We start from the raw sequence: 144,179 nt of genomic DNA, 5'->3' as shown, positions 1-144,179 counted from the left end.
TATATCCTGGCATCTAAGTAAAGAAAATTTAACTAGTTTATAATCTCAGTGTCTTGAGGTTTTGATGAAAGATTGTTGTCTGAGTGAGGAGGCCTTCAGTTAATTAGTTCCGGAGTTACACAGTAAATTGTTTTTTACTGTAACCTGGGTTACCCTGGCATGGGTCTAGCAAGCTCTGTTTTGAAGACTTAATTGACACTCATAACATGTTTTGAGATCCTTAGGTGAAGTAATATAATGGATTTATAGCATTTCTACAGTATGAATTTATAATTTTTGCATTATTCTTCATGTAAGAAGGAAGACAAGACCAATTAATATAGTTTCATTTGTATTTATACATCTGAGATGGTGAAATTTCATTTGAAAACATGTAACTTCACATCAAACAGAAAAAGATCCATTTGCAGCTTCTTTAGTATTCAGTCAGTAGTTGGATCTAATCCTTTACCGAAGTTTAATTATGTGCTTTCTAAAATGAAAGTAAGCAGCAATTTTCTTAATGCTGTTAGCATTATACTTAATACTATAATAATACTGATTTATACTCTTCTCATGTCTTTTTTGAACTATTTTTTAACACTGAAAAATCTTCTAACATTTGGTGGAATTAAATACTGACTATAAATACAAATATGCATAGACTGGATCTTGGGAAGAAGTTCTCCAGTACAAGAGTCGTGAGATTCTGAAATAAGCTGCACAGGGAAGTTGTGGCTGCCCCTGCCTTGGGGTGTTCAAGGCCAGGTTGGATGAGGCCTTGAGCAGCCAAATCTAGTTGAGAGGCATCCCTGCCCATGGTGGGAATGTTGCAGTAGATGATCTCTACGGTCCCATCCCACCTAAGCCATGCTAGGATTGTACAATTCTGATATATGTGTTAGAAGATGTAATTTCTGAGTGTGTCTGTATTACTCTATAATTACTTGCTAAAGGTCTTTCTGTGGCTGCTAAATGGAGATGTAAATTCAGCTCCATCTATGTATCATTACAAGGCAAGGATAAGTTTATGAAGTATTGAGTGAGATGCTAATCAGTGCTTCTAAAAACTAAAGAGATGTTAAATGGTTCAAATCTGATGGGAGATGTTTTCATGGAATCATAGAATTATTTTGGTTGGAAGAGACTTCTAAGATCAAGTCCAACCATCAAATTAACACCACCAGGGCCATTAAACCATGTCCCAGGGTGCCATGTCCACATGTTTTTTGAATACCTTCGAGGATGTTGTCCCTACCACCTCCCTGGGCAACGTATTGTAATGCCTGACAACTCTTTCAGTAACAAATTTTTTTCTAATATCCAATCTAAACCTCTTCTAGTGCAAATTTCAGGCCATTTCCTCTCATTCTATTACTTGATACTAGGGAGAAGAGACTGAGCCCCACCTCACTATAACCTCCTTTCAGGTGGTTGCAGAGAGCAATGAGATGTCCTCCCAGCCTCCTCTTCTCCTGACTAAACAACCCTGGTTCCCTCAGTCGCTCCTTGTAAGACTTGTTCTCCATGCTCTTCACTAGCTTCATTGCCCCTCTCTAGACACTCTCCAGCACCTCTGTGTCCACTTTGTAATGAAGAACCCAAAACTAAACACAATAGTCAAGGTGTGGCCTCACCAGAGCTGAGTACAGGGACACAATCACTGCCCTAGTCCTGCTGGCCACAATATTCCTGATACAAGCCAGGATGCTCTTGGCCTTCTTGGCCACCTGAGCACACTGCCGGCTTATGTTCATCCAGATGTCAACCAGCACCTGCAAGACTTTTTTCCACTGTATGGCTTCCCAGCCACTCTTCCCCAGGCCTGTAGCATTGATTGGGGTTGTTGAGACACAAATGCAGCATCCAGTACTTTGCCTGTTGAATCTCATAAAACTGGCCTCAGCCCATCGATATAGCTTGTCCATCATCTCAGAGCAGACAGTTTAATGGAGTTTTGCACATTGTGCCAAATGTTTTGGGATTGTTTGGTTTTTGTTTTGGTTTTTTTGCCTGAGTTGACTGGTTTTTTATTATAACCAGCAATTATTTAAAGAATAAAGAGTTATTATGAAGGCCTGCTCAATTCATGGACTGGTAAATTCATAACTTCTGCAGAATTGTGGTGAGGCTTCATGAAGTATTGGGACCTGCATTACTCACCGAAAGATCAATACACAAAAATCATCTCTCCTTGAAAGACAGATTCCTGTTCTACTGTGAACTATGGAACACTGCCATAGAGGCACTAAATGAAATTAACCAAGCTATAGGGTAAAATACCATAAAAGTAAAAAGAAAATGAGTTAGTACCAATGCATCAAATTAAGTTGAACTGAACTATACTTAAATACCAGCAGAGACATGCAATTTCTCAGAAAACATTTTGAAACTTACTAGACAGGGTTCTCTCAATATTGATGCCAAATGATGAATACAGATTCCACTGCAGTGGAAGTAAATGGTGATATTTGAAAATCATATTCTAATGCCAGTACTGACTGGAAAGATGCCAATAAATTCTGCCCATGCTATTGGTGGTTAGTTTTCTTTCCACCTCTTCAATGACTCCAGAATGACTCCACCTCTTTCCAAATCGGTGTTTAATAACTAAGACCATAGGAGTCTATTGGCTTTTGTATATCAACAGGGACTTTGATAATACATAAGCTGTTCCTGATGCATGAATAAATTTTCTCTGTGTGCCACCTGCTGGACCTTGCTCAGAGTGCAGTGTTAACTCAAGAGTTTTTTCAAGTATGTATGTACCAAATTAAAGTTATCAACTCCTGAAGCGACAATACGAACAGCGTAACACCATATACCTTTATGAAAGCAGTATTTTTGGACTGTAGTTTGCAATATAGAATTCTAAAAAGGCCACATGCTTTTAAATGTGTTTGTGCATTTGGATGGAACTGTTGTTACAGTAGTGTGGATCTGTGGAATGGAGTGCTTGTCTATATTGTAAAATTAAAGGTCTGTGTTTCTAAACGTTGGACTTAAAGCAGTATGCAGACCCGTCATTTTTGTAAATAGGTATCAAAAGCTGAAGACCTACAATAACAGTTTGCCATTTACTATCTTTCAGTTTTCTGTCACTTAGTCAAGAATTATGACTCTGAATGCTTTTGTTTGAAAGTGAAATATATGTTATACTTTGAACTACACAGTTTACTTCTTTACATTGTTTCATTTTTTATTATTTTAGATTATTTTTTCACAGATAGCTGAGCCCTTTGATTGTACCATCAAGCTGATCTTTTTGTTACATCCACAAATCCCTATTATCTTAAGAATCACCCTAAACTACCTCTTCTCACTTTCAAAAAAAGCCTCAGTAGAGTACATGCCTAGGCAAGCAGTCTTGCATGAAATACTCTATTTCCACTTTCTTACTATTATTAAAAACATCTTTGCGACACTCTATCCTCTCAAATCTGTGGGAAGTTCAAGTTTGAATATCCCAGATTTCATCCTTGTATCTAATACTTTCATAATCAGTTCAATGCTCATACACTTAAGTACTTTTTTGTGATCCTTTGATTGGGAAACATGATTTAAAACTAAACTTTTGTGCATACAACTTTTATTGAATGATTATTTTATTTTCAACAACATCTACATTCATGTGCTACGAGCAGCCCATAATTACAGCAATGTACAAAATACAGCCTTCAAGTCTGGTCTGTTGATACATTAAACATTAATGGAATAGTCACTTGATGATGATAGACTTGATGTGGTTTTAAATGTCACTTAAATTTTTACAGTACCTGGTAATAAAACACGATTTAAAATCAGAGCTCTGTTTTGTACAACGGCATATAAACACTGAAAAAATGTAAACTGTTTATGTCCACATGGCAAGCTTTGAAACACTGCTTCACCAACTGCAGTTCTCAGATAAGTAAGTATATATGGGGTGGGGGAGATGGACCTTATCTCGCAAATCACGCAAATAGACCATTGCATAACAGCCACAATAAAGAATGGGGCTCAGATTAGCCTACAGCTCAGTTTTATTAACAGGTCTTTAGTCCAAATGTGGATAAAACTAAGTACTGTAGAAATTTGAGGACCAGAAATACTGTGGAAAGCTTATCAGAAAGCATATATGTAAAATGCAACAGGAAATTACTCTGCAGGCTTTCTCACAAAAGGTAAAAACTGAAACTGCTTTGTTTTGTCCATAGAATAATTATGGTAATCATGGTTCTGAAATTCCAGCCTACAAATTCAGCAATATGTATTACATGAAAGAAGTCAGAGCAGCATGCATTTTCCATGTATCTACACGATTTCATAAAATTATTTCAAAATCTGAATGACAAAAGTAATAATTTGAATCTTGTGAAAAATTTTACTCTGGGAGAGACTTAGAATTATGAGATGAAAAATCAGGGAGTAAATTATCACTATGAAAATAGTGTGTGAAATAAGTGAACAGCAGACTGTGTATAAAATACTACTTTATGCTCCCCCAGAAAAGAGTCTACAGTGGATTTGTTTTTAAAGTTCTCATACAAATGAGAAATGCGTGTCCATTGAAGTACCTTTTTTGGTGCTTTACAATACAGAATGAGCAAGAATGGGGTTTACTCAGGGGATGTTTTGAAATTATTTTTCTTTGTGGTTCTTTTAACAATTTTTTCCCTTTCCCCAACTGTTCTAACCATTTCCTAGTTTAAAGACTGAAGAGAATGTAGAAATGGAGTTTACATTAGATATTCCACTCCATATCACTATGCCACTTCATGACTGAAATAGAAGTCCTAGAATTATTGAGTCATTCAATTCAGAAAAGACTTCTAAGATCACCAAGTCTAACCATTGAATACTCCATCTATACATCTTAAATGCCCAATTTTGTCTGTATTCACAGGCAAAAATTACCTAGCTACAACAAATGATTCTGCATTCAACTTTGATTATTATTTGTGTGTGTGTGTGTTTGTTTTGACATTGTTGGTTGGTTTGTTTTTCTTATTTGTTTTAAATTACTCTAGATATAGATCTTCCTCTGCTCGACCTGCACCTGAGAGCAGTGGTCTGAGGAAAGAGATTAATTCATTAATTAGATTTTCTAAATAAGACCTTAAACAATTTTCCCTTTTTTTCTTTTTATAGTTGAAGTGACCTGGAAGAAATATAAATATAAAGTCTGTTGTACATTGGTTGTTTGGCTTTATCAAGGCACTTTATCCAGAAAACCTTTTTCTTTGTGTTACATGCTATGAAAACTCAGGCTTACTGAAAATGGAAAGTCTCTGTCGAGGAATGTTGTCATTAAGCCAGGAGGAGGGCTTTTTTTTCTTGTTTGTTTGTTTTTCTTCACCAAATGAATGACTCATCATGCTAGCAGAGATACTAATGAATGTCAAGATTCTACAGATTTTAAGATAGGTCTGCTTTCAACAAGAAATGGGTAGTTCTGTAGCTTTCCTGTTAAGGACTGTGTAAAAAAACTACACCTAACCTATAATTACAAGTAAAATCTAGGTATGCAGAAACCCTAAAAAATGTTCTCTAGAAATCTGCTTTTTATTGGAGAACTTTTCTTCTTTGCCACTACAAAACTCTGAGCGTTTACCCAATGAAATTTGCATCTTGCTGGAGTAGGTGAATGAAGCTAATACTACCTTTAAAGAAAAACCCAAACAAACAAAACTACCTGTCAAGCCAGTAATACTCATCTTATGCTACCAAGTCTCTTTATGTCAGTAGGCATGGAGCAAGATGCTTGAAAGGAGGATGCAGCCTAGTCCTCTTTCAGGAGAAGCAGTAAAAACTATGTGAACAATAAGGGAGAAACTTTCTCCCCTTCTGTGGTGTAGAAACATGGGCAACAATGCAAAATCTTACTCTCTAAATTAGAATTGAATAATGGAAAACAGACTGAAACAGGATTGGTGCTGGAGAGAATTTGAATTTTACCAAAGTGAGATGAATTGGAAAATTTCTACAGTAACCAGCCAGGTGGAGTTGAGTGTTGCCCCCACAACATGTGTAATACTAGCATATTAGTAATGTTTTGTATTTATTACCTTATTCACAGCCGGTCTTCACTAAGATGTTTACAGGTCCTTTGTACAATACTCTGTAACAAGAAGCTGCCACATTACCTAGTGCTATGAAAACTACTGCCATCAGTAAAATCTGACACTGTCAGTCTTTGGTATCTGTAAAATGACAGCAAACCACAGTGAAGAAAAATGTTTGAATGACTTGTGCAAACCTATATATGTGCTATACATTTTAAATTGTTTCATAGTCTTAAAATCAACTTTAATATTTATTCAGATGTTTGCAAAATAACAGATAACTAGAGATTTTGCAGCAGTTAAATACTGCTAGGTCCAACTTTGGGAAGGTGGCAGGAAAAGGGACCTCAGGCATATTCTTTTGACTCCCAAGCCCCTGAACTTACATTGTTTGAAAAACAAAGCATAACTTTGTCTGCAGATGATGCTAGGAATTCTGCATATAGTGTGGCATCACCTAGCAACAAGACTATTTTGCAATTTTAGTCTTTATTACATTGAAGTTGTGTTCAGAAGATGGTTTGGCTGTGCAGGCAGACCAAGTTGTCATCTGAAGCAGCAGTCATTTAGGGCAAAAAATATTGTACTCTGTATCTTTACCTAGGAATGATGGATTTTTCTTAGGGGTTGTTGCTGAGAAAACTCTCTAACTTTAATGCTGATGCACTCCCCCTTCCCTGGGGAGGTGGTGGAGTCACCATCATTGGAGGTGTTCAGGAGGAGACTTGATAGGGTGCTTGGTTGTGTGGTTTAGTTGATTAGGTGGGTTGGATGATAGGTTGGACGCGATGATCTTGAAGGTCTCTTCCAACCTGGTTTATTCTATGCTGATCCCTTTTAGTTACCCTGAATGCTGTTTGGGTGTCTTCTAGGTGTGAAAACCATCTCCAGCAGAGGCTGTCTTTCTACTGGGTGCATGGATAAGTCATTATTTTTCTGGATGTTGTTAAGGCCTCTTCCTTTCATTGTCTGCACTCTGCACCGTCTCAGAAGAGTCACCAGAATTGCTTTCATCATTACCATGGCAATAAACTTTCCTACGCAGCCCCGAGGGCCAAATCCAAATGGTTGGAAATAGCGTGAGGGAACCTGCACAGAATAACACGAGGAATAAACTTTAAGACAGTTTTTTCTTTGTAAAAGTAAATAAAATTATGATGGAAATTAGTAGCAAATATATTCTGGAAAAAAATTTATAAAGAATCTCTTAGGAGCAATTACTTGCCTTTACAGTGAACAGCCCTCCCACCTGAGTCAGGCTGAAATACGAACACCTACAGAAGGTTTGCCATTTTAAATGCTAAGATAGCAGGGAATGTTGTTAAGCAGTTGAAGCCCATCTATTTCAGTCTCTTCATTCTTTGAACTACAGAATTTTTACCACAAGCTGCAAGATGGAGTGAAACTTTTGCTCTTCAATATGCATTAATATCATTAAAAATGTTTTCAGAAGATGTCCATTACAAAGCTTATAAAAGTCTAAGATACAAGCTGATGCTTTCTACAATTGCCATTAAAAAGCTAGTGTCCCTGAGAATTAATTTGGCACAAAATGAAATGCTGAAAATTGACAACACATAAAATGGTTGTCTCCTCTCCCATCAACTAAAATATGGAATGCAGGATTACCAGTACCGTTGAAGAATGCACAGCCAGTTTCTGCTACTTCTATTGACACTGAATAGATCAGGTATCCAAAATAGCCCGAACAGAATGAACAGTACTGCTAATGAGGTACAAAGGTACATGTTATGAGTAAGAAAAAACAAGTTGGGATATAAAGAAATTATTTTTCTTCATCTGAGTAGCATTCTTCTAAAAGTAAGAAGATACTAGCTGTGTCTGACTTCCTATTTAACCAAAGAATAGAGTAGAAAAGTTTGCTTTATTAAATTATGTAGAAAGTGTCCCTTTTTCAAAATTTTCACACTGAAAAGAATGGGTTCTGTTTATTATTTATATTTTTTTAAAAGAAACTGAGCTGTGCTTTTTGAAAAGTGATAGGTAAATTCAAGTGTTTATTATACAGAGCAAGTATAGCAGCTGGCAATATAGCTCAAAGGCAACTGCTCTGCCTGGGAAAATGGAAAAAAATAATGGTGTGGGATGCTATTCACTTGGGGAACTGTGTGAAAATTGTGCCTGCTAGAATGTGTGCCAAACAGAATGCATCAAGTCAGACAGAAAATATGTGGTTAAAGATTTAGCCAAGGGGAAATATTTTTAGTGGCAAAGTGTATTTATAAGCAAGAATTTAGTTTTTATAGAAATACTTAAGAGTGAAAAAAATGGATGGCAAAATGAAAACTATTCACAGTGAATAGTTATTGCAATAAACTTAATCACATACTCTTTTCCTGAATTTTCTACAAACTTTTTTCTTGATCTGCTTTTAATACTGCATGCAGAGTTTGCTGTGGATAATCAAATAGTAGTTTCAAAATGGTAACCAATTTGTGTATGGCATGCAAGGTACTCCTGGATTTTTGATAGTAAAAACATAAAAGTCAGAGGCATGTTTCTGGCTTGAACATTCCTATCTTTTGTTTCTTTATTTTCTTAATTATTGCTTCAGGTGTTTTTACTAGGAAGTCCATTTTTGGTCATCTGTTTCTTTGAAATTACTGTCCATGGACACTTAGGTGTGCAACTGCTAACATTATGCAAGAAAAAAATAAATGGTGAGGTAATACAATTATTTCCTAGGCAAAATGAGAACTAAGGCAGCTGTAGAAAACATTAACACTTCATTGTAATCCCCATTCAACCTTAATATTTAACAAGCTACTAGAAAATGTATGAGAAGCCTGCATATCAGGAAAATGTGTGTGCTGTGACAATAAGGCATTCTGCAGTTGAGATTCTCTACATAGAACTAAGTTGATTATGCATTCCAGCTCAGCTATTTATTCTAGAGATCTTTCTAGTTCCCTCACAGGAGTGCTAAGCAAAGCTTAGTATTTCATATTTTGTGCTCTCTGTCACATGGGTAGTGGTATCTTCTGTTTCCATCTGCACTGCTTAACAGGCAAAAACCAAGAGTCAAGTGTGCCATGGAATCAGTCTATTTCCTTTCAGTACAGTTTTAGCTCTCTAGATGATTATTGCTGAAAAAAAATACAGCTTTGCAAAACAAGTTGCTTAATCAAAAGAGCAGAGGTCTAGATGAAAGTAAGCAATCTGAAGGATGATTTATGATAGTAGGGCATTACAAGTAGGAAAAGAAGTTCACCTATTGTTTTTGATACAGGGTTCAATAATGTAGTTTGAAGAAAACTCTAGTTCTTTTCTCAAGTAGAATATAAGTTCATTTGGAATGCTGTGCTGAACTGGGACTGAAATACTTCACAGCTGCAGTGCTGAGCTGGTTAACATTTTGGATTTCTGTTTGGTCTATATATTTTATATTTTAAAAATAGTCCTATATAAAAATAAACATAAAAGAATAAAATGAGTGCTAGAATCTCAGTCTCTCAAGAGTTACTATACTGCTTCACCTTGTCAGAGAATCCTCACATGGCCTCAGCTCTGTGTGGGACTGTTTGCTTGACTCTAGCTTCCGAAAGACTCTTTATTTCATCCGATATCAGGCTATATAATGGGAATTATGTGTGTATCTACCAAATTTAATCATACATTTTTAGTCAAATTAAGATGTCTGGGAAAACTTTGGTTTCGATATCATAATAATTGTTTAATTAAAAGACACTTTGATAGGATATCTCTCCATTTTTAGTAACAGTAATAAGCAAGTTGTATAGCTAACTAAGGACTTAGACAAAGGGCAAACAGTCTTATGGTCACCAAGTCTTACAATCAAAGAAAGAGGAAAAGACCATGTCAATAAATAATAATTTCCTGTGAGAAATAAGACAGAAAACTTACATTTTTCTCAAAATTTTCAAGAGAAAACTCATTTGGCTTTGGGAAGAATTCCAACTTATGCATACGTCCAATATTGAGAATAATGTTTGTCCCTTTTTTCACAGGATAGCCATCAATCACATCATCTTGTAGAGCTTTTCTCATAATCAAGTCCACAACTGGCTGGTATCTCATGCTTTCATAAATAAAATTCTCCACAATTTTTAAGTTTGGCATGTCATCACTCTGTATCTCTCTGTCACCTTACAGAATAAAACAGATGGTGAGGAAGTTGATTACAATTTTAGTAAATTCATTGTACAAATACCAAAACATTTAGGGAAGATTTTCAGTTGCTGAAATGGTAGAAGGGATCTAACAGCTTCTGAGGAGTTTTATGTAGCTTTACATATTTGTGAAATCTGGTATATTGTTCATTAGCATAAACCCTAATTCATTAACTTATGATCTTTACTTCTTAGTATTTTATCATAGACTCATATAATCAATAAGGTTGGAAAAGACCTCAGAGATCATCAAGTCCAACCTATCACCCAACACCTCATGACTAATTATACCATGTCTTCAAGTGCCACATCCAATCCTTTTCTGAACACCTCCAGAGATGGTGACTCCACCACCTCCAGTACATTCTGGAGGCAGCACATTCCAATGGCCAATAACTCTTTCTGTGAAGAACTTTCTCCTCACCTTGAGCCTAACCCTCCCCTGGCACAGCTTGAGACTGTGTTCTCTTGTTCTGATGCTGGTTGCCTGGGAGAAGAGACCAATCCCCAGCTGTCTACAACCTCCTTTCAGGCAGTTGTAGAGAGCAATAATGTCTCCCCTGATCCTCCTCTTCTCCAGGCTATGAATCTACTCCAGGTTATGAGTCTTTGTTCTGCTTTTTCGTCAGTGACAAAATTCTGAAAGTCTTTTGCTGACTTTTGTGTGACTGGGAGCAACAAGACACAATAGAAATTTTCTGAGAACTGACAGCAGATGAAAACTGGGAATAGTCTGCAGATGGATGGTAACTGTCTAGGGACCTGAAATTTTGACCATGTTATTTAGTTTGGCTGGATGTACAACTAGGTCTTGATGTGGAATGACTATTTCAGTTGCTATGAGTAACTTCCTTCCAGCTTGATTCCATCTGCAACATTTTCAGTGGCACAATGTATTGACAGTGGGAGCCTTACTTTAACTTTGAAGCCACAAGCAGTTCAATACAGGCTGACCACTGCAGTGGTAGGTTTTCAAGGTGAAAAGAGCTTTGCTACCTCAGGTGGTCATTTGCTTAAGGAAAAGGCAATAATATTCTACTGGCTTAGAAATCAAGGTTATCAAAAGAAGTATGGAAGATGAATACTTGAGTACTTGACTCTCATGAGCACATTAAAACAAGGTTTATTAAAATACCTTAGAAAAAAAGAGTAAAATACTTTACTGCATACTTTCCAGCATTTAAATGACTAGAAATAGATCTAAAACAAGAGTTGTTGAAATGAGTTTCTATATTATTTCAGTTTCTGGCTTGCAATGAACTCTTGAGAAGTGGAGAATACAAATTTGGAATATCCTGATTGTGTTTTAAATACTTAGCAATTAGCACATGAAAGAGAACCAGTTTGGTATAAAAACAAGTGACAGCAGAATGTCATATACATTTTCGCTAATCTGTCTATTCTGCAGTTGTAATGAAACTTAGACAAGCCCTATACATGCACACAGACATGTTGGTGTTTAAAAATATTTGAAATGGGTGTCCCTTTTTGCTATTTCAAGGAGAATGGACAATCATTTCAGTGGGACTTCGGAGGTGTTTTGCACTGCTGTTGCTGGGGGGTGAGCACGTTCTTTCTAATAGATGGTCAGTTCTCATCAGTCCTATTTGAATTTATTATACAGAATTGCTCCTCTTCTTTCATTTGATCTTGAACAACATCTTTTACATATAATGCTAGTTCATGTTTAATGGCAAATGCTTCTGTTAGAAGAAAATAGAATTTTCAGCCTTTGAATAATCAAAATTAGATCACTGCTGAAGCAAATTTACATTCCCATATTAATGACTTTACAGCTTCTGCTTACCCATAACAGTTTCAATTTCTCTCATCATCTCCTCTTCCACTGTGGGGTGCTCTGCAATCAACATTAGCATGAAGAAGAGAGTCACAGACAGAGTATCAGGAGCAGCAATCATCATTTCCAGCACACACTGGTTCACATTCTCAGCAGTCAGATCCCCTCTGTTCTGAAAAGAAATTGAAATTATGGGGAAAATGTTGATTGCTGCCTTCTGATGTCAACAAAGGTCCTGTAGCAGTAGAAAGGGAAAGACCTAGAATATCTGCTTTAAATAGAAGCAAAAATCTTCACAATCTCTGTATCTCATAGGTTAAATAGAATTTACTTTTTTCTCTTTCAGAGAAAACCAGAAAACTCATGTTTTGATGGGTGTGTATTATATTACAGAGAAGCAAGAGTTTGTTCTTAGCTCAGATTCTTACTGATTTATTGTCTTTCCTCGCAGAGTTTGTGAGCTGTCAGTGACTTATAAAAGAGAAGATTTACGTAGCATTTGAATCCCTTGCAAACAAAAGACAATGCATCAAGATAAAATACAGGGATTAGGGGAAGACTAGAGGACATTCAGGAACAGATGCAAGACAGATGTTGTTTAAGCCATGAAAAATGCCAAACAAGCACCTGTTTCCAAAAATACAACTTTTCAATATATGAATGGGGACTTCAAAAAAACCCAACTGATTTGTATCCCTTTACAATGACATTCAGGTAGACACATAAAATTTAAGTTGCAAATGCTGTGTTCTTAGTGATCTTAGTGACAGGAGAATGTAAAAACCAATCAAAACAACATCAAAGTTAGTTGTATTTCAAGTACATTGCCAATACCTGGGCAAAAATCAACTGGGATGCAAAATCCATATGTTCATCCAACTTTTCAACAGTGGAAAGCTTTTGTCGTTTCTGTTCTATTAAGATCTCCATTGCTCCTTTCAAATCCTTGCTGAAAACAGATTAAGTCCAACATATTAAATATCTTCAGATCAAGATATGATCAGAAACATAGAGATTGTGGGGAAAATAAATAAATAAATAAATAAATAATAAAGTGGCAGAAATTAAGTATTCCTAAGATTGGTTATAGAGTTCTGTATGGTAGTACCAAGGGAAGGCATATTTTCTTATTATTCAATAATTACTTGTTAATTTGGAATGAAATCTTATTCTCTTCCTACAAGATAGACTGAAAAGGATGAAAATACACCTCTAAATCCTATTAATGAATGAAGTTTTATAAGATTTATTAAGACTTCCAAAGAATTTATTCCTTTCTACTTTATATTGTATTTTATCAGTGAATAAAATATACATAGAGAACACAAGGGATAATTGTTAGAAAAATGTAGATAAATGTTAAAAATGTGTACAATTGTCAACAAAATGTTGATCTAATTCTTCCATATTTAAATAGTAATTACATTCAAAAAGTATTAACTGTCAACAGTTTGGATTTCAGTGGTGGCAAAAGGCAAGGTCTAACAGTTTAAAATCTAATTTGGGATTTTCAATTAGCTACATATTTGAAGGCAATTCTTTTTTAAAGTACCTTGAAAAACATTTGATTGAAATCCTCAGACTTACCACTGTTACTGTTATTGTTGGGACAGAAAATTTTACTAGGTTGTAGTGAAATTTAAAGTAGTAAATGCATTTAAAACTTCAAACTTGATTCTCATAATTTATAATGTCTTCCATATATTAAAGATAGCATATGGTCCTTTTTTACAGCTTTACTAGAAGAGTATCAGAAGACTTCATATCCTGTGGTGATTCTTTGCATTGCTTTAAGTCCATTTTAATCAGATTGCTTTTGCAACATCAATATTTGCCTGCAGGGGCTTTCTAGTAAAAACCACAGAGGGCCATTATTAGAATTACAGGATAAAGCACTAATCAGTGCTGTAATAAAAGTAGCAAGCAAATGTTAGAGAAGATAGGTCTTGTTTCTAGTTCATAAAGGTCCTCACTTACCTTATTTGAATCTCCATCTTTCCTTTGAAACCTTTATAATATAGCACTATCAAAACCATTTAGTACATATGATTTAGAAATAGTACTTTCTCTTACTAGATAAAATTCCAATAAAATAATTGAAGAAACTGATAGCCAATTCTTTTTATAGCCAGTCTTTTTTTGGCAGAAGACAGCAAATGAGATCATAAAAATAGAAGATCATAAAAATAGAAGAGGCATTTTGTATTTATGCAAAGAGGAAGATGGCAAAATGATTTATTCCTTATTTAGGAAGCAAAACCCTTGAAATGGATTGTTATGCTGAGCACCAAATTTTAACTAAAAATGAGTTGTTGACTCAAAAATGCACATTGAGAAACAAAATCCAGGATTACGCTCAGGGATTAGCTTTTCTAGGACAGTGCTGTGACTGGAGCTGGGCCTACTGCTTGGCTGTCCTCAAGTAGATAGCAAATACACCTTCACACCAAATCACTTTTCCTTATCTGTTTGAACTGCACCAGGGATTTAAATTTTGTTTCACATCTGAGCTGGCATTAACTAATATTTGGTGAGTAAACTAGGATTGAATAGGCAAGGGGCTTAAATTGTTTCCTGAGTCACTTGTAGCATCAGTGGCACATCTTGTATTGCTGATGTCTCAGTTCTGCAGATGCATGGCTGCAGCCAGCCAGTTTTGCAAGTTTCATGATTTATTTTTTAAGTGGCACATAAACCAGCAAGGAATATCTCCTTTGTAGAAAGTAAGAACCTTATGCAAATGATTTGTAAAACTGTTGATACTTACGCTGCTTCTTCATATTTCTTGCACAGCCAAGAAATCTTAAAAAAGATGTCAGGTTTTAATAAAAGTGCTTGCCAAGCATCAAAGTAGTTTTGAATCTTAAGTACAATGGCATGTTCTGAAATAAAGGTTAACAAAAAACAGTATAAAATATAAATCTCAATAGTCAAATAACACAAATGCTTCAGAAAAAAAAAATAGGGCTCTGTTTTCTACTCTAAGTTCACAGGAATTTAATAAACAGTTTAACTAGTGGTAGATAGCATTAGGACACCCTTGTAGCACACTGTAGAAAAGGTATTAAAAATATTAAAAACCCCTCTTGAGAGCTAGCTAAAAGAAGGTAGTGGTGAGTCAACTACAGCTAACAGTCTCCCACAGGAGAGTAGAAGCAGAACTCTTGCATCATATAAAAATGGGATATTTTAGACATCATGATAATGTTTGTATCATAAGGGATTTGAGGATGAAGAAATAACAGAGGACATAGTGTCAGGTGAACTTTCAAGACAATAATTTAGTTTGGAGGAAGGATTTCAGATCGTTACATGCATGTAATAGAATTTGTACCACTCAGTGCGTAAAAAAGCTCTAAATGGTAATATTTATTAATGTGAGTGTGACAAGCTAATCTATATTTTTGGTCATATAAAATTATTTTATAACTAAAATTAGTCATATATCAATGTCAGTTATTTATAAGATGATATAAGAGTTTTTTCTTGCTTTGTTGTCTGAAACTGCTGAGTGATGTAAATGAGTTTTCCTTGGACATGTGCTTTAGATCCATCATAAGATGTGAAAATAAATCTGGTAGTACCATCCAAAGGGATCCCAAGAAAAAGTTTGTTAGATGTGTCAAGCATGATCCGTCTCATAAGATTCAACGCGTTGATGTTTCCTACTTCAGTGGTTACTTCATGTAGTTTGTCCAGGTGATCAATTGTTGATTCAACACAAATTGCTATCATACGCACAAGACCAGGACCAGACAGAGCTGAAATATATGTGCAAGACTGATTTACTTTCATATCTTAATTTTTATATATATATAAAAAAAAAAATATATATATATATATAAATAAATAAAATAAGACTTATCAGTTGGTGATAATGATGTCAAATAGCATACCATGCAGGAAAAGGGTGAAAGAACATGTGCAATAGAATAATTATGTGGGACATAGAGAGAGAACTGATTTCTATAATCTCATCATGAAAAAGACAACATTTCAGAAAAGATAGACTGTGTGCTGTAGTGATATGGTGTATTGATGCACACTGATTTACCTTTGGTGAAAAAGGGTCGAATTTCTTTCCAGTGTGCTGGGTTGTTATTAAATATGATCCCATTTTCATACATGCCAATGCACTGTAATCCAAGTTTGCTCCCAAATCGAGAAACATAATGCCAGTGTTTCATTACATGGAACACACCTGAAGGTCTGGGAAAGAAATAAGGGGAGAAAAAAGCTCAACACAAAAATACAGTTTCCTGGATTGTATACAGAATTTTTATTCTGACACTCTGAAGGGCTGGCTTGAATTCTTAATTTAGCAAGATGTACAATGCTTAAAATTAAATGTTGTTTCTTTTACATAATTAAAAGTCTTCATGACAGATGCCTTCAGAATGTATATTAGAGCAATAATCTCTCAGATTTTAAATTATTTTTCAGCTGAAGTTCAAAAGCTTACCAAAAGATTTGAGTCTGAATAGTGTGTATCCATAGGAACATGTAGATAAAGAGTTACCCAGGCAATGACCAATGTCAGATATTTCAGATGAGGTATAAAATATTTGACAGCTGATAACTTCATTATGATATATATTCAATTACAGCTATGCTTTTGGAGCCATTTGATCATTCCCAGACACATGCAGAAAATGCAAATATATATGCATCATTTAAATATACATCATCAAAATATGATATGTATAGGATAAATATTACTGACCAGACTTATTAAGGAGATCGCTTGGCAAGGTTTATTAATACATGCAGGCAAACAGGTAGTGACCAGCTTTATTGCTTTAAGATATAATTTCCTTTAGAGGGAGACAGTATTTTAGAAATGTTGAGATGATGAAAACCTTATTAAATGAAGTTCATCAGAAAGAAAGAAAATCCAAACAGAGACTGAAATGAAACAATATGCTACTTTCTCTACCATGTAGCATACTCTGTGGAGCACATCCCAGGCTTCTTGTGTGGTTTTAGTTTATTTTTTCAGTCAGACAATGGAAATAGGACTTTTGCTATTGACTTTAGCAGTATTGGTGTTCCACCAGTTTTGCATGTCCAGAGGTAAAGTTAACAGTGAGATGCCTTATAGTACAAATAGATGTAGCTTGGTGTAAAAAAAATGAGGAGAGTGTCTGAAGGTCCAACCTTCCAAGGAACTCAGCATATTCACTTTCCTACATTTTCTCACATCTGCTTTGTTTTCTAATTCCCTTAAAGGTTTTTTTGCACTTCAAGGAACATCACCTGTCATTTTATGAACACAAAAGATGGTATTAAATTATGGCAGCTGTCCTCAGGAATGGAAAGGTGCAGGAGTCTGATTTTACTACCTTCCACTACACACATCTAGGCAAAGGACATAATAATGTTTCAAGGAAGGATTTTGTCATGACCTTGCATAAGCAGATTTTTCTTATGAAACTGTTCAATAAAATCTTTCAAATGATGACATCTATTCTAACCAAGACTGCAGGTCCTTCTCTCTGTGTATTAGCATCTCAGTATGATTCGATGTGATGGCAAAAATTTGAATGACATTGGTGGAAATTGTATACTTTTACAAAATTCATGTTATGTTTCATTTTGCAGGGAATTTATGATCCACTAAAAGATTTATGTTGTTACTTTTTAAAGAAAAAGTTAAACACTAGTTATCTATGTACAGTCAATGCTTTTAAGAAAAACGTGTCTGAAGCAAAATTATGTATTTGAGTGTAAAGTCTGGTGCAGTTTTTGGCATTATCAGCAAACCTGATTTATTTCTGATGTATTTAGTAGTAGAGAAAGTGGAAGAGAGCAGTAAGAGTGCATAGCATCTTGCATTATCAAAACATTATGGTGCATTAGCTGATACAAGCAACATCTGTGTAGGATAGGAATGTAGTTTTCCTGTCAGGGTTACCTCTTCTTACAGAGGTAAAGCCACAGAGATGAAGCTGACTTGCTTCAACAAGCTGACTTGCACAGCAATTCCCTTGTCAGTCCTTTGTACTACATTGTCTTTCAAAGGCTTCTATGTGATGACAGCTATGAAGCTAAGAGGGATTGACCAATATTGATATTGCTGATTAAAAGATTGTGATCGTTTATCAATTACACATGATAAACATTTTACTACTTTTTTTTTTGGCATAACTCATAAGTACCCAGAAGGTCCAATGTAAGAAGCAACCAACCATCCACTAGAGCAAATAAAATGATAGGCTGGTTTAACATTGTTTAATATTGTGTGTAATCAATATCTATGAGTAATCCCATTAACTGGAGTGGAATTACTCATCAGCTGGACATGCATTTGCTTAATTAACTTGTTACATTGAAGCCATAATCTTCAAGCAATTGAAGAAGAAACTTTAGAATACAGGAAACTAAAATTAGGCTTAATCCTGCATTGCAGTCAGCCTAGCTTCCTGTGCCTGTATTAAATGGGATAGTAAAAGACCACACTTTTTTTAAGATTGAGCCACAGTTCTTAGTCTTCCTTTCCATGAAGAAAATGGGAGAATTCATGGACTTCTACAGCAGAGTCTTTACAGAAACAAAAGATTAGGAAAAGATCTTTGATCAGTAGGAAGTAAGAAGTTTATATTAGGATAATTGCTGAAAACAGTAACTTCAATTCTGCTTTAGGAAAAAAAAAAGTGATAAAGAGGTTGGAAAAATATGAAAAAACTCTTTATACTGTTAAGGGTAGAAAATAAGGATTTACTTGCTAATTATAAATGTTTCTTCGCCGCTGATCCAAACTCTCACAAATTCTCCATATGTCTTATTGTAGTAGTTGCAGGCATTACCTACTCCCATCCAGAGAAATCTCCCATGTGAAATGAGGGGACCAATGCCCATGCAGTATCCTGGCCCTAAGAAGTAGGGTAAGAGAAGTTTAGTCTCAGCAGTGCTCACTGGCAAGTATATACCTCTGAGCATTACACTTTTGTAAGGAATTTTTTAGCATGACTGTCAAGGTCTGCACTGGACAATTCACATACGCAATCCTGTTCTGAAGTTCTCTCTGAGGAAAACTTGCAGCCACATTGTTGAAGCCTCTCATACTACTTATGGAAGCCTATAGTCCTTAAAATATATATATACAACCAATGACAATCATTATTTTTTTATACAACTTCAAATTGCCTTGCTTACACTTAAGGGACAACAGCTAGATTTTAGAAAGCAGAAATTATCTAGAAAAAAAAATTCACATGGTGTATTCATTTTTGATTGTCACAGATCCTGAAAGAGATTCCATGCTGAAGTGTCAGAGTAACACCTATAACAGTCAATATACTTTTCATATAATTAATTACATTTCTTTTAGAGTCATTAATACCAGGGTAAGAAAACAAATATTTGAAGGGAAAAAGTACTTAACTGCTGTGAACTTAGGAAAACATGCTTAAGCAGGAGCTGAGAATGGATTACTAAGCATTTTGTCAACAAAGTTCTAAACTAAAGCTTTCCACTGTAACCCAGCACCTAATTTCCCTAAAAAGGACATGGAGAGAGCAGGAGAGAATTTGCCTTAATTACTTTTAAAAGGAAGCTTCCTTCTTCAGGAAAAGCTAAATTTGCCCCATCTGTCTATAAAACACAAATCTAATTCCATAAATCAAAACAAATTAAGTACTTACAAAACTTCAGCATGCTGTTCAAAAATTTAAAAGTTGCTCTTATCTGCACTGTTTACTAATAGGAATTGCAAGACCCCAGACTTAAATACCTTAAATAAACTTAAAGCATATTAATTTAGTTCAATCTTCCTGTTGATCCAACCAAGTATTCAAATAGAAAGCATAACCCTCTGTGAATACTTCCCCCATCCTCTAACTTCTGGTGAGTTTAGCATATTGAAGGATGTTTGGCAAGGATCTTTTCTCACAATTTCATTCAGGTGCCACAGGTTTAGGATTATTCCTGTCAAACACCTTTATCTAATGAAAGACAGGCTGAATCAGCAATGCTTAGCATAAGCCTTCAAACCATTATAGAAGGGGCCCTCTGAAAGGGAAACAATTTCATCTTTTGTTCTGGAGGGTCTCCAGTGGCAAGCGTGGAGGAAAAAAAAATCTGCTAAAAAAGCTGTATAATTTAAACTGATTCTTAGTAAATTTTGTTGGCATATAATCATTATTCAGTGTTACTTTCTCACTTAAATTTGAGACACAAACAAAACAAACAAAACCCTCAACTCTTACCAGCTTTTAGGTATATCATAGCTACAGTTAATTTACCTGGTATTGATGAAGTTTCTTCATGATTCCATAGCAGAAACAGAAAACACATGAGTATGACAACAGGAACTGTGGCCACTGGCATCGCATTTGGTACTAGGCTGGTGATGTTGTAGTGCATTGGGTTCAGATTTTCCAGTACCATCTTTTTCAAGAGATTCTGCTTTGCTTTAGAGAAAGAGGAAAGAGGCAGAGTTTTTCAAAGCTCAGAGATACGTTCAGCTGTAGTTGGTACTTCTCAACCCTTTTGTAGATCTTGTAAATGAGCGAATTAAGTCTTGCGGTAGCTTTATTTTATAATGAGAGTGGCCACCTGGACAAGCTGCATCACAAGTCAAAACAGACATGCAGCAGACACTCTTTGCTTGGAAATAACAAAGTTTTTCTGACCTTGATGTTAAAGCATAGTTTTGGATACTTTGGCTCTTATCTCTGATATTGACTTGGCTGGCCAATACTGAGGTTTACTCCTTGCAAATTTCTAACCAAAACACATGAAATTAAACTTTCAGCACAGGTGGAACCATTGAATGAGTTTACTTGCAAGCTTTTATCTCTGTTACTTAGCATTTTTCTTTCCTGTATGCCTGTAGTGCCAGAGTCCTTGCATTCTTAGAATAACTATACTAATTTTTTATGATGTAGATAGTGTACCCTAGGTTCTTGTTTGAGATAGTTGAGTGTAATATAGTATTGTGGTTCTTCTGCTAAATACTTTGAAAAGTATGGTATATGCCATAGCAAGTGGGGTCATGGATAGTCTAGTCCCAATTTTTTTTCCCCTAGGCTGTAACCATCAATTGCCATAAGAAAAAAACACAAGCAAAAGGACAAGGCTGGGAGTAGAAGTATTCCTTCAAAGGTGTCCACCAGTCTTCTGTAATGAAGACACTGTATCGAATTAGAATTCTTTTATACTATTGAGCTGATCTGAAGCAGTCATATTTTTAGTCAAAGTGGCTCCTCAAGCTCTTCAAACAAAAAATGGACATTTCTTGTACTGAGAAGTTCTTTGCCTCATTTCAATGAGTATGATGAAAACAGACTTTCAGGGCTTGCATTTCTAATGCCTTTTTTTTTAATTGCAAAAGCCAACTAGACCATTAAAAGTTCACCTTAAAAACGATTTCAACTGAACTGCTCACCCTGCTTGTACCTCTCGTACTTTAAAAGAGTCGTTCATGAGGTAAACAATTTCTAATGAGAACATAGCCAAGTAAATTTTGATAAGTAGTCCCTGAATAGACTGAATAAGTTCAGAGGAAAAAAGGCAGTGTCCATTGAGCATGAAAGAAGTTTTCACTGTTCCTGCTCATTTTGTCTTGAAGTCGTCTGTAGATAATTTTCCTTTCCTTACAGCTGGTTGAGGTATGAGTGTGATCAAAAGAATTTATTCTCATTGTTATTTACATGGCAGAGGGGAGACAGGGCAAAAAAAATTAAAGCTTTTAAAAATCAAATAGTGAGAGGAAGGAGACATAATAATGAAGTGCTTTTGTGGGAAAATGTATGTGCACAGGCTGCCTGACCTGACAGTAAATGTGGATCGTGGATCGTAACAGCAAGAGGAGCATCTGCCAGTAGAGGGCCCTTTAGGTTTAGTGATCTTTTAAGTCTTGAGCATGAAGTACAGAAAAAAATTCAAGATTTTGTTAAACAATTTATTGGATAAGGTGAATAATAGCAGGGTCCACAGTAAAGAAAAAAGCCCATATATTAAAAGGACAAGTATGCTCACCTCTTTAATTGCAGTTAAAGCTTTGTACTTGATGACTGTCAGGAAAAGCACAAATTATGTATCATATTACTGAATTTGAGCTAAAAATTTCTGATCATTTTAAGAGGAGCTCATAAAACTGCCTGAAAACTCCTTGAGAACCATTCCTGACTTATGGAATGCTTTGCTTTGTAGTGGCTCATCTGTCAGGAGTGGGTAGGGGGTGGTGGTGGTGAATCCGCTACTTAGGTCTCTAAACATTAGTGACCAATATTAGCAGCATCTCAAGCAACTGACTTGAGCCCAATTAACACTTTAGAAAAATAAAACTTTAGTTAGACTTATTTCACACAAAAATAAATCTATTGGCTTCTTTAAACCCAGCAAATCTTTCTTTTTCCAGATAAAAAAAATAGCCTTTCTCTCTAGAAGCTGATTCTACATATTGTCTCTTTTCACTCAAGTAAAGGCTCAGTCTTCTATGTGTATGTAGAAGGCTAATGCCTAGCTAAGTAAGTAGTTGTTTTCTTGTATTCTCTGAATGCTGCTTGAATGTGCAATATGCTGGGAAGACTATCATATGGTGTCTGCACAGGTATTTTAGTTTATTTGGAGTATGTTTTCATAGCAAACCTTCAGATTATCCCCATTCCTATGCTTCAGTACATACCACAGAGCAATCTCAGAGTATGCAAGCTGGGATCTTTTTAGATGAAAATAAATCAGACGATATACTCTGAACCTGTGTCTTATGCACACCATCTTTTAACAGGGATTCCAATGACAAAAATAATTCAGATCTATATTGAAGTGAACTCCCATGAAATGTGTGCAGTATAGGGAGTGGATCATCACCAACTGTTTTGTCTTACAGATCTGCTCCCATTGCAGTACAGTGTTTACTAATGTTCGTATAGCCTTTAATGATCCTTAATGTCAAAGAACTGATGTTGCTGACACATAACCAAGTATTGATTAAGATATTAAATTATTGCTGAAATGGCTAAATGAGCTTTTTATGTTGCTATTGATATTAGGGCTTAGCGAGCTTTCAAAATAAAGTACTTATAACATATTGTCAGGTTGGTTTGGATGTTGTGTAGCCAGTGAAAGTTCTGATATTCTGAAAATCCTGATTCAGATGTATCCATCTAGAGACTGCTAGTTATTTTACACATCTTAATTCATCTTCAGAAGAGGAATATTCACAGTCTGAAAAATCACTTTCTGCTAGTGTTAAGCCTTCAAAATAACCAGCCAGCCATAAAATTATGATTGCCCATACTGAACAAGTGATGATCTGCTCTGTGTAACTAAAACACTGGTAGTTGTCTCTCCCCTTTCTGGCTAGTGTCTATACTATTTTCTTGTAGTTATTTATACAGCATGAATGTGTGAGACAGGGTACACTATGTGCTTCCCAAATGACTGTACAAAAAAGGGTTTCTGCTTTTTGAACAATCTGTAATTATATGGTGATTTTTCTTTCAGAAGAATGATCTGAAATTAGAATTTGGACTATATCCTCTTCTGAGGTTTTGATTTCAGTGTCATATATGGCTTGGAAAAAATAACTTGCTGAGTTTAGTACCTTTCACAAAATTGGAGATGACAGAAACACTGAACAAGTTTGGATTGTAAAGTAGTGGAGCCTCTATCTATACACCCTTTTTTCCCCCTTAGTATTTTTGGTGTAATATACACAGATTTAAAGGCTGAATAGCACTGTCAAAGGATGGTGTAATATACACAGATTTAAAGACTGAATGAGCACTGTCAAAGGATGTTCTTCAAGAACATTGGACCATTTAGAAACCAAACTTTGTAGAAGACTTACAAAATATATAACATGTTACTGTTATTTTAATACCAAGAATTTGGTTTAAGACTGCTAAAAATAAATCTCTATTTCAATAGTGACACCATATAATTTACACAAAGTTTATTACAGTAGCTCAGATCAAAGCAGCTCCAGAAGGCACACTTTTTACTCAAAACTAAAATAAACATTTCTGCAATGTCCTATTTGCACTATTTGAAGAAAAATACTAGAATATGAATTAAAAATTACCTGTGTCCTCTTGTTACTTCTTGATTTTAATCGGTGGAGAGTGCTACCTTTGTTACTGATGTGCTCCTTTTAAAGATCTGAATAGGTTTTCTGGTGATCATCTCTCTCTCTGTGGCATCTTTTATGCAGGTGCTTCTTGTTGCTAAGAGATCAGTTGCTTGGAGATGGAAGTTTAGGGTTTTTTTTGTAATGGATCAGAGGCCATTGCTATTGAAAAGAAAATTTTGTAATTTTACCTCTGCAGCTCAATGTATTTGCTGCAGAATAGCCAGCGATAGAGATATGCATGCCTAATGCTGGTTAGAAGAGTAGCTGAAAATCAAACACAAAAGTAAACAAAGTTTACAATTACATTTGGCTCTGAATATTAAGAAAAGTGGTTTGTTATTTAACTGGAGATGCAATTAGCAGCAACAATATTATTTCCCTAGCATATCGAAATGTATTTTTAATTTCCAACAGAAGAGAAGCCCCAAAGTTTTATTCTAAAATTGGGATGCACAAAGTTGTCAATAACCCTTTCTAAAATACAGTCCCACACAGATGGTCAAATATGTAGATATATATTTTATGTACTGTTTCCTTTATATTCCCAGTTGGTTTGATAGTTCTTCAGAATTACTGTGTAAACTAAAGGCAAATTTCTCTGCTTTGTGATGATTCTCTTTCTTTCTTTCTTTCTTTTTCTTTCTTTCTTTCTTTCTCTTTCTTTCTTTCTTTCTTTCTTTCTTTCTTTCTTTCTTTCTTTCTTTCTTTCTTTCTTTCTTTTTCTTTCTTTCTCCCTTTCTTTCTTTCTTTCTCCCTTTCTTTCTTTCTTTTTCTTTCTTTCTCTTTCTTTCTTTTTCTTTCTTTCTTTCTTTCTTTCTTTCTTTCTTTCTTTCTTTCTTTCTTTCTTTCTTTCTTTCTCCCTTTCTTTCTTTCTTTCTCCCTTTCTTTCTTTCTCTTTCTTTCTCTTTCTCCCTTTCTTTCTTTCTCTCTTCCTTTCTCCCTTCCTTCCTTCCTTCCTCCTTTCCTCCCTTCCTCCCTTCCTCTTTCTTTCTTCCTTTCTTCCTTTCTTCCTTTCTTTCTTTCTTTCTTTCTTTCTTTCTTCCTTTCTTTCTTTCTTTCTTTCTTTCTTTCTTTCTTCCTTTCTTCCTTTCTTTCTTCCTTCCTTTCTTTCTTTCTTTCTTCCTCTTTCTTTCTTCCTTCCTTCCTTTCTTTCTTTCTTTCTTTCTTTCTTTCTTTCTTTCTTTCTTCCTCTTTCTTTCTTTATTACTTACTTTCTTTCTTTCTTTCTTCCTTTCTTTCTTCCTTTCTTCCTTTCTTCCTTTCTTTCTTTCTTTCTTTCTTCCTTTCTTTCTTTCTTCCTTTCTTTCTTTCTTCCTTTCTTTCTTCCTTTCTTTCTTTCTTTCTTTCTTTCTTTCTTTCTTTCTTTCTTTCTTTCTTTCTTTCTTTCTTTCTTTCTTTCTTTCTTTCTTTCTTTCCCCTCTTTCTGCAGTCTCGGGCAATTTGAACAAAATTAACTTACAAAAAACTACAAGCATTTCAAGGAACTGCATTAATCAATTACAGGGAACACTAAAACAATGACCAACCATCTCCAGGAAAAGGTGATGATGTTATTAAAAGATGAGACTAATGCAGATGTATGAATAAGGAACTTGTTTCTGTTACCTACTGTTTTGACACGCCAAATGAAGGCTGAATTTTCTCAGTTTCTGCTATGGGAAGTCCTTAGCTGACTCAGCTACCTCCTCTTTACATTTACCCCATGAGTCCCAACAGACTGTTTTGTGAAATAGGTCAAAATCACTTCTTTTTGGTTTAAATGTTCTCAAGTTTAGAAAATCCAGTCTCTGAAGCCTGTTTTCAGTAAGGCCATGTGATATCCTTTGGCAGTGAGACACCATGCATCCTTTCTTTCACTGTCAAGCCACAAGTGTAAAAGAGTCTCATAAAATGTTTTCATTCTTCTTTTTCTGAATTCACTCAAGGCTTTAGCATCAGTATTTAAAATAAATAAATAAATCAAATTAGAGCATTTTTAATAAGAAAACTCATCTAATGGGTCTTATTTCTAAAGGACTATGATCTCACTTGGACCAAGAGTAACTTACAATAGTTCTAGTGATAGAATATTTTTACTTCAGGGAAGGGTGGAAGAGACCTAGAATTTTATTGAATGTGAAATTTCTTTTGAGAAGGCTTTCTTTAAGTAAATAAATGATGCAGACAGTTTTGGGTGAATAAGGACTTGATTCACGTGGAAATGCTTCCGGCATTACTACAACTTCCTTGAAGATACAGAGCTTACAGAACCAGAAGCTAACGTAATTTCAGTCTGAGAACTGAGCTCTTGTTCTTTTTCCATGTGCACACACTCTTTCATATCTATTTATTATGCAGAGACTTGTTTACAGCACAAACAGAAATGGCCAGAACTTCAATGAACAATTCTGTTATGTCCTGTATTTAGAGCTGGTCAGATTGATAACCAGCATAGTATCAGATGTTCTGACAGTGTTAAAATGACTTTGTTTCAACAAGAGGTAATAGCTGGTTTTAATTTGTAAGCCTATCTAAAAAAGGAGGGAAGTTGCACATTTTTTTTTATTTTGACAATCCAGCTGTGTGTTTTTATTGCTTGTAGACTAGGGATATTTATATTCTGTAGGAGCTAGACATTGTGGCTGGTTTTAGTCTATTTCATGATATGTTTCTTATAGATTGTTAATGTGGGCAAACTAATATGAATAATCAGCAGTGAAGCAGAGGGATAGTTGTTTCATGGATACCACAATGAGAAAGCTTTGTGTAACAGTAAAAGAAAGTTACCATAAAAAGTTTCCAGCTATTTGCCATGATTTGAAACTAGTTTGCTGCATTTAGTATTGGCTTGCTTTCAGCAGCTGCTAATTTTCTTACTGTGTTTTTCTTCAAGTTCCCCCCATATTTTTACCAAAAGTCAAACTCAGTATTTGTTACCACTGCAAGCACATCACTGCTTTTGTGTTCTGTCTATCATATAAAGGGCAGTTATAATACTCAAAGAAATTGTAATTCAAGGGCAAGAAGCCAGTTGAGTAGACCATGAAGAAGTCATAAAAATGGGTTAAATAATACAAAAACGCTTGTTTATAGTCAAACTAGGTTTTGTCAAGTCTGACTTCTGTGGGATGTATCTTTTAATCAAACATTATTACCATGTGCCAGAGAAAATACATTGAAATTGTTTCATGCCAAAGAATTCCCGGAACTTTGTATAATGCAACCAGAATGATTGGACTTGTTGTTCACTACAAAGATCTATGGTTGAATACTGCAAATTCTTTAGAGCCTGAGTAGGCATTCACTGAATGAACAAAGTTCTTTTTTATACCATTAAAATAAGGCAGTTTTTTTTTTCCTAAATAATTTGCTATAGACTTTTGAGGAAAAAGGATGCAGAATGCTCTTCCCAGAGCCTTCTCACCTGCAGTGTTAACTCTTACTTGAGAATTGTCTACTTCAAGTGCTACTGCATAAGCTGAGTACTATTTTGGACTCTACATTGGAGTATTTTGACTAGATTTTGATAACAATGTAGCAGCCCTTCTATGAGGGGACTAATGATGGCATTCATTGATAAGTCATTTAGAAGTACTTGGAAAGAAAAACTGGCTGTTCTGTTGGTTGTACTGTTGTAGGTGGCAACTTTCAGGCCTCCAAACCAAAAAAACCTTTCTGAAGCTACTGTATGATGATAAGGAGGTGGCAGGCTGTTTCTCCAGTATTGGATCAGGGCAAGATAATAGTCCATATAAAAATTCTGACCTGTGAAGTCTCTATTGCTACACTGCTATACACTATCATGCTAATGGATTCTTTCATGTGATGAATGAGAGATAATTTCAATATTTCTTCTTTGAAAAGCTTGGCTTACTATAAAGCTTGACTTTCAATAGTATTTTTTTATATTTCCCCATGCTTATGACAGTTAACAGCAAAATACCTTTTTTTCCCCTAGCATGAAATATATGTTGTAGTTTAGAAAAGGCCAAAAAATAATGGAAAGCTTTTGAAGATAAATGGTATTGTAGGAAAGAGGGAAGTGATGGATAATGGAGGATTATGTATTTGTATAGAGATACACTACTTTGGAGCCTGTCTGCCATTTTAAAAGCAATTTTCTTCAGCATGTATACAAAACGTGAGGGAAGGTAGGGGGTGGGGTAAAAGGGGGTTTAAAGGAGGTATTCCATTTGAAATAGGCATTAGAGAGCTCTTGTTGCACTGTTCTTGCCTACTAAGATGATTTAAACCTTGTAATAAAATGAAATCACATTTTTCTGATGACTGCCTCTCAAATAAGTTTTCTGATTCTATCTACACCAGGCTGGTAGAACAACATCAAAAAACTATTAATGAAGGTGAAAATAGATATTTTTCTCCTGTTAACCTATCTGTCTGAGTTCAGATCTTCAGACTATGGTAAACTACAATTGTTAATTCAAGAAGTACTACTTATTTTGAAGATAGGGACAGTGTGTTCTTGTCACAGGCAAAGGCAGCTGAAATGAAGTATTAGAGGCACAGGTCATGGGTGTGCTATCTAAAACTAACTATTAAGTATCTAAGCATCCACAGTTTCAGGTTGTTAGCTGTTCAAGTTGTTTATGTTTTTTGGTTGGTTGGTTGGTTGGTTTTGTTTGGGGTTTTTTTGTGGTTGTTGTTGCTGCTGCTGCTGCTGTTGTTGTTGGTTTTTTCCCCCTGAATTGATATTGCAGCTGATGAGAAAAAAGGAAGAGGTATGTGGAGACTTCCTTGTCCTTGATATGCAGGAACTAGTGAGGACTATGTTGGATTTTCCCTTTGTCCATAGATATAAGACTAATTTGAGAGTAGCTTTTCGGGGTGTGGGTGAAGGTGCTGTGTGAAACAGCCTGTTCCCTTGTCATGAAAAAACTATGGGCTCTTCAGTGTAGTTCAAGATTTTTGATTTTTTTTTTTCAGAGCAAGCTTTGCTGCCACAGTTGAATGACTACCTCTGCCTCTGCAAGCCTTGCACTGCATTCTCTTATGTGATGACTGCAATAAAAGCAATAAATAACTTGCACTTGAATGTGCATTCACAGAGGCAGAGGTAATTGAACTTTTCTATTGACCTTTTAAACCACTTCCTCCATTTTTCTGTTTTAACTGAAGTCATATGCATGCTGTACAAATATTTCTTATCATTATTTACAACGGGATGCTTTCTGCCAGAAGTTCAAATCAAAAGTATGTCGCTTTTGCTAAAAGAAAAGTATAGCCAAACCTCTAGTGCATATAATCCCAAGCAGTCACAACAGTCATGAGTGCTTACAGAACAGACCATTTTCAGCGCTGAAGGAGCTGCAGGCATTTCTTCAGTAGAATTAAAATACGCAGTATTTCAGTAGAATGATCAAATTTAGCTTGGAAAGAAGGTACACAATGATCAAATGAAAATGCTTCTAACCACTTCTAGTTGTTCTGAATCCTCTAAACTGCTTCTTTAAGTGCTCTGGTTATTTTGCTAATGGTATTGATTTCTCTGTCAAGACAGCCTTGACTTCACAAGTTCTGAAGTGGACAGGGTTCACAGATAATTCCCTCTATATCTGCTTTATAACTCTTGTAGTGCTTGAAGGAGTAGCAGGTTTGCAAAAGTATTTCCTGTGCTCAGGACTTAAGCATTGGGGTTTTTTTGGTTTTGGTTTTCCTTCTCTATTATATAAATTTCCCTATACATCAGTCCAAGTTATGAAATATTTTGTGAGTGGCCAGCTTCTCATAAAATGATGGGGTTTTTTCCTATTTGTGCTGGTTTTGCAAATAAAAGAAGCAAATATTTTGAAGTGGTGTATGGATAAAAAAATAATTATTAAAGTTAATGAAAAGTTGCTGTGTCAGTTGTTTTTATCCTGTAATTAAAGCCTTAGTTTAAAATTTTTTGTTCAACTTTAAATACATCCATTTTACATCTTGGTTATGGAGATGCTGAACTAAGACTGACTGCTATACTTATCTCTCTCCTTCCTCTTTTATGGAAACACTGAATAGCACAGTATAGGTCACATAGAATATGTTCTCCTAAGGCTAAAACCATATAGTAAAAAAGGCTGAGAAGTTTGAGCTCAGCTGCACAAATATTCTGTTGATGTTGCCTCTAATATAAAATGTATCTACTGATACAAGCTGTTACTGCTGTCAAGAATACCGTTAGATCTGATTTTTTTACTCCTGACCTCTTCCCTTATAAGAGGATCTCTGCACCTGCAGAAGGTGTAGATGCTCAGCTGAGACTGCAGTCCTATAGCATTCAGTAATGCACATTCAAAAGCCTGAGAAAATTACTCTTTTCTTAAAAGTCTTTCTGAATTGATCCACTTGTTTAAAAAATTCTAAATTTTGAGGCATGATTTGTGTCCTTTCTTATCTCTTTGTGGTATCTTCAGGCCTTTTAATGTGGAGACAAGGAACATAAATTCAGACAGTGCAATCTGAGGGGGTTCTTCCCAGACATGGAATGTTCCAAATGGCTTGCTTGTTGACGTGGGCAGTAGCTACAATGCCTGTAAAGGAACTAAGTATTCTGCCAGGGTGCCCCCTCCATCCTGTATTCCCAGAACAATTTGAATGTTGTGTCATAGCCCTGTGCCATTTTGAGATCTGCACAGATTTGCACATTTTCTGCTCTGCAAGTTAAGATATACACAGCTCTGAAACAAGGGTGTTTGGAGGAAGGAGAAGAGATGTGCTCCTTTTCCCCCTGGAAAAAACTTCAGTGTCTTTCTCCCTTTCATCCTAAATAAAGCAAAGCATTCAAAATACAACCTTGTGTGTATATATTGTACTAGTGTGCAGCTTTCCTGAAAATTGTGCATCTAAGTAATTTATTTTAAAAAATATATTTAAATTTGAAGTCTAACCCTATAATAACAAAAATCATCATCATCATCATCATCTAGTATATAAGGACTCCATCTATTGCCAGTTTGCATAGTTTCTATGTCTGTTGTATTATGGCTCGACACAGGATTATAAAATCTTTGAAATAGAGATAATCTGTTAGGAAAGGTATATGAATAAGGTTTATCATAGTATCCTGCTTCCCCTGAGGGCCAATACTGCTGTGGGTATGATCAGTTTTCCTTAACTTCAGACGTGTATGTCTAAGCCTGTCCTCTGGACTTGCTTTGTTAACAGCAGAGAAAAAGTAGTCCATTTCTAGGGTGTGATTCATCTTGTTCTCAGGTAGAAGTCTGTGTGGCCACTTAGTTTCCATGCTTGTGTGTAAGAGGCACTGAGGTGTCACAGGTAAGTTTCTTTAAGGTTCCTCTTTGGTTAAATCAAATACATATATTATGTTTTGGCATTTTACTTTATTGTATTTTTAAAAACATCCATATTCTTTGTAAGGAGGTAGTTGGTAATTATTTGGGAGCTGGAAGAAACTATGACTCTTCTGTCTGAAGAAGATCCAATTCCTGATTGTTAGAAGACTTTAAAGATGAAAATAGATTAATTTAAATTGCTTTAATACAGTTGTTCTTAATGTCATTATAATGCATTAATTTGCTGCTATCTATAATACAGTCTTCCAGTTACCTCTCAGTTATCCCTCTATATCTTTACATTTCAATGTGTTTCACTATCAGGAGCTTAAAGAATATGTTCTGTGGTTTTGACTTGAGTTGTTATATAGCATCTGTAATAATCTGCCTAACATGGCTAGCAGTTCTTTTTCTTGTGAGTGTTCTGAGATCACATTGCCATCTTCTTCATTTATAAACGATCCCAGCGCAGCTGGTGAATTTGTTTTTGCAGTTGGCTTTGTGGCCATTACTGTGTTCAGTTTTCTGAAAGTTGTAGATACCTGCAGTAAATTAATTCTTCAAAACTTCTCCTGTGTGATTTGTTAATTAGACTATATACTGATATTTTTTTCTCTTGGCTTTATAAATACTCTTACGATCTGTATTTCTGGTGTGTATATATATATATGAAATAAATACATTTAAAATGCTCAAATAGGCAAAAATAGTTTGTTCATTGGAACACTTCTACCACAAAGTGTTTTGTTTGCCATTCTAAATTTAGCTTAGATAATAAATATTCAGTAGTTTTGGATGAGCTTTGGGGTGCTTGAGGAGTGCCCTCCTGTTCCTTTGATTCTTCACTGAACTGTGGGATCCTTTGCAAAGCAAGGACTACTTTTCAAGGGTAGCTATCTGTGGAATTCTCCAGTTATTTTCATTCTTTTCAGATACCTGTGGTGTTATAAAGATGTGATATATCTTTTGGGCTGCCTATGATTTGTCATGTGTTTTGATCAGTTGCTTTTATTCCCATAGTTTGAATTATGAATGGGTGGTTGTAGCCATGGTGTTTGAATTGTTCTGTTTGACTTTGCTCCTGAAGTCATCTTTCTCTATGACTCAGCTTTGATTTTTTTTTTTTTCCTAACACATATGTTGGAGGATTTCTGAGCAGTTTTCTGGGAAAACAGTCTTTAGTTGCCAGTGCCCTAATGATGCATCTCTAAGGCATCTTCCTCCAAGATTACTGAATGGTCATTCAAAGACAATGAAACATTCTACTAATGCCACTGAATAGCACTCTTTGTGCTGCACAACTTGCAGATATTTATTTGAGTTTTAAATATCAGTTTGGCTTAATTTATGATTTATCATTAGGGCTGAATATTCCAAACTAACAGCTGGTACATCCTTTGACCTGCATTAATTTATTTATTCATGTGGGTATTCCATGAAATCAGAGGTGCTCCTTAAGGTGTATGTTGATGGTTCATTATGGAGCTGTACATTTTTGTGCCACTGAAACACAATGGAAGCTTAAAGGGGTTGGAGTATAGTTCTTGCTTTTTCAGATACCAGTTTGTTATGCATTAGCTAGCAATTCTAACTCTTACCATGCATAATTTTTGTCTGTAAAATATTGTTTGAAAGGATGTTACCTTATCTAAACAAATATGCATATCACTAATTTCACCTCTTCTGGTACTGTTCAATATGCAACTTTTTTTTTTTTTTTTAATTTGCTGCTGTTTTGGCAATAAAACACATTTGTTTAGGGCCCATCCATTTGCTGAAACTAATTAATTAATAGAATAGAATAGAATAGAATAGAATAGAATAGAATAGAATAGAATAGAATAGAATAGAATTAACCAAGTTGGAAGAGACCTTTGAGATCATCAAGTCCAACCTATCATCCAACACTATCTAATCAACTAAACCATGGCACCAAGCACCCCATCAAGTCTCTTCCTAAACACCTCCAGGGATGGTGACTCCACCACCTCCCTGGGCAGCCCGTTCCAATGTCCAATCACTCTTTCTATGGAGAACTTCTTCCTAACATCCAGCCTAAATCTTTCAAAGTATAGCAATGAAAAAATAATCCCTCACACCCTGATTCCTATTTGTACCTTTCACCCCAGGTTGATACGCACAACTAATTGCATTAACCTTTCTGCAGTATTCAAGAGTAGCATCCAAGGCTTCTTCCATGAGAATATTTTATATCCTCTGATACACTATTTTCTGTACATTTAATGTTCCTCTAATTCTTAGGGCTTTTTTAATTATTATTATTTCATTGAAAAGCAATCCTGCATATCCAAGATGCTAGAATCTGTTTGGAATGTATGTGCAGAGACGGAGTGGGTTGCACTCTGGTGTCTGTCATTGATATGAGTGTGAAGCAATTCTTTGGGGTGAGGTTAATCACGGAGCTTATTGTAGTCTGAATCACTGTGAGTCTGCTATTGTGGCTCTGATCTAAGGTTATTGCAAAGACATTTCAAGCCTACATATTCCATTTTTTCCAAACATGAATAGACAGGACCTAATACGAATTTCAAAACCAAGCCTTTCTTTTTGCATGTGGTCAGAAGTATTTTAATATTTTAAAGCTAAGTCTCTGCTATAGAAACAATGTCGGTTTCAGTGCCAATATTGAATTCTAACTCTGATTTGGATGGAGGAACTCTGCAGCTGCTTGGCTGCTAGTATATCACATGGTTTCAGCAGAGAAAACAGAGATGAATTCAAAAGGCATTTATAGCTTTTATTGTGGCATGCCTTTCTGAGTAAGCCCACACTGAACATAGAGTTGCACAAGGAAAGCACAAGAAACTTACTGAAAAACATTGACTATGAGATTTCAGTAGTAATTTTTGGAAAGTAAAACATCATTGGGAGCACTAGCTAAGTGTGACACCATCTGAATACATGCTCAGCCTCAGAATAATCAAGTGATATCCTTTATTATACACATTGTGGAATCTGGATACAAAAGTACCTCTTGTGGTAAAGCTATGTTTTATCTCCTGACAGTTTATTTCAACTGTATGACTAAGCCACAATTGTGAAAAGTCTGCACCTTTGTATTGATAGTTCCTTTCTAGTTCCCATATAACATGGGCAAATTTATGTCATTGTATGTCGTATCTCACTGGATGCCAGTTGTGTTAGAACATGCTTTAGAGAAATTCATAGATGTCAGGAAATTATTGAAGCTTCTTGTTAGTGTTCTGTCTACCTGAAAAAAAAGACTAATGGGTATATGGGATAACAGTTTCCTCACATAAGTTTAGATTGGTATTGAGCATATTTTTTCTGTCCTTTTGGTAAGGAAACAGGAATAAGTTTCCTAGAACTTACCAGCTGTATTCACAAGCCTCCATTCTGCTTTGCTGATGACAAATGTTTGATCATGAGGAAGGAACAGAGCCATCAAGCATAAAGCTGCATTGCAGTTGACAACAAGTGCTCTATGGGTGGACCAAAATGTCATGTATGTTATAAAGGGACAAGAGATCTAGAAGGAGATGCAGGATTATAGGGCAGCAGCAGAAGATAAGAGGGATATGGAGACATTTGGATGAAGTGCTGGTTATATGGTATGGGGAGAGACTAAGCAGAAAGCTGGGAAACGCATTGTGTAGCTCAGCAGGACAGCTGCTTCTGGCACTGAAGTAGCTAATAGGGCAGTCTGAATTTGGGTACCTCTTTGCCACAAAACTGCACTTTGAACTGATTCCTGACTTTCAAAAATAAGGCAATTTCTTGACAGAGGTGAAACTATGTCCAAGCATACCAAACACAGTACTGCATAGCCTGCCACATAACCTGTAGTATAGGTAGCATCTTTGGAGCAATCAACAACCTGAGAAAGAATCCTGCAACTCTGACAGCTAAGTGGGTTCTATACCACAGCCTTAGATTAGATGTTCACAGTGATCCAGTGTCCCCTCCCTTCCCCCCTTTTTTTTGTCATGAACAATGTTCAATTTCTTTTTGATTGTAATGCAAAGAAAGTCCTGCAAGATTAGACAGATGGGGAAATGAGTGCTGTATTGCTTCTGTTATTCTCCAAATGATAGCTCATGATTATTACACTCTTTTTACTCCCTCATTATGTTCTGAATCGGACACTAAAAATGAAGAATTGCTGTTTGTTATGTTCTGTGGTCTCAGGAGTGCACTTCTGTTTATGTTCTCAGAAAGAAAGCTTTAGTTTGCTGTTATGATAGACACTAGTTTTATTATACCTATGAAATTATGAACTAAGCTTGCTTAAGATGTAATGCCTTCTGGAAATTTCTATGCAAGGTCATATTTCTTTTTTCATTTTTTTCCTTCATAAGATTAATCCTGCTAGCAAAACTCAGATATGCACTGCTGTGTTGAGCTAGGATAATCATGACAGAGTAAACAATTATTCTTGTAATCTTCACTGGCATCAGAAAGACTATTTACATACGAGTAGAACTTGGGTGATAGCTTTAGAATCATCTGCCAAGGCCTCAGAAGTGATTTTTTAGGAGGTTTTTACATATTAGGTTTGGCTATTATTCCTTAATGCCAAAATTTTACTGATGGAACACATTCTAAGACTGTTCATCCTGCTGAAAGCTATGCACATGTGTATTGGGTTACTGCTCTTACATAACATATCTGCAACAATATAGTAAAGAGCTCAATCTGTAATTTAAACTCCAGTGAGATTCTGTGTGAATGTGAGCATTTCATTGGAGGCTAGTACTGGGAACATAAACAAAATCGGATAATGAAGATGCTGTTCTGTCAAAGGGTTTTGATTTTTTTTTGTCTGGGTTTGTTAGTTTGTTGTTTTGGTTTGGGAGGTTTGTTTAAGTTTTAAATAGTGTACTGGTTTTCAAAAGTACCCTGGTTTTGTTCTGTAAAATACAGAAAGCTAAAAACTTACTGTGACATGGCAGAAGCTGGCCAAACAGAAGAGATCTGAGATAGTATAACTGGTTCCTAGACCATAAGGGAGAAGTATTTGCATAACAGAGTGATATTTTTCCCCACATTTGCCTGCTGTACAGGGTGATAAAGGCCATTTTTGTGTATATCTGCAGTAGTGTGAGCTACCAGAGAGATCCCCATGATCCTGTATTACGGCACACAAGAGAAGATAGTACAGTGATGATACAGGACACCTGTTCAGAATCTTAAGAAATTGATTAGCATTCTTGTAGCAGACACAAAGGAGGTAACAAAAAATTATGTGAGGGCTGGACACCTCTGCTATGAGGACAGGCTGAGAGAGTTGGGGTTGTTCAGCCAGAAGAAGAGAATGCTCCAGGGAGACCTTAATAAGGCCTTTCAATAATTAAAGGGGATCTTATGAGAAAGATGAGAGAAGTCTTTTTAGCAGGGCCTGGTGTGACAGGACAAGAGGTGATAGATTTAGTCTAAAAGCAGGAAGATTCAGACTAGATGTAAAGAACAAATTTTACACACTGAGAGTCATGAAGCACTTGCACAGGTTCAGTGAAGTGCCAGATGCCCCATCCCTGGAAACACTCAAGGTCAGGTTGGACAGGGCTCTGAGCAACATGCTCCAGTTGAAGATGTCCCTGCTTACTGCAGCATGGGTTGCACTAGATGGCCTTTAAGGTCCCTTCCAACCCAAACAACTTGATGATTCTGTGCCAGTGAGCCTTTGGATGTATGATAATTTTCTTCTCTCTTGTTTCTCATTATGGAATGAGATGGAATGATGTTTGTCCCCTCTACTTTAATCTTGCTCTATCTAAATCCATCCATACAAGTTTCAGAAGGAAAGAGTCTCCAATGTCATGCCTGAGGACAGTAATCAGTGCTTTTGGTAGTAATTTATTATTTCAGAGATGAGAACTTTAATATGATGGGGCTGATTTTCTATCTTGGCTTCTCTGCTGGGTTTAACCAACTACAGCAGAACTGCATGTATTAAACTCAAATTTGATTATTCACCCCCCCAGTGCACTGTAGGGTTACTGTGAGTTACAGGTTGATGGCATAGTTAAAATAGAGACAAAATGTTGTACCTGAGCAGTTGCAGTGATCTGCAGAGAACTGAAACTGACAAAATTAGGATCAAGAACACTTTCTCGTAGGACACTTGGCATTCAAAAGCTGTGAGTTCCTTGAGACTGATTTGATGTAGCAACAATGTAGGAAAGCACAACTGCTATGTCTTTGAAGTGAAAATGTCAGCTTTAAAAAGAACATTTCTAAACAATATTCTGAGTTTAGTAACTTTCATAATCTTAATAAAGTCTTAGTATTTGGTCAAATTTTGCTGTTCTTCACAACAGTGAAATCCCAGATGATTAATTTCATTTACTATGAATTAATTTGGAACAACATTTGTTATATTAAAGATACTGTCACAGAAGGGCTGGTAGGAATAACTTGGGAGAAGTGTGTGCTTCAATACCTAAAGCAACAGGTGAAGCACATTAGTGACTGACACAGGCTGTTCTTGAGAGAGCAAAGTGCTTCTATGGACTGCAAAATAACAGCTATATGTAAAGGGTGTATTTTTATTGTGCAGTATCCTTTGCTGCTGGCAGCACAGCTTTGGGGAATAAAGTACCTGGAAAAAGTCACACGCTACTTGAGTCGTCTAAAAGTATGTCATGGCTACGGGCACAGGCAGCTTAAGGGCTGCCCCAGGCATTTCCCTCGGGAAATGACACGGCAGCGTCCCGTCCCCGTCCTGCCCGGCCTTGCTGGGAGCGGGCGACGTTCCCCCGAGGTGCCAGGCACGGCTGCTGGGCTGCCCGCTCTGCGCCCCGTCCCCACGCTCCGGAGGCTGCCGGCCCGTCGCCGCCACTCCCCTCCGCCCAGACGGCGTCCCACGGCACGGAGAGGGGCGCATATATCCCTGCCCTCCGGGTCGCCGGTCCGCAGGGAGCTGCAGCGATGGAGGCGGCGGGCGGACGGGCGCTGCCGTGTCTACTGGCCGCCGTGGGGCTGCTCTCGGCACTCAGCGCCGCCGGGACGCTCTTCTTGCTGGCGCAGTGGCGGGAGCTGGGTGCGGCGCTGCGGGAGCTGGAGGCGACGCGGCCAGCCGCGGCCAACGGCTCCGTGCGGGGTCTGCCGGGTGCCGCTGGTCCCGGCCAGCCGCCCCCTGCCGCCCGCAGCAAACGGAGCCGCCGCGGGGAGCGCGCCCGCGGGCACATTCGCGCCGAGAACGAAGACCTGCTGATGCTGATGACCTACTCCATGGTGCCGGTAGGGCGGACGCGCCCCGCCCGGCGGGGCTGGGGGCGGGCACCCGCCTGCGGCTGCCTTCTGCGGGACTTTGCCCACGGAAGGCGCCCGCCGCGGCTCTCCCGGTGGCCTTCGTAGAGCCGGGGCCCAGGCGGGAGGGTGGGGACCCGGCGACGAAGGTGATGGCCTTCGGTGCCAGGCTCGGTAGTCTTTGGGACTGTCGAGCCTAGTTATCCCAGCTTCGGCCTGTTGAGTCCGTTAGACCTGCGCCCCCTACATTTACTTTGGCTCTGCCAGGGCTGACCCAGGGTCTGTGTGGTGTGAAAATACCTACCTGATGTTTTGGGATCAAAGCATCTAAGGAACAGCAGTTGCCTGCTGTGATAGCTATCATCTGTAAATGCTGAGCCATACAGCTGACAGGTTATGATTAAACTTTTTAAATGACAGTTGCACAGACAAATGAAGTTGTTTGTTAGTAGCATGGATTTAATGAAACTTCAAAAAATGTAGTTGTGAAATGTCAACCCTCCAGTTTTTAAATCTCTACACCACTATCATGATCCTTCCATGTCCTTTCCATATCCTCTTTATGTACTGCTCAGCATCTCAAGGTGAGGTATTGAACCTTAGTTGACCACCACGTTTCTTTGAAATTGATCATGCCCTTTCAGTGCTAAGAGAGGATTTGATGGATGTGAAGAGAACTATTTGTCCTTTCTCTGACAAAATTGCATCATTTTTCCCACTTCAATGAAAGATTATTGATGCTTGGTAGGGGGTAGATTGTGTCGCTGAAAGATTTTGAAGTTCAGAGTGGGAAGAAAGGAAAGGCTAACCTCAAGTTCTTACTGATGTAACTAGCATTACTGGTTTTAAAAGTCACAGAAAACACCATTTCAGTAATGTTCCACTGGCATTTTTGTTAATAAACCATTGCAATGATAATGCACCCATCAATATTAAGCTAGTGAGGTTGTTAAGCATAGTTGTTCATAGCATAGACTTCTGATAATGCAATTGTTCTAAGGTTTAGAATATATATATATATATAAATGTATTTATTTTAGCTAAGCCATTTAAGTCCTTGTGCTTTGTATCTGTCATTTGCAGTACAAGGCTTCTGCAATTCAAAGAATGTCTTTTTAATGAGAGGCAAACCCAAAAGGTCTTGGATGTTCAGCTCTAGTTTCTGATTCCATTTACCAAAGCAGCAACATTTTTCACTGGACCCTGTGCATCTTACCAGTGCATTTAATTTTTAGTGCATTTTTAATCACATGTTAAAATCACAAGTATTTTTACTCAAAATAGTCCTAAAAATAACATGACTAATACACATTTATGATTTTGGCAATTCAGAAAAAAACCCCAACTTTTTTTTTTTTTTTGTGGGGGGCTGGGGTGGTAAAAGTAGGCTGTAAACCATTAATTTTTAAATATAATTCTCAAGGTACTGTTACTGAGTGGAGTTATTTCAGATCTGGAACTGTAAATTACTTTCTAGAAACACATACTGCCCAAAACTGGGGGGAAAAAAACCTAAGTTGCTGCCCCAGTGAAATTTTTTTGTATTGTATCCAAGCTCCTCATCAAAACATTTAGTCAGGATTTTTTTCCTGTTTCTTTTAAGAAATAATCTTTGTGTTTGGCAGTTACAGCTCATTGTGTCCCACTGAATATGAATCACTTCTCTGAGTCTGAGGGATATACAAATAAAATTGTTGGAGAAAAGACTCAGATCCTGGTGGGGATGGGACACAATGCCATTTGCTGTTATGGGCTCAGACTTAAAGCCTCAGTGGCAGTTGGCTATCTAGATAATATTAGCAGTGGCATATTATCCATCATTATTATTATGTTACTCTCCTATCCTTAGGTACAATGTATGGATTAAATTAATGTTGTTGCCCTCTCCAAAGAGCACCAGGTGTCATGGTGTGTGTTTTAACAGTCTGTAATAAGGTCATTCACTTGTGCAGCTCCTCCATTTAAGTCACTGCTGTGACTATTGTTGTGTGTGGTGTGCTTCATTTAAGTATCCTGCAGAGAGTAGCTTGTGGCTTTTTTGGTGGCTTTTTGTTTTTGCAAAATTTCAATCAAATATTTTTCATTCTGGCTGCTGCTCAGAAGAGTGTGTAACTGTGTGCAGATCCACTTGCTCAAGGGGAACAAAAATCCTTAAAAATATTTTCAAGCACACCTCCTTCACACTCAGCATCAAAAAGAATATTGTAGCTTTAATAACATGAGTACATTTTTGGTTCTGGGCCTTTATTTACATATTTATAAAGATATTTATTTATTTTGTAAGAGAAATTGGCAAGTCTGCTGCTTTAGAAAGGCTGCTGAGAGGGTAACAGTTCAAGTTTGTGAGTGGTAGGTTTAAAAGTGAGATTTAAGACAGTGTAAGAGGCTTATGAGTAGTTGCTTCATAGTTTTGGTTTTATTTGTTTGTTTTCCACTTTAATCAGGAGAATACTAAGCTTTTAGCATTGAAATAAGATACCTTTATCTGTAGCTTTTCTTCATGGCAAAAGTGGTGCTGGCTCATTGGGTGAGTGGTGCACTCATCTTCCATAGTTTCACTGGATATTTTTTGTAGACTATTAGCTGTAGCACACTCACTTCTCAAGTGCCATATTTTTTGTATGTCACCTGAATTGCATTGATTGGTAAAAATAATGCTGCTGAGATAATTGAAGGGCCCCTAAGCAAGCTGTAATCACTAAACAAAACCACTTAGATTAAAATGCAGTTTGAATTAGAGCACACATGGCCAACGTGTATTTTACAAATTACAGGGTAGAAGCAAAGTGGTTTTGAAGGTTGTGAGGGGAAAGAGAACAAGATAATTCTGATAATCAAAACCAGTTAGCTCTTCTTAGCTGATTTAAATTGAGTGTAAAACCTATAATTAAAAGACCTACTCCAGTGGAGTCTGGGATCCAGTAAATTCTCAGTATGTATCTTACAGAATTGAAATCCACAGTCAAATACAGTTTGTTTTTTGCAGCTAAAAGAATGCTTGTCATTTATTTAAGTCTGTTAGATTTGACACTTTGATGGTAATGATGCATTATTTTTTTTAAATTTTAATTGTCAGTGGCAGGTAACTGTACTGAGATACAGCAACAGTCTGCTATTGAGATAGACTTACTCTTGTTCTGTCTTTTGGGATGAGTGCATCCCATTGTTTGTAAATAGAATCATAGAATCAATAAGGTTGGAAAAGACCTCAAAGATCATGAAGTCAAACCTGTCACCCAAGACCTCATGACTACTAGACCATGGCACCAAGTGCCATGTCCAATCCCCTCTTGAACACCTCCAGGAATGGTGACTCTGCCACCTCCCTGGGCAGCCCATTCCAATGCCTAGCAACTCTCTCTGTGAAGAACTTTCTCCTCACCTCAAGTCTAAACTTCCCTAAACTTATATAAAGATGAATATATTTGTAACTGAGTAAATAGCTCAAAATGTCATTTGTTGTGTACAGGAAGATATTAGGTTATGGCTGGACTCAGTGATCTTTTCCAGCCAGGTAATTCTATGAAGGCTATTGCACAGCTCTGAAATAATATATATTTTTTTCTAACTATAAGCATTAGACTCTCCAATAAAGAGCTGAGGCACTTCTAATGTTCATGTTGATCATATTCTCATGTCTGCTAGATGCTATGTTGAACTGCAAAACATTTTAGAGTGTTGTCTTGGCATGAAGGACATGCAGTGTGTTTGCGCAGCTAAAACCTATGCATTTTGTAATTGATCATTTTTAGTCTATGAAAGCATCTATAGATGAATCTAGCGTTTAGCTTGGTTTTTATGAAGACTGTCATTGACGGGATGAAGTATTTTGAATGGATGAATGTCCAGTCCAAATATGCAGATCTTGGTTACTCCCAAGATATGAAATTGCTTACTGGAACAGAAGCTACTGAATAAGTTATGTCAGAAAAATATCCATAATTTGATATGAATATAAAATAAAATTGAATATAGTTTTTGTTGGCTGATGTTGATTTTTAGTTCTGTCCACAGACAACCATGCACAGACAACCCCACATGTTTTACAGTACTTCATGGACTTCAGTACACAAAGGATGTGTGGAGTTGTCTGCCCTATATTCAGTATTTTCAGTAAGACTGACAATGAGGTATAGATTCCTGTAAGAATGCTGAAGAGATGAGTGGTATCACAATGTTAAAGTAGTTCTGAATAGTTTATTCTTGTAAGTACAGAAAGAACAGTTGTATCTTTGTTTTTGGAACTATAGCTGTATCAAAGCAAACTTGTATGGCATGCAGCTTTCAGCTTTACTTTCTTGTGATAATAGGTCCGAGTGATGGTGGATTTATGTAACAGCACAAAAGGGATATGCCTAACAGGTATGTTTATTGCCTTAAGCATTACATCTATGTTACCTGCAGGAATACAGGATTGCAATGTTTTCAAAGAATTTGAGGTCAGTGATTATGCCAAAGAACAATTCTGTCAGAATTGACATGCCAATTTGGGTTATTTATTTTAAAAAATAATACATGCTACTTTGGGACTTATCTATTTCTACTCACCATAAATACTTGAATTTAAGGAGCTCGGTTGATGTTACTTGGATCTACTTCTTTCCCATGTGTTTTTCATAAGCAAGTCTTACAGGCTTGGCTTTCAAATACTAATTGAGATTTAGTCTTGATATTATGGGCTGAATGTACAAGGTTTAGAACCTTCACAGTATCACAGTATGTTAGTGGTTGGAAGGGACCTCAAGAGATCATTGGGTCCAACCCCCCTGCCAAAGCAGGATCACTTAGGGTAGTCCACACAGGAATGCATTTAGGTTGGTTTTGAAAGTCTCCAGAGACATGGACTCCACAACCTCCCTGGGCAGCCTGTTCCAGTGTTCCACCACCCTCTGTAAAGAAGCTTCTCCTCATGTTGAGGTGACATCTTCTATGTTCATGTTTGAATCCTTTGTTCCTTATTACTGTGCACCGAAAAGAGCTTGGCCCCATCCATGTGACACCCACCCCTCAGATATTTATACACATTGATGAGAACCCCTCTCAGTCTTCTCTTCAAGACTAAATAGCCCCAGGAATCTCAGTCTTTCTTCACAGGGGAGATGCTCAAGTCCCCTAATCATCCTTGTGGCTCTCCATTGGGTTTTCTCCAGCAGTTCTGTGTGTTTCTTGAACTGGGGATCCCAAAACTGAATGCAGTATTCCAGGTGTGGTCTCACCAGGGCAGAGTGGAGAGGTAGAAGAACTTCCCTAGACCTGCTGAACACACACTTCTTGATGCACCCCAGGATACCATTGGCTCTTTTGGCCACAAGGGCACATTGTTGTTCCATGGAGAACTTGCTGTCCACCAGCACTCCAAGGTCTTTCTCTGTGGAGCTGCTTTCCAGCAGGGCACCCCCTAGCCTGTACTGGTGCATGTTGTTATTCCTCTCCAGATGCAGGACCCTGTACTTGTCCTTGTTAAACTTCATGAGGTTTGCCTGCACCCAGCTCTCCAGACTGTCCAGGTTATGATGGATAGCTGGATAGCCCAACAGGGTGTCAGCCGCTCCCCCCAGTGTTGTCTTACCAGTGAACTTGCTGAGGATACTCTCAATCCCCTCATCCAGGTAGTTGATAAAGATATTAAACAAAACTGGACCCAGTACTGATCTCTGCGGAACACCACTGGCCACAGGCCTCCAAGTTGACTCTGTCCCCCTGATGACAACCCTCTGAACTCTGTTGTCGAGCCAGTTTTCAATCCACCTCACGGACCAGCCATCTATGCCACATTTCCTGAGCTTTTCTATGAGGATGTTGTGGGAGACAGTATCAAAAGCTTTACTAAAGTCAATATATATGACATCCACTGATCTTCCTTCATCTCCCCATTTGGTCATAATTTCATAGAAGAACCTTGCTTCCATTGTTGTAACTGCTGTGCACCAATGGGACTTACATGAGCAATGTGTTTGCCTTGGACGACAGTATAACAGGACAATGGAATAAATGTATGCTGGTGAGAAGTTGGAATAACTAATGGCTGGGACAAGAGATGAAGTTTCCATATGATCTGGTGAAGAGAATGCAGGGTAGCAGCCAATTTAAGGGCTAGGGTCCAGCTTTGAAATCTCTAAAAGGCTGAGTGATGTGTTATTTTTGGAGATTAGAAGATTAGAAATAAACCACTTTTTATGACTTTAAGAAAATGCTTTTCTTGCTGTCTGTAATTGAGTCCGTTTGGCTCAACTGATTTCAACATAAATGAGAATTACCATAATATGCACAGATGTTAAGTACAGCTACTGAAATTGTAGATCAGTTCTGATTACAGCTGAGGCTGAACCACACACAACTGAAAAGTTTGTGCTTTTGGGCTCCAGACTTTTGAATTCATGCTATGTGGTGCCTTCTGTGCCTTTTTCTTTCTTGTCTCTGTTACTGCTTTTCTCTGCTTTAGGCTTCTGTGACATTTACTACTTTTCAAGTACCTTTCATACTTATCTTATGCTTATACAAGGACTATCAGGATCCTCCGTTTCTGTGACAAGGAAGTAATTGAATGCACTAATTGATGTAACATTGTAATGTGGGAAAAATGGTCATTTACTGGAAAATTGGCAGAAAGATGTTAACTGATGTTACTGCCTGTACTGATTAAAAGGGATAATTGCTGTAATGATATTATGAAATGGTTTTTGCTTTACTCATAATGCTTTCTAATTAATGCTGAAAATTGTCATCTTTAGGGGAATCTAGCAATTACTGTTACTTTCTCTTGTGGAGGGTTGCTGAAACAATACAGTATTTTGTGGATGGATAAAAGTGTTCATAGAACCGATTTGGTTCTTTAATTACAACTGCCACCTTCCTTTGTGTTCTAAGCTGCTTTTCCGGTTTGGGTTTTTTGTTTAGTTAAATGGGGATCACGCAAGATAAATCTTCTTACAGAAACATCTTCTGGTTTACTCTTGCTTTACTCATGTCTGCTCTGTTTTCTTCTTGTTAAGGCCCTGTACTTTAACTATGTCAGAGAGAGTGAGGTAGATTTTATTGTCTTATATATTCGTGAATAGCTGGAACAAGTCCAATTTCTGATATACCAACCAAGTTCTGTTGGGAGCTTGGTCCAGCCTGGAGAACAATCACCTGTGAAAAACCTGGTTATGATTTAGGTGTAGTTAATAAGAATTACAAGATTATTTTTCATTCTATTGAAATAGTTTAAATTCTGAACTTCAATGAAATATCCATAAACATGGAGTATAGCATGTATTTTTAATATGTGTTTTCAGGAGTATTTTTGACTGTGACATTCGTCAGTGTTGTAAAGCTGTTCTACTATGATGGGATTTTGGAGAACTCTTACGTAAAGGGAATGCAATGATTGCTTGATGCCTTCCATCTATCACGTTACAAAAGCACCTAAGCCTCTGACAGTGAGATTACACCGCAGAGGTGTTTGTTTATCAGACCATTATCAATTGACAAATTATATTGGTAGAAGTAATTGCTTTTAAGGATACTCTGTAAGTGTGGATTTCTGATAGTGTTTAAATCGCTATTTAATACACAACAGTTAAATTCATAGGGGTTAATTTTGAAATTTAAGGGGTTTCCTCCCCTTTTAATGTTCTGATCTAGCTCTAACTAAATTTGGAATAGCTTTTTTTTTTTTTTCCCTCTTGCTAGGTTAAACTCACCATTTCTTCTTTCTTGTCTTCCTTTGCTTGTTCTTCTTGTAGGCCCTCCAGGTCCTCCAGGTAAGATACTTGGACAAATACAGTAACATTTTGGGTAACTGAAACAAGCGCTGGTATAAAATATTGAAGAAATGTATGTTTTAGAGAAATCTTCCTTTGCTAATTAGAATGAGGGAGGGTTGAATGCCTGCCTTTATAACTTTTGCATTTAGGTCAATTTGTGCCCATTCTTAGAAGGGGGAGATTTTAGTCATACTCTTCTAGCAGAGGGAATAGAATAGTTACATATTTGATCAACACCAAATGGAATGAAGAGTGCTTAAATGGCATTTAGCTGAAGAGATGAGTATGTGTGTGTGTATATATAAAACCTCCCCAAGCAAACTGATATTATAATTTAACACTAAAAGCATCTCTAAAAGTGTTGGTTATTGATTCCACCTTCCCTCCTTCTCCACAGCTTTCCTCCTTTCTTATTTAATTCTTTTGTTCTATTCTCATTCATGTGGTTGCTAGGTTATATGAATGGTTATTTGCTTTCTTTCTGTGCTTCTTTAGCTGTGGATCTGCTTAGTATAATTCTCTGTATCAGAAAAGTGTCAGGTACTTTTAGTATGTGAGGGTTCAAATAGCAATGAAGAGGGAGTGATGTCTTCTCTATCAGTCAGTCATGGTTTGGCACTACAGTATTCTGTGCAAGTAGGTAAATGCTTTCCTTGTGTTAGATTAATCTGGCCAGTATTATAAGTAACATTAAGGCTCGTGTGGCTTGTGGAAGATGTTACAGCTGCTGCCAAATTCATAATTAGGGTGGGTTCCACCGTGTGTGTGTCCTTGACATGGAATCCAAAAAGCTGATCTGTGATGGCCTTAATGCAAAATGTGTGCAATCTTCTGTCCAGTCATTTTTCTCATGCTAAAGCAAACAAGCACCCTACCTTCAGGTTTATTTCTTAGTTTTTTTGTTGTGGGTGGATGTCTTTTATTTCTTGGCTAGGAGTGAGGTTTTTGGTGGCATGCATTTGTTTGGGCTTTTTTTCTCTCTTTTTCCTTTTTTTTTTTTTTTTGAGGATACTCTATTGGCATGGAGAGAACTTAACAACTGGTTAGGGGTTTTGATATGTCTAAGGAATATAGGTATATAATCATACTATATGTAAATACAGTGGATTTAAGGATAAACTGTATTTAACTGAAGAAATTCAGTTACACTCTTTGGCTTGTTCAGGGCCTCCTGGACTTGATGGAATACCTGGCTACAATGGATCAGATGGAGCTCCAGGTGTACCAGGGCAAAAGGGAGAACCAGGAATAAATGGAAAAAGAGGAAAAATAGGTATTTTGTTTTGTATGGGGTCTTTTGTTTGTGTTTTCTTGGGTTTATGGTTGTCTAAAAATAAATTGCTTTCTTACTTTTATATTCAAATGTGCTTAGGTTTAGACCTTTGTACAAGGATAAGGGTTTCAATGTTTGGAAAGAAGTTACATGACAGAATTCTGTAGTGTTCGTTGTCTTGCACTAATCTTTGGTAGATTACTTCAGACTTACTCCAGTGAGGAAGATGTATAGTGTATACATATGCTATAGAATATTGCAAATAAAGGCCATTGAATGCACTTGACTGAATCTCAGTATTCTGTACTTGCTAGTAATTACTGTAATTGTGAATATTTCCATTCCCTCAGCCTGCCAACATAATGGCCCTTTGACTCGGATGTCTTAAAAAAAGCAAGCCAGAGTTAAGAGGCGGAAGCTGTTGTATGTTACCACAGTTTTGGTCCTAGGTTCCTAATGACTATGGCAGGAGCAGTATATTGCCATTTTTTTCTTCTTTTCTATATTGTCCATTTAGGCAGGAAATTTGGAGCAGGTTGTGGGTGGTGTCCCCCCCTTCAATCTCACATAAGCTTTGTAATGCAGTTGGGTCTCTAGGTACAGTTTTAATGTGGCTGACACAGGGTAGCTCTGCTAATAAATAGCCCATAGGCTACGTGTAGCCCACAGGCACTTTTCCATGTTGGTTGAGGAAACTATTTGTCCTAACTTAGTGATTTCACTGTGGCATGTTTCTACTAAGAAGAGAGAACCAGCAGCAGGTAAAGAATGTACTACGTTGCACCAAATCATCATATTAGGTTACAGTGTTGTTTTGAAGTGTAAACAAATTGCAGTTACCAGTTAAATGCAGGTAGAAAAAGCCAGGTGGAGTGAAAATGGTTTCTATTAAAACCAGTATTGATTGATGCTTAATACTGGAACAGCATTGTTGGTACTGAAATGCTTTTTATTTCCAGGTGTGCCAGGTCCAAAAGGTGATCAAGGACAGAAAGGAGAACCTGGAGAAATGGGCTTACCTGGCAAGGATGGTATGCCAGGAGGAAAAGGTGCAAGAGGAGCAAAGGGTGAAAAGGGGGATGCAAACAATGATGTTGTATTGGAAGGTAGGTAGAAGAGCTTTCTTGCAACAGTGTACTTGACAAAACGATATACTCTGCTTCTGAAGCATGAATGTGATCTGCAAGAGTAGCACCAACCAGTATAACTACATTATCCACAGTGAAGGTTATAAGTATTGCTCTGTCTGGGATATGATGTTCTCTTTTTAACGCAAGTCTTCACAACAATTTTTCTGCTTGGGCTTTGTGTTGAGGTGCACATGAATTCCCCCTTTCTAGCATACTTCCAGACAGTTGACCCCCAGCACTTCCTGCAAGTTAGTTTTATTTTTCTATTAGAAAGTGTGAGGCTCCATGTATTCTGCACAGGAATACATGAAGCAGCCAGGAATATAACCTGTGTAAAATTGTAGCATCTGAAGTTGAGCTCTTAGAATACAGTAAGTAAAAAGCAACAGTGCTTCAGAACTCTCTAATGTGCCTGTTATCCAGAAAGAAAAATTGTATTGATGTCCTACACCTTGTGAAGTTCTGTATGGTTCACCTTCCAACAAACAGCATCCCAGTTTATTGCATTGTACTTCTGCATGCAGAAATGACTTAAGAAGAGAGAAACTATTTTGAGGAGTCCATCATGTGGTCACATACAGTTCTCTGCAGGTTGCATGTTGCCTACAGGGCCTGTGACATTGTGCTGTGTTTTGTCTGTAGGTGCTAAAGGTGAACCTGGACTGCCAGGGCCCCCTGGACCACCTGGACCCCCAGGGCCTCCAGGAAAACGTAAAGGCAAAGGTAAAGTACAGCTTCAGGAGAACATATACAGCAGCAAATGCACAGGTTAGTTCATTCCAGTGTTCTTTTCAGTACTGTAAACAGATTTGAGATTAAATCATTTGCTCCAAGTCTCACAAAACATTAGCTACATGTTTAATCTGCTGGTATGAGTAAAACTGCACAAACTTAAAGCTGAGCATGTGCTTAGGTGTTTTGCTGAAATGTGATTTGGATAAGGCAGTGAGGTATCTCCAGTATTTTAGTATTTAAGTTGTGCTAGGCTAATGCTCAAGCAAATTATTTATGCCTGGTGGTTTTCATTAGATGTGGCATGGTTGGGACGTAAGAGAAATGCTGTTGAAATTTTTAGCTTTTAAATGCTGCAGTTTAATTTTACATGTAAATGTAGCCTGGTTAACAGGTATTATATTTCACTGTATTCTACGTAAAATTGCCCGGTCATTGGCAGCCCTGAAGCAAACATGAACTAGCTAAAACTTTGAAAGGCTGGAGGAATACAAAAGGGTTCCCTGAGATTTGGTATTCATTTGAAGATGTAAGCTTTGGAGCAGGATGCTCTTGAGTTCAGTTGCTGTTTATTGTTACTGATTCCTAACTGCCAGGTGGGTCATGAGTCCCTTTTATTTCCTTTGCTGTAGTTGTGTTGGTGACATATATGACTGATTCTAATATTCAGAAAGGAAGAATTAAAGACAGAGCAGATTCCCTTCAAACTGTGACTGCAAATTGCACAGCAGATACCATTAGAACCAAAATAAGAGTTTCCGGGCTGCCGGGTCTGGACTGTGTGCTGAAGTGTAGCAGCTGTGGCACCTTTTTCTTTTTTAAGTCACCAGTTTCCCTTGGTTCACTCTAGTGGAGTGGATGCCTGACTGGCGTTTCTTCTCCATTATGTGCCCAGTATATATGTTAGTGCTTTATTACTGTCTTGGACATTTAGAACAGGAGGAAAACGTCCAGTGTTGCCTATGGGATATACCCCCTCTGCTGGTGCATGTAGATTTTGTCAAGAAGCTTTTGATGTTAGCCATCACTATTTCTCAAGAGCTGAGTAAGGTTATCTAAGGAAAGAGACAACTCTATCTTACTAAGCAGCTACTCAGAAATTGAATAGCTGCTTAGTAAACCTGTTGAACAAAGTAAGTTACTCCTGGAATTTTGTCAGCCTGACAGTTTTAAGAAAACAAACCGCCCTGAGCATTTAATTTCCTTGGCAGTCTTTTTTTTATCGATTTTTTTTTTTTTTTAATCCAGGCCAGTCTCTGCCTCCTCCCCCCCCAATTAAACCAAATCGCTGTTGGCATTCCTTTATTTTAGTGGAGTCACTGATGTGCACATTTGTCATATCAAATACAGAAAAATGACATGTGTTACCTTTTCTCTCTCAACTTTAGGTGAGACATGTGCTGTACCAAATGATGATACTCTGGCTGGGAAAGCTGAAGACAGAACTCCTGGTCCTTCAAAAAAAGCTGGTAACCTGCTACAAACCATGACTGACTAACTGCTACTTAGTGTTGTAATGTTACAGATAATGGACATACACTTTCTCTCTACTAGCATGTGTCATAACATCTGTAGGAAGTCCTGTTCACTTTGTCAGTGTACAGCAGACGTTTGGAACTTGGATGAGGGAGCCTGCAAATATAAGTGATGAGAGGATTTGGCTTACCATGCACTTCTCAGGTATAGTAGCAGCTGTCACTGATCAAAAATCAGCAATTATAGCTTTCTTAATTCCTTCAACGTAAACTCCTATTTCTAATCATGTAAGGTGGTTTATTTTCTATATTGATTGTGTAGTACTTGACTGTATGTGTGGTTATAGACATTTGTAGTATCTTTAGACATATTCAGAGTCAACATCAGATTTTGAAAATAGTTTGAGGGCTTCAGGGCTTAAAAAATCCAAGTTTAAATGCCTGTTGTTAGCACCTGTTTGGTGATTTTGGTTGGGTCTCTCTTCCTCCCTTTCTCCTCTCTTCCTCCCTTTCTCCTCTCTTCCTCCCTTTCTCCTCTCTTCCTCCCTTTCTCCTCTCTTCCTCCCTTTCTCCTCTCTTCCTCCCTTTCTCCTCTCTTCCTCCCTTTCTCCTCTCTTCCTCCCTTTCTCCTCTCTTCCTCCCTTTCTCCTCTCTTCCTCCCTTTCTCCTCTCTTCCTCCCTTTCTCCTCTCTTCCTCCCTTTCTCCTCTCTTCCTCCCTTTCTCCTCTCTTCCTCCCTTTCTCCTCTCTTCCTCCCTTTCTCCTCTCTTCCTCCCTTTCTCCTCTCTTCCTCCCTTTCTCCTCTCTTCCTCCCTTTCTCCTCTCTTCCTCCCTTTCTCCTCTCTTCCTCCCTTTCTCCTCTCTTCCTCCCTTTCTCCTCTCTTCCTCCCTTTCTCCTCTCTTCCTCCCTTTCTCCTCTCTTCCTCCCTTTCTCCTCTCTTCCTCCCTTTCTCCTCTCTTCCTCCCTTTCTCCTCTCTTCCTCCCTTTCTCCTCTCTTCCTCCCTTTCTCCTCTCTCTTCCTCCCTTTCTCCTCTCTCTTCCTCCCTTTCTCCTCTCTTCCTCCCTTTCTCCTCTCTCTTCCTCTTTTTCCCTTAAGAGTTCCCTATGGCTTTCCATCCATAAATTGTAGCTAGGAGTTTGGTCTTCTCATTTAGCTAGGCATGAAATGGAATTAGATGCTACATAAGCTACATTTAATGCAGGAAAATTTCCAGGATATAAGTGGAAAAAGATTTTTTTTTTCCCCATATGTTTATCAGCTGTGTTCAGAATTAGGCCCCATTAGGTCTGTGGAAAGCAGGCCCTTGAACACCACCTCCACAGACTGTTATTTTTGTGTGTGTGTTTGGATTATTTTATCATGTTCCAGCAAGTGGAATCACTACTGAAAACACAAATAAAATTGCTTTGTCAGGTATTTGATTGCGATTGACTTTCAATAGAGATTTGATTATATGGGAGAGAGTTCAAAATTAGATGAACCTTTTTTTTGTGTGTGTTTTCCCCTTCATTTAGGAAACTCTATAAAGGAATACGAGAATTCCAATGCCTTGCTGAATGACAGCTACAGGATCATTAACATCACAGGATTCTTTTACGGATGTGGTCATGCAGTACAAAACAATCACCTCTACTATCAAAAAGGAGGAACCAATGTCATTCTGAAGTAAGTCATCAGAACAAGAATTGGTCCATCTGCAGTCTGGAGGATGCAGATCTGTGGTTACATGATTGTAGCCATCTTGACTTTCCAGGGCTGCTTGCTGGGTTGATGCACATGCTTTGCTCTTAGACAACACTGTTAGCTGGTGGAGGTGGAGATATTGCTGCTAGTGGAGAGGAATACACAGAGGCACCAGCTGAGGACATGGCAACCTGGTGAAATTGCACATTCTGTTGTGGAGGAGTGGCTCCACTGTTTGATTTCCTCGTAATAAGTTCCTACAACTCTCCTGATGTATCTCCCTCAGACATTACTCTTTCCTCATTTTCTACTGAGGAGAGAGACAGACAATAGAAATCAAACCCAAAATCTCATCTTGTGGGAAGAGCCAAAGACAGACAGTCCAAGGGCAAGGGCAAGATTGCATCTGCTTTCAAGTTGTCTTACATGATATTGATATTTGAGCCAAGAACATTACTACACTTTGATGTCTATTCCCAAGCAGGTGTGAGTACTGCCTTCCTAAATTCATTTGGATGCCAAGGAATGTGAGCAAGCTGCTTGGATTCTATAACATTTTTTTCTGCCAAAGACAAGCCCACTTTTTGGCAACCTCCTTTAAACATCTTTGGGGCTTTTTGTTTCTACATCTGTGAAAGACCATCTCTGTCTAAGCAATGCACCAGTGATAGGTCACTCACCTTGGCTTGGGTACTGTACAGATGAGCACAAACTATTTGTGGAATTTTCAAAACCTAAGAAATTGCTGAGAGATGCCCTGTCCGTTCAGTTACTCATCATCAGCACAAGTAGAATGAGGCACTATGAATTCTGTGACAGTGAAGTTCTTGATTTTGGGCTGCAGAAAAGCTTCTGGGAGTTCATGTATTATTTAATGTTAAGAACAGAAGAGGACCTGCTTGGTTCACTTTTGAAAAACATACTTCAGAGGCATTTAAAACTGTTAAAAGTAGGCTTGCCTGACATTTGGCAAGTTTTCTCACGATGCTCGCATCCCTTACAATTGCTTCATTCTTGTTTCGTAAAACACTTTCCCACCTCTGCTGTTTTGTGTGGACTTCATTTATTTTAGTGATTTTAGAAAAGGGTTTTCAGTTGATGAAAATATTACACTAGGTCTTGTCTTTCACACTGAGGTGCCAGAAAATTAAGATATTTCTGGACCATTTGGAATTCTAGGCTTCTTGACTATCCTTGACTGGGGACGTGGAAGAGAAATGATGAAATCTTACTTCACTCCCTTCAGGAATCTCACATAAAAGAGGAAAAGATAGGGTGTTCTGTGTTGCAGATCTTGCACATTTTTAATGGCTCTTGTCATGCTTTATATCTCATTGGCTCTTTACAGGAAAAGGATCCTGAAGAAAATCTGCTTTTCTATGTGACTGTTCCTGCTCAGGGCTGCCCTTCTGTAGCCCTTTCCCTTGATTGAGGTTATTTACAAACATGAAGCAACAAACATGATTGACTGGGTTAACATACTTGTTTCTCAAAGATCTTCTCCAGCCTTGAAAACTTTTTCTATTTGCACATATGTGCTGCTGGACTGTGGAGCTGCTGCAGACATGAGTTTTACAAAAGCTAAGAATCATATAGTTTCAGTCATTCTTGACTTTTCTCAGGATGATTTTTCCTGTATATGTTACCAATGCCTCTTGCACAGAAAAATTACTCTTGTAGTGTTTTTCCTGCTTTTGTAAGTTCCTGGGTCTGAAATGTTCCTGTCATTAAGCCTGTCTTTTCAGAAAACTTTTGTCACTTCCTGCACTGAGAAACGTTTTCCCTCTATTTCAGAAATGGAGCCATACAGTTAGCTAGAAGTCAGACAAAGAAATATGTGTGACTACAGAAGGCATTGCTTTAAAGGATAGAGCACACTCTCTGCCTTTACTAAAGCACTGCATTATTCACCGATTAAATGCTTAACTACAAATGTGTCTTAATAGCAGCTGATTACCCTCTTAAACTAACAATCTCAGTTTAGCCTCTCGGCACTGCTGTCCTCATATTATCATCCTATTAAGGAATTTGAAGGAATAAAAACAATTTTATACATCAGAGATGAGACATTCAGCTTGTCCTGTTGGAGGCCAGCATGAGGTCGAAATTTTGGCTCTGCAAAAGTAGAATTTTTATTCCTTTGATGTTTGCTTGAGCAAATCACTGCATTATCTGAAATGTTTTCAAAAGAGGAACTTTTAAGACTAGGTGAACCTGCCCAGAATTCAAGCTGGTTTGGTCAATCACATTTCTCCCTTTAGTTCCCACCTAGTAGAAAGCAAACTTCTGTACAGATTTCACAAGTCTGTGCCTTTGCCTGGTATCCAATTCTTTTTCATACCCATTACTTGTATTTGCTTCTTTCATCCTAGTGATAATAAAGCTGATAGACTAAATAAAGTGAAACCTACCCAGGCAAGTTCATGCCCTTGTGCACCTTTTAGATGGGTTATTACTTGGGATTTTTCCACTAGTGTTTTGTAAGATGCTTTGAGTGGAGTGCTCAATTTTAAAAAGACATCTGAGTGGTCCTTGAAGTCAAGTATTTTCAATGATACTCTGAACAGATTCAACCAACCAGTGTGTGTAAAAATCAATTTGTAACATGACATACTGAATACTTTCTCTCTTTTCAGACTTGGCCTCGATAAAGTCTCGCTGGGCACACTGGTAATTGAAAATGCCTTGTATCACGGCCGCAACTACCTCTTTTCTAACTCAAAGACCTATTTCAATGTAGCGGTGGATGAGAAGGGTCTTTGGATTATATATGCCTCAAGCACTGATGAAAATATAATAGTAGCACGTATCGATGAAGAAACGTTTTCAGTCATTCGGCATATCAATACTACATATCCCAAGTCCAAGGCCGGTAACGCATTCATAGCCTGTGGCATTATGTATGTAACCGATACTAAGGATATGACAGTAAGTTTTGCTTTTGATTTACTGAAAGAGAAGCAGATTGATGCAAGGTTTGAGTTACGGTCTTCACAATCCGTTCTTGCTATGCTTTCATACAGTCTAAGAGATAAGAATTTGTATACATGGGAGAATGGGAGCTTAATGATATACCCTGTACATTTTGGCAGATGAATGTATTCTAAAACATCATGTATGGGTGCCATCTTCAACTAAAGAGATTATTTAAAGCTCAATGATATTCATATGGGGGTCTCTTGGCATAATTTTTTGTTCACTGATGGTGGCTTGTGAGTGTGCCTACAAGGAAGATCGGGCACCTTTGTATAAATACACGTCCAATTATCTATGCCATTCTCATCTTAAAAGAGCTGTTCTGTACTGCAGCTGACACACAGCACAGACTTGCTTTTGTTTCCCCCTTGTTATTCAGATAATTATATCTAATGTACATTGATTATTCCATGGTCCTGTGCTCAGCAGAGACTATTTATAACTTTCAGTTGCAATCATCTTATCTACAATCATTTTCTAGTCAGTGATTGTGGTTTAGTCTAAATGTCTAAATAATGAACTTCTGTGTACAAATACCTTTGTCACTCAATCAATAATTGCCACTGATTCTCTGTGTGACAGACAGCTATTAAAAATAATGTGGATAGAAAAAGTTACTTAAATAGACAAAAAGCAGAAAGCTTTAGATTTGACAAATCTGGACTGTTACATAATCAAAAGCAGAACCCATCCCAAGTACAAGGAAAATGGGAATCCTGACATTGATAAATATTGAATGTACATGGAATTTGGTTTAGTAAATGGAGTGTGGGAAGAAAAGTAATGAGGTATAAAATGGAAGATTTAAATTTATGATTATAATTCCCTAACTGTTTTGTGTTGCTGCAGACTCTTCCTCGCCTCTCACTGCCATGTAAATTACACCACTATAACTTCCTTATAGCTAGACTTAATTATAGTGAGGTATGTTTCTAAAAACCTTTTCCCCACATTCATCCATATAAATGTTATTCTAGAGAAATAAAGTATCTGGAGCATGAATGCATGTTTTCATCATAGAGCTTAGTGACTTAATTCGGTTTTAACTCAGAGATTGCCCATCCACATTCAAATTTTTGTGAGCTAGAGGTAAAAAAATAAACTTCTTGATGTTCATTTTGTCCTGGTATTTCAGATTTCTAAATTTAACACTGAAACACAAATCCCTACCACTGCTTTGTGTGACTGTATTCAAAATCATACTCCCAGAAACCCCTGTCTGACTTTCTAAGCTGCCTGTATGTATTGGTAAAGTTCATGGAGCTCATCCAAATATTTAGAAGCAAAGTATCACTTAAACCCTGAACTGTACTGAGCTGTTTAATACCCATGTGACATCCAGGTACCATCAAAGGGATTAATGCATCTGGGAACATCAATGCCTGCAGAACCCTGACTAGCAAGTGAGATGGAAAACTACCTCTGCCCCAGCTAAGTGTGGAATACAGTGATGGCTGGGCCTGGGCTGCAGCCTCTCTTCTCAGCATACTTGTTGCTTTCACTAAGGCTAGGGCACAGGACTTGCATGATAAGGAGGGAGACGCAGAGGGAAAGAAAAAAAGTGTAACGAATACTTTGAACTGGTGCATACATCATATCTTGTTTATCAAGAATTCCATCTATATCTACAAAGAGTACAGAATTTGACACTCCAGAGCTATGGTTTTGTCTGTGTGGGCTTCTTTTGTCTTTGGTGGTCTGTGGGCTTTTTGGTTGGTTGTTCTGGATTTTATTTGGGTTGGTCAGTTTTGTGTGTGTGTGGTTTGTGTGGATTTTTTTTTTCTGTTGTGTTGTGTTTTTTGAAGTTGAATTATAGCACTACTAAAGTAGACCTTTTTGGCTAAATGAAAAAGCTCAGCAATATACTTGGGCAAATACAGTTCAAGCCAGGCATGTCAGTTTCTGGATAATATGACAATCTTAAATCCCATTACTTGTCTGAATGGCTTTGTAGAACCACTCGGATTAACATCGTGGAGAAGAAGGGCCAGCCTCTTCACAGTGACAGGGCCAGGCTGTGTTTCTTGCAACTGCCTTTGTTGGAGATGAAGAACTAAATTCTATTAACCTTATGTTTTTCAAGGACAGCTGAAAATAAAATGCAAAGAGCTAACCTTTTTTATCTCAGTGCAGTCTGAGGTCAGGTTAAAGCTAGCTCAGGTGCTATCCAGTCATTCTACTGGAGGTTCAGTTAAATCTATTTAAATATAAGGAAGCATTCTAGACTAGACTGTTCCATGAAATAAAAGTAATTTATTTAACTTACAAAGGGAAAACTAAACAGTGACATTTATGCTTCTTTCTTCTCACACTTCACAGCCTGAAATTTAAAATCACCTTTGCAGAAAGGTGCTTTTTATTCTAGTATATTTTACAGTACAGCACAGACATCAAAGTTTTAATTAGAGGAATAAGACAGTTTGATAACATTTAAATATGCAGACATCCGTTCCAGTCTCTTAAGAACAAGTTTTTTGTTTACAACAGAAAAATACATCTGACCACAGTGGCTAGTTATATTACAAGCAAACAATATTGAACTCTGCATAGTTTATACAATATACTGTGGTAATAATTCAATTACCAGTTTTATCCACTATTTACTATCTGGCCACATAAAGCCTGACATTCATCTTAAATGTGGCATTGGTGTTCTCTTAACAGCTTCATTTAATGAAGTCTTTTCTGGGCAAATGAATTGCAAAACTGAAAGCTGACTAGAATCATGGATGTCTTCACTACAAACATTTAGTGCTTACGATACATTCCTAAAGTAAAGGCAGGTGTCCAATAGAAAACATAGCTCTCAGAATGAAAACAGTGTGCAAATTAAAACCCATTGCATTTAAAAATGTGTTGATGTGCAAGTTACAGTATCAACTGTGCATTAATACTAAAAGGGGAAAAATAAATCTCAGCACACAAGTCTCACAGTACGTTCTTGATTGCACATGTTCCACGGCGTTTGCATCCATTACACATTCTCGCAAAAATCATATACACAGAGTACCCTTAATTAAACTAAACTATTTTACAATGAATTGTACACATGCTTCAATTAGTGGGAAAACCAGGAATAAAAATAATCAGAATCACATCAGAAATGCTTACTGACCTGTAGAGCCACAGTGCTTGTTAAATGACTGATTTAGTAAACGCAGCTTACTGGGTTACTGAGCAATAACCCCACCTAAGACTGACTGCACTGGGTTTAATCCTTTGTCACAAAACAGTACATGCATTTCCACCCCAGTGATCCCTATGGGCATACTTGATACATACCTGTGGTAGAAGCCTTTTTAAAAATCCTTTTTTCCCCATAATACTTAATGCTGCAGTGACTGCTTTGAAAGGAAATGGAATGTTTCCTTTCCACAGTGTGTATCACTGGGGTTTTAGCTACCTAAAGGGACATTATATAAAACCAGAATTAGCTCACATAATGTTACAGAATGTCAAAAATGCCTGAAGGTACATTAAAAGCATTGGGAAGAACCCTCATTTTCAGTGTGCCATCTGCTCCACAGGAGAAGATACGATTGCCTTGCACAGTTTCAATCTGGGTGACACCAGCACCAATATTTCTGAAAATGGACTGCTTAGCATGTTCGTTTTTAAATGAATGAATTAGATTATAGCCAGTCAGTCTCCACACCTGTATCAAAAGAAGGAAAAATGAGAAAAGGAGATTAATATTTGTACTTTTTTTCTAACATTTCAGATTCGTGGCTGTTCTAAACCATTCAGCAACGACAAAAGGCAATTTTTGCTGTCTACCAGCAACAATTTAAAGTCCAAGAGTTTTAAGAGGCTGCTGCTGGGGCATAAGTCAAGGCAGGGTAAGGCCACCTTAATGTGGACCAGCTGGGTACTCAACAGGGTACAGCTGGCCTGTGCTACCTATCAGTAGTGCACCTCCCAGCTTCCCCCCATCCAAGCTGCAGAAGTGGAGAGGCTGCATTTTTATCCAAGATGGCTATTGTCAGCTTGCCAGCAGCTGGAGATGCCTTTCTGCTAAGGAGTGCTGTAGAGACTAAGCTGCATAATTAATAAGCATGCAGAATGGTAGCACAGCTGTCTGAGCTGTTTGTTGTGTCCCAAGTTGCAGGAGCCTTCAACGGGACTAAGGTACAAAGTGTGTGGAGACAATGGAAGTGCCTATGAAACAGTATGCAGTCCAGCTAGAGGTAAAGCAAGGGGGGACTGTAATTCTGGTTCATTTGTTGTTTTGTTTCTTACTACTATGACATCTCAGTGGCTGTCTGGGGATAGAACATCGAGAGAAAAAGCAGAACTTGGGTGTTAGAGAAACTTTACACAATGTTGGAATTACTGAGTATCCCCTATACAATTAGAATATCCAAGAGAGAAAAAAAAAAAGCTTTCAGAATGGAGCACTTGGAATTATTCACTTAAAATCCAGTTGTACAAGTTTAAAAAAGGCTGTTTAATTTTCTCTAGTGGAGAAGAAAGTCTATTTGCTTTAGAAGGATATAGTATATTCAAGTTTACATTATAAATGTAAGGCAAGCATCATGTTTATCCAATATATCCTGTGTCACCTCATTCATTTGTGTGTTCTGATCAACCAATGTCAATATACCACTTCAAATAAATTATCTTCCTATGCAATTCAGCTCCTCTGATACCTTACCTTCATGTTACCTTCTGCTGAGCCTGTAACAAAATAGTCCTCAGAGGGATCCAGTGCAAGGGCCTTAACAGCTGATTCGTGTGCTTGGAAGGTGTAAAGGATTTGCCTCTGTCTGATGTCAAAGATGCAGATATATCCCTTCCTACCTCCAGAAATTAGCAGTTGATGTTTAGGTGCATACTGAAGTACTGTGGCACCGTGATCATGACAAGTGAAGGCTGAAGAAGAAGGATATAGAATGTAATAGATTGGAAACTGTAAGTAGCTTTTAATCTTAAAATGTATCTCTTTGATAAATTGTTATCTGAATATTTTCTAACATGATGGACACATTTCTTCATATGGGTGAGGTCATATCAGCTGATAAGCTTTTGGTGTCATAAGAGCTATATAGATCTAGCACACAAGAAAGCATGATATGCAGTCTAGTTTATATTAGCTTATAGGCACATACCTGGATTTAAGAAAATGAGAAGATATGAAACATACCATATTAACTGCAATTAAATTCCTCAGTTAAAAAAACAGTATAGATGAAGAAAAAATTAAAGTCCATTTTAACCACCCTACAGATAGTATATTCTACTTTCCTAATCTATGTTTCATAGGAGCCCTGACTGAATTAGTGCAGCTGCTTGCAGATACTTATGATGGCTGAATTTGCTATTTCAAAACCCCAGGATATTATATTTGGGTTTTTCTTTCACTGTGCAACATGTCAGAATTTTGCTTTGGTTCTTTACATAAAGATAAAATGACTGAACTTGCTCAAACAGACACAAACATCTTAAGAATCCAGTCTGAGTTCTGAAGGACAAAGACAGTAGACAAGAGTAACTTCTACTGTTTCCTACAGTTGTTTTTAACTCTGTGCTTCAACAGAGTACTGGATAACTGGATAAATTGTCAGCTTAAGTGAAAACCTGCATATCCATGAAGAGTTCAGTAATCAACCTTAATTATCAGCTGTCTTTTTTTTTCCCCAGGACTATGTATTCAGATACTTCAGACTTGATTAATACTGTCACAAAACCAGAGCTGGGTATGATCTTTTTTCTTCATGCTTTTCTCTACAGAGCAGACTGACATCATGCCAGAGACTAACAGTGAGTGCTGCTCCTAGTGCGCGCTTTAGTGTGTGACGTGTATTTAGACCAGCTCCCCAGTGCGCACTTTCCCACTGCCCCAAATACATACACATGCTGTTATTTCCTTAGTAAGAAGCAGATGTTTAATTTTCACTGCAGTACTTACCATGGATAAGACTGTTAGCAGATGAAACCAAAGTGTCCCAGAGGCACACATTTCTGAGGGGGAAAAAAACCCCTGTCATTATAGCCTGTTGCTAAGTGATTCATGGGGTGTCATGACTCTAAGCATTCACATTTTATGTCAAGGCCTGGAAGGCAAAGCTGAACAAGGAGCCATTGACTCTCTGCAGTGATGGGAGAGCATATGCAGAGAGTAAAGAGCTTTAATTTTTTATGTGCTTTTTTATGCTTCTTAGTGGAACTATACTATCTACCTTTAAGATCTGTACTAAGCCTAGGTTGTACTAAGAAATTGTAGAAGTTGTTCTTTTCAGGGGAAATTATTATCTTGCTTTTGCTGAATATATTTCTCTTCTCAGCAAGAGCATCACATCAAACTAGTTGCATTTGAAACACACTCTGAAAAACTGGTTAACTGTTGACCACATCTCATGAAAACTACATTTGGGAAACAAGCAACTGAAGGAGTGATGTTCAAAGAAATCATCTAGCAAGTTCAAGCTGTAACAAAGCTTAGAACACTGAGCCTTAAAACGTCAGCCACACATAAATGCACAAACCCCAGCAAGTTAATGGAGATGAAGAGGCAGCTTTGGTGAAACTCCTTATTGTTTCTTTAAACACACCTGTTATCATTGGACTGTCCTGATGTAGCAACTAGACTTGAAGAGGTTATAAATGCAAAGTCACTTGTGGTTTTACTGTGGCACTGCCAATTCTATTAAAAACAAAACCAAAAAACATGACATCTTAGCAGCTGTAGTGTGCAAAGTTACTATTCAGTCTGATGTTACTGATAGCATAACACAGGAGGTCTTTTAAACAAGCTTTAAAAACTGATGGGCAAAATGCAGTTTGACATTTCAGAGAACGGAGCAATGGATTAAAAATCCAGTATAAAATATAACAAATCCACAATATAGTGTATCAGAGTAGCTTGAATTTCAAATCAAGCACAGCCCTCATGTACTGTTAAGCAGTGAAGAAGGTATTTTTACTAAGTCTTGGGGTTGTCAAATTATTGCTTCTGGCTCTGATTTTTAATGTAATCAAGGGTAATGCTGAAGTAGTATTTGTAATTACAGTGCAGCTTATGGTTACTGCAGAGTTTTCCAAAGATGTATTGACTCTCTGTAGCTGTTTTGTTTAAGTATGCTAAGTAAAAACAGCATTGAGACTCTTGCACTCTTGGCCTGGCTGAAGTCCCAGACTTAACTTTACACTATAAAAACAAAACAATAAAAAAAATTCGGTCTACTTACCAGATAGGGCTTAGGATTTGAGGTGGTTTGGTTTACTTGCCAAATACTTAGAAATCCTTCACCATCAGCAACACCACACTGCAAGGAATGAACTGCATTTATTAGCCTAAGGCACTGGCTACTGAACGTTTACTTTGTAGCAGTCAACAGCTGCTTTGAGGAAAAAACCCACCTCAAACACCAGACCATTGCTTGCATGTTAAATATCAACAGCAATGATTGTCAGGTACAAACCCATAATCTAGATGCCAGTGGGTTCACTGCTGATTGTTTAATAATTATTTAATGAATGATGCACTCTTACATACCTAACCATTTTTTAGCAATGGAGGCTTTTGAATTGTGGAAGCTTATCTTTCAAATCCTAATGTTAAATGCTATAGCTTAGAGGCATCATTATTACTGCATGACTCTATCTGAAAATGCTTAGTAAAGTAAGATGTATGATGGCATGCCAGAAAGGCATGGCAGGAATGATTATGGAAGAACTGTACTATATAATGAATGGTAAAATCACTAAATTGTGATTGTTAATCAAAATGCATAACAATGAATAGGTAATTAACATCACCTATACAGAATATTCTGTAAGTAATTTACAAAATGCTTTTAGAAATACTTGGAATTATTTTTTACATTTCCTCCCTTTAGTCACATTGATGAAACCTGACCTCCATGGGAAGCAGTGGGGACAGCCAGTACATCTTACTTAAAACTGATTCCCATGTGATGTTAAGATTGCAGTATCTCAAAACATAATCAAACCACTAATTTTTGAAAAAGCTTAAATAATATTTTATGCTGGGAGATACTTCCAGCTGTTTCTAAATGTTGACCTGTGCTCTTCTATAGGTTCCTGAAGTAATATGCAGATTCCTTTAATTCACTTTTTATGAGTTTTAACTGCAAAGGAATTCAACACTTTTGTCAGTAAGGTACAGACAAGACTTACTAAAATAACAAAGCAATGCAAAAAACTGAAGGACTGGATAATTCTCCCAATTTCTTTCTTCATCCACTCTGTTTCCTGCATTTTTCATACCTCACAGAGTCATTTCTGGCCAAAGTGTATGGCTCTTCTGTACTCTCTGCTCTCCATGTACTGGAATGTACTTACAGTCTTCAACTAATAGGTTGTATTTTTTATATTTTTATATGCATCTTCCAGATAATGAATTGCATCAAAACTTTCTCTTGGCCAGCATGCAAAGTGTGAAACACTTCTTGAAGACTGCTGCCTTGACTGATACAAGTTTGCCTCTACAAAACAAGTAAGTGCTCTTCCCCCTGCCCTTCCCCATATGTTTAATTTAAAAAGGTCATCACATGGGAACACAGATTTCAGAACAGGGTTAACAAAAAGTCTGAAAATGCAGCAAATGGGATATGGAACAGCAGTGTAAAGCTGACAGAAGAGGAAGGAGAGCATGGGTCAGCATTTTATTGCAAAGCTTCTATATGCAGGCAACCATTCTATGAATCTACGAATCTATGAACCAGTCTAAGACTTCCCAATAGTTTTGTGAGTGACCATTTAAAACTGTTTCAGAGGCCACAGCACAACCAAATGTTTCCTTGTGAATTAATAAAAAGGGGAAAATCCTAAATATTCTACTAACCTTATTGCCCTGGGAATTGAAATACATTCTTGTAACCCTGGCATTCCCAGCCTGCTGGAAGCATACCAATTGCTGGGGCCTTGTCCACTCAAACATTCGAACGCTACCGTCTTGTGCACCTGTCAGATCTAAAAGACAGATGGTCATTAATACTACAGAGTTTTACAGAAAATTAGCTACTCTGTACTAGTAAGTGGGATTCACTTACAATACTGGTGGACTGGATGCGAAGCCATTCTCTTGACGTTGTTCAGGTTTCTTTTAATAAGCTTCATATAAAACAAATAAAAATTAGGATGATTTCTTTTTTTAAAATGACACCCACCCACCCTTGAATTTTGTTTATACTACTATGTGGTAAGTGTCCCCCAGTTAAAAAAGCCTATTAAGCTAACATTGTTTGCATCTAATTATGCTTAAAGCCTGTTTATAACAGCTTTTTTTAGACATGGCATTTCAATTAGTATTAATATTATCTCTATTATACAAAGAACTTACGTACATGCTGATGTCTCAGTGCAAGAATTTAATGCTTAGAATTTTTCTGGTTTTGGTTGTCTTTTTTGTTTGTTTTGTCCCCAGAAACTCCAGGTCCTACCTCAAAGTTCCCTTAGGAAAAACCTGATTATCCTGTTATTTTTCTACGTCACATTGGCTCTATGCCACAATATACAAGAAAACACTTCATCTGGCCTTCTGTTTGGGCCGGTCTTGGTTATTGTAGGCCTTTTCCATCAACACTGTATTGAAAGTATGATGACTAATGCACACTATCTCTACTAAAAAATGCACTGAATAGAAGAGCAATCCTAGCTGCACTCAACAAAAGTACTTACCACACCAGCTCCAGTGCTAGTTTGACCACTGCCTAACCATGGCATGGATGAAGATGGTTGTATCTGATGCACTCCAAAAGATGGTGCAGTTGACTGAGTCAGTGTTGTGGTAGAACCACGAAAATCATCATCAGAACTGTAAGAGAACAGCATTGTTCTACTTTAAAAACAAACATTTTTTTGACACTGATGTTGTTTGCTTATCTCATTGTCAAAAGCCCAAGAGCAATGGGTAGAGAAAGTGATTATAATGAGATTTATAAACTGTTAATTCCTGCATTTCCACTGTACAACATTCTCCACATGCTTCAATGCCATTGATGTTTAACCCTAACAGATGATCTAACTGTGGTAGGCTGATGTTAAGAATGTAAGTTCTCTTGAGAAGAATAATGTTGGAAAATTCCTACCTTGGTGTCCATTTATATCTATCTGCTCTGCACAAGGGAGCATGGTACAGATGAGTGCTTGCTGCAGCTGATAATAATTCAAGCCATTGCATTATAGAACCAGCATCAGCTGCCTAACTAGCCTCAACACTGCAATGATGCAACTGTAGTTTCTAAAGTAGCACTTCCTTTAGTAGCCTATGCACCATGGCACTTTGCTTCATTATGCAGTACAGACATGCCCCAAACACTCAACCCCCTCGAAACCTTATTTTTTCCATATGTAAAAACAAAGGCAGCAATTGTTCTTTTGCTCTCTTTCACTCCTTTGCAAAGCAATATGAAACCTCCTGAAGATTAATTAACCCTTTTTATACACTCCACTTGCACTTACACAGCTATTATATATGCAGCCTTACAATAAACCAATACTCTTAATATAACCACAAAGGAACAGTCCTACCTTTTAGACTCTCTGTCATATTCCTCCCCAATCCATATGAATGACTGAGCAGCCAGGAGAGCTGAAATATCGAGTTCTTGAACATCATGTGTAGATGCCAAGACAATTTCATTGCTGTTTGCCTGTATGGCACATATAGAAATTTTACAGTAACTATAATTCAAATATTTTTATTATACTTAACTGTAATATTTGAGGCTTACCTTATTAACTGCAAATGCCATTATCATATCCGATTCTTTGTGAATGATTTTTGCTTTTCCTCCAGGGTAGCCAAGATCTGCTTCAACCTAAAAAACATTTATAAGATATTTCAATTAGCATGAAAATCCATTTTGTAGTGGTACATTCAGACTGCAAAAATCTATACAAAATTCATGCAAGAAAAGTTCAGTGGCTTCAGCATTGTTTAGGAAGCTAAACTTTAGACTTCTCATACTCTTTGGTGTTCTAGAAGCCAAAAGTTAGATTTGAGTGCAAGAAACATGAAATTGTGTGTGCAACAGTATTTACAAGGTGTTCAGTCATATCAATCATCAGAATATCCAAAATTAATGCACTGATTAAAAGCCTGCCACACAGACTACACAGAACATATATTGTCTGTTAGTCACATTAGTGAAAGAAAAGCCAGTTCCACAGAACTTTTAAGAATGTGCTAGAGGTTTGGGAGAAGGGATACTACCTTGTTTTTGTGATCTTCTGCTACGCAGTTTTGTTTGACCTGCTCCACACGATCTTCTACAGACTACATAACATCACACAGTCACAAACACAAAACACATGCACAAACAAATATAAAAAAAGAATGAAACATTCCAAACTAGATTTTAAAGGCTACTCTGTCAGTAAATGATGCCAAATGTATTTTTAACTTTTTATAAAAGGCACAGAAACTTAAGACAGGAATCTAAACAAACTCACTTAAAATGTAATGCCTCCTAGATGAACACAAGATGTATGATATAGTAAATAAATGGAGGAGTAATACACACACAAACTCCATACTTACAGGAATTCTTAAAGATATTAAATAGTATACTTGTTTTCCATGGCACTTAACGTGTTGGTTTAAATTTTCAGTTAGAACTCATTACAGTTGTAACTGATACAATTTGTAAAGTCCCATATTATATATTACTATATAATATTACTTTTATATGTATATATTCCTCATGCATATATACATATATGCAAAGCGCTAGCTCATTTAAATGTATTTTTCAATATGACACACAGAAAAATTATATGAATATTCAAATTTACTTACTTATTACCAATATTACAAATGTTCTGTTTATTAGGATAGTATTCAAACATATAAAGGTAAGGTGAGAAAAGTCTTGTCTGAAAATATTTCGTTCAGTTGATATTTTGATAAACAACATGACAGTCATGTTGATTTAACAGAAAGTCCATACTGTTAAATGAAAGAAAGGAAATTAAAATGCCAACAACATCAAGAACAACAAAAAAGGGGAAAAAAAAAAGAAATACTGAAGAGACTGAGGAACAGTTATAGCTGAGCTTTCCTTAAAAATAGTTACATCCTTTGTTTACCTCACTTTGCTTTCGTTTCTTAGTGAATATGTATCTTATGAAAGTCTCCTGAAGAAGTTCTTGCTTCACAAGAAAGTGCCAGAGCCTTTTTGCTGGAAGAGCTGAATAATCCTTTGATCTGGATAAAACAAAAGTGGGGGGAGAGGGAGAAAAGGCTTCCATGTAATTAAAGGTGTCAAAAAAATAATAATAATCTAAAGACAGATTCTGAATGAGTTCAGTTTGAAAAAACACCCAACAAAACCAACCAATATGTAAGCACTAATTTGTTCAAGGCAAATATCAAGATACTCTTTACTTGCAGTTTACAAAAAAAAATATCCAGTTTGTTACTGTTTTCCAAGTATTTAAGTTTAATCTGCTGACTTGCATTTATGTCTATATATTTGCCCTCTACCAAAAGTTTGTGATGGCCTTACAGAAGCTCCATGCATATTTTGTTCAGTATTCAAAGGAAGACAAATATTTAGTTTATAGATGAGCTAAAAAGAATGAATTTTCTCAGATTTGAGGCCAAATATTTCTTAAAAAGTGGTGCATTTGTATAATGATATTTTAATAAAATCTTATATTGTATCAACCATGCAAATCCAACACCACATACACTGAGCACACCTAAAGTGGTGGTTTGGTATAGTGAGAAAAACAAGCTATATTTGAGTTGAAAACATAGGTCACTATCTGCATTTCAGGACACTGCAAGCATGACACTGTGCTAAACACAGGAGTGCTAGCTTTACAAAGACCAAACTACAACTGTCTTTCTCTCCTCCTGACATCTGCATGTATTATGGTACTCCTTTGTTTGTTCAGGTAGGGTGGCAGTCAGCTGCTACTGGGGGAACAGTAAAAGGAGTTGAATAGGGTCTTCCCATCAGCAGCCACTGCCCTTGATTTGCAGTCCTGCAAGCTTAGCTCTTTCCTTATTTTCCTTTCTTGTGAAAATAAGGAAATAATCTTTAGTATTTCTATGATCAAAGGCTGTGGTTTTGCTAGGAAAAAAAGGCTTACTTGAATGGTGTGTTTTCAGGTTCAATCATTGCTTTGTTGCGGAGAAGAGCTGGTCCTGCCCCTACACCAAGGTCACTAGGGTAAGTATTGATGTAGTTTGGTGGTGGGCCTTCAAACTGGTCCATTCTGTCTTGAAGAATCTGTTCCCAGTGTTCCAAGTTTTTTATTACAGCAATGCCCAACGGTGATGTTACAGGCAGATCTAAACACAAGTATTAATAAAGCAAGGCTTAGAACAGAAAAAAATAAAATCATTTAAGTTTGTATAAAAACCCAGGATAATAGAAACATTTAAAAACAAAGTCTTGAAAGGAAATTGCTTGTTTGCAATTGTAAAAAATAATATATTCAATTGCTATAATTGAAATATGGACATTAAAAAGCAAAGTCTGTCAGAAAGCCACTTATAAAGAAAACTGTAACATAAAGAAGAATTTAACGTACCAGTGAATTCCAGACCAGCAATGGGAAAGAAGTTTTTAACATTGTGCAGAACCAATTTTACCATCGTCAGATGCAGAAGAGCCCAGCTGTATAAAAATAATGGATTTAGTTGTGTTAAAACAACACTAACCCAGTTTTCTGCAGAATATTTTTTCCTTCTACCAAATGCACAGATTAGAAAATCAGTGTAGATGGTTCAGTGAATGTTACTGGACACAGAGAAAACGACTTATTCATCAGCTGTGCAACGTAAGGGTGCCTCTGAGGGCACCTTGCTGTGCAGATAGTACACCCTTCTCTCTTTTACAAACCTCGGATTATTGTACTCTTTCCCTAGATAACAGTGTGGATGTGTGAGCCTCTGCAAGACTCAGAATTAAGTACAAGCCTCCTGAAACCCCTTCTGAAATTCTCCATGAAATCATGATGAATAGAGACAAGACATTACCTGAGTTTGGCATTCATGGCAAAAGCTTTTTTACACTGGAAGAGTCTCATAGATACTAAAGATACAAGTCTCCAAGTCCTATAAGGACTAATGAGTAGAACACATAAAAGAGCCATAATTGTTCTCCATAGTATCATGCTGAGGTCACCTTCTTTACTTCTTTTTATCTTGCAACATTTTATCTTATCTTTTAAGTGTTCTATTTAATCTGCTCCTCATTCAAAAACTAATCAGAGATCTAAACCATCATTCTAGTGCTGGAATTGTGGTACCTCATGTTCTTGTGTCTTACAAATGAAGATAAGGGGATGTTATTTATTTTTCTCCTCCCCCAAAACAAAGCCCACACAGGTTTGACTTCCTAAACCTTTTTTTTTTTTTTTTTTTTGGCAAGTAAGAATAGAATTTGTCACTTCTATAATCCCAGTGCCACAGATAAATCTATCCACAGTACTAAAATTATTTGACTCAAACTGGACAGTCCAGAGGTCCTGCCTTTTCTTTCATTTGGAAGAAAAGCACATAACAGAATTATTCTAAAATACTGGCAGTCTCTGCCAACCTGTAAGAATTGGCATCTTTGTGTTCCTGGATCTGCACATCAGAAAGGAATGCATCGTCCTCTTCCTCATCACTGTGAGCGCTTTCATCGGAATCGTATATGACACCGCTGTCTGATAAAGGAAGAAATGGCTGCAACAAAAAACAAAAGTCTGCTATAACAGCAATTTTCTGATCTCTTAAGATTCAACTCTTACCCTAGTTATCCCTGTCATAGAGTTTAAATGGCAATTTAAGTTTCCCAGAAACAAACAAGTAGCAAGGGGATAAATGTTAACCTATTACTGGCAAGAAGTAAGTTTTGGAAGTTAAGTAATTGACTTGTAAGCTGTTCATCTTTTACTGTGAGGATAATATTCTGCAGCTTACTATGAAGAGCACTCTGTATTTTTACATTATTCTTGTCCCTTACAATTTTCTTACATTTTCTATTCTAAATTACCTTTGCCATAAAATAGTCCCACATGCTAAGCTCTGGAGGGATAAACTTCTCCTTGTAAGAGGGTCTTTCTGCAGGTACAGGTGGTGGTACAGTGCTGTCTTTTACTGGTCTTCCTGGCACTAGCATTCTCATGTTAAAACGACGGCGATGTTTATCCATTTCTTCTGATGGAAGAGGTGGAGCTAAGTTAAGGTAATTTGAGAAGTTGATATTAGTATTCTGTTTCTAGAAATGGCTGTATTTTATAATTGAAGCAACTAACCCCATTGTTATTGGTACTATTTTCTACTGATAAAAATCAAAGCCGGCCTAAATAAAGTAAGTGTAATCATACAAAGGTTCACTTGCATAAATTCAGTAACTGTGGTGATTTATACATTATATGTAACATGGTAAATAGATTTATTATATGACTCAGGAGATGCAGCTTTTAAGTAAAAACAATTTTAGATAAAAGGTTTCCCAAGAAAAAAGCTAAGACATTTGGTTGAGAAATAAAATGTAAACTGTACAAATAGCAGTAGAAATTCTAAATACAAGCCAAAGAACTCTTAAGATAGCATAGAAAAATTGAATGGAGAGGCTTTTTTACAACTAAAGTCTGTTTTAAAGTGTTATGATTTAAAATGTCTTAATAGTTCTCCACATATTAATGTGGAATTTGTTTTTCAAAGTATTAGTGGCCTGGCAATGTTGAAGATCACACTTACTTTATTACAGGGGAGACAGTTAAAAACTTTTTCTATAAAAGCCACTACTAACATTCCTCTACACTGCAAGATTTTACAAACCTTCATTACCATCCTCTGAAACATCAGAAGCTGTAGCAGCTTGTAGATTAAAGGAAAACAGAACACATCTCAAATGAAGATCTGACTTTTATATAAGATACTCATATTAATGTCTTGTGAAACTGCCCTCTGAGTTTCAGTTATTCCACAAATAACACATCTGTTGTGCTTATCATGGTGCACTGAGATTCAAGACTATTGTTTTAAAAGTGTGAGACATGATTTTTCAGGAGTGGTGCAGTGTGAAGTCTATGACAAATGGTTGTATTTGCCTTTGTTTCCAGAGCCTGAATTCCATGTTCCCTTCTGTTCTTCCTCATGTAGTACATTAAGACATACTCATCTATCTTTGCAGAATTTCTAGTTTTTGCTGGAGCTTACATATACATGAACTATTTTTCTGACAGATGAAGCTGCTCTTTCTTCTCTATGGTCTTGTGCAAGATGAAATAGAATAGAATTAACCAGGATGGAGGAGACCTTTGAGACCATCAAGTCCAACCTATCATTCAACACTATCTAGTCAACTAAACCATGGCACCAAGCACCCCATCAAGTCTCTTCCTAAACACCTCGAGCGATGGTGACTCCACCACCTCCCTGGGCAGCCCATTCCAATGGACAATCACTCTTTCTGTGATGAACTTCTTCCTAACATCCAACCTAAACCTCCCCTGGTGCAGCTTGAGACTGTGTCCTCTTGTTCTGGTGCTGGTTGCCTGGGAGAAGAGACCAACCCCCACCTGGCTACAACCTCCCTTCAGGTAGTGCAGACAGCAGTAAGGTCTCCTCTGAGCCTCCTCCAGGCTAAGCAACCCCAGCTCCCTCTACCTCTCCTCCTAGGGCTTATGCTTCAGACCTTTCACCAGCTTTGTTGCCCTTCTCTGGCCATGTTCCAGCAAGTCAACATCTTTCCTAAACTGAGGGGCCCAGAACTGAACACAGTACTCAAAGTATGGCCTAACCAGTGGTGAGTACAGAGGCAATCATATCTTGCAAAAGAAATGAGTTTCAGAAATACTATTTCCAAGTTACTGCAGTTGTTAAACAGTACAACTCATCTTTCACAGATAATCACAGCTATTAACACTGACTTATACCATATGTTTTTTTTCACTAAATAATAATGACTGGAAGTCCTGAAAAGAGTTAAAAGTAACAACACAAATATAATATCTGTACAATTTTTATGGGAAATTCAAAATGTGCTGGGTGTCATTAAAAAGGACAACTGCAAGGCTAATATTCTTTCCGCTTTTTAATATAACAATTTTCATGCCAGTAGATACTTAAATTCTGCTTTCTTGGGTTTTGTCTTCAAATGGAAGGAAATCTACTAGGTTACTAACAGGTATAAAATACAAATCATTAGTATGACTTTCAGACAATAAAATACCTGGAATATTTTCTGACTGCCTTCGAGGCTTTACAAGAAGTTTCACTCCTCCTCCAAACACAGCAGCCCACATTCGAGTGTTCAAAGGATGGGCTGCTAGTCTAAATAATTCATTACATGAATTGGTTGCAAGGGCATGTATAAGGAGACTCAGGTAGACAGCTATAACAGCCTCACAAAGTAGGATGTTTAACTTTGGTTGATCTTCATCCTGAGCTGAACTTAAGAGATTGATAAGTGAACTCACACCTGCAAAGAGAAGAGAAAGACTTCTACATTAAATGATTCAGAGCACAAATGAAAAGAAGGAAATGATCCACCTCTACATTGTATGTTAAACATATACTAATAGTCACATACTTGTATTCAGATGAAACATAGAAACATAGCAATAATATTTGTCTTAATCATAAACATCAATATTAAAACCTTCTTGAAGATGGGACATCTGCATTGTACCTCTCTGCAAAACCTATGGGCAATTCATATTGCCTTTGAAATTCCTGCACTGTTTTCACAGTTGACCTCAAAATCCTGAATTCATGCTCACAGATCTGGGTGCAGCTGTTCAGATGGCTATACCAAGTAAAGCATTAAGCCTAAGGCAGTACTGTAGAAACATCTTACAGGAATAGCTTTGCTAGGGGGTGAGACAGACAGGAGTAAAAGATTTCAGGATGACAAAGGTTCAGCTTACAGAGTTTATCCTAAAGATCATGGTCTTCAAGCCAGATGTTTGCCATATAAAAAGTTTATTTTACGTCAAAATCTAAAAAGCTATTACTAATCTGTGAACTAAATCAGAAACACTTATGCATCATTGACCACCTATGATTTCATCCATCATATATTTCAGGACAGTGAAACTACTTTAAAATGTGGAGGCGGTACAGTGCTGCTAAAAGTAACCATGTATTTGTCTCACCAGGCCACTGAGCAGGAGGTGAGTTTGGAGTTGCATGCTCTTCAATACTTTCAGTCCTCAGTCTACGTCGATCACTCAAAAGCAGTCCTTGATAAACCATTCCTGTAAACTGATTTGCTTCTGTTTGACTGCTAAACACAAATTAAGTTTTTTTCTGATGAGAAAGGATTTTAGAATGTTTTTGTAAAAAAGTATAGGATGTATACATGCTTCCCATTTTAATCAGAAAATATTTCAAATTCTGTATGACTAGGTCAAGAATTTTATCATTTCATGGATACAAAATAATTTTGTTATTAAAATTTGAAACATTTCCATCTCACACTAACAAGTTTAATATGACATGCATAGACAGGAAAAGGCTTTTTCAAACATTTTAATATTTGTTCTGAAGATAATTTACAAAATGCTTTTAAAACATTATCTCCCAGTTCAAGTTTGGAATATAAACAGCCTGAAACCAGACTTCACTTCGACTCAAATACTTCCCCTGTACCCTACTTATCAATGAATGTGCAGAAATATAGCATTCAAATATTTTTCAGAAGCATCCCATGGGAGAATGAGGCCAGATTTTTCTATTTATTGGATACATGTTACTTTATCTGTGTGAAAATTCTCTGGTGTATCAAAACTAGCAGTATGTACATCGTATAAGTATCCATACCCAGATATCTGATCTCCTCTTTAGACACATGCATGAAGAAAAAAGCTGTACTTTTGGATACACAAAGTATTCTCCAAATGTAGGACTGTAAGAAAACTTTTGGTTTTTACCTGTAGCTGTGGCTGTCACATAGTGCTTGATAGATGGATGCAGAAAGTGAAGCTGCTAAAGAATGAAGTGTGTACACCTAAAATTAAAAGATCTAATAAGGTATACATAACTTTTATATATAAAAGATGAGTGAACTACTTTTTCTGAACAACACTGTAAATGTGTTATGCAAGAGCATCCCAGTTTAAACCAAGTGCAGGAAATAGTAATCATGTTGCTTTATGTTTACAAGGTCAGAACTTTGCAAGTTACAATTGCTTATTCAAGATCATTTGATAGCAGTTTAAAGCTTCTAATATTGTATTAATTACATTTATTCCAATATAGAACCGCTGCAATGAATGAGTATACTGAAGAAGTGATTACCTATGTCCTGTTATACGATGATAATGAATTTGACAGAATGGTTCCTGGAAGCCCTATTATGTTACATCACAGTTTGATGCAGTAGTAATTGCTCAATATGGACATGAAATAAGAAGCTCTGTGTAATCATTGTATGACTGTTTTATCTATGACCTCTTTTTTACCTCAGTTATGTGTTTATAATTTTTCAGAAGGTCTCTAGGAGTAACAAGAATAATATTCTGTTACCGTCTCACAGTGCAATGGAAACACTCCAGGTCTTACACAGCAGAAATGCAAGGATTTCTTGGAAGTGTGATGAAATCCAGTATGAAGAAAATGGTACTGTCAAACTGTTAACAGTGTAGATTTTTATACCCCACCCAATGTTCACTTCCATCTTTTCCTGCCATCTTTCCACTTAATCAAATACTAGACATTGGAGTAAAGCTATGAATTATCTAGATAGTTGTTCTGCAGTTAAGACTCATCAGCTTTTCTTTCTGAATACTCTTTGAAAAGAAAATACATGTGGAGTAGGACTTTTTAAAGTAAGAAAGATGCTTGCTGTAGTGTAAAGCAGGATGGAAAATTAGACAATTGATGGAAGAGAAAATGAATTGCAAAGGAGCTTGGGATACAGTTTTAGAAACTTAACTGCCTTTCAGTGGGACAACTCATTAATTTCCTATTTTTTTGCTACTTTCATTTAGTCAGTATACATTCAAATTAATTTAATGAATAATAAACTAAATATACAGAATAATGATTAGCTTCTTAATAATTGTATCATAGTTTCAGGCTCTTTGGTGTTTTTTCCCCCTCTGTTTACTGAAACGGAACAGAATTTACTCACCCCTAAGTATGGAGTCAGATAATGTAATTCACCACAAGTCCTTAGAAGCCAGTACACTTGAGGAAATTCATGTTCCAGTAATGTTTATAATACCAATATTAATAGGAGGTTATAACATAACTTAGTGTCTCCTATCTCTACTTTCATACCTTTCCCTACAGAATTTGACAGGGCTCTGGGCAACCTGTTCTAGTTGAGGATGCTCCTGCTTACTGCAGAGGGGTCTGGACTAGATGACCCTTGGAGGTCCCTCCAACCCAGACCCTTCTATGATGATACTTTTAAGAGCCAAGAATCCAGTGTTTTAGTGAACATTCACAACACCTGGAACAGGGAACTAGCTGGATTCAAAAACATCTTAGAAAGCAAGTGGTTAACTAGCATTTTCAATTTGCCAGACTTAAGGAGGAAGGTCAGTATCCTGAAGGGGTAAATGCTGAAAAATTAACTCAAACTCCACATTTTATTTTCTGCATTCTCATAACCCCATCGTATAAAAAAATTCATTTAGTGTTTCCTGAAAGCTTTTCATTACCTTGACATCTTCAACATTAGGATGTGGTGGTGACTTCATCTGCACAATAGTGTAAAGAATATCATGGATATGGTTGTTTAAATACAGCACAGGATTTGCTATCACAGTTTTTGTGGATGCTATGCTTGCAGAAAGCAACGGTAGTGTTGTGGGTAATGGTAGTGGAGACTGAAGTTGTTTTACAGTAGTTTCCTGTTTAAAAGAAAGCATAGTATTATTGCTTTGAAAAAATAAGGTAAAAAAAATAAAAGCAAGATAATTTTATATCGTTAGTATTTTGATAGAGTTAGGTATCTTCTTTCACTACTGTCTACTCAGACAAAGACTTTACTGTGACTGATATAAAAAGTCAGTTCATGTGTACTGTAATAACATGGAACAGACCTGAGAGCCAGGGCTGTTGGTACACTTTTGGCTTTCATGTAGGAAGAGTCTTTTTACATAGTTCATTAGGAAGTGTTGGGATTGTCAATTAAGAAAGACTATAAACGCACTTGCAGTGGCATAAATTGACATAATACTCACTAGTCTGAGTTTAGTAACAAAAGTCAAATCTGCACTACTCTTGAGTTTCTCAAGGGAAAACAAATTTATACTTTTTATTCTTAAAACTGTGTGCTAAGCCTAGTACCACTAAAGTGGTTGTCTGCTACTCCTATTTGAAATGTGAGAAATCTAGAGCTAAAGCAAGTTAAACAATTTGCCAAGTATCAGAGTATCTCCTGCAGCTCAGGTTAGTCATTTGCATTTGCTGGAAAACACCTCTTTTTGTATGAAAATAATATAGCAAAAGAGTTACTCTGTCTGACTGGGTATTATTTTTTGAGCCTTGGAGCTATGATCCCATTCATTGTAGCTCCTTTGCATGATTTGCAGAGGTGTAAGGAGTGACATTTTGTCATCCTTTAGCAGTTGCAAGTTTAATTTATTATACAGATACCCCTAATAACTATGATCAAAATTATACTTTCATTAGAACACACATATACTGCTGAGGCTGTAATATAAACAGCACCATTTATATTCCATAATTACAGGTAGCCTAATCTTCAGTGTCTTAACAGATTAAGAATCAAATAATCAGGATATGGAAAAGCTGCACCGTTACCAAGTACATTAAATTATCTTGGCCATTAAACTTGCAGAGCATAAGAAGCATCTATTTAGGCACAAACATAAGTAGTCAACAAAATTCACAGTCCAGAACTGTTCATACTTCTCAACAGAAATTATTTGAATTTGTTTTACCTGCTGGGACTCTTGCAACAAGAACTTCAGTTCCATTCTTACAGATGCTAACCCACCACCTTGTGCCCCATGAAGACTACAGTAACTTAGAAAAACTCTTAGAAGAGCTTGGTTCTTCTGCAGCCACCACTTCCGCCTTTCAGCATGTTCTCGTTTTGCTTGCAGCCTGCGTCGTTCTATCTGGTGCCGTTCATAAGAGCCAATGTCTGGCTTATCCATAATATCATCATGCTCCAGGAGATCCCCATTTACTTTGGTATATGTTTTACAGTAGTCTTTACCCCCTGCATCATGGTTGCATATTTCATGCATAGCAGCTATCTCTTTTTCCAGCCAGTTGTACAGCTGAAATCTGAGCTTTCCACCATCTACTTCATAACCTGTAGCCAAAGTCCTCAGTTCAGTCATAAGGATCTTCAAACAGGCTCTGAACTTGAGTTGTTCAGCAATAACATCAACCTCGGTATCTCCTGCATCAGGAGTCTCCCCATGTGCTGTTTGTTGGATATTGGTTTCTGAGGTTCTCTCATCATCATCTTCATTCTTAGAATCTGATTTTGATTTTTTCATCATTATACCAACATCCTTGTCCTCTTCATCTGACCCATCTTTGTCATCACCCCAGTCAAGAGTAAGGGGCTCATCATCAAATTTCACTGCTGGTTGACTCCAATCAAATTGTGATGATGACTCAACAGTATTCTCCAAAGCAGAGGAAGCTGAGATTGGCTTTGACCAGTCTATATCAGCACTTCCAGCACCATCCCTTAGGGCTTTGGAATCTGAAACAGCCGCCTGTATAGGAGGACTAGACAAATCTTTCTCTGTGCCTCCAGCAGACTTTTTTCTTACTTTCGGAATTTTGGAAAGGACTTCAAGAGCGAGGACAGGGCAGCCCACTTTAAAATGAGCATTTGCAGTAGTGAAGAACAATTTTCTTTCTATAAGATTAATTTTATCAACAAAGCTTTTCTCAGTTTTCAGACCTAAGGTGGCCAAAGTTCCTTCTGGTGAGCTGAAGTATCTTCGGATGAGCAAAGGGTGGGTCCGAAGGTAATTGTAAAAACTGAATACCACTGGATTGCACGACTTGACAATAACTAAGGAATTAAACAGGACATCTGTTGAAAATGGCTTTAAAATGGTATTACTGTTTTGAAGTACTTCCTGCATTACAGAGATTCATCAAAACACAAAACTGAAGACAGTTTTGGGTTTAGTTGCAAAAAAATCCGAAAGAAATAATTACTTATTCCCCACAAAAAAATTAACGGCATGAGCTGGATGAGTAGGAACATACAAATTCTCTCATTTGCCTTGTTCTTATATTCCACTCATCTAAGCTTAAATAAAGCTGAGAGGATCAGCCAGGTAGAGATTTCCGCAAGGAAAGGAATACACCACAGAAACCTATGGCAGCCATCTGCCAGTTAACATTAATTTCATAAAGAGGCAGGACAGGCAAAATCCTGCCAGAACTCTGCTAATTGCTAGAAGCCTGAATGAGAGTTTAGTAAAGACCACAAACATCATTCATTAGTAGTGAGGTATTGTAGGGAAGTACCAAACAAAGGCAGCCCTCCTAAGCTTATGTGGCAGCAAAACTAAGTTTGGAATTCTCGGACTAGAAACAAATTCTAGGAAGAAATATTTTTTTTTGTTTAAGTAGAAGTTGAGTGGGCCAGTGAATGATTCCACATAATGGCATTCCAGGAGAAAGGACTATATATATGCAGAAAGTATTTCTGCTTCTCTACTTTGTAAGTGGGTCCCATCTGAGCAATGTTTTTCGCTTACCTGGGTTTTCATCATCTTCTTTAGGTGTTTGTTCCAATAATGTGTCCAGTGCCCTAGTGTAATCTTTCATTATCCAGTATGCAATGCTTCTCAGAAATGGATCAGAATGCAATTTAGTACAGCTGAATCCACTTCCATCCTTATGGCAACCCAAAATCTTTTCATAAAGAATGGAGGTGTATGTGACAGAGGTTTCAAACTCTGATTCATATAAACGAGCAATAACCATAGCCAACTGGATGTCTTCCATTTTCTCAAGGCACACCTACAATAAGAAGTGGAGAGAAGGTTGCTTTATAAGGAGCAGTAGTTCTTTAACAATGACATTGATATGTTTACAGGACAGACCAATTTTTCTCATCATATCTGTTCCTTAAAGTGCACAATAATTTTCAGATCAAAAATGTGGTACATGATACATATCTAAGTAACATATTTTCTTCCATGTTTGGAAAGAGGAGTACCTTCTTCTGCTTCAGGGATTATGACATGCATAGGAATACGTTAGCATGTCAATTTAATATGGCAGAAATAAAGACCTTTATTCTACCTAGCAGAATAAATGTTAACTTCTAACTTCAATGTTAATACATGTTCTTAACACTGCAAAATTACATTGCTGAAGAATAATCTTCACGTTCTCAGCTACAGACAAACAAACTGCATAAACAGGCAGGATAACTAAAGGGTAAATAACTATTCCCATTCTCCTGAGAGGTTATCAACCTTCTTACAGTTTTCACCTCCCTTGTGGCAGGGAGGATCACAGCTCCAATAAAAAGGCATCCTAGAGCTGCTTCAAAAGAGAACTTGGATTTTTTAGTTAAAGGTGTTAACAATAGGTCATACAGAATAGCTGGAGGCTGAACAGAGTGCTATGACTTAGCTACACTGATCAAACGATGAAGTTTCTCTAGAAGGGTCATGACTTCTATTCCCAAGACTGCTTCCACTGAGGTCTGATGCATCTGAACAATTATTCTGTCTTTCAGATCAGCTTCCAAGCTGCTTTTCCCAGTAGCGTGGAGGTAAATGGTATGTCTGCAGGGCACAAGGGGGTCATGTATGGACACTCCATACCCTTTGTCAAAACCTCAAGCAGAGAACAGCTCGTAGGGATGCAGCTATATAGATTAATTTAGAAACTGAAATTTCTCAAAAGTGGATACCTCTATAGCATCTTTCAGTGAACCTGCCAACAAGAAAAATGCAGCTGATTGTTCAAATCGTTGTTTTCCCAATAAAGCAAAAGCATTTTTTAGAGCAGCTTTGCGCCATCTATCTTCACTGAAGTTATGGCTGAAAAAAGCAGTCATCTTTTCATCATGCTGAGACCTGCATAAAGAAATACAACATAAACAACTACTTATTATACAGCATTAGCATACAATCACTGGAACAACATCACTTTAAATTAAGCTGTAATCTTGGAAGAGTTCTGCTTTTCATTCCTGGTTCAATTAAGATTTCATCGAACTTCCAGTTACTAGAACTCACCTAAACAGACCCCACACCACTGCCTTTTTCTTCATAGCAAGGTAAAAAAGTGCAGCATCTAAGGCATCATTGTTCCTCTGGAATGAAGCTTTTGCAACCTGCAGTAAACAAAACCTCCTATTATTACAGAAAATACACAGCTAAATTATTACTGAAAATAAAAAGATTGTATTTTGTTCCAGGGAGAGTAGTCTAGGTGACTGTATTATTTCTACAAAGCAACAGTCATTTTTGTCAGAATGTTTTATTCCTATATGGCAGCTCTCACTACACTGTAAATATTTTTAGAGTCAGAAAACAAGCACTAACCACTCACAACCACAGTGGGACATTACAAATGTGCAAATAAAAACATTTTAAGGAAAAGTGTTGCAGTATTTCATACTGTCAGTTGAAGTTCTCCTTGCAAGCTATTATTTATAAATACTGAAGCTAATACAAGTACTTCTTTAGTGAACAGTTTTTTGTACAGGACTCCAAGATGTAATTGCATCTGATTTGGTGTTAGGATAATTAAGCTTTGCTCCAGTACTCTTTTGAGCATCCTGTAAGTTTTTTACATGCATTTTTACAACTTGGAAATTTAGTAACTTAGTATTTCTGTTCCACAGACATCTCAGAGATTGCAAGCTACAAGAAAGTTGAAAGTTATTAAAGTAAGGATTTATATCTCATTACTAGCTATGGGAAACAGTTTTAGATACTACCTCAAAAATAATATTACATTTTATCCACTATTTAGACCTCCCATAAGAAAACTCTGCATGCAAATGAGATTTAGTGTTACTTTGGTTTTACATAATGTAGGATCAGATTTCTACAAAACAGCAATTTTGGAACTCTTCAAAAGAGTAGAACTGCATTTATTTGCAGTTCAGGTCACTGCATTCTATAGTATTCCATTAAAAAACTTACAAAAAAGGCCTTTAGTTTTTATTCATATTTTTAGATATATTTATTTCTTAAATAAAACCTACCACTGAAAGGCAAAGCATAATGTCCTGTAAAAGATATACGAGACAGTATATATCTGAAAACAAGTTTCTTCTTAAAAGAAAGTATTTGTTATTAACATACTGCTAAATATGGGGGGTAGGGAGACAAGGGGAGGAAGTGGGGGAAATCAGGTGCTTCCAGAATAGCTTTTCTCTGGGTAGTTGTATTATATCTTACTATTGAATATTGAAATTTGTAAGTCAGGACTGCAACATCAGTTGGCATAGAAAAAACCAACTAGCTGTGCAGTCTTCTGGCTGGGCTGGAGTACAAAGGAAGCTGCTATATCCAAGTTTCTGAGCACACCTGTTAAGGCATACTTAAGAGATGCAACTAGAATTTGTAAGCAATATAAAGTACCTTCTCGATGCACCTTCGGAGTGTGTTGATATTCCTGACCCACCAACCAATACCCATGGCTCTTAATTCAGACCACTGGGGGTCTCCCTTCTGGATAGCAGGAATCATGTTGATCAGCTCCTCCTCAGCCTCAGAATGAAAAGCCCATGCAAAATGGCAAGTAGATACACCTGAACAATAATGTAAGATAATAAAATTCACAAGATTAAGACCTGTTAATAAGTAAGACATGCAAAGTGTGATCTCCAACCCAAGAGTTAGGTAGATGTGAGAGAGACTGTTTCCTTAAACAGGAAGTAGAGCTGCTAAAAGAACTACTGAAATATCTTTTTGCTCACTAGGGATGTCCTCCCCTCAGTGGTCCTTTCATTATTTTCAAGTACCTCACTCATACGTTCTAGAGTTGTATGGTGAAAAATGGAATGAACAATATTCTGTTAATTGCAGAGGCAGACATACAGGTTGGACTTGATGATCCTTGGGGTCTCTTCCAACCTTAGTTATACTGTGACATATTCTGGGACAGAAACCTTTCTGTTTGCTGCTTATGTGGAAACTGCTTTTCTTTCCCGTTTTTCACAACAGCATTTACTGAGACTGAGCAAGATGTAAAAAACCTGTTGTGATGAAAATAAAAGATAATCTTTAAGGTAAGTTAAAACTATGCTCATGTAAAGCAGTATCTTCATTCCTCCAGCAGAAACAATACAATACATACACAATCTGTATGTCACCTGGTTGGGGAACTTATTAATGCCTCAAACTGAATGAGGCAGAATCTTTTTTCTGCTGTAGAGGTATGCTATTTTTGCTATTCACAGCGCATATATGGAAGCTAAAGTAAGCCTCTGCAAGGCCTTAATGGAATGGAAAAAAATTCTAAAATGTGTATGCAGATAATATAAATATAGTCTCATAAATCAAACATAACCAGATTCTGTCAGCTCGAGTAGGTCAAACTAAACCAATACCTTGGTGAAGCAGCTGAACTCGATACAGAGGTGGGAGTGATGTCAGAAGGCAAGTGTGCAAGCGCATAGCCAACAAGTACCGTAAGCCACATTCATCTAAGGTATCTCTTCCTGTAAAACATCAAATACTTTTGAACATGCAGTTGACTACAAAAGGCATATGTACAACTTTACCATATGCAATGTGTGAGGAATATGTTTCTAAAGTTGCTGAGAGCATGAACTACAAGTTACTTATTATGTATGAAACATAGATTTATATGTAAATGCTTTTATTTTTTACTGTATCCAGTCTCAATAACTGATGCTAGCTTTGATGTCTGCTGAAAAGAGTAAGAATGTTAAAACAGTATGTCAGTTACTAACCTGAGTAATTCTTATCTCTGTTCTCATCTAGTTCAGTGCTTGTCATGGCCACTGTGTCTGCCAAAGCTACAAGGAACATCTGCTCCAGCCGAGTGAGGCCTGGTAGACTTGAGTGCATCAGGTGGCTTGAAAGGACACTAGCGTGTTCTCGGCCAAAGTAAGTTGGACCGTATTGTGACAGATTAATAACTTTGGATTTACTCTCCCTCTTTTCAGGCTCAAAATCAATAAAGTCTTCAGTTGTAACAGGCTGAATCTGGAATAGATCTGAGTACTGATCCTCTGTTTTTCTCTTAGCATGATCTTCAGAGCCTTGAGGTATTTTTGAAGTTTCTTCAGAAACATAAGTGGCATCTTGATCTGCAGCAAGCAGCGCGTACAGCGGCAGAGGGGGTATTGAGTCTATCTCTGTATAATCACGAGTACCATCTTTTCCAGCTGTGATGGTATCCTTTGCAGTACTACCACTTACACTAATGGTGCGAGAAAGATGGCGTTTAGGACCAGTTCCTTCTCCAGCTTCTATGTCTTTAACTATTGCAACTTCTCCTGCAATACATTTAACTAAATGTGATAGAATGGCTTTGGCTCGTCGTACTTTACCCAGATCCATAAGTTCTAATAACTGGGTTGGATGATATTGGGGTAAAGTAGGTGAAAGCACATGAGCAGCTTCAAAAAGACCACCATCCTGAATTACAGTTGGCATGCCAAAAACATCATCCACAATACCTGCCCCATCAATTACACTTGTCTTCTTAGCTATCAAGCTTGTTTTGAGTGGATCTTGTGTTGTAGAGTCTTCAGAAGTAAACACATCACTTTCTCCATCACCGAACTTGACAGCATGTTTCCACTGGGCATAAACATGCATTTCACAGTCCATTCCCACTACCAGTATACCATCTCTCACCCAGGACAGAGAAACAGGCAGTGAAGGAGTGCCATCTACAGATGATACCAAATCAATTGATCTAAGCAACACCCACTTTGACTTTATACCTTGTTTTATGCTACCACCTAGTGGTAAAGTAATGACAGCTACTCCCTCCTTGATGCTCGTTTGATCTGTTACAATTCCTGAAAGTCTTCCATACATGAAGATGTTGGCACCAACTCCAACTGTCAATATATGTGAACCATCTTCTTTTGACACCCAGTCCAAATGCACCAGATGCTTGATGCTGGGCACTGAATATTTATCTTTATTCAAAAAAGTATCTGATGTACTGTAAACAAACAGATTACTATCTACACTGACCCTTGAATCAAGCACACTTCCAACCTTAACTAAATCATCCAGATGAATTGTCTGTTCCAAAACCCATTCTGATCCTCCTGTAGACTCACATTCAAGTATACAAACATGCATGGAAAATTCTTTGGAAACAAAACCATTATGCTGCATTGGTTGTTTATATGCTACTGCAAGACGTCCTGTATAAGAACAGCTAACAGCAACCGGCCTTCCTACTATGCTCACTGTACTGCTGTTGTCTTCTCCTTCATCATTCATTAAAGGCCATTTTCTCCAATGATACGTTTCTCTTTCTTCATTTTTGCTGTTTAGGTCTGTCTCTACAGTACATCTCCAGAACCGCACTCTGTTGTCTGAACATGACGTTACTATCAAGTAAGGCGCAAGGCAGACTGGGTATATTGATGAAGAACTCAGGTGACCTGAAGTGAGATCAAACATACTTACTTTTAGAAATATAAAGTAGAAAGCCTACATGAATTAAGTCAGATGTAACAATTTTTTTAATACTGGCAGAGAACTTTACAACCTGGTATTATTTTTCTGATGAAGAGTTGATTAAGGACAAACGTATTATGACTGATAACAGACTTGCAGCTTCAACATTACTAATAATCTGCATTTCAGTTCAGTGTTCAATGCAGGTAAGATGAAACTGAGCTAATTAAGGCAAGAGTTGTTAGAAGAATGGGAGGACTACAAAGCCTTAATCAGATGAGTTTAAGGAAGTTAAGCTTAGGTTCATAGAACCTGCCAAAATGAAACCCAAGAAGGGGAAAAAAAAAAAGATAAAAACACAGAAAGAGAGAAGAAGGTGTAAGTGTGCTGGGTGATAAAAAGCACTGTATACAAAACATGTTAATGCTGGCAGATGAACAAATGGGCACAAAATTTTTATTAATGAACTAGGAGTAAAAATTAAGTTTCCAACTAGTACAGCAGGAAGTTTCAGGAACACCTTTCCTGTGGGGACTTGATAGATGTATGAAAGGGTAATGTGACATGGAGACAATGATTTGAGAGAGCCTCTTCAGTCCTGTGTTCCCTGTATCAAATGTGACAGGCTGAGGGGATGTGGTATGATAAACTAGGAGTTAAATTAGCAGACCAACTGGATAGAACAAGATGTTAAATTTACCTGCTGAAGGAGTTGCTCTTACTACCTCTACACCAACAGGAAGATCCAGAGGTTGGCTATACACAAGTCTGGAGCTCAGAATGAGTTTACTCGCAGTCTGAAGATTCGCAATTGATGAAGATCGTGGAATGGGACTTGTGCCAGGTGATACATCTGGAGAAGAATCCACGGTCTTTTGCTCAGGTACACTAAGCTTATTCTCTGATGAAGTAGCTTCAGTTGGTTTTGCTATACATAAACAAATTTCCAGTCTTAAAAAAAATGGTTATAAGTAAAGACAAGACATGAATAGCCTATAAACAGGTTGTGCTTAAGCTGAACAGAGCATTATATGATGCATGCAGGCTTTTTTTTTTTTTTTTTGGATGCTCTAACTGTTCATTTTAAGGTTCCCAGAACATTCTGAAATCCTGATAGTTTAAAATAAAGAATCTAGTACTTAAGTACATTATTTACCCTATCAACATGTTTTTCATTGCTATCACTATAGAATGCAACCAATGTAAGTAATCTTACTGCTTCTATTGCATTGATAAATTATTCTGAAGACTTTTGACTCTGAGGTTTCTGCTTGACAAAGGTGACACAATTTGTTATAAAAGCTTTATCTTGAATAATAGGATAGAAAATGACAGTCACTCACCTAGACAGGCTTGCACAGATTTGAGATGAAGGTGCCACATCTGAAGAATGGAGCAGCCATTGGTATCTTTTTCAATTACTACTAGGTAGAACTTTTCTGAGAAAGGTGGTGGACGATACCCTGTAATTTAATCATAAAACATTTTCAATACCAGAAGACTGTCTAAAAATTGATACTGAAACCCCCATTTTCCTCTTTGAAATTACTGTATTATAAAACAAAATATTCAAATTGTATCATCAGTAACATTTTCAATCAACATTTTTTTGTGCTCATAGCTATAGAAGAATTAGAGACTAACTTACAGACAACCTGAATATTAGTGGTATATCTAATTCATTAGGTATCTATGCTTTCTCAATCAGTTTGAACTACTGCTCAATTGTAAAGGTTCTTTCCCATCTACCTTTCTTCCTCCTGAAGTTTTAAGCTTACTACCGAATTCCCCAGTTACTTGCTACTGCACTAACTTGGTCAGCTCTCTTCACCTTATCACCTGGAAGAAACCAATGTTGATGCAGAAAATACACTTCTGTTCTATTCTGTATACACTTTGTGTGTAACATATGACAAAGTCAATTTTTCAAAATTACATATAAGTTAAATTGTTTCACTCATATAATCATAGAATCAGCCAGGTTGGAAAAGACCTCAGAGATCATTAAGTCCAACCTATTACTCAATATCTCATGACTAACTAAACCATGGCTTCAAGTGTGATGCCTAATCCTTTTTGAACACCTCCAGGGACAGTGACTCCACCACCTCCCTGGGCAGCACATTCCAATGGCCAATAACTCTTTCTGTGAAGAACTTTCTTCCAAGGGAAGCAGAACAGCCATTACCATGTAAACACAAATTCACACCAGCAACGTGAAACAGCTGTTTTACTGACTTTTGCATTCCCATTAAAAAGGGAACTAGCACATGCCAGGTAGATTTCAGTATTCTTTAAGAACAGTATTCTTTAAGAACCTTATTACTCTCTACAACTACCTGAAGGGAGCTTGTAGACAGGTGGATGATGGTCTCTTCTCCCAGGCAGCCAGTACCAGAACAAGAGGACACAGTCTTAGGCTGCACCAGGGGAGGTTTAGGTTGGATATTAGGAAGAAGTTCTATACAGAGAGAGTGGTTGCCCATTGGAATGGGCTGCCTGGGGAGGTGGTGGAGTCGCCGTCATTGAAGGTGTTCAGGAGGAGACTTGATGGGGTGCATGGTGCCATGGTTTAGTTGATTAGGTGGGTTGGATTGGTTGATGGGTTGGACGTCATGATCTTGAAGGTCTCTTCCAACATGGTTTATTCTATTCTATTCCATTCTATTCTATTCTATTCTATTCTGGTAGCTACTTAATTCATATTCATTATTTTTATGTTCTACCTTAGAATAGAATAGAAAAAAACAGGTTGGAAGAGACCTTTGAGATCATCGAGTCCAACCTATCATCCAACACTATCTAATCAACTAAACCATGGTACCAAGCACCCCATCAAGTCTCTTCCTAAACACCTCCAGCGATGGTGACTCCACCACCTCCCTGGGCAGCCCATTCCAATGGCAAATAACTCTTTCTATGATCTTCTTCCTAACATCCAGCCTAAACCTCCCCTGGTACAGCTTGAGACTGTGTCCTCTTGTTCTGGTGCTGGTTGCCTGGGAGAAGAGACGAACCCCCACCTGGCTACAACCTCCCTTCAGGAAGTTGTAGACAGCAATAAGGCCTCCCCTGAGCCTCCTCTTCTCCAGGCTAAGCAACCCCAGGTCCCTCAGCCTCTCTTCATAGGGCTTGTGCTCCAAACCCCTCACCAGCTTTGTTGCCCTTCTCTGGACATGTTCCAGCAAGTCAACATCTTTCCTAAACTGAGGGCCCCAGAACTGGACACAGTACATCACCTTGTGATGGCTGGAAAAATATCTCGGTTTCCTTCTCTTCCACATCTTCCTTGTGTGGTTTGTATCCCAAAATGAAGTCTTCTTGAAAGACATGAAGCAATTGTGTGTTTGAGCCACACTGAAACATTAAGCAATAGTCATGCTTCCAAAAGAATACAGCAACTTTTTGCACTACTGAAATTCTTTTATAATGTTGAAAATTTTAGCGTGTCAGAAAAACTAACCATTTTGCTCTTATAGTAAGAACAGGATATTCTAGAACCTATTGTTTGTATATTCAAATAATTTCACTGAAATCTACAATTTTAAACAAATTCTGTATTTTTGCCAGTTACTGACAAATGATTTCATATCTGACTGGTTTATACTTCCTTAAGTGTTGGAACACATAAGGGTGGCAAAAATTCTTAGGCTTTTATCTCTTTTCAAGTGGGAAGGCAGGTCTGTGCTGAATTGCTTAGGATCTAAAAACCAGAATAAATTGCAGATTTTCCTTCTCTCAGGTATATCAACAGCTATCTTTCCTGAAATCAACAGAACTGTCTGCAGTACCTCTACCTCTCTACAAAGGAGGTTGATGGCAGTAAAATTCTTTCCTGCAAGAGAGGGAAAATGTGGCCCCCCAAGACAGTGTTGCCAAAGATTTTGTGCTGCAAGACATCATCATTTTCCAGAGAAACACTGAGAGAATTCCCTGTAAAATATTAATACTTAAAAGGTATGTAAACGTATTGACAAAAAGAGAAAGACTTCTTTATGTGTGTCTAAAACATCCAGATGTGTAATTACAAAATGGTAAAATACAGTTTTTACAGGCTTACTAACAGAAAACTGCAGTGAAACACATAGGGTCAAATAACTATGAGTAAGAACAAGGTGTAGTAATACTGCCTCCTCCTTGTTTGAAATTTCTAGCTGTATTAGTTAACAGATAAAATACTATCTTTGGCTATGATTCCTACATTTTGAAAGCGTCAGGATGAGGTTTTAGGATTAGGTTTTTTTTTAAATGTTGTTCATCTTTTAGTTTTCTTTGGAGAGATTGTTATGTTTTTCCCCTTTTAATTACGTTGGCTTGTAAATCAGGCTTTAGTTAAGTTTTTATCAAGATTTATGCTTAGAAAATACCATTACACTCTAACAATGGGTTTTCAGCTCTTTGCAGCTAAAAGGAAGTCTGACTGAAATGTTCAACATATCTCAATGTTCACTAAAACTCAAGATTATGATCATAAAGAAATGTAATCTCTTTTACCTCTTTTCAACAGTTTAGGTAAATTAATAGACTAAGCTATTAAACACCTTTACAAGAGACTCTTAAAGAGTTAATTTATTTACTTTGTTAGTTATTGCATCAAGTTCAATAATGCATCCTGGTCGAGCAGTAGACTGTTGGCTCACAATGTTAAACACCTCCCCAATAAGTTTCTGAAACAGAGGAAAATGAGAAGAGTTAATATACTTTTGTGGCCTAAACCTTCCTCATCAGCATAAAAGGTTTCATGTTGCCATTTTGGCACTCATGAATAATGCATTTACCAAAACATTTGCACAACTGTGAGGCTGTAGCTGTTCACGAGGATAGCACACCAGTTTCTTAAGGAAATTAAATGTTTATTTAAAGATTTATCCATTCACAACATAACTTAATATCTGTGCCACGACAAACACATATATGCTGCTTCACTTTTGTTTAAAGTGAAGTACAGCTTATATATAAACTGAAGGCTATTTATTGGTTCTTGGTGGAACATTCACAGTCATTGCTCCTAGAACTGATTCCTCAGACCAACTGAAATATTGACAAGCTCTGCCTTGCAAAATAGCTTCTAAAATAACAGAAGGGAAAAAACCACTTGTGCTTCTTTATACTGTAACAGTGCAATAGAGTTTACTTAATTAAATGAATTACAAAAAGCATGAAAAATTTTATTACAGAAAAAATAAGATCTAATATTACCCTTAGCAATAACCTGCTGATTCCCTCCTATCTCAATACCTCTGCCCTTCCTCATATATATATGCAACTTGGATGGACACACCTAAGTCTTGATCTTCTATTTTCACCTTCCCCCTAGCTATTCTCTCTTTTGAGATGACAAAGAAGGAATCCTGTTTTACCTTTTCTCACCTGCTACAGGTTGGGGAAACTTGTCAGGGAAACCGTTTCAGTCCAGCAACTCTTAATAGCAATAGTTGCATTTCTGTCTGCTAATGTTTACCGACAACTACAAAGTTGTCTTGATTAGTTCTGTTTTAATACTTTCACACCATTTCTACATAAAACTTACAGATGATTCAGGGTCAGATAATTCATCTAGAAGTTTTCGTGCATCTACAACGGCTTGATAGAGTCTCAAGTTTGTGCCATCAGATGCAACAAAGCAAGCACTAGCAGAGTTGCAGTATGTACCTAAGAGAAAGCACAGAAATCTCACAGCTAAAGGAAAAATGGCAGTCAAATAGCATCAGGCACTTTATTAAAATCCACTTCACAGCATTTGAATGTTTCTAACAATTTTCATAAAGTACTGTAGCAAAAAAGCCTAAGCAAATGTATACATTAAAACAGTGTTATCTGAACTCTGAAATAACTCCCTTTCTGCTAATTCTTGTAGCTGAAACTCTTCATAGAGGTTGAACAATCTAAGCAAAATTCCTGTATGTTCACATTGTTCACACATACAAATACCAGTGTGTAGTACACTTAAGGGAATGCTGCCATTCCTTAGAGAATTATGTTCTCTTCACGGTTCTCCTTCACTAAGAAGGTGCTCAGAAGGGCTAATTCTAGTTCCTCTAGGTCTTCAGAGATGATTCAGAGTAGGAGTCCAGGAGTCCAGCTATATTTGCTGTCGCTTTTTTGCCTTGTTTACTGTCTCTAAGTTTTCAGATAAAATTAACCTCTATGATTACTTCCTTCTATCCTCCAGTCAAAGGGCAGATATAAAGGTGGAAGGAGAAATATTTCTGCAGTAGTAATACATGAAAAACTGTAATGGAGTGGATTTTTTGCTTCTTTGCAGACCAGATTAAATGTTTTGAGGTAGTTTAGCTTTGAATGAAGTAAAAATGCTTACTTTGCATAATATGAGGAAAATGATGAAAATTTAATATAAATGCACTCCCAATACAGCAATAATTTATGTTAATAAAGTAATTCTAGGAGTCACAGTGTTAACTATCTATGGAAACAAGCTAAGTATACTCACCAAGGCAATAGCTGGGGATAAGTGTTGGAAGCCAGGCTACATTAGAGAAAGCGGAGGTGTGCAGAGAGTTAATTCGAGCCAATTCGGATACTCCTCCAGTGTATGATAAAGGTCCTATAGGGTCTACACGCCACAGAATCAGCTCACTATAGATTGCATTTGGGTCATGGAATGTACGGGTTGCTGCGTTTTTAAGTTGCTGCCTAGGAGAACCTTTCATATGTTTAAGGGGATCCATTATTCTGTTTATCCTGTCAGAGTCCCAGGAACTGTCAGGCTCAGGAGTTAACAGAGCATTATGATGAGAAGATGTTAGCAGTAATGGTAAAACAGAATGGCAAGCTAGATCATTGAGATGGAAACGGTGACCACAGTACCTGAATTTATGTGATACAGTCAGCACAGTAGTGAAAGCTGATTTATCAGCAAAAGTAACTGCCCACTGATTTAGAGAGCCATCTATATGTTTGGAAATCATCATTACTATGGGAGAAATTATTGCACTGTCCTGGGCAAGGCTTGGTCCTTTATTTGTTAGAGTGCTATCTGGGAAATCCATTGTCTTCTGATATGCTGCATCACTGTTATCTTTTATAAAGACAGGGCAAGCATACATCATAATATTTTTGCTAAGGGAGCTAGCATCTCCTGATGGAAATGCAACAGGAATCCTAGAAGAAAATGAAACCTAAAGAAAGCAAAAAAAATAAAAATTAGAATATGACATCCCAGCTTAAGTCTGAATAAACATTAGCTGTTTCACAAAAAGTACTTGAAATTATATTCATACTGATGTTCAGATGTAAAAGAAAGGGCACAATGACAGCTGATTAAGATCATAAATACTAGAACAATTTCAAACATACAAATACCTGAACTTGTCGAAAGATGCCTGGAGTGTGTTCATCTAAATATTTCACATGCCACACCAAAAAGGTACCATCAACAGGATGAATGGTAAAAAGCATATCTGGATTTCTGTTCCATTCAGTAAGGAGCAACTCAATTTTCCGATCTAACAAAACTGTTGGAAGAGGCATACGCGGGCCTGCTAGTAGAGATGTTTTGGGGCTTCCCTCTCTTTCACCATCTTCATGTTCTGAAGAGCCTGTACCAGTGCCTGTCTCTGATTCTCTATCTATAGACAAGTCTGCAACAGAAAAGAAACATGCCACTTTACCCATTGCAAATATTTTCCTATCAGTTTCTAGTAAAAAAACCACAGTATTTTTTTAATCTGCTAATAGTACTATCTGATAAGAACATTCCTGCACACTGAGGGTAGAAACGTCTTTCTTTGGTCTGTCTTTAAAAATACGAGGATCTGGCCATTTGCTACTGCTTCTGACTATACAATGGAACTAATAATAAATGTAACAGTAAAAATCCAGACCTTAGAAGTGATGCTCTGCCTAAGATTATTCTGTCAACTATGTAAAAACACACTTTGTATATAATTCTGGTTCCAAATTAATGTGGAGGCTTTTTGTATTTAGAAAGCAACCATGAAATAGATGGTATGTGATAACTGATGAAGTAATACATATTGCATGTTGAGTAAGAATTATCACACACTTAACCACAGCACTGATAGTCTAGATTTTAAGAACCTTATTGGCTTCATCAGCAATATAATGTATTTCTGGATGGATACATTTTCCATCATTAATCTCCAAACATGTCGCCATTCCTTTGTTAACAGATGCAATTGGGACCATGAAGTGATCTAAGGTTTCACATGTAAATCTTACCAGTACTGGAAACAGTGCAGTTACATTAAAATGGAGCTAGGTCCAACCCTTCTTGAAGCTTCCCATAAATTAGTATGTCATTACTGACAATCAGATGGTAAGGTAAATAGAGAGCAGATCCTAGCTCTAATTTGATAGCTCACAAAAGCTACCTCTCTTTTCATGATGTATATTGCTATCGTCTTACAACAGAAAAGTACATAATTGAATGTCATGCTTAAAGCATCCAAAATGTCATCTGTAAATGAAATTAGATCAGTGATAAAATGTTAGCACTTACAATTCTTGTGCTAAATAATTGTATTAATTATTGCATTAATACACTTCAAAATAATTAATGTGCTACATATCTATCACAATATTACTAACCGTGATCTAATTTCATATGTAAGCCTCTCTCTTTTTCTTCCATTTCTTCCTCCTCTTCAACTTCAACATCAAAATCTTGTTCTGTTTGCTGCTCAGAAAGTTTTCTTAGATGCTGCATAAATACTTCAATAGAGGATGTAAAATTAAATTCTTTATTATTCAACCAGTGAACAACGAAGCCTCCATTTCCTTCATCTATATTAAAAGCTGTTCCAGCCAAGACCGACGGAATATCTGTGGACAATTGTAAACAAATAAAAAAGCTATTTATGAGACTATTCTTTTCACATACATATATACAAATACACATACACACAGATTTCTTAATTAAGACATTTAACTTATTTTAAGTAGAACATAATTTGTGCCTGTAAAAATGACATAATTGCATCTGTAGGATACAAATCAAGTTTCTATATGCAATTTTAATTAAAAAAAAAAACCAATTATACTGTGGAGTTCTAATTGCTTAGTTTCATATGTTGCAGTGTTGTCATTTCATGTACATGTTTTAGATAAGGCACACGACTGCTCTTTTCCTTGTTTAAAATATTGTATATTATTCTATAAAATGCAGATAGTTCCCTGCCAAGGAAGAAAAAAATAAATCTGCTGCAGTTTTTTTTTAATTCATTATATATTGTAGGATGTACTCTATTCATCATATGCCACTGACTCTCCAAACCCAACAATCAAACACCAAGCAGACTTGAAATTTTGGTTTCTTTTGCTTTCTGACACGCACAGATGAATTTGATTGCCTTTTTAAAGTGCTGAAGGTATTCAGAATAAATTCAGCCTTGTTTATCTTACAAAGCTCTATGCCAAGCAACAGGCTTCTGAAGCAAGTCTTCCTACATCCTGGTATTCAATTATTATTTCCTTTGTACAAATATATTGTTACAGCTTAGTAAGTAGTTGTACTTCACCTGTATTAGGGTTGATGCTTGCTGCTATGTGGAAGTGCCCAAGGGCATTTGCGTGGTGTGAAATGTGACGCTGAACTTCATGAGTACCCTGGTGATCCGGCAATACATCCGTGTGGGTAACAAGAACTGAAGATCTCCTTTGTCCTTTTCTCATGTTTTTCAAATGGTGAATTGTCTGGTAGAGTTATAAAAAAATAAATAAGTCCTAAAAAACTGTAAGGCAAAAATTCATACTTACATAAAGCCTACAGCTTTTTAACATCCTTCTACATAGAGAAGTGAAGACTAATTTCAACAGTATTTTTTTAATTAGAGCTTAGTCATGTTTACGCACATGAGCTTTGCCTTTGGCCAGAACTGTTCTAACAGCCTTCTGAAAGTTCCTTTGATATCTGCTCTCACAAGACAAAAATACACACTATTTTGTGTAGCATTCATAAACAAGATTACAACAATCTAAAAGCAGTAACCTTTGCAATATAATTTTATAATTGATTATTTTTGTGTAACTGAAAACTGATGAGACCACATGGAGAGCACAAGCATAGCTGGTTCCACTCTCCCTGTCTGGTGATGGTCCTGATATGTGAGAAATAATAACTTGGTCTGATTTTAACAGTTTAGAGCCCAATAATACCTCTGTTTGGAAATGCAATTATCAAATCTAATAAATAAAAACTAAGAGTGTATTTACTGCTCCCACTGTTGTTATAACTACAGACATTCAGACCCAATCAGAAAGACACCATCACTTACTATTCCATATTGAACATTGTGTCTTCCCATCACTATTAGTTAGATACAGAAAAAGTACACTGAGTTTTACAAACATGGAGCTTGGACAGAGAGCAGCAAAGTCTCTGACTTCTTCAGTATTTAGTAATAGAATTCAAAAACTGACAAGAAATAATTCAGTCTGTTTTGTTGTGCTTCTAAGGGCTAGATATTACACATCATTAGAGTTCTACATCCTTCAAATATTTAAGTTCTAAGGATCTGGAAATGAAAAAAAAAATGACAAAACAAGTATTTACTCGTACCTCTAGTGCATGCTGTATTTTGTCCTTTTGCTTTCCAGACTGAGAGGTGGTGCTAATGCTGGAAGTGCTAGTTTCACAGATTTGCTCACCAAGAAGAGTATCTTCTGGTAACAGCGTCTCTGCCCACAGCCGACAGATGCCATCAAGACATGATGTAAGTAATACATTACAGACTAAGCCCCTAATGGTAGACATAGCAAAGTTACTATCCAATGTAGCTACATTAGGATTATACAAATATTCAGTAACTGTTGTTTCATTCACATTTCTGCCACTCCCCGAAAGGTTTTGTATCAGTGGCACAAAAACTGTAATTATGAAACTGCCTCAATTATCTGACTTGCTGAACTACTTGAAGAATGCACATATTTTACTAAACAATGAGAAGTGAAACTGTTTGAACAAAGAATGAAATGTCAGTAGATACAACAAGGTGCAGAAAACAGCTTGCTAAATGCTGATTATTGAAACAATATTTTATTTCCAATGTTATAGCATCATTTGGTTAAGACAGTGCCTTACATGCATGCTTCCTTGCATAACTTGAGATGGCACTGAAGTTTATACCATATATTCGAATAAATCTCATCTCTGATGTGGGATTGTTTTTTTATTTCTTGAAAATATAAGCTGAGAAATCTAAACATGTTCTTACTGGCTTAAGCAGAGCATTAAAAAATTACTTGGCCAAAGGCTTGTTTAGTTTTTATTTGAAAAAGAAACCTTTCGAACCTGGGCATGTACTTGCTGATGTTACGCCATGAGAATCCTGTCACTGCTCGAGGATGTGCCAAATAAACAAAGGAGAAGTTGACAGGCTCTGTGCATTTTTTCTTTTCTTCATTCTCTTGGGGCAGAAGAGACGACTTCCAACCAGTCATAGGATACCAAACTTTTAAGAGGCAGTCATCCTAGGTAAAGCAATTAAAAAAATAAAATCACAGGGTTAACTGGCTATAATTTGAAAAGTCACAAAACAGAAAATCCCAAATAATAAGGAAATTGCTGTTCTGGTATCTTTAATGAAAACTTATCTGTGGCCCATAACTATTTGCAGTTTTTCAGACAACCCATTTCTGAGATCACTTATTTCATTGATGGTCATTCTGGAAATGAGTTACAGGACTGAAGAAATACTCTGCTGGCAACATTCCATTCTGATAAGCAATTGTTCCAGTTCAGTTGCCCCCTCCCCTTCTCTTGGTTGACTATGCATTTTCTGCATAGCACATATGCATGCTTAAATCTCGTGTCCAATTCCCTGCAAAGACAGAAGCCTGAAATAGGCTCCTCACACTACAATATTAAGCTCATTAACAGTCAGTTTCCCCACTGAGACAATTCATGCTAAGTTCCTGTGTAATGCTGTAATGTAACATCTCATATGTAATGCCACAGTATTGCATATGAGATGATAGTTAAACCTAGCTCAGACTGCAATAGAGTGTATGGTCCACGACTATTCTATATTACCAAATGCAAAGCACTTCTATAATTATTCTTTTTTTGTCCTTACCTTCCCAGCTGTTGCAAAGTATTCACCATCAGGTGACCATGCCATCAAATGTACTGATACTGCAGTCCTAAAGAACATGAGAGTGAAGTTTTAAATTGTAAGTATAGTCTATAGACTACTCTACTGTATTATTCCATATGTATTCTATAGCATTATTCATTTAAGTACTACTGTTCATTATTTAAATGAAATATATTAGTATTTTATAGCTGTTGTTTTAAGCATACTTCAGAAACAGCAAAATCATCAAAAGTATTCACTACAATGAAACAAAATATTTGGTATTTCCACACTTTCACAGTACAAGAGCCCATAAAATAGTTCAAGTATGGCAAGTCTAGGCTAGATCCCATATAATCACAGAAGTGAAGTTTCTCCCACCTGCTCCTCTACTCCCAGTGAAGACAAACAGTAGGAAGAAACAAGTGAAGATATTTTAGATAATTTGTGATATCATTTGTCTTTGACTACAGCTTATGGGACAGATGTCTGAAAGAGGATAGCAGCCTACACAATGTTTTGTGGGCACAAAATCTGTAACTGCTTCCAAAAAGTCAGAAGAAAACAGGTTCACAGAATCATAGAATGCTAGGGGTTGGAAGGGACCTCCATAGATCATCAAATCCAATCCCCTGCAAAGAAGGACCACTGAGAGCAGGTAACACAGGAACGTGTCCAGGCAGATTCATAAGACAGCTGCTTCCCAAGTCTGCATATATATATATATATATACACACAAATGGCTGATCATGAAGCACTTCTGTGACACAGACCTCAAATAAAGGATAGAAAGAGTTTCAGGACCCTCCTCCTAAGATTCAGGAAGCAGCTCTCATCTTTATCAGTGTAGCATATCTGCCTGCTGCTGCTCCTCTGTTCAGTCTCATCCAATATCTCAACACTACTTTCAAGGTGAGAAAACGGGGAAAATTTAGACATGCTGTAGTGCAGCACAGTTTGGGTAAGCCCTTGATTAGGTTATCTGGTGATAGGTCACTTGTGGATTAACTTATGTGATCCTCTTTTATTGTATTTTAAGCTGATGTAAATGCACATTTTCAAGTATGGTTTTGGAGAGAAGACAGACTTGATACATGAGGTGGCATTGCCATTTGTCTGCAAATAAAAACCATCTCACTCACTTGCACTGCCAGACACATTTCCAGTCATTTAGAACTGGGAGAACTTTATCATCTTTGATCCGACTGACAGAATCATCATCTTCATCTTCTTCTAGAATGTCACTAGATGGAGGGGCCCACAATTGCAAAAAGTCAGTTGCTGTCAGCAGCCTGTTACCTGGAAGAGAGCAGTATCAAAGCTGTGAAACCGAGATGACGCGTGTTTATTGAAAGATTAAACCTGTCGTCATATTTTGATAATTATTCAACACAGGTTGAAAACTCAACATTAAAAAGTCTCTTTAAAATACAATAGAGTATTCAATCTGTGGTAGGTTGAAATTCCAACCCCCAACATTAAAACTACCACACAATCATGTATTCATAGAATGGTTTAGGTTGGAAGTGACTGTAAAGATCATCTAGTTCCAACCCCCCTGCTATGGGACACCTACTACACCAGGTTGCTCAGGGCCTCATCCAACTTGGTCCTGAACACCTTCAGGGAGGGGGCATCCACAACCTCCCTGAGCAACCTGTTCCAGTGTCTCACCACCCTCACTGTAAAGAACTTCCTATTAATATCCAGTTTCAATCCACCCTCCTCAAGCTTAAAGCTGTTCCCTCATCACTGCAAGCCCTTGTAAGTCATCCCTTCCTGGCTTTCTTGTAGGCCCCCTTCAGGTACTGGAAGGCTGCTCTAAGGTCTCTCTGGAGCCTTCTCTTCTCCAGTCTGAACAGCCCGAACTCTCACAGCCTGTCTCTATAGGATTGGTGCTCCAGCCATCTGATCATCTCTGTGGCCTGCTTCTTGACCTGCTCCAGCAGTTCCACGCCTCTCTTATGCTGGGGGCACCATAACTGGATGTAGTACTCCAGGTGGGGTCTCATGAGAGCAGAGTACAGGGAGAGAATCACCTCTCTTGTTCTGCTGGTCACACTTCTTGTGATGCAGCCCAGGACATAGTTGGCTTTCTGGGCTGCAAGCACACATTACCAGCTCATGTTGAGTTTTTCCATCAACTGACATCCTCAAGTCCTTCTCCTCAAGACCACTCTCAAGCCACTCCTCACCTAGCCTGTATTTGTGCTTGGGATTGCCCTGACCCAGGCACAGAACCTTGCACTTGGCCTTGATGAACTTCATGATATACAGCTCTTCTTATTAAAATACTTTTATAACATTTTTAAAGAAAAAACAAAGTTTTTCTGGTGCTTTCAAACAACCAATCATACTTAGTAAGTAATGTTGCAGATGCTAAATAGCCATTCACATCTCAAAGAAATACACATTGTTAGACATCTTATAGATATCTGTCTGGGCATATTGCTGACTTTAATAGTGATAAAATTATATTTCTATGATTATTAGTTGTAATTTAAGTCAGCAACCTAACACTGGGATTCCCAAACTAAGACCTTGCATAAAAGATTCAAATGCTTGGCAAATGCTAACCGTAGCTCCAGGTTTTACACGACAATGCCCAAGAACAAATCATCTAAACTATCCATGTTTATGCTTTCACTTTATTACAGTAAAAGTGATTTGTGTTCAAATTCTCCTGACTACAAATGTTGAACAAACACTTCAAACTTCACATTACCTTGAGGATCCCAAGCAAGGTTGTAAGACATAGAACTGAGGAAGAATTGCCCAGTTTTAAGCCACTGACACTTTAGTTGCTGTAATTTAAGAACAGTAAAGGATTAATTCTCACTTCAACAACAAAATATGAATATGCCAGTATTTATTTCTTTCTGTATCAAACTGTTATTAAACCTCTTGCAAAAACACTCAGGACCATTCAGGGATGGCAGCATGGATGCAACAAAGACTGTGAAACTTGCTTGAGAACATATTCAATGCTTGAGTGCTCATCCATGGCTGTGCTGTTTAAACAATCCTGGCTCCACGTATACAGGTCTAGGTTGTATTTCTCTATCACAGATCTGACAATCTCTTCAAGCTTCAAAAACAACACTGACTTGTCACCATGTCATTCCAGTATGAGATTCAAGAGCAGACATTGTTATGAACCTATCAGGAGTGCAGTCCCCAGTTTGATTCATGCAGTGGAAGATTCTATCCATCCAAACTTATTATGGCAGTAGATGGTGGAAAACTTCTATCCATTAGTCTTTTGCGTGCCAATGTGATAACTGGCTGACAGACTTTTGCCTCATCTAAGAACCTAAACAGAATTACAGTAATAAAATACATACTTACACAATTTCTTTTGTGAGAATTTATACCAAGTGGTTCAAAAATACAAACAGCATTTCCATATGATGCTGCAATCTGGAAAAAAAAAATTGAAGACTCAAAATGTAAGGTTATGAGATAACTGCAACTGTTCCTTACTATACCAAAATAGCCACAGAATTTCTAGTGCCTCTTATGTGTGACATCATTCAAGAAAAGTGAAATAATGCAACTGCCACTAGTTGTGTTCTAGGTATACTTTCTCAAGGGAGTTGAGAAATACATACTTCTGAACAAATTTTAACTACAAAGAGGGAAAATGTCTTGTTTAGCGAGATAAACACTGTCAATCAGATGTACTATATTCTTCTAGGGTGACTACTGTTAGTGCACACCTGAAACGTGATGCCTTTACTACTTCTGCTCCTGTTCCAATTCACAGCTAATAAATTAATTATTAGTGTGTGAGTATCTGTGTGTTCCCAGATTCCATTTTGTACCACTAAATAATAATTACAAGAAACAGGAGGGAAAGTAATTCTATTCTGAACCACTAAATACATTGAGGGGAAATAAGTCATAAACAGAAAAACTCAAATACTAATACCACTCAACCCCTCATTTTCTTTCACCCACCTATTTCACAGAAACCTCCATACACAAAGTGGTCTTCATTAGGAATTTATCTGGTCATGTTCCTAATCCTCATATGCTTATGAGTGCTTTTGGCTATCTTTACAATTCCTTTTACTTCCTTAAAATATTTTTAAAAGAAAACCTGTGTAATTTCTTCCCAGTCAGGGTCTGGCTTCCTGAGTACAGAAATGTAAAAGTTTCACACTTATTACAAAATCTTATTTCCTCTTTGGGAGGAGCTGAGTTGGGGGAAGGTTTCAACAACACTTCCAAAGAAAAGAACAGACTGAGTTCAGAGTCCTCACTGCAGAACCACTCAGGAGTTCATGGCGAGCTTGCAGGGGCCACCAGTGCAGCTACAATCTCTCTTCCAGTCCTACTGGGACTGCGCTGCTGCAGTGCAGGGGCCTTGCCAGCTAAACCTGCCTGACTCTTGACTGGGGCTTTCTCAATACTGCTACCAGTTTTCAGCTGGCTAGTACTGGTAGGCAGTGATAACTGACAAACAGAATTTGGTCAGTGAGCTACCACAACTCAAAATATATTTTTTTTTCTCAGCAATCTGAACTGTCTCTTTAGCATTGTTTATTGAGCAAAAATCAAACCACACAGCCAGTGAAAGGGCCATGCCATTATGATGGCTCATTCTGTAGCACTTCTAAACACATGCCTAAGCTTTTCTGAAAAAAAATACAGTATTTCTAATTCATTGATTTGCAGGAGATGCAAACACACACATGCATGTATGTATATGTATACAGGAATAGTTTATCCATGTCTTCTTTAGTTAGATGAAAGTATACAATAATGAAGACAATCATTTTAGTACCATTCAATTTCTGATACTGTACTGTAACTAACACTTATTTCCACATTTTGTAAGACCTGTTATTGCAGGTCCCTGAAAGGATAAAAAACATTGTTACAAGATGCCTCCTGCTTCCCCTGCCCACACCCACCTCGCCAAAAATAAATAAACAAATGAACTAGTAAACAATTCTCTGAGTAACTCAAGCGATGTTACTCAGTTACAGATCAGTAAACTCAGATCTTTTTCATGCAATTAACTCACTGATACTATTAACCTGTTATGCTGTCATTTAACTATTTTGTTTAGAGTATTCATCTTAAGAAAAATAAACCTATTAGAAGGTATAAAATCCTTACCCTGCCTTGTTGTTGGGAGCACTCCACACAACTGACCTGGATGTTTCCATGTTTAGCACCAGGAATAATTTGCACACATTCAAAGTCATTTGCCAGAATAACAATGTCACAACCAGAGCCATATGCCTGAAATATTTTTTTGAAGAAATACAATTACACATTTATTTTATAAATGAACTGAACACATACTAGATAACTTACAGTTTTGAGAGAGCTGTGAAAGTCTCCTTTGAAACACGATGTTAGCATATAGTGGGTTTATTCCTCAGCAATTCAGTAGCACCAGCAGAATAAGCAACAAGTGAAAACAATGTAGCAAATCAGACTTTACATCTTCCCAGGGTTTAAATCACAGCATGTGGGAACAGTAAAAAAACACGAAAACAAACCACAATGCAGCAACCAAACAACACCTAAACTTCTTCCAGAAGTTCAGCTCTGTTTACTTGCACTTTTGTTTTGTGGAGCTTTTGTAGATTTTACTCGGGGTTATTTTGTTTGTTTGTTTTGTTTTCTCCCCCACAGCTCTTGTTGCCTTTTACAGCAAGGCAGCCTATAGTTTACTATTCAGGTGCACTTAGTGAATTTGCACAATTATATGTGGTGTGCACCTCTGATTTTTGGGTTTTTTTGGCCTTTTATTTAAAGAAAAAAGAAAATGTTAAGTGACTTCTACAGGAATCCAATTTCTGGACTTTTCTAAGCTTTAAGAAGTGCACATTACTGTAAGATTGTGCAACAACAAAGATTTTTCTTGGATATATTGTATCTGGTGCAATACACACAATGGTAAATAACTTATGAACAAATTATAGAACAATGCTAGCTTGCAGCACTTTTTATTGGCACGACAAACACACGTTTGCCAACCTTTCACACACCTGCTCTAGTGTCACAGGATATTCTGAAAAATGTAATCACTCCAGATGATCTGTTCCACTGAACTCCTGCATTCAGGCATCAATTTACCAATTAGTCCTTTAAAAGTAAACAGCTACAGCTAGAAATCTCTTTCCTGAAAATAAGTTCCCCACTGATTCCAAGGCAGTAGGCAGACATTTTACAAGAGCTGAATTAAGCAGAGTGCAGGTACTCAACAGTCAATTTCAGATGATGTGAAATTACTTTGGCATTTATCCCCTGCTCCTTTCACAATAATTTCCAAATTACTGTGTACTAGCCCTCTCCTTTAAACTCAATCAGTTTAAAGACTGTCCATATTATATTTGAGATGTGTATGAGAAGTTGTGAGGTTTCTATAGATTTAGAGGGTCAATGCCCATTGATAGGCACACTAAGACAATGGTGCAAGACAACCACTGGAAATACATGGGACAATTTAGGTCTCATGACCTATGTCTACTTTTTATCCTCCTGGGAAGGAGTAACATGTGAGAAAGTCTGAAGAAAAAGGCTTAATTTAGTGCTAAAACCAAGAATGAAATAGAAATGCAAACATCAAAGCAGAAACTCAGGCCTCAGAAATTAGCACACAATACAACTGTATCCACAAAAATGAAAACAGCATACAAGACACAGATTGTGTAAGGTCATCTCAAAAATAAAATGAAGCAGTTTTGTCTGAGTCCTCAAGCCCACAACCCCTGCTCTGCAAAACTCTGAGGAACTGATACTGGTTATTCACAATGTAAGCAAGGGTGAACTCCCAACTGCTAAATGCTTGTTAGAGGGAGATTATCTATGTGACAGAACATCCTAGCTCCTTAATGACTACGCTATGCAATTATTAGACCCATTCTGGAATGCAGTAAGTTATTATTAAAATGGAATTGAATTATTTGCAGGAAGTAAGAAAAAGACAAGGTTCTGAGATAAGTTCTGCCATTGAACAGAAAGTCCTTTTCTTTTGTTGTTTTCCATCTTTTTATAACAGAACATTGCAAAACAAACTCCACCAGTACTGTGGAATGTTGGACAGGACAGCAACTGTTCACAAGTAGGAAGAGACCAGGATATGAATGCCCATATGTGGGTAGAAAAATAAAAGTAAGTTTGTGTTTAAGTAATTTGTTCATAATTCTAATATTCACAAGCAATTGTTATTCACTTCCAAGGGGAAGCAATTAAAACAGCAAAGAACTGAAAGGTACCTTTTCAACAGTCTGCCTCACAACTACTAATGCAATCCTACTAAAAGACATGATTTATACTTGAGTATGTCTGTTGACTCTGTGAGGCAAAATAATGCATTAGCTTTCTTTTAAAATGCTTTATTTTCTTTTATCTCTTGTCCCCTATCCACATCTATTATAGCAGTAAAGCAGTATTTTTCTGGCTAATTTCACTATTTAGCATATTTTTACAGTTAAGTGAAAACATGGCTATGAATTAAAAGGGTGCTTTAGAGTAAAAAAAAAAAAAAAGGGGTTTCTTGAAGAGTCATCAAAATATAGAGATCCCTTTTCTAAGTGAAACCTTATTACTGTCACTCTCATCCCTCCTACTCTTTGCCTGTGTTTTCACTGCACCAACAAGTGACTCAGCATACCTAAGAGCCCTACACCAACAGAGGATCTAGCTCATTAAAGCTCATTCTCAGTTGGAAGAGGTTCCCAGCCTTCAGCTCTAGGCTCTATAAGCAAGTGCTGCCTCAGTTCTTTGGTCATTTGCTGTGTAGATATTTATTCTGAGAATGTCTCTCATTTCTTGAAAGTAAATTAAAGTATATTTGCCTTAAATCTTGTATTTAAGGATATTTATTATAATTCCACCTTTAAGAAAAGGTTGTCCCCTCATTTTAAAACAAGTGTTCACTTTTTCACATTTATAGTTTCCAAATTTCTCTAAACAGAAAAGGTCAATATCCTTCTCTGTACTGAAAGAGATTTGCACATTGCACATTATATGCCTAAGTACAAAATTTCCATTTGATTACTTTTATGAGGCTTTTATAATATACTCAATATATTAACATATTTATACTTGAACAGAACACATTTCTATTAAATTCTCTTTTCGTTTTGTCCTTTCACTCCTTAAGCTGCTAACACAGTAGAAGCACCCTATGTCAGCAAAGAACAGGGAAGTGTCATAATATTTAATATAGGAGCTCCTTCTTAAGGATTCAGCTGGCATCATCTTCAGGAAGATCATTCATGCCACCACAGGCCTCAATAATAATGCCAGAATAACAGTGGCCACAGAGTAACAATCTCTGTATTTCTATATGCAGCTCTGCTTAATCTAGTGGCTGAACTGAAGAGAGAAGTTGCTAGACTTAGGACTGTAAGGGAATGTGAAAGGGAGTTGGATTTGAGGAACCAAGCTCTGCAGACTTCCCTAGCAGAGGGAGGTGACCCAAGAAGCAGCAGGAAATGGATTCAGGTCCCTGTTTGGAGGGGCAAGAGAAAACCCCCACAGCTCCCCTCACCTTCCCAGCTGCCCTTGCAAAACAAGTATGGGGCACTGGAAGTTGAGGGTTAGGTGACTGAGAAGGAAACAGCCCTTAAAAACAAAGGGGTCCAGGAGGGCTGGACCTACTTCAAGAAAGAAATCTTGAAGGCGCAGGAATAGGCTGGTATCATCTTTGGAAGGAAGGAGAGGCAACCCATGAAATGTTTAAGGATGTTGCTAGGTCATGTAGGAAAAAAATTAGAGAGGCAAAAGCCCATTTAGAGCTTAGACTGGCCACTGCTGTGAAGGGCAACAAAAAATGCTTTTATGAATGGCAAAAGGAGGGGCAAGGACGACCTCCACTCCTTAGTGGACATGGAAGGGAATATTGTAACTAAAGATGAGGAAAAGGCAGAGGTACCTAACACCTTCTTTGCCTCAATTTTTAATAGCAAGACAGGTTGTCTTCCAGACAACTGGCCTCCTGAGCTGGCAGATGGAGTCAGGGAGCAGTATAGTTCCCCTGTAATCCAGGAGGAAGCAGTTAGAGACCCGCTCAGCCACTTGGATCCCCACGAGTCCATGTGACCGGATGGGATCCATCCCAGGGTGCTGAGAGAGCTGGCAGATGTGCTGGCCAAGCCACTCTCCATTATTTACCACCAGTCCTGGCTCACCAGAGAGGTCCCAGATGACTGGAAGCTGCCAACGTGATGCCCATCCACAAGAAGGGCCAGAAGGAGGAGCCAGGGAATTACAGGCTTGTCAGCCTGACCTCAGTGCCAGGCAAGACTATGGAACAGGTCATCTTGAGTGCAATCACACAGCACTTACAGGATTGCCAAGGGATCAGGCCCAGCCAGCATGGACTTAGGAAAGGCAGGTCCTGCTTCACCAACCTGATCTCCTCTTATGATCAGGTGACCTGCCTGGTGGATGTGGGGAAGGCTGTGGATGTAGTCTACCTGGCCTTCAGCAAGACCTTTGACACCATCCCCCATAGCAAACTCCTGGCCAAGCTGTCAGCTTGTGGCTTGGACAGCAGCACTCTGCACTGGGTTAGAAACTGGCTAGAGGGCCAAATCCAGAGAGTGATGGTGAATGGTGCCACATCCAGCTCGAGGCCAGTCACTAGTGTCCCCCAGGGATCAGTGCTGGGCCCAATCCTGTTCAGTATCTTTATTGATGATCTGGACATGAGGGGATTGAGTCCATCATCAGTAAGTTTGCAGATGACACCAAGCTGGGGGCAGGAGTTGATCTGTTAGAGGGTAGGAGGGCTCTGCAGATGGACCTTGACAGGCTGGACAGATGGGCAGAATCCAAAGGCATGAGATTTAACACATCTATGTGCTGGGTTCTACACACTGGCCACAACAACCCCATGCAGTGCTACAGGCTGGGGTCAGGGTGGCTGGAGTGCAGCCAGGCAGAAAAGAACCTGGGGGTACTGGTTGACAGCAGGCTGAACATGAGCCAGCAGTGTGCCCAGGTGGCCAAGAAGGCCAATGGCATCCTGGCCTGTATCAGGAATAGTGTGGCCAGCAGGAGCAGGGAAGTCATTCTGCCCCTGTACTGGAGGACTGTGTCCAGTTCTGGGCCCCTCAGTTTAGGAAAGATGTTGAGTTTTTCGAATGTGTCCAGAGGAGGGCAACAAAGCTGGTGAGGGGTTTGGAGCACAAGTCCTATGAGGAGGCTGAGGGACCTGGGGTTGCTTAGCCTGGAGAGGAGGAGGCTCAGGGGAGACCTTATTGCCATATACAACTACCTGAAGGGAGGTTGTAACCAGGTGGGGGTTGGTCTCCTCTCCCAGGCAACCTGTGTCAGAATGAGAGGACACAGTCTCAAGCTGTGCCAAGGGAGGTTTAGGCTGGATGTTAGGAAGAAATTCTTCACAGAAAGTGATTGGCCATCGGAATGGGCTGCCCAGGGAGGTGGTGGAGTCACCATCACTAGAAGTGTTTAAAAAGAGACTGGATGAGGCACTTAGTGCTATGGTTTAGTTGATTAGATGGTGTTGGGTGATAGGTTGGACTCGATGATCTCGAAGGTCTTTTCCAACCTGGTTAATTCTGTATTCTCTATTCTACTCTGATAAAAAGAATGGAAACCTGGTAAACCATGCAAAAAGGAAAGACGGAAAATAAGATGCACAAATACTGTAATGGATGAGAGTAACCCAGAGGTCTTAGATCAACAATTATGAGTAGTCACTGAATGAAACAAATGCAGTATAACCACCCACATGGAATATTTGCCAACCTCCACTTCTAATGTCACTGATAACTCCAAAGAGAAAATTAAATGGAGTTGCAGTGCTGCCAGAATGCAAGGATGACTTGCAGGATCCATAAGCAACTAATAGGCTGTAGTTTGCCAGTGTCTGTTCTGTCAAGATCTGGGACCACTGAAATGAACAATGACAAAGCTCTAATTGAATGCAGGAGTACCAGACATAAGTAGAACATTGTGTCCTATGGTCCATTTTCAGATAATAGGGAAGCAACACGTGCATCTACCTTTCTCAGCTGCCCATGTTTTTTGGTTCGGTTCTCTAATGTTGAACACTGAAACTAAGAGACAGGTAAAATTTAGTCCTTCACATTCTCATCTTGCTTTTTCTTTATATTTTTCTCTGTATAAGGAATGATTCTTCTCCTTCTATAACCTGCAACTCTACCAATTCAGCATAAGCAAAACAGACGCAAAGCGCTCAAGCTCCAGCGTGGACTGCTGAGGCATTGCAAGGTAGTAAATAATGTGGAAGAAACAGAATCAGCCCATAGTGATACTACAGTTAAAAAAAAAAGTTCATAGATATCCAAAATTACAAAATTTAATTAAAATATGCATTAAAATCTCAGTCAAAGCCTGTCTTTGCCATATATATATAGTATAACATTTATCCCTAAGTTTCTGACTAGGGATAGTAAACACACAAGATGCAGAAATTCCTCTACCTTCCTCTTAGCAATTAAGACACCTGAACTCTGAAACGTTTCCCAAGTCTCCTCAATGGACACAACATTTACACTTCTCCTCTACCCCAGCTAAGTTCTAGTAGAATTACTCACACTGAATGCAAAATAAGGTGTTGGGTGACAGCTTGGACTTGATGATCTCTGAGGTCTTTTTCAACCTTATTGATTCTATGATTCTATAGCCAATAAAAATCTACCCAACCCACTGCTGGCCTGTAGAACAGGCTTTCCTAAACTGGCATTTGAGACAAGTTCATGGTTAAACACTTTACAATATGTTTACACACACCCCTTCAGAAGCATCTGTAATCCAGTTCACAGTGGAGAACATGTAGATGTATGTAAGTAAATAAGTCATAATAAATCACTGAGAGTAATTTGCAGATAAGGGGTTTAATATGTAATTTTTCAAGAGGGATGAAGTAGAGGAGAATCCTACGCAGCAGAGAAAACCCATTCTCAGTTGCTGTGCCTTCTGAATACAATGCTGTAAATGAAGACTTTGCTGGTCTTACTGAAGTAAAAATGTTTACATGGATGTGGGAGCCTTTCATCTGCAACAGCTTCTGAAATTCATTGCACACAGTTCCAGGCCAAGAGTCAGTACTGCCTTGGAAGACATCAAGAAGCTTGTCCTTTTCAACTATGACTTTTTCCCCACCCCTATCAGAAAAGTTCTTGTGCACATATACCCCTAAAATCAGGTATTCTGATTTTTTTCAGTAATGATGTTTAGAGTTCTGCATTTTATGCATTTTGTGCTGCTTCTGTTGTGGTTTAACCCCAGCCAGTAACTAAGCATCACACAGCCCCAGTGGGATGGGAAGGAGAGTCAGATTGAAAAAAATAAAACTCTTGTGTTGACTAAGAGTAGCTGAACTACAATTGAATATATTAATAATAATAATGAAAAGGAATGTAACAAAAAGATAAATAAATCTCAAGAAAAGACAAGTGATACACAGTGCAATTGCTCACCACCCACTGACTTGATGCCTGAGCTGCAGTTGGCCCCTCCCAGCCAACTCCCACCTGTTCATATACTGGGCATGATGTCCTGCAGTAGGGAATATCCCTTTGGATAGTTCAGGTCAGCTATCCTGGTCCTGCTCCTTCCCAGCTTCTTATACACCCACTCACTGGCAGAGCCATGGGAAATTGAAAAGTCCTTGACTTAGGATAAGTACTACTTAGCAACAACTAAAATATTATTCTCACACTAAATCCAAAATGCAGCACTGCACCAGCTATCCAAGCCTAAACCAGGACAACCTTTGACAAGATGTAAATATTCATTACCTTTTGTTTGTGGGACATTAGCCAGAGATTAGAATTTTTGTCTAGTCTTTAAGTAGTTGACAAAACTATGGAGATTTTTTTTTTTTTTTAAGCCTAGGCTGACCTTAGATACAGCTACATTCTGTTCAGTTTCAGGGGAAAAAAATCCCCAACCCTGAGACTGGACAAAGGGCAGAGGTCATGTGAACAGAATGTGAACAGCTTATCTTCTTTATTTGAAACCACCTTACTCCACAGAAAGGTTGGTAACATACATCCCATTCAAAGTTAGGGTCAGTGGCTGAAATTGGCTCAGAGTAAACGGGCTGCTTAACAAAAGCTAAGTGAAATCAACAGTGGTATGAAAAATGCAGTTTACTACCTTTAAAAACTTCTTAGCTCCCATTAAGGCTATAATGGTCAACTAACAACTCTTCTGTCTAGGCAGGGTGTGTGCTGTATCACTCTTCTGCCTAAGGCTCAACTGTGGCTTTCTGTAAGCTCATGTGCAAAACATGGTTAACAGTATTTGCTGAAACGAGAACAGGAAGCAACAACAAGTTGAACAGTGCGTATAATTATTACTAGAAATCACTAATCCCAGATTTCTGTCATTTAGTACTTAAACCATTTGCTTATGCAGTGTCCTTTAGGGACCTCAATAAAAGGGAGGCTGAAGACTGCATTATGAAGCCATTTTGTTTCATATCACCCTTCAAACAGAATTTTCCTGTTTATCACCACTCTAGGAGACTGGGCGCAATACAGCTACAACACAGACAAACCAGTTTGTTAACAAAACATCTCTGTGCTTCATCCCCAATTTGAGAAATGCCAGACATATGTCAGGACTGCTGCAGGCAGATGTGGGAGCACAGGGAGGAAAGAACACTATATGCACTTCAGATAATGGACTGACAAAAACTTTGTAGCCAACCTGCAGCAATGGTCTGTTATTTGCATTTGTTTCGCTTTATGGAGTCACTGATACTTGGTTTTTTAGCAGGAAAATAAAACATTATTGGCAAAATTATTTCCCTTTTTTATTCTCAGGGTAACACAACGAGTTTCATCATACCTTTAAAAAAGTGGAGACAGAATACGTTATCATCTTAGCTTTAGCTACACTGACTTGGAAATTAACAGTTTACCTTTGTCCCCAGCAAGGATTCATGTAAACAAACCAAGAGCAAACCACAGAGGAAAGAAAGGATGAAGAAGAACCTTAGAATTGCAGTGTCCCTAATCAGGAATGTGTTCCTTCTCTTAGAATACTAAGATTGCTGGAGTTAGACCTCTAAAGCAAGTTCATCTTAAGAGGACATTTCTCCTCAGAAGGAAAAAAGGAAATAGCTCCAAAATTATTAACTAGTAAATACATACACATTATTCCACTACTAAGTAAAGTAACTTAAACATCAGTGATTCATTTCTGCACACAAAAATGCTGTATTTTCAAGTCCCTGTGATGAATCAGTTGTAGCACTTTGGAACCCGTTCTCACACATTTTAAATGAATGCCCCAACATCAACCAAAATACAAACAAACACATGTGCACGCAAACAATAGCTCCTTTGCCACAGCCCAACTTCATATGGATTCATTTGGTACATACAGCACATACTGTGCAGACAGACCTCCACTAACCTCTTGCCTTCTACTGCCCTGCTTCTGTGGTGTTTCTAGAGGCTGACAAGTCTTAAGAGCATATTTACAGAGCCAGGCTCTGTCACCAACACAGATGAACTCTTGCTTGAACTGCAAATCCTGCTTCAGGATCTCGGTAATCATTTGGGGAGGGTCAATACAGTGTTACTGATGCTGACCAATAATTTAAGGTTAGGCACTAAGTGGCACCCACAGTGGATGGTAGATTATGATGCTACTGAGAGTACACAGGTAACTAATTTTGCAAGAATCTGGATATAAGACCCTGAACCTGCAAGCAGATGTTTTTAACTGTACAGTTTACTGTAGGATCAAGGCCTAGACCAGCAGAATATAACAAATACAGAGAAAGGAGAAAAAGGGAAGAGGAAACTTGTACCTGTGGAAGACCAGAAGATACATTTATTGAAACGTAATTATCCCCTTAGTTCCCGCTGTACTGTATAATAAAAAATTTGATGCAGTAGCCAGAGAAGAGAGTGAGGTCTGTTACCTACAGTTTCATCATTCATGTGCTACCAAATGATTCTGTATGTTTTTGTAAAACATTACATTTGTTCTTGGAAAATTACTGTGTGAACCATAATATCGTACTCATTTTTTATGTTATCAAAACTATTACGAGAATTAACAGAAAGTTATCTTTCATAATACCAGCTGACTGACTTTTTAAATTGTCACAGTAAAAAGAAACACATTACCATATGAATAAGAGTGAGTTCTTATATAAATACCAAAAGTAACAGAGATCCCTTTAATAGCAGTATGGCTGCATAGCAGCCGAACACAGAAAATGAAGACACGCACGGTACCTTTTCTTTCTTAAGACTTTCAAGCATTCATTACTGAAATCAGACATCTGTGACAATCTACAGAAAGCTTTAGATTACTTTAAATTTAGTTTGGTAAGTCTGTTGACAGTTATCTTGGGCTAAAAATTATGCTTTGTACCATTTAGCTTGGAATTAGTTTGTGCCTATGATATAATCTTGTAAATATTAATACAAAAACCTACTGAAACAATTTATTCCCAAATAATAACATACTAATTAGCTGGTAGTATGTAAAACACTGCAGAAGGTGATCACTCAAAATTAGAGAAGCATTTTCATAAGCTAAAAAAGTGGGAATTGACATTAAGCAAAAATAGCCTATGGATGATAAACAGATTTTATTATATAAACTACTAACTCCTGAAATTTACTTAGTGTGTCACTTTCTTTTCTCTTTCAGTTTAAGATGTGCATGTAACTAAATTGTGTATTTACTAATCACAGCAGCTGATGCCAAACGTTCATCAAAAGTGCAACAGACTATCTGCTCTTTGCAGAAAGACCATGAACCCCCCCAACCCGAAAACAAACAAACAAAAAACAGCCAGCAAAATCTGGGGATGCACAGCGGGGTCGTCCCTGGCTGCCTGCTGGAATTTAGAGGATCCAGGGAGCACTCGCCAGGAGAAACGGGTACAGACACGGAGACCAGCCTCCTTCTGCAGCTGTATCCCGGGAAAAGCGAGGAGCCAGAGTCCTTCTGGAGGGCGTCTCAGACGGCGACACTCCGCGGCGGGTCACGCGGGTCTTCCCACGACCCTTGCTGCCCGGGAGCAGTCCGGTGTCGCGGAGGAGCGCTCCCACCATACCGCACCCATAAACATGCCGGCTTTCAACCGCCCGCCTGCCCCACGCCACCCCGAGGCCCTCGCAACCCCGGCCTCGACCACCCCGATATATCAGCCCACAAACCCCCCTATTCGTACCCCCTCCTCCCCCCGTCCCGACAGGTTAATCTCCTCCAGCCCCTCCCACCGCTCTCTTCGGGCCTACAAAATGCCTTCCCCTTTCCCCCCCCCCCCCCCCCCGCCGGCCGTATCTCCTCTCGCATCGCCAGTATTACCGTAAAGGGGATGTCCTCAACGCTGCCCACCGAATAACAATTGTCCCCGGGGTTAACGGCGCCGGTGAGCACCTGGTGGAGATGCATCGCGTCTCTTTCCCCCGCCCCCGCCGCGCCGCTCTCCTAGGGACGGCAGCGCCGCTGCCGCCGGCGACGAGCGCTCGGAAACCCGGATGCCTCCGCGCTCCCGTACGCCTCGCGGGGCCGAGGCCCTGCTCGCTGCCGGGAGCGAGCGAGCGCGCGCGCCAGGGCTGGCAGGAGGCAGAGGTGGCGCGCGCGTGCCCGCCGCGCAGCGCCTGAGTCAGTCGGGGAGGGCCGTTGAGCGCGTGCGTGTGAAGCCGTTAAAGGTCGCGCGGGGAGGGCGGGGGGCGCTAGCCGCCGGCTCCCTGGGACGGGCGAGGAGCGAGAGGGCTGGAAAAGCGCTGGGTGTAACTGAGGGGAGGGAGGTGCGGCTGAGGTGCGCAACGCGGCGCGCTTGGCTGGCGCCTCGAGGTGAGACGCTGGCATGGCGCCTCACAGGGGCGGGAGGGAGGAGAAAGAGCATCTGGGAGGGCTTTATCCACCGCCGCAGCGTTCCGACCGGGAGGCGGGTTGGGGAGGTGTCTTCCCCGAATCGTGTGCCGAGAGGGAAGTGTCTCCCGGCAGAGCAGAGGAGAGGCTGGGCAGCGCCTCGCTGGCTGGCAGTCCGCAAGTGCACAGCGCGTCGTCAGGGGGTGTGCTGCCAGTCTCGCACTTCGGCGTTTTATTAGTTGCATACAGTGCTTCGGATTATTTTCATCCTCACGTTTGGTCATATCTTGGAGAGCTTATGAAGCTCTTGGGAATCAGTGAGAATCGCCCCTGCTGCCTGCAGCGGCAGCCTCCCGGCAGCTGCTGAGCGGCGCGCTGACTGTGCAGCGCGTCGACTGTGCAGCGCGTCGTTGAGTCTTCCCCCCCCTACAGAGTTTAGCTTTCCTGCCGTAAGATTCGGCCTTCTTCACACTTCTGAGACAGAAAATGACAGGTATATTTAAAGGCTTTTGTTTTCAGCAGCGTTTGGCAGTTACTACAAATAAAGCGGCAAAAGCCATGTCAATTTTGTGAGGTCACATAATACGCATAAAATGCACCGAAGCATCGTAGAGAAGGCAATACCCCACCTCCTCGTGTTGCTCTTTAAGTAGTGGCAATTTGCTTACCAGTCTCTCCTACGCGGGTATTTACAAGGACCCTGAACCAGTCTCTTTCTCACTGACTCAGAGCACGGACTCAGAGCACGGGCTCGACTGACTTGAAACCTCGGCTAAGATGGAAGATTTAAAGGAAAGCGTTTTCTTTTTAGGTGTAGTAAAGCTTGTGATGGCAAAAAATCAGAGTACCTGCAGTATCAGTTCGGTCTTCCTGAGAAGTATGTGATGAGGGCCAGCTTTGGGGTTTCAGCTCAGTCTTCTATTACCTAATCAGACTAAGTATCGTGCCTGGTAACTCTTGGGCATGCCAACTAGAGAAAGACTTTCATCTTATCGCTTGGGTTGGTGAGAAGCTTCTCACAGTGTTTGGCTTGTGTTGCACTCTTAATTCCACTGAAGCCTTGCTGTGGGTCAGAGAATGTATGCTATTCAGAAGCTGGTAAAGTTCCTCTTTAAAGTCAAAATAATGCAACATTATCAGATGAATAATGAAATACTCTATTTGTGGCTAGTTCAGGTGTACAGCTGTGGGCAAGAATCATTCTTATTCTGCGTAGAAAGCCTTCACATTCTTCCTGCAAACATGTATTTTCACCTGAGTTTTGCTGACATCTTATTTACTTTCATTGATTCTTCCTTACTAGTGACTTCAATGTCTCAAATTTCAGTAGTTTTCAGTGCATTTAACCATGATTTCTATCTATGATTGCTATGCTCAAGAACATGCATCAATCTCTCATATATATAAATTTAAATACAATGTAAGAGACATCCATTCTCTTCTTTCTTATCGCTTTCAATCCTCCACTTTCTTATTGCTTTGGTAAATTACTTCCATTTTGATGCTGAGAAGTATCTGCAGTTCTTCTGCTGGAGTCTGTTCGCCCAGGAATTCCCTGCTTTGTCTTGAAGCTAATTGGAATTGTGGGAGGAATAATTCTATTACCTAAGGACAGTGGCTGCTGTATGGAGCCAAAAGTCTATTTAATGTATGCTAATAAGCTGCAGTTGGAGCTACCTAAGGTGGAAGTTTTAAAATGTGTTAGGGAAATTGATGATACTTTGCTTTTGGCTCATTTAGCAGCATGGATTATGTGACCTCTCAAGACCTTGTCTGCATCTTGAATAAAGATAACTGCTGGTTTGCCTTTTGCTTCTCCAACTACGGGAAAAGTAGAAAAAAAACCAAAAAACAAAAAAAATCTATCAGTATTCAAAGGTTGAGATGCTTTTTTTCTGCTACTTTCACAAACAGAGGGAGGCAAAGGAAAGACATCCAAATTTAGAAAACAGACACTGAACTACACAGATTCTATGGAGAAATAACTTGGTTCTATTTGCTGTAGGAAGAAGTGTTTTCACTTGGCATAAGAAGGTGGTATATAAAATAATTAGGAGGAAAGCCAATGGTTTGATATAGAAACCATGATTAATATTAATTTCCGCCCCCCCCCCCCCCCCCAGCTTTGCTTAGGGGTAAAAGAGGATAATTTTGTGCTTTTGGCAAAAGCTGGTGTGGTTTTTTTTGGAAAGGGAGAAATCCTAAAGCTTGTGCAAAAGAAATATGCTGTACACAGTCCTGGGAAAGAAAGCAAAACTCATATATGAGTCATCAGGCAAGATAAATGCCTTTGCTGAGCTGCTTTTTATTTCAAAGGTGAAATGCTGCACTCCAGCCATGGATTTTGAAGCCTAAAGAACATGCCCTGTTTTAACCACTCTGAGTTTTATCTGATTCTGAAGGCTTTTACCTTTCTGTAAGAAACAGAGACCTTCTCCATTCCATGAAAGCACACTGCTTTTATGACTTATGAATATTTTCCTCATGATCCATGATGGTTGCCTCAGATCTTCCCTCGGTTCTTGAATACATTGTATTCGTCCCTGAAGAAAAGCATTCAGCCGTGAAGGATGACTACTTCGGTACTCCTGAAAAGACCTTGCTGCAGTGCGGTTTTTGTGAAATCGTTTTTAAAATATCATATTCATGGCCGTCTTGCTTCCTGGGAAGTATCTAACTGCTGGGTAGTGCATGGATGTCTAACCATTTCCCCTTACTGGATCACAGAATTGCAGAATGGTGAGAGTTGTAAGAGATTCAAACTAGTCCAAATCATCTGCAGGGTCACCTAGAGCAGGTTGCACAGGAATGCATCCAGGTGGGTTTTGAAAGTTTGCATAGAAGGAAACTCCACAGTCGCTCTGGGCAGCCTGCTCCACTTCTCTAGCACCCTCAAATAAGATACATTCTAAGTCATATGCTGTAGCAAAGATTTTTAACTCTGCGTTTCTTGAAGGATGATATTTCTGTTCTTAAGAAGGTAATAAGAGGTGTTGCATGGTGTTAACTATAGAACAGACTCATATCCAGGAGCTGAAGGATACCAGAAGAAGATTCCTGTTATGATCTTCTGATGACTGTTTTCAGGCACAGACCAGATACTCAACAACAACCATTTTATAAGCACCCCAGAAACAATTTTGCAGTGAAAGCTGACATACTTTATTTAAAAGCCCTTCTGGGGAGCTTAAGCCAAAATACTTTTGGCTGACATTTGAAAAGCTTGTCATTGGTTTAGGTTTGTGTTGCTTTCTTGGTAGCTCTTGTACTGCGTATTTCTTCAGCTTCAAGGTGCCTTGTCACAATGAATCCTAACTTTGTAAGAGAGCTCTTATTTTTCTAATAAGAAAAAAGAATCTATAAGGGAGTCATCTTTCTCATGCATTATTTTAATTTTGCTTTTTGTGTGGTACCCTTCTTGGATTTTATTGGTATTTATGTAGACTACTTTGAAAATAATGTTACATGCTATCTCATTTTGCCTAATTTACTTTCTCCAGGTAACTGAATGTATCTGAAACCAATGTACTCCTAAGACTCACTGGATTTTGGTAAGACCTTAACTACCTTAAGCCTATTATAGTAGTATCAGTCCTTCGAAAGACTTGTAGTGTGGGTTCGCAAGTTACGAGCAAAAGCAGCCAAGCTTGTAACATTATAGCTGTCACTTTTGTTTCCTTTTAACTGCAGGTGGAAATGAAGTCTGTGCTCATTGATGGATTTAGCTGCTGAAAGGCACTATGAGCCTCTTATTTCCTTGTGTCTGCAGTTTTAAAAAACAATAAACACTGGCTTTCAATTTAAAGGCATATTTCCATTGGGTGAGGGTGAAGAGTGGAAACAGTATCCACACTTGAATTCTTATTCTTGATATCCGTAGCAGAGTTTCTGAAGAACACATGAGTAATGTATTGTGTAGAGCACCGAACTTGGTCTTTCAGGCTGCTCTCTGGAACATCTTGCTAGTTCCTTGACTATACAGTGAATATGTTGTGAAAAGCTGAGTAAAATAAGACTGAATTTGTGCCTTGTGAAGCATGTTGTCACAGTTCAGTGAAATTAATGTATTGTGTGCCAACTGCTGGGGCTTAATTTGGTTTGTTAACTTTTTGAGGATCTAATCATTAACTTCTAAATACTCATGTCTGTAGCATAAACTTCATGACCTTGTTGACCCTTGAGCTGAACCATTTCTAATTACCCAATGGAATTTTCTTGTGTTGAGAATAACAGTGCAAGGCATCTGTCTGGGCTGTGGCTTAGGCAGTACAAATCTGTTGATTATGGGTAGTTTTGGGACCGCAAGTATTCAATTTGCTTTATGCATTTCTAGTGAACTTGTCAGAATAGATATAAACAATCTGAAGTAAAATAGCTATCAATATTCCTTCTTACTAATATAACTCTGAGACATCTCTCACCAGTTCTCATCTCTCTTAGTGAGGAAATTTGTTTTTAAAATTTGAGTGAAGTTCTCAAGTCTAATTGACTTAAAAAAGCTGGGGATGTAGAACAGAGCACATACTTAGTACTAACTGAAGCTCTATGAGAGTCTTAGTCTTCCCTCCGTATCACTCAGGTTAAAAGCTGAATATGTGAAATATCCTGTGAACTAGAAAATAAATTTATAAAAACTATATTCATTTTTTTCCCCCCAAATACCTCCACTTTGGCTGCCTTGCAGTCCTAGGACACAAAGAACTAATATGATCCTCCATCTGAAAATGAAATTAATTGGAATTAGTTCTACTGAATATCATTCAGCTGTTTTTTTTTAGCCATTCTTAAACAGTCTCAGCGAAATTAACTCTAGGAGGTTCTGTGAACATTAACACCTATGAGCAGTCTTTCAGCAAAAGTTTTGAGTTACTGGCACTTTTTAAATGAAAGAAGTATGAAATTATAATTGGTAGTGTGTATGTCTCTGAAATTTTCTTTCTCTAAAGAGTCCTTAGGTTCAGTGTCAATTGTGAACTGCTTGATTAGGAGTGGGTCTGACATATTTGCTTGATGGTTGATTCAAGGACTTCTGCCTGATGAATAGGACTTGTAGATGCTATTTCTGTGTAAGTTCTAGTTGTTGAAGTGGCAAGTGGGCAGTTCACTCAGATTTAGAGGTTTACTTGCTCTTTTGACAGTGAACATGTAAGATCTTTAATACATGTTCTCTGGACCTTGTGATCGAAGCTAGCATCTTAACTTATATTGCTTCCGCAGTTTGCTTTTTTGCAAAGTACTAAAAAGCCCCACACTTGAAACCTCCAGATATCCTTTCTCTGCAAGCCCATTTAGTCGTAGGGTATTTTATCTAGAACTGTTGCTATCCTAATTTCTTTTTCAGGAAGGCAAAAGTTTATCATCTTTGCTTGGGGATAGTTATGTGAGCCCTTAACTGCCATGGAGTTCAGCAGAATTTTCTTGCTTGAACATCTGTTCATAATTTGTATCTGTAGAAAAGCCTTTGAAAATTGCTTATAGTAGTACATAGAGCATTATTATTCTAGGTATATGCACTATATATTGGTAAATTACATTCTAGATTTGTGTCTGAGGAGCATATCTCCAGAGCAAAGTGCTATCTATATATGAAGTTGCTAAAAGAATTCATGCATACTGAGAGGTTTCTCAGAGGTAGTGGTAAATTTAAGGATGATGTGGTGTGCGAAACTCTACAGACTTCATAGTTTTGAACTGGTGACTGATTTAGTGGGGTTTGTATTACTCAATAAATAATAAAGTCAGTAATTGTAGATAATGAATTGTCTTCCTTTGAAGACTTTATATGGAACAACTTTCATTACACCTTCTTCCCCAAAAATGTGAGATGTCTGTGCGGGTTTCTCACCGTGAAGATTCTCAATGCAGTTAAGGATTGTTAGTTAAGGATTGTTGATACCTTTGTCAGCATGCTGGTAAAGAATGTGTGGATTTTAGTCCTCAAACTGATCTACGGAACGCTGCAGTATAAAGTGAAATTTGCTTGAGTGTATTATAGCATTGAGCATTTCTCAGATTATTTTGGGATGTGAACTGTGTGTTCTGATCTTGCAGGTAATTCTAAGATTGTAATAAAGATGTATACTTAGGAAAATATCCTCTGGGTTCCAACAGCTGCAAACAGGATATGAGAATTGAACTGAATGCTAGCCATAATTATGCTGTGCAATAAACTGACAGAAAGTGCATTCTGGATAGCCAGCCATATACCTTAAACTGAGTCAAAAGAAAAAATGCAATTTGCACCTAAATAAGTTCATATTTTTTTTTGCCATTGACTTGATTGGTCAGGAGGGTATTTCAGCTTTTCTGCAACTTGTGTATATTTCTTTGTTTTGCTGTGCTTTCTCAGCTGGTGTCCTGCCCCCTGCAGTTCTCTAGTGTTACCTGCCAGATGCACGTGGCAGCTGTTTCCTTGACCCGGCTCAGCTTCGTTTCCGTTTCTTTTGGCTAAATTAGAACGGGTGAAACGGGGTTATCAGCTTTTGCCTGAAAAAAACACAGATGGAAATGTTATTTGTGTAGTCGTTGAAGGAAAGATGAAAAAGCAAGCAGTCATTTGTGTACAATATACGGAAAAATCAGTATTGAGTGCTCTTTACCATTGAGTTGTATGTGCTGAATACCTCTGAGAAGTCAGCAGTGCATGCGTGTGTTCTGAGGGTGTGCACAGGAGTAAATGAGTTAAGTGGTGGTGCTACTTGCCAGCAGCGTGATATGGAAATGCTGCCCACTGCATCACACGTATCTGTTGCCATCTGTTCACAAAGGTTTGCAGCATCAAAAGGAGCAGAAAATGGTATCATTTTCCATATGTTAAATCTTGTGGAAAAACTTGCTTTTGTGTTTTCACTGGATAGTTATTTATTCTGAATTCATATCAAGTCTCTTTATGTTTAATATCTTGAAATGTCTATGGATGTTATACACTTAAGTAAAGGACCCTTGCTTACGTACATAATATTTTCTTCCATATCAGACCAGCATTGAATTATTTGTTTTGCTTTGCTATTCCAGCAAATACAGAAACCCAGTTACTAAGGTAGCAGGACAAGGAGTCTGTTTTGTGGATAGTACTCTTTTGGTGTGTGTCTTATTGATAAGGTACCCAAAAGGGATCATTTCACACTGACTTTGTAGTCAGAATTATCGGAGTCTATATTTTGGATATTTTTTTTCTTTTAGAGTTAAGCAGATAAGTAGCATAATCCCAATTTCTGCCACATTTGCTGCTGATGGGTGTTTTCCATTATTCTGGCCAAATAACCTATTTTAAACACTTTTATTTTTCCTGCTGACTGTGCAGCCCAACTAAGACTGTAGGTCGGTCTGTTTGTACAGTCTCAGACTACAAACCTTACTATCAGATACTATATTGTAAAGGTAATAAAGACAAGTTTTCATTAATAGGACCAGCTGTGTAATGGCAACTATGAGTACAACTGTTTGTCATGTTTGACTATTTTCCCATCTGTAAATAGCTGTTTAGTCACCAGCCCTGTGGTATTACTGAACTGTACTAAAATATCTGATATGCAGCAGATGGGAACTGTAAGCAATATATTCTGAATTTCAAATGGTCTCCATTTTTTCCTTTTCTTTCTGTCCCAATATCTCTTTTGTGCCTCAATAACCTGTTCTGGTGTTGTTTGCTTTCCCTTAGCTAAAGAATCTGTCAGTGTGAGAACAGTAGTTGCTACATCTTACAGAATCACAGAGTCACCAAGGTTGGAAGAGACCTCAAAGATCATCAAGTCCAACCTGTCACCACAGACCTCATGACTAAACCATGGCACCAAGTGCCACATCCAATCCCTTCTTGAACACCTCCAGGGATGGTGACTCCACAACCTCCCTGGGCAGCACATTCCAATGGCTACCAACCAGTAAAGAACTTTCTCCTCACCTCAAGCCTAAACTTCCCCTGGGGCAGCTTGAGACTGTGTCCTCTTGTTCCGGTGCTGGTTGCCTGGGAGAAGAGACCAACCCCCTCCCGGCTACAACCTCCCTTCAGGTAGTTGTGAACAGCAATAAGGTCTCCCCTGAGCCTCCTCTTCTCCAGGCTAAGCAACCCCAGCTCCCTCAGCCTCTCCTCGCAGGGCTTGTGCTTGAGGCCTCTCCCCAGCCTCGTTGCCCTTCTCTGGACACGTTCAAGTGTTTCAATATCCTTCTTAAACTGAGGGGCCCAGAACTGGACACAGTACTCAAGGTGAGGACTTGCCTTCTACCTCTCCTCTCTGGGGATCCCTGGAGTAGGAGACATCCTGGATGGACTTACGTTTTCCAACTACTTTTTAATAGCAGCACCACAGTACACTTGAGCTCTTGCAATGGGTCAGGTCAACCTTGAATTTGGTCTGCTTTGTATTAAAGAGCCAAAGTAATGTTTGCAATGTTTGCATTGGGTTCTTGAACTAGGCCCAGTGTCAGCACAAAGATTGATTATCCCCATTATGTCTTGGTCCTAAATAAATAAAGTAAATATTGAAAAGGAGAGATGCTTTGGAAAGATGGCTCAGCATTGCAAATGACTGGCTTGTTTGGTCCTGTCATGACTAAGAAATACAGTAGATATAAATCAACTACTTTACAATAGAGTTACATAGAAATTTATTATGGTTTATACAGCTTAATTTGATGCTTGAGTGCTTAGACCTCTAGCACCAGTATAAATTCTCCATCTGTTCTGTTGTACTAATGAAGTAAAGAACTCAGATCAATTTATAGAACTGGTCATTGACTGGAATCCCTGGTCTGAAGAAAACTCTGAGCCATTTAATTGAAAAAAAAAAAACCAAAACAACAACAACAAAAAAAACAAACCAGAAGAGCTATGAAGCAGGAATTAATCATCCCAAAGAAATGTTGAAGTAATAATTCTTTTAAGTATTTCAAGTATCAAGTATAAGCTGTCTAAACTGTGTTTTGCCCATGATCATGTAAGGTGGGTAAGTTGGGAAACTTAAGACTAATGCTGCAAAATCACCAGGAGCCCTTTCCAGTTCCAACTGGTGCCATGGGTTAGTTGTTTGGGTGGTGTTGGATTGGTTGATGGGTTGGACGCGATGATCTTGAAGGTCTCTTCCAACCTGGTTTATTCTATGTATTCTAACTGCAGAGACTGAAAGGGTTTCTAATGATACTATTTTTTAATGGGATGAAAGAGGTGAGAGGTTTTAATTGTTTTGCTATAGAGAGCCCAAAGGGCTAGGAGAATTATCCTGTTATCAGCACTTTCCCCCAGTGATTTTATAGTCATGTTGAACTGTCTGTACCGTTTTTATTTTTCTGATGGTATATGTGATATATAAATTGCCAATACATCTCAAAAAAGCTATCTACAATATGGGTCTATTTCTAAACTCTGATCTTTTGACTGCTCCAGCTTCCAGGGAACAGAATGGTTGAATGTTGCTGGTTTTTTCTTATTTCCAGATGAGAGAAGCTGAACAGATGGGAGTGGGAGAAAAAAAAAAGACAAGCTAGTGCAGACAGTGTGATTAATTTGTTTGGTTTGGTTTTAATTTGGGAGGACAGTGCACTTAGGGCAAAAAAAGGCAGCAAAACCATACAAGTATGTTTTGAGTGTTTTGTCCATTCCTCAAAGATTTATTCAGTTACTACCTGGATGTAGTGGGAAGGGAAATAATCAGTGCCACTATATTTAGAAAGGGTTGTATCCATACTGTAATACAGCCACCTGCATTTCAGAACTCTGCCAGATGGTGTTAGCTGTGAGAAATTTCCGTGATTCAATTGGTAAAATGTTTGTCATGGCAACCGAGAAGGTTCAGACTCATTGGTTGAGTCAATGGTAGAAACCACCATTGGTCTTACCAGATGTGACAATGGACATAAAGGAAACTTTGCATGACACTGCTTTTCAGCCTGGTTACTTTACCCAATGATATCCACTTATGAACTGTTTATGCTGGTAGTCCCGTCTCAGGGACCTTGAACTTGCTATTTTAAAACCCTGAAATATCTACTGAAAAATACTAAGTGTCTTTGCTAAATTTTCCTCTCTCTTGTGTTTATGGTAGCTGATCAAAAGGGAAATGAGTTTTCACTTTCAATAAAATCTCTCCTCCCAATTTTGTAACAAGCAGCAGGAAGATTATCTCAGGAATGGGATGTCTAGTAAAAGAACCAAAAAGCAAGGGTGGAGGAAGGCTGGAACAATGTTGGATTCTTTTCTTCAAATGACTCTTGGGGAGAAAATCTGCAAGATGGTATTCTGATGATCTGTGCTAGCAAAACCCCCCCACCTTTGTATACAGCTTTGTTCTCTGGTATGTACTTCTCAAACATTTATTATATCCCAGAATTCAAATCTGTCCCTCTTTGCTAGTAATTAGTAAGCAGTGATACAGTGAAATAGATCGGAATAATTTCCCAAGGAGTGCTCTGGTAGCTGCCTTGGAAACATTCCTGAGCATCCTCAGAGGCAAGATCACATCTGTTATTTTCCAGGAAGAGCATATACTGACAGAATGGATGTCCAAAGAGACACAACAGAAACCTTTCAGACCTTATAAGCTTTTATAAGTTAAAGAAATTATCACTAGAGATGTAGATGGTTGCAAACCATCTCCCAACCATAAAATGGAGTGTTCAAAACTCATGGAATATCCAAGACTATTGCAGTTTACACAGGATCACCACCTCAGGAATAAGGATTCCTATGTCAAGAACTCATTATGGAAGAATTCCACCTGCCTCAGTCTGGAGAGAGGCAAGATCTTGCACTGTTAGTGTAAGTCAGGCTTATAGCTCTGTGGGGTTGTGGTTTGGGTGGGTTGGTTGGTTTTCTTTTTATTTTATTTTTTCCAAAAGCTTGTGGGTTTTGTTGTTGTGGCATTGACAGATGCCACAAACCCTTCAGTTATGAATCAGTTTCTCTGATCACAGAATCTTTGTTGATACTGTACTCAAGAAAAGTGTATTTAGAAAGGTCCAAAATACATCTTTGGCACGGGCTCTGTAAATGTACACCAGCGCTGCTTTGCTGTCTTTCATGGATCTGCCTACATCATCTGCTGTATCAGCCTACATCATCCAAATATCTATCTATTTTTATGCATACATATGTATCTCTTCTTTTTAATAAAAAGTCAAATACATCTCATTTTCATTACATAAGAAAAAATAAGCAAGACTGAAATTGCAAGATGGCTTTACTGGCTTGCTTGTGACTTTATTTTGATCAGACTGTCAGCTCATGTCATCATGCCAAGTTTCTTGGAGTGATACTGCCCTGGGTTAACACAGCCTACTCTCACAAGCCTGTCTCCCCTCAACACAGGTGGAAGGGAAAGTAAAACACACGTATCTCTGGCTTGAGGTAAAGAGTTTTACTGGAAATGATACAATGCACCGTCACCTTAGCCTGTTTCTAGTGAAGCACACCAAATTGCAGAAACAGCAGCAGAAACTAGAAACCTGCCTGCAAAATCTGGCCCACACCACAAGACAGGAAACCAGAAGCAGCAACCTGAAAAGGAAGTCTCTCCTGTTATAATCTGAACTTCAAGCCCCATGATACTTTGCTGCAGCCAGCGCTTTAATTTTCAAGCTGGCATCATAGCAGCATGGTATTAAATATCAGCAGCAGATTCACCTCAACCCATGACAGATACATGCTGAATGTTGAAGTTGCATAGCACCAGGGAAAGGGAAGCAGTAACGTGCTTGTATTATATACATGTTGATGTTAGACTGCCAAAATGTGACATGAAGAGTGATTGTTTTCTTACTGATATTTTTCATGGTAAATGCTGTTGGAGAGAACTCAGTCCTTTGTCTTCTTAGATGCATTATTTGACTTTGATTCTTTCTTTAGATGCATTATTACAATGAATCCTATGCAGTGTGGGAGCCGCTTATTGAACGAATTGAAGGAGGAAAGAAGCAGTGGAGTTTAAGACCGGAAGTATGCAAACATGAAACTATGTGGAAGAGTTTGCATTGTTTGCTTTCTTTTAAAAGTTTTGTGTCCTTTTGAATACTGTTGCTTTGAGCAAGCTATGCAATTTCACATGGGAAAAAACCCCACAGTATTAGGATATCTTAAATTTTTTTCTGAGTAAAGAACTTTATACTGAGGTATGCTGTTAGTAGTGTGATATTTATGTACTCCTTACACATAGTGTGTGCTTGCAAGATTGCAAAAGAGAAGTGGAAGATTTATTCTGTTTGAATAATAATTTTTAAGAATCAGTGGAATGAGCAATGCTCTAATTTTTGCTGGTTAACATATGAAAATAGAAGTAATAATTACCAGTGAGAAAAGGAAGTGCTAAACTGCAAGGATAAACTTCATCTTGGTAGGTTTAGATTCAAAGTAATGTGTCCAGAGCTGATTTTTCCAATACAAAATCAAAAGAACTCTTTGAGTATTACACTTAGAAAACTGAGTCTTGATTGTTGTTCAGTTCTGGCAGATACTATATCCTATTTATTATTTTTTTTAGCAAAAACACTTTTAGAAGGCTGATTTTGCCCTGAATGATTTGCTTTTTGTGCATCTTTTGTTAAGTGAGTAGAAGGCTGACGACTTGACAAACCCCTCCCCTAAACTGCATGAAAGAAAATATTTTTAATCAATTTGATTTATTCAAGCTAAAATAGAGCATTGCCTGTGAAAGTTAATTTAATGGTAGCAAAAACCCTAAACAACAACCAAACAAACCCAAAAAAGCAGTTTATAGAATCCCACCTTTAAATGTTACCACATGGACATACAAAGCACACTGAAAAGTTCTTGTCAGTAATGGAGTTTAGTATCAGTCGATTTAAAGAAAGATAACAAAAAAATCTGTTTATTTTTATCATGGGGGCACATTGACTTTTTGTTCTCTTCAACACTAACTAATTAGGTTGGTATGTTCTCAGAATTACTGCATAGAAACTTGCTTTCATGTATTGTTATTCTATGTCGGGGTCTTGCTGCTTGCCAAATTGAAATCTATTCAGTTGGAGCTGAGGCTGAGGTAGTATTGATTCTTATTACACTCAGAGTTCCTGAGATTCTGTATGCCTGTTTGTTTGTCTGTTTAAATTTCATGCTGGTCCTAACTATGTGAGTATCGTATGAAGGCTTTGAGGTTGCCAAAGCATGCTGAAATACTTCCACCAGAAAATACATTGGAAATGCAGTAATGTGTGGCTTTTATTCGTGGAACATTAGTGACATCCAGTGGCTGCATTTGGTTATGCACAAATACGCTTCATAAAATCTATTTCATGTCCTTTTTTTATCATAGAAGCATAGAATCAATGAGGTTGGAAAAGACCTCAGAGATCATAAAGTTTTTCCTTATGGAAACCTGAACACAGAAAACCCATGGAAAAACCTCTTTCAGGTCCATATACCTTTGTCACACTTCATATCCCAGGGACACAGAAGTGATATGTTCTTACTCGTACCTTTCTAGGCTTTAGAAAGTTGGAGGAAGAAAGGAAAAGTTGTGTTGAGCGGGAGGGAGGGGAAGGAGGTGATATCTAATGTTCATAGAAACTTTGCTTATCAACCTGTCTCTGAACATGTAGAGGATGGTGTAAACTTTAAACTGCATAAGGAAAATGTGGGTTCAGTTCCTTCCTTTTATATGTTCTTGGGCAAGTTGTATAGTTTCAAATATGTCTAGTCTTCATCTTTAAAATAGCGATGTCAGTGTCTCCTTGTTTTTGAGAAGAAATACACTAAAGCCTAGTGACAGTATTCTTTATGAGAGCCAGGCCAGTGTGCTATGCAGGTGCTTGATTTGGTGCTTTCTTTCTTTTCATTGAGAAAGTAAAATAAATCTTTCACTAAAAGGAAAAAAAAAATATCAAAAAGCTTTGTGGAGGAGATAGTCTGTTGTCATTGATTTTAGTCAGGATAAAATCCCACTACTGTTAGGGGCAAACTGTAAGACCTCAAGACTTCTGTCAAAGGCAGGCATTGTTTACCAAGCATGGTAAATCCAGCAATTTCTTTTAGCTCTAGTGTCACTATCTTTGTATGAATTTCTTAAAAACTGTTATTATTGAGTCTTGGAATGAGCAGCAAAATGAGCTGACTCTGAACCTACATATAATCACTCGGCCCTCAAATTTCTCTCTTGAGCACGTAGTATCTGTCCGTTGCTGCGTGATTTTGATCGGTTTGGAACAGCTAATATTTCCATTCAGATTGGCTAGTACTCAGCATCATGATTGCAAAGGAGAATCCATGAAATTGAAAGGAGACCAGTGTGAGATTGATTTACTTATATGTGTCTTGCTTTATCAAGACCTGAGCTGAAATATTCAAATATCATGATTTTTTTTTTGATTCATGCCTTTAACTGCAGAATATATTTATCATATCTCCCAGAGAAATGAGTAATACCATGAAGAGCTATTTAATCATGAGCATAGTGATTGCTTTGCAGATTGCTGTGCTCTGACAGTGCCAGTCAAGATGGAATAAGAAAATGCTGGAAAACAAGGTGTCAGATCATAGTTAGTTACAAAGCAGTAAACATAGCATGTGCTTTCCCAACGGCACAAAGAGATACATGCAGAGAGAGAAGCAACAGCATCTCTTCTTATTAACCAAACTTATCAATACAAAATTAAAATTATAACAGTGTTCTTTGTTATCAATACTGGGAGGCAGCCTTGTGGAGGACACTGGAAATAAGAACATTCTGAAGGAGATTGAGTTATTTAACCCTCTTTTGCTTTTAAAGTATTGAGTATTCAGTTAGGCTATGAAGCTTGCTTGATAGACAGCCACAGTCAGCCAGCTCCACAGTTCTAAAAACTCATTGTCTTTGGCCTGATCTGTATTTTAGCAGTTCTTCCTGGTGGTGTTGCACAATTTTGTTTTGCTGCCAGATCAAGCTAAGTTGGTACAAGCTGAACTTTTGAAGGTACAGCATGTGTATGGTATATGTGTGTTCCAGTGTGACAACATTAACATAGTTGAGATGAGACCTAATTTTTTCCACATGGATATGGCCTTAGGCTGCTAGCCTTTAGCTTATAAATGTGAGGACTCCAATGCACAGCAGGAATTTTAGTGGAAGACATGGTGCTGTATGGGAGCTTTCTTAAAGACAAGAAATAAGTGGATGGAAGAGGATTGAGTGGAAGATCAAGTACAATATGCCTGTTCACTTCAGCAAGATGAAATGGTGATGCTTCACAGTGACAGTTACAGAACTTTTGTTGCTCACTGTGACATTTCTCAGCGTTACAAAGATAGTCTGTGTCTGGTTGTCTACAAATCCCATCTGCTTTAGTGACAGGTCTTTCAAAGGAGGACTTTCTAAATTACATATCTGCCTGCTGTTGTTCATTTGACATCCCCAGAAGAGTGTATGGGTGCGTGAAGGTCCAACAGTTTTGTGGTCTTACATGTTTTTGCTTTATCCAGTGGATGAGTACAGGTTTGTACCAAGATAGTACAGATGTAAGTTGAAGACTGGACTGAAGCACTGCTAAGTTTAGGTACATAGAATACATAGAATAAACCAGGTTGGAAGAGACCTTCAAGATCATCGCGTCCAACCCATCAACCAATCCAACACCGCCCAAGCAACTAACCCACAGCACCAAGTACCCCGTCAAGTCTTCTCCTAAAAATCTCCAGTGATGGCGACTCCACCACCTCCCCAGGCAGCCCATTCCAATGGGCAATCACTCTTTCTGTATAGAAACATGTGTCACCATTGACATGATTTGCTCTGGCCAATTTGTGTGCATTTTAAGTCAGATTTTAATCTCTCTAAATAAGAGCCTTTTCCTTCTCAAATCATGACTGATAAGAAAAATTTCAATAAACTGACAAGGGAGTTTCTTCTGCTTTTGCACAATAAACCTACAGCTGAGGAGATGTATTTAAAACTGGCTTGGTTCAGCTATTTGGAAGAATGAAATGTAGATGAGAGCCTTCAGGAGGCTGAATCTGCACCCACAGATACAGGAACATCAATGTGAAGAGGAACAACTGCTAGGAGGAGTAGGCATCTTCAGTAGCGCCTTTCTCTTTTAAATAGTGGCATGGTCTGAATAACTCTTATAAAGTAGATTGTGGGTTACTTCAAGAATACCAAAATTGAAATCTTAACACTTGGAACATAGGTTTAAATTCTTCTGGGGTTTCTTTGGTGCACAAATCAGGCATAGCCACCAGCCAGCAGAGATGCTGAGGTTGGTACCAAGAGTCAAATTTCCAAGCAGTTGTCTCTTTCTGTTGAGAAGTGTTTACAGTTTCCTGGCACTAGCAGGCAGATAAGAGAAAAGGCTGAGGCAGTTGAGTGGGTGGTGGTGGTAGTGTTGTTCTGGTTTGGTTTGGGGTTTTTTTTTGTGGTTGTTTGGTTTAGTTTGGTTTTTGTTTTGCTTTGTTTTGTTTTCCCCCCAGTTGTTCATTTTTTGATAGAGAGAACATCTTAAAATTTCAGTCCCAGGGTATATGCTTCAAAAAATTATATGTATGTGGAATGCAGTATTTTAATAGAAGGTGGAGTCATTCTGCTGGAGCCAATAGAACATATCTTTGCAAGTTCACTCGAATTCTAAACAGCTGCTGGGTTTGGTCTCAGATAGGACATTTACATTTGTTATTCCTACTTTTGGACACAGAATTTTCCCATCCAAACTTCTTACTGTAGGAGGAAGCATACGTGTGCATGGAATTTGAACCTATTTTCCTTATTATCCTTCTGAATTCAGAAGACTATATCCATACTATCAAGGAACAAGTTGAGTAACAGTTACACCATTGTGAAAGGGGAAAAAAGAGAAGTGCACCATTTTCGATCAGTTAGTTCATAGCTGCTCCTATGAATAAAATGGAACGTGCACAGCTCAGGAAAAAAAAGAATGGATTAAATTTATCGAAGTATTGATTTACTGAGGGAAAAAAAAAAGAAGTAATGGCTCTCATTTCAGATGGATAGAAATTGTTTCCAAACATAACAGTCACTGCCAGAAGCTGCTGAAGTATTTCTTTACGTTTAACATGTATTTCTCAAAGTGAATCAGCATGATAACTTGCAAAATTACAGGTTTATGTGTTTTTAAAAAGAAATATTAGCATTTACAAACACAGCAGTAAATTGAAACTAAATATGCTTCTGATAAAAATAAAAAGTAACCTCGGGGTTTAGAGATTAAGTAGTCTTTAGGGAATAAAATGAAAGGCATAAAATTCCCAAACTATTCATGTGCACACAATCTCCTACTGGAGTTTACAATTATGCAATGAGGCCTGCTGCTGGTTCTGAGTTTCTTCTGTGCATGGTATGAAAAAAAAAGTATGAGAATTAGACAGGTGCCTAGTGGGAGATTTATCCAGCACGGGAGGAAGAAAAAGCAAATGGAAAGTAAGGAAGCATTGACTTTAATGTTATTTTTCTCTTGTTTCAAATTGCTGTACAACATAGATGGGCTCAGTCATCCTGTGAAGAAAAAGGTTGATGAAAGTTCCGTATTCAGTTCTTGCTGAAGTAAGACAGCACAGAAACAAAAAGGATCTTCATGTTCTTTACAATCTCAAGAGAAACTTGAGACGTAGGATAGGACAAGTATGGAAGCTGCTAGACTGTTACTTCAAATCCAGCAAGATCTGAATTGCACAGCATCCCAGTCATGCTTGATGCTTGTTTTCCATTCCCCTCCTCACTAGTGCTTACACTCTGTCTTGACACATTCTAGTGATCATTTCCTTGCTAGGGAATGCTTTTCATTTTGCATTTTCCTTGAGGTTTGGTTCAGTGGTTTTGGTGAAGATTGTTGGGTTAGTGTATCTGACAGACGTAGTCAGCATAGTTACTTACTGGGAAATGTAGGCAATGATTAAAGCTGTTCTATTTCCCAGGGACTGTTGTAAGCATCCTTTTTGTTGTTGGGTTTATTTGTGTTTTGGTCAAAGATGTATGGCAGTTTAATGCACACTGCCAAAGCATTTAAAATGTTTAATGTGTCTTGATTCCCAGTCTAGTGCTTTAATGAATCTGTGTTGGTTTCATTTGAAAAAGGAGACTGACCTGAAGAGCAGCTGCAGCAACATCTGTGATCACATTTAGAGCAGCAGAAAATGCAGAATTATCTTATAGTCTTTAAAACTGTACAATTCCAACCCACAAAGTGCTGTGGAGAAATCAGCCAGCTGAGATTTGCTCAAAAAGAGCTCTGCAGAAGTATCCCCTACTCACAAGTTTCTGTTTTGATCCTGGATTGTGCAGCTGTGTGTGAAACTTGCAGGGTAATGTTTCTTATTTCTCTCTGTTTTGGTTTCCTTTGCATGTTTCTTTTGATGTTATATCAATTTTCAGATCTTCTGCATGATTTTTTTTAATCTTCTCCTTCCTATTTCTTCTGAGTTGAATAAGTCTTTGAGTACCTGTTTCATCTGTTCTTGTTACTTCTTTTCAGTCACTCATCATATGTCCAAAATTCATCACTTTGGAACTCATTCTTAAGAGCCCTTGCCTGGCTTGAGTAAGCTAATGTTCTTTTAAGTTCACAGGGACATCTTATGCTATTGCCTACATATCCTGGGTGCAGCTTTTTTGTTGGAATGCAAACAAGGAAAACTAGACATTCAAATAGGTTTTAAAATGTAATTTTGTAGTGTTCAGTGGTTACTGTGAGACATGTGTGAGCATTTTCCTTTCGAATCTTCTGGTACAGAGATGAATTATTTTATCTGTTTTCAGTTGAATTGGATTGCTGTGCTAAGTACTAGTTGTCATTCATCTGAAGGGCCATAGTAATGTGTAATGGAAAACTGTCAATGTGTCAACAAGGGCTGATGCATTGACATGAGTAGTCCATACCACTTAGCTGTGTGCATGCCTGCTGCCACAGTTCATGCCACCTGGCACTCATCTTGTGTTCATGAGGATAGCACAGGAAGGTGCTCTTCCCAATAGGCAGCAATGGTAAAGCTTGGCAGTATGAATGCAGCTGTACCATGCTGAAGAGTACAGAACCTTCTATACAGAAGAATATTCTAGATGGAATAATGGTTGAGCAACACACAAAAAAATTGGGGTTTCAGGTAAGAGAATTTTGCTGGTATTGTAAATGGTTGCATTACAACCCAGATGGAGCCTTATTCTAAATGGACAACTGTGCAAAAACCTTTTGTGTTCCGATTCTGCTAATGGATGAGGTGGTTTTGATGTCAGCAGATGTGGGTAAATTTTGCATCTGATGACAGAAGTGCACTTGATTTGAGTAAGCTTTTCAGGTTTATTGCCAGTCCAGGGAGTTGGGATTTTCACAAGAGTTGTGTTGAGATGGGATGCATTAAGAAAAGGTTCTTCTCTGCCTCTCCTCTGCCTGAGTAAGGCCACATTTGGAATGCTGTTCCCAGTTCAAAAGAGACAGGGAGCTACTGGTGACAGTCCATTGGAGGCTACAAAGATGATCAGGGGACTGGAACATCTCTCTTATAGAAAGAGGTGGACATACCTGGTGCTATTTAGCCTGGAGAAGAGAAGACTGAGAGGGGATGATCTTAATGCTTATCAATATCTAAAGGGCAGGGGTCAAGAAGATGGGACTAGTCTCTTTTCAGTGGTGCCCAGTGATAGGACAAGGGGTGACAGGCACAAACTGGAACCCAGGAAGTTCCTCCTAAGCATTTTCTTTCCTTTGAGGGTGATGGAGCACAGGAACATGCTGCGTAGAGAGGATGTGGAGTTTCCTGCTCTGGAGACTTTCAAAACTCATCTGGATGCATTCCTGTGCAACCTGCTCTAGGCGAACCTTCTTTAGCAGATGGGTTGGACTAGATGATCTCTGGAGCTCCCTTCCAACCCCTACTATTCTGTAATTCTGTGATCCAGCTTGAATTTGTGTCCATCTTTTTTTTGGTGAGAAATAGACAATATTGGGACTAGATGAAAAATTTAGCATCATCCTTGAAAGCATTTGTCTCTTTGGGCCATAGGAATAAAGTTGTAGCAAGGTCCTTCTGCTGTTTTAATCTTCCAGCAACAAATCTAACAGTGTCCTTTACCTCAGCATACCAGCTATATATGGGTGCAAACCAAAAAATGTAAAGTACTCTCTAGAATTAGAAGGGTAACACAGAATTTGTTTCAAAAGAGGAGACAACACAGGAGGATGTTTGAATCAGACCTTGCTGACTTGTTCTCAGGATTTTGTAGAGTACTGCTTTCTGCATTTAATAAGACTTTATTTTTTTGTCTTGCAAGTAGGCTACTGTTTTGCAAAACTCATTACAGTTTGTTCTTTTTAGAAAATGGCTTCAATCATGATGCAATTTAGATAACTAAGTTGAAGACTGTCATCCTAAAGTGTATAATGCAGCTATTAAACAAAATAAGTGCCGCATTTAAGAAATTGCTTTTTGATATGTTGTTCATTCCTTTTCTGATTATTCTTCTGATGACTTGAGTGGAATTTTGGTAATTGGCTCTTGGAAACATTGGAGTAGTTTGAGTCTGAGTAGGTATCCAACCCAAATTCATTATTGTCTGTCAGTTGTATTTTGCAGCCGGTACTTCCAGCAGCATCGACGTAACTCAAAAATTTAATGTCTGCATATGTATTTCCTCTTTATAGAGGTTTGCTTGCACATGCCTATCCCAGAACTCCATAATGCAATGTGTCAGGGAAACGTCTTTGCAATGTTAAGCAGTGGTGTGAGTTATGCTGGCTGTAAAATATTTCTACAGACCAACTAATTCCAACAATTCTTCATCTTAATGGACAGTTTTCTCCAAATTAGCTTGCTTAACTTGCTACACTTTTATTGGTTCCAACCATCAATTTGCACCTAAGCATTAATTACAGCATCTCTAAAAACTGAAATTAGGATTTTATCCTGTATGTTCCTGTGCTTGGAAGTTCTTAGAAAATAATTGCATACTGGCTCATTTTTTTCAACTTTGAGAAACTGCAGACTTCAAGAATTTGTTCAAATACAGCATTCCTTGCTTTCCTTCTGAAAAAAAAAGTGCCTGGGAGGAGACAGCATGTGCATAATTCATGAACATCCAAGCATGAGCATTTTTAAAGTTGTCATCAAATAAGTTTAGCTAGTAAATGTTATAATCCCTTGACTTCAGTTTGCAAGTCACTCACAAAAATGAAGCCTGTACCCAAAGTGAAATTTAATAAATTATTGAGGCACTGCAGCATTCATTATAATATTACTGAGCAGTGTTTATGTTAAAGTCGTGACCTCTCCCAGCAGGAGGAATCATAGGAGTATGTTACAATAATACTTCATCTGTAGGCATTTTGCCTTGTGTAGTAGGATGACTTTTCCAGCAGAGGGAGAAGTATACTGAATTATCGGGAGCTGAGCTTTAGTTTTGCAACTCCTCGATTAGCAAAGCTATACACAGTGCTGCAAATGCCTATTACTTTGTGTAGAAGCAATACTTACTTGTTCTGCCTGACGTTTGTCTGAAATGTCAGCACATCTTTCCATTTTTTCTTTTCTTTTTAAATATTATAATCAAATAGCTGTGCCTGTTTTAAGTTTGGGGGTTTTGTTTGTTTTGTTCTGTTTTGTTTTTCTCCAAATCCATAGAGTCTGGTCTAACGAGTTACACTTTGCAGTGATACCTGTTCTTTAACTCTTAATGAAACTGTTAAAATAGGCTCTGAGGGACAGATGTCTGATAACAATTTTGTCCAGTCCTTATCAGAGTTAATAAAAAAAAAAAGAGATAACTCTTTCTTAGGTTGGTGTCTTATTTGAAGAGAAATGTGAATGAGGAGCTCAGCTTACTCTGGATAAAAAGAAAATTCGTGATATGCCAAACTTGTTGTATATGTTTTGTCACCACTGTTCTTCCTTCGCTGGCCTCAGCTCTGTTCTCTTCCTGGCTCAGTAAAGCACTTTGGTTGTGTGTCTAACGCTGCTGATGGTTAGTGATTTGTTGGCAATGCATGGTTTGAAGTACATGTTTCAGTCTGGAGCTGCTGTACATAGTGGTTTAGGTGCTATTGTATGGAAAAGAGTAGTGCCATCCCCAGAAGACTTTTAAGAGGTAGAACACTTTGCTGCAGAAATGAGAACTTCTGATCATTGCTGTCTCAGCACTTTCAGCTTTGTTTTGAGAGACTGTCAGAGAGAGAGAGGGTAGTGGAGGTTGTTTGAGATTTGGTGGGACCACTTTTACTCTCTGTAACAAAATTGACCAATATGGAAATAATTATTCTGTAATAACTACATCATCTGTCCTTCTTGTGGAAGTGGCCATGTTCAGCAGCAAAACCAATGGCACTGGGAATATTACAGGATAACTTGTCCTCGGAGACCAATTCATGTAACACTATCAAATTACACAATGTCAGTGCAAGGTATTGAAGAACACATTACAATGACAAATTAGAAGTGCAAGGTCCTTTGAATAATGTAGTTCCTGTAAAGGTGGAAACTCATTTCAGAGTAGCTCTTGGGACTTCACAGGCTAGCTGGGATTTATGAATATGGTAGGTATTTTGCTTTGAGATCTGGGGGGAGGATATGACTGTAGCTCTTACAATGAGGCTCTGGTTTATATGAAATGAACTTGCTTGTTCATATGAGATGGCAATATATCCCACTGCATCCCTTCTACAGGGAGTTTGCATATAACAATTGTTTAGGAAACTCTTTAACTCACAGAGCAAGAACTGAAAATTTAATTTATTGCAGTAGGGTATTACTGTAGCTCTGTCAGTAGACTCGGTGATGTATAGAAAAGGACAGTTATCCTGTGCAGGAATGTAGCCTGCTTTAGCTGACACTGATTATAGTATCCCTGAGCAGGTATTGGATAACTGTGAAAGGACACTGAACATTTCATAACCAAATGGTGTTTGGGACCAAGACTGAGCAAAATAAAATAGAAAGTTGGATGCATAAAAGGATTTAAGAGCCTAGTCCAAAACTGCAGTCCTTAAAAGAGCCTCATTTGCTTTCCAAGCTTGGAACAGCCTGCCAGAAGTCCAGAGGAATTCCATTTTTCTCAGTAATGTTTCTTAGGAGCCCTTGATCATGCTTTTGCTTCAGAGTTCTTGATAAAGAAAAGCAGTCTGGTGCATAACTTCTGAGCCTAGTGGCATTCCATCACTCGGACCTTTTCATATCTCAAGATATATCCTCAGAATATACTCAGCACATCATGCTTCTCATGTCTTAGAAATCTTTTTGTGGATAACAGTTTCCCATAGTGAGTTGACATTTGCTACACACAAAACAAACTAGGAGGCAACTGTAGTGTGAGATGTCAACAATAGCCCTGATTTTCAGAAGGTGGAATTTTAGGCCTTTATTATCTGCAGTATGGTGAAGCTTTGGACAGGTCAAAGACTGAGGTGGCCATTTATGCTTAGGCAGTTTTTTAGTCTGGGGAAGTGCTCCTTGTCTGTTCCTTTTTCAAAGAAGAAGATACATCATTGAATATTGTGAATTGAAGACTTTATTAGCAAGTTCCATGAGTCTTTCTGAAAGGTTTGGGTAGTGCTCATAAAGGCTTTTTACCTTAGTCTTGTGGATTTAGGGACTGACTTGGGTGTTGTCAAGTGATGTACTTGATTTTTAGACACCAAGTTTTTGTGTGGTGGGGTTTTTGTTGTTGTTTGGTGGTTTTGTTTGTTTGTGTGCTCTTTTTTTTTAACTTTCAAACCCTGAATTTTACAGCAATGAGCACAGATTTGCTTTTGCAACATTTGGTTTAATTGATTTAACTTGCTCAGAGATCTACCTCCATCATTAGAATTGGGTGAAACTCTTTACTTGCCTCTTGCTAAAAATCATGTGAAATGTCCTTTTGCTTGTGGTGATACAACAAAGCTGTAATTCTGCTGTGGTTCATTTCACAACAGAAACGTCAGAAAATTTAGTCTATAATGACCCAAGTTCTAAGCTTAGTGGTAAACCAAAACATGGGCTTACTTGCATGATTTCTTGCTTTATTATAAATATTTCATGATGAGCTGTTTTGGTTCAGTGGGTAGCAAATGGGTTGACAAACAATCAGTGTGTTTCTACATTGCTGAGTTCATCACTGTGACATCTGCAATAGTATTTGAAAAGGTAAGATTATTTGCTGAAAGCTGTCTGAGTTTTTAAGTGCCTGTGTTTTAGCAGTCTAAGGATATTGAGGTACAGTGGTTGTCCAGTTTCATTTCTTGGTTTCTCTTATGAGCAAAAATGCAAGAGCATCTACTAGCCAAATGTCTTTGCTGGATTGTGGAGTTCATAGTAATCCTCATTCAGCAGCTGTGAGGTTGACAGTGTACTCCTTTGGAGAGCAGTCCCCATTGCTGATGAGGCAGCAGCAGGATGCCTTGGCTAAACCATGTATCTCAGAGGAGAGCTCTTTGGCCTTCTCCTTTCCATGTGGGAAAAGGCACACTAGAACATGACATTGCTAAATTCTATTTAGTCAGTGGACCAAGTGAAGGATAGAGTATGCCAGAGAAGCTTTAATCATAAGCACATATGCAAAGAGTTAGCTGAGAGCTGCCCTAGTTATCACTCCAGTAAGGAGGTGCCATCAAGTCTGTGGGGTTGGACACCTGCTCTGACTTGTCTCAGTGTAAAGCTGTGGATGCCACTAAGATGATACCCTGCAGACATGCACACCTTTGTAACGCCTCTATTGTTTATTCCCCATGCTGTGTGCATTTGCATAGAGGCATTTGAGTTGGGCCCATGATGAAATTGACTGTAGTGGCTGGAATTCCTTTGTGCTGCTCTTCAGATACTCTCTTACTAATTTGTGATCCTGCTTCAGGCTCTGGACATTTATTGCTGGCATGCATCAAACTGATAAGAGTGAGATGGATTGAGGCTCCCCTCCTCCATCAACTTTAGTTTAAAGCTTTTTTTCACCCGCTTAGCAAGCCTATGACCAAAAATGGTCATCCCCTTCTCTGATGGCTGGGCACTATCAGCCCCCAGTAGACTGGGTTTCTCAAAGCAAGTCCCATGGTTTAAGTAGCTTAACCTCTGGCTGTGGCACCAGTCCTGTAGCTATTTGTTGATTCACCAAGTTCAACTGGCCCTTTCAAGCCCCTTCCTACTGACCAGGAAGAAAAAAAGCTACCTATGCTGCGGAGTGCCTTAATGCTGCTCCCAGGATACTGTAGACCTTCTTGATATTCCTCAGACTGGTGGCCATGTGAAACAACAGCAACAGGCCTCATAGTCCCTCAGTGACATCCCTGATATGAGCCCCTGGTAAGCAGCACTGCTTCAGAAAGTTTGTCCTGTCGGTGATGGTGTTCTTTTGTACCTCTGGTTAGAGAGCTGCCTACTGCTATCACCTGTTGCCTACTCTCAGTTGTGCTGGTTGTTATATGGGGAGTAAATTGGCATGCCTTATCCATCTCCAGCACCTCTCCTGGTGTGACAGATATTTCTTCTTCAGTCTGCAGAGTGGTGAAGTGGTTCTGCAAGGGTACCTCAGGCTCTGGGGGAAGTCTCCTCCTCCTGCAGATCCTTGTTGCTGCAAGCTTCCGTTCTCCATTATTGCCATCCGTCCCTTGTGTGTGTGCCATGGACAGTGTGTGCTATGCTTGGAACCACCTGTCTAACTCCTCATCTTTCCTGATGTTACATAGCCTTCTCACTGCCTCCTGCAGCTCAGGTACCTTCTGCAGGAGGTCCTCCACTTGGACACACCTTTTGCAGGCGGGTCACCTGCCTGTCTCTTTTGCCTACACCAGAGTTTGTAACGGGACCTACCTCGCTGAAAAATGTTCCCTGTACAATTATGTATCACAAACCTATTTTGATATAACAACATCTAAATTTCAAGTGCATCTGAAGGGCTAACTATGCTGTTTTAAGGTATTTAAATGATCCTTCATTTATAATTTATGTTTATTACTTTTGTCAGGTATGTATTGATTACCATTGTATTGGATGTCAGTTCACTCTCTCCAGAGATGCATGGAGCAAAGCAGAAAGCTGGTTCCTTCCGTTAGAGCTCTCTTAAGCTGTAATGATTTTCAGCCTTGCATACTACAGGGGCTGTGTAAGGTCATGGATCTAGGGACAAGAGCAGGCTGACCTCTGCAGCATGGAGTCTGGCCACTCTGTGGAAACACTTCACTGTTTCTTTTCACATATCTCAGCCATGCACAGCTGCAGGGGAATATTGCTGCAGTAACTCAGTTGCAGTACATACCTGTGTTACTCAATTTTAAATGTGGGCAGCTACTTCTTGGAGTTATCTGAGTGTAGTAAATCCTCATACCTGCCTAGGCAGGTTTATGACCTGGATCAAATCTGTGGCTTTGGGTACTGGTGTGGGGTTTTTTTTTTTTGAAGAATCATAGCACACACATCTTTTCCACCCCTCTTCCTTTGTAAGTCACAATCTGAGAGATCAACAGTCTTAGGTCTGGGTTTTTTTCCTTTTTTTTCCTTCAAAGGCAGGAAAGGTTAAACATCCTCAAGACTGCATTTGTTAAAAAACTTCTTTTAAAGCCGGTGTGTTATTCCTGGTCCTTATTAGAATATCACTGCAAGGCTTCAATGAATATCGGGGATCCAATGTGCAAAGCTTTGCATAAATACAGAGCAAAACTCATCTGATTATCTTCAAAGAGTTTACTTTCTGGATAGAATTACAAGTTGCCATTGTAGATGTTTCCCCTAAATTACACAAGTTAGTCTGTTGCAGCTGTGTACAGCTGATGTAGCCACAGCTATGGCAGGTGACTGCAGGTAGTTTTCTCTGTATTTTTCTGAGGATACATCTAAGAATCAGTCTATGCCTTGTGTGGTCAGGTGTGCCAAAATTGGAAGGAGGTTGTGATAGAAATCCTGGATGATGCAGTAGTTTGCCATATCCCATTATGTCAGGGCACAACAATTTTGGATTTATTTTTTTTTTTTTAATAATGTTTAAACTGGTGAGATATCTCTGAGCTATGTGAGACACTTCTTTTCACAGAATCACAGAATGCTGGGGGTTGGAAGGGACCTTGAAAGATCCAATTGAGTCCAGCCCCTCTGCCAGAGCAGTATCACCAGAGCAGGTCACACAGGAACATGTCTAGGAGGGTTTTGGATGTCTTCAGAGAAGGAGACTCCACAATCTCTCTGGGCAGCCTGTTCCAGTGTTCTGTCACCATCACAGTGAAAAAGTTTTTCCCTGTGTTCATGTGGAACTTCCTCTGCTTCAGCTTGCACCCATTTCCCCTTGTCCTATCATTGGACATCACTGGTACATAGGGTTGTTCCTTCCCAGGTGCAAGACTCTACACTTGCTCTTGTGGCATTTTGCAGTGGGACATTGTGTGGATGATGCAAGGTCAGTAGGAGCTTTTACCTTCACTGCAGTCCTGCACAAATGTTGTCTTGCAGGGTGGTACTGTGCTGTGCTATTATCAGCTCAAGCCTGACCGTCCATCCCATACAAATCTTTTCTTAGCTTCCTCTTCCCCACTGCTGCAATTCTTATTAAGAAATTTCTCAGAGACTCAGTTTGGCAAGTAAGAAAGGAGCCTTTCAGGTATTCATGAGTACTTTGTGCCTTTCCACAGGTGAAGTGCTGTAGTGCTGAGTCATGAAACTTTGTACCTCCTTACAATCGGCATTAATTTTGTTTTGCTTCCAGTTTTGACTGCTGCCCTGAAAAACAAAGGCTGGATTAAAAGAACTGTTCAAAACCACACCCAGAGGGAACAAATACCACTGATTAACTTAATAGGTGAATGAGCATCATTGCACTACAGAAATATACCTCTAAATTGGATTCTCAGTGCAATAAATCCAGGGGAAGGAGCATGACAATGACAGATACGTCTGTGTGGACTTTCTTTGTAGACAATGGAGCAGTTGGTTGGGGATTTTGTGGTTGCTTTTTTTTTTTAACTGATTTTTACTTTGTTTATTTGGGCTCTGTTGTTATGTTTTGTTTGTGTGTTTGTTTTGGGTTGGTTTTTTGGTGGGTTTTTTTTGTTGTGGTGGTTTTGTTTGTTTGGTTGGTTTTCATTGGTTGGTTGTTTTTTTGTTCATTTTGCTGTGGTGTGGTTTGGTCTGGTTTTGTTGTGTGGATGGTTTTGTTTGTTGTTGTTGTTTTAATACCTAAGGAAAACCAGGATATTTTTATTGACTTATATAGGACAGAATCAGTATAAGGAGCTGAGTGTATGGAGAGTGGGGAATATACCTCTTTTCCTTTGCCATTTTTCATGGTTCTGAGACCCACATAATTCCCTATAGCATGCTGGCTAGGAATAGTTTTGTATTAAAGTTGATGATTCTCTTCTGTCTGTTAGCAAGCAGACAAAGTTCATGATCTGGCTTTCTTGGGTCTATTTCAGAACCACCCAAGAATGCAGCATCTAAGTTGGAAGGTATTAATCTGTGCTACATGTATGGCTAGATAATACATACACTCAGGTCATGCCTCTGTCTAAAGATACATTATGAAACCTTCATATCAACAAAGCAATAGCTTTTTTAATTTGCTCATTTAGTGGCTGCCTAAGATGAAGAGATGATTCATTTGTGTGTTTCAGAGGAATTCCAGGCTGGATGCAAGCATCTGAATGTTCCACATGTCCTGATATTGGCATAGAAGTCATTAAGTGACAGGAAGGCTGTTAGGTTATAGAGTTATGTACCTAGTCGATATCTGGCTTCTGAGTTTGTCCTTTACTGCATCTAGCCCTCCATCCTCTATAAACAGTTAAATATATGCACTGGAACATGTTACAGTTTCTTAGTTTTCAGTACCTTTTACCTTTAGCTTAGAGAGCATGGAATTGTTTCAAACAAAAGCTTTCTTCATATTTAATATCTACTTTCCCCCCCATATATGACTGTAAATATCTGTATAAAATGATCAGTGGGGCAGATCTTTTTGTTTCTGGCACACTATACTGAAGTATTGTTGCTTGTTATTGTGATCAGCAAAACCTTAAGTTCATGCCTGAACAATGACTGGGACAACTCACTGGAGAAATGCTAACATAGTTCTTTTTTGTTCCAAGATTTGCCCTTGACTTTTTGTCATCCATCTACAGGCAGTTTTCTCTGCTTCAGAGGCCTCAAGCAAGTGGCGTGTAGAAATCAAAGTTAAATTTTTTTTCTCCTTCACACTAAGCTTTTGGGATAATATACCTTGCACTTGGGAAGATCCAGTGAAGAATTTCCCTTATTGCTATGTAAGTTTTATCTGAAGCCTACCTGAGCAAAGATGTATGATGATAATTTCTGGTGTTTCTGCACCAGTAAACACTCTAGTTAATGTTGCAAACAGACTTTCATTACCCTCCTCTTTTTCTCCCCACCAACTCCATTTTTGAAAAATTTTGCTGTCTCAAAACCGCTGTCATTAGTCTCAGCTCAAAAGTTTTCAGGAAGATTTCAATTAAATGCAGCCAGCTATTATGCAAGTGGGAGGAGAATACAAAATTTCCATTACTTTTGTTTTGCACATAATAGCTCGAAAATAGTTACACATATACTTAACCTGTGGTGGTGGCACAAGATTCACACATGCAGAACTGTTCAGCCTTTCAAAGCTTAGAGTTGCATTTTCTGTCTTCCTACCATAATAATTAAAAACTAAACTAACCTAAAATTCTATCAGCTTGTTTTCCCCACATTTTAGAAACTTTGTTATAGAATGGTAAATGCTTTATTATCAGCATCAGTCAGGGTTGGAAGGGACCACAAGGATCATCTGGTTCCAACCCCTCTGCCTGTCCCTGCAGGGACACCCCACACTAGATCAGGCTGGCCAGAGCCTCATCCAACCTGGTCTTAAACACCTCCAGGGACGATTAGATTAGAAAGACGTGGAGCTCATGCATCTTTGTAAAGTTACAGAATCTATGTTACCAAGTTTGTGTCAGGCTGCAACTTTGGAAATTAATTTTTGTGGCTACAAATGGTTGTTTGGGGTAGGCATCTCAGTTGTGCTTACCTGCAAGCTTTTGATTTCATCTGTGTGATTAGTACTGTTTAATTTTTTTCTCCTGGCTCCCTGTTACTTTTCTATCTTTCACCTGTGTTTGTCCTCTCATATGTCCCTAATTTCTTTCAATATTCTTGACATCTACAGCAGGTGTCTTTGGCCCAAATGCCCCTCAACACCTGCTGCCTTCTTCCAGATTTGCATTTGATAAGTATCTCAAATACTACATACTGGGAGGGGGAAAGGTAATTGTTTACATATTATGTGAAAGGCTGTTGTGATTATTTATTTATTTTAGACAAGCTAATCTTCTAGTGAAATAGGTTAATTTTC

General features: G+C 38.2%; 3 protein-coding genes and 1 long non-coding RNA gene across 7 annotated transcripts; 2 read left to right on the top strand and 2 right to left on the bottom strand.

Annotated features, from left to right (window-relative positions):
• Window positions 1-6,786: 6,786 nt before the first annotated feature.
• LOC104297321 (aromatase) lies at window positions 6,787-20,375 on the bottom strand. The gene is made up of 9 exons (XM_009897236.2): window positions 20,216-20,375; window positions 18,694-18,844; window positions 16,027-16,181; window positions 15,557-15,733; window positions 14,740-14,854; window positions 12,807-12,921; window positions 11,982-12,144; window positions 9,909-10,150; window positions 6,787-7,112 (listed from the first exon to the last, which is right to left on the bottom strand). Exons 1-9 carry the CDS (start codon window positions 20,358-20,360, stop codon window positions 6,861-6,863), a joined length of 1,515 nt encoding a protein of 504 aa, XP_009895538.1. The 5' UTR covers window positions 20,361-20,375; the 3' UTR covers window positions 6,787-6,860.
• A 17,805-nt stretch (window positions 20,376-38,180) lies between these two features.
• On the top strand, window positions 38,181-56,680 carry GLDN (gliomedin). 2 transcript variants are annotated; one of them, XM_054169181.1, is made up of 9 exons: window positions 38,181-38,543; window positions 42,863-42,914; window positions 47,466-47,573; window positions 48,533-48,679; window positions 49,346-49,426; window positions 50,824-50,904; window positions 50,990-51,115; window positions 52,426-52,576; window positions 55,231-56,680. In XM_054169181.1, the coding sequence occupies exons 1-9, from the start codon at window positions 38,232-38,234 to the stop codon at window positions 55,688-55,690; spliced, it is 1,518 nt and encodes a 505-aa protein (XP_054025156.1). In that variant the 5' UTR covers window positions 38,181-38,231; the 3' UTR covers window positions 55,691-56,680. The 2 variants fall into 2 exon arrangements, with proteins under 2 accessions (XP_054025156.1, XP_054025155.1); XM_054169180.1 differs by having other exon boundaries at window positions 38,184-38,543; window positions 49,346-49,471.
• A 1,123-nt stretch (window positions 56,681-57,803) lies between these two features.
• On the bottom strand, window positions 57,804-113,615 carry DMXL2 (Dmx like 2). Of its 3 annotated transcripts, XM_054169050.1 has the most exons (45): window positions 113,449-113,615; window positions 102,271-102,396; window positions 100,492-100,563; window positions 99,869-99,947; window positions 98,286-98,442; window positions 97,144-97,210; window positions 96,360-96,538; window positions 95,628-95,808; window positions 94,588-94,762; window positions 93,659-93,892; window positions 92,411-92,688; window positions 91,539-92,226; window positions 90,618-90,739; window positions 89,665-89,754; window positions 88,327-88,444; window positions 86,431-86,550; window positions 85,788-86,015; window positions 83,392-85,071; window positions 83,026-83,136; window positions 82,055-82,224; window positions 80,699-80,796; window positions 80,371-80,536; window positions 79,202-79,466; window positions 77,405-78,504; window positions 76,157-76,348; window positions 74,420-74,496; window positions 73,643-73,773; window positions 72,718-72,966; window positions 71,322-71,360; window positions 70,531-70,712; window positions 70,090-70,220; window positions 69,080-69,165; window positions 68,636-68,837; window positions 67,625-67,742; window positions 66,750-66,812; window positions 66,268-66,354; window positions 66,065-66,186; window positions 65,213-65,348; window positions 64,585-64,645; window positions 64,377-64,504; window positions 62,758-62,835; window positions 62,122-62,213; window positions 61,479-61,531; window positions 60,225-60,442; window positions 57,804-59,225 (listed from the first exon to the last, which is right to left on the bottom strand). In XM_054169050.1, the coding sequence occupies exons 1-45, from the start codon at window positions 113,533-113,535 to the stop codon at window positions 59,016-59,018; spliced, it is 9,246 nt and encodes a 3,081-aa protein (XP_054025025.1). In that variant the 5' UTR covers window positions 113,536-113,615; the 3' UTR covers window positions 57,804-59,015. The 3 variants fall into 3 exon arrangements, with proteins under 3 accessions (XP_054025025.1, XP_054025024.1, XP_054025026.1); XM_054169049.1 differs by lacking the exon at window positions 71,322-71,360; XM_054169051.1 differs by lacking the exons at window positions 66,750-66,812; window positions 71,322-71,360.
• Window positions 81,018-84,808, top strand: LOC128898024 (uncharacterized). The gene is made up of 6 exons (XR_008462665.1): window positions 81,018-81,354; window positions 82,640-82,704; window positions 82,989-83,126; window positions 83,423-83,548; window positions 83,689-83,837; window positions 84,695-84,808. It is a non-coding gene; the product is annotated as an uncharacterized LOC128898024 (long non-coding RNA).
• Window positions 113,616-144,179: the final 30,564 nt, after the last annotated feature.

The sequence above is a fragment of the Dryobates pubescens genome, chromosome 17 (genome assembly GCF_014839835.1).
Source record: "Dryobates pubescens isolate bDryPub1 chromosome 17, bDryPub1.pri, whole genome shotgun sequence".
Classification (NCBI taxonomy): Eukaryota; Metazoa; Chordata; class Aves; order Piciformes; family Picidae; genus Dryobates; species Dryobates pubescens.
The sequence above is the reverse complement of the archived record's forward strand: the minus strand, read 5'-3'. Positions and strand labels throughout refer to the sequence as shown.

Bases quoted from the DNA above. Each gene is read 5' to 3' on its own strand.
- LOC104297321 (XM_009897236.2), bottom strand. From the start codon at position 20,360: ATGGTACTGGAAAATCTGAACCCAATGCACTACAACATCACCAGCCTA. The intron at 14,855-15,556 runs GTACTACCAGAT...CCTTTATTTCAG, and splicing joins TCTTGGGATCCCTTTGGATG to AACATGCCATTGTACTTAAG. The intron at 12,922-14,739 runs GTAAGTATCAAC...ATCTGTTTTCAG, and splicing joins AAGAAATATGAAGAAGCAGC to CAAGGATTTGAAAGGAGCAA.
- GLDN (XM_054169180.1), top strand. From the start codon at position 38,232: ATGGAGGCGGCGGGCGGACGGGCGCTGCCGTGTCTACTGGCCGCCGTG. The intron at 48,680-49,345 runs GTAGGTAGAAGA...TTTTGTCTGTAG, and splicing joins CAATGATGTTGTATTGGAAG to GTGCTAAAGGTGAACCTGGA. The intron at 51,116-52,425 runs GTATAGTAGCAG...CCCTTCATTTAG, and splicing joins GCTTACCATGCACTTCTCAG to GAAACTCTATAAAGGAATAC.
- DMXL2 (XM_054169050.1), bottom strand. From the start codon at position 113,535: ATGCATCTCCACCAGGTGCTCACCGGCGCCGTTAACCCCGGGGACAAT. The intron at 67,743-68,635 runs GTAAGCCTTTTT...TGTTTTATCCAG, and splicing joins CCTGAAAACACACCATTCAA to ATCAAAGGATTATTCAGCTC. The intron at 64,505-64,584 runs GTAAGTGAATCC...TCTGTCTTTTAG, and splicing joins GCATCCAGTCCACCAGTATT to ATCTGACAGGTGCACAAGAC.